At 38.0% G+C, this 120,571-nt stretch overlaps 3 protein-coding genes and 1 long non-coding RNA gene across 11 annotated transcripts; 1 reads left to right on the top strand and 3 right to left on the bottom strand.

Annotated features, from left to right (window-relative positions):
- Positions 1–22,494: 22,494 nt before the first annotated feature.
- LOC116522948 (retinol dehydrogenase 8-like) lies at positions 22,495–31,955 on the bottom strand. Its single transcript, XM_032238065.1, has 6 exons — positions 31,701–31,955; positions 28,688–28,849; positions 27,062–27,241; positions 25,580–25,673; positions 24,112–24,295; positions 22,495–22,856 (listed from the first exon to the last, which is right to left on the bottom strand). The coding sequence occupies exons 1-6, from the start codon at positions 31,795–31,797 to the stop codon at positions 22,617–22,619; spliced, it is 957 nt and encodes a 318-aa protein (XP_032093956.1). The 5' UTR covers positions 31,798–31,955; the 3' UTR covers positions 22,495–22,616.
- Positions 31,956–33,781: 1,826 nt separating this feature from the next.
- On the bottom strand, positions 33,782–87,177 carry GRB7 (growth factor receptor bound protein 7). 4 transcript variants are annotated; one of them, XM_032238143.1, is made up of 17 exons: positions 86,049–87,177; positions 83,719–83,818; positions 81,572–81,632; positions 59,885–60,062; positions 57,649–57,790; positions 48,861–49,017; positions 48,234–48,355; positions 45,713–45,793; positions 43,481–43,618; positions 42,544–42,654; positions 41,398–41,496; positions 40,883–40,963; positions 39,073–39,189; positions 37,638–37,698; positions 36,466–36,553; positions 35,812–35,905; positions 33,782–35,063 (listed from the first exon to the last, which is right to left on the bottom strand). In XM_032238143.1, exons 4-17 carry the CDS (start codon positions 60,052–60,054, stop codon positions 34,917–34,919), a joined length of 1,608 nt encoding a protein of 535 aa, XP_032094034.1. In that variant the 5' UTR covers positions 60,055–60,062; positions 81,572–81,632; positions 83,719–83,818; positions 86,049–87,177; the 3' UTR covers positions 33,782–34,916. The 4 variants fall into 4 exon arrangements, with proteins under 4 accessions (XP_032094034.1, XP_032094033.1, XP_032094035.1 ...); XM_032238142.1 differs by lacking the exon at positions 83,719–83,818 and having other exon boundaries at positions 86,049–87,176; XM_032238144.1 differs by lacking the exons at positions 81,572–81,632; positions 83,719–83,818.
- Positions 87,178–92,696: 5,519 nt separating this feature from the next.
- On the bottom strand, positions 92,697–114,243 carry LOC116521080. Of its 4 annotated transcripts, none has more exons than XR_004256908.1 (6): positions 113,930–114,243; positions 113,229–113,326; positions 112,129–112,280; positions 109,685–109,775; positions 94,369–95,021; positions 92,697–93,979 (listed from the first exon to the last, which is right to left on the bottom strand). It is a non-coding gene; the product is annotated as an uncharacterized LOC116521080 (long non-coding RNA). The 4 variants fall into 4 exon arrangements; XR_004256909.1 differs by adding an exon at positions 96,042–96,368 and having other exon boundaries at positions 92,697–95,021; positions 113,930–114,242; XR_004256907.1 differs by having other exon boundaries at positions 92,697–95,021; positions 113,930–114,232.
- Positions 114,244–114,543: 300 nt separating this feature from the next.
- MIEN1 (migration and invasion enhancer 1) lies at positions 114,544–118,992 on the top strand. Of its 2 annotated transcripts, XM_032235707.1 has the most exons (5): positions 114,544–114,770; positions 115,103–115,209; positions 115,309–115,406; positions 116,502–116,578; positions 117,942–118,992. In XM_032235707.1, the coding sequence occupies exons 1-5, from the start codon at positions 114,768–114,770 to the stop codon at positions 117,981–117,983; spliced, it is 327 nt and encodes a 108-aa protein (XP_032091598.1). In that variant the 5' UTR covers positions 114,544–114,767; the 3' UTR covers positions 117,984–118,992. The 2 variants fall into 2 exon arrangements, with proteins under 2 accessions (XP_032091598.1, XP_032091599.1); XM_032235708.1 differs by lacking the exons at positions 114,544–114,770; positions 115,103–115,209 and adding an exon at positions 114,814–114,903.
- Positions 118,993–120,571: the final 1,579 nt, after the last annotated feature.

The following is a 120,571-nucleotide window of genomic DNA, read 5'->3' as shown; positions in this document are numbered from 1 at the left end:
CACTCCACCCACAAAATCTTTTAGGAACAAATAGCAATGTGGACAATAAAGACATAAAAGATTTTAATTGCAAAGGAAATAAGAGGCCAAATTCTCTGTCTGAGGGATCCTCCCCTATCACGTTCATTTTCCATGAAAAAAAATGCTACCCTTATTTGACAAATGCTGATTTACTACTTTCAGATTTATTATGCTAGTAATCAATCATTGCAATATTTTTTCCTATCTCAAGGATGTGTTGCATATGAGAAAAATACTATATGGGAACAAAGTAGCAGCAAATTCAGAAAACCATTTCACAAGTCCTTATTATCCTTGGCATAGGACTCATTATACTTAAGCACACAATTTCTCAATGTAGGAACTCTATTGGGTCAATTTAGTCCAAGTTGCTGTTTCAAGTAGAAGCTAACCAAGTCGATTGCTTAAACTAGCAAAGTGGGAAGCCGAAGCCCTCAGATCTCCTCTACTAGAACTCCTTGGGTTTTCAACTCTGGCCCCAATTTCTGCTTTCTTCATTTCTGTTGCCGCCATCTATCTTCCGGAGGGGGCATTTTATCTGTTTCTCATTTGATAACCAACATACAGTAGAACTAGGTCATTTATGATAATTAAAAGATAAAAACAAATTGAAATAATAATACCCTTCTATTGGGAGTGATAGACCAATCAATGAACAAAATTAGCCTTTATTTTTTTAAAAAGAAAACAGATAAAATATGTCAATCTCTTATTAACTTTTAAAATTTATTTTAAAATATATTTGGGGAGAAGAGATTCTAGTACAAAGTGACCAACTTAGGTCAACCATTTTCTGAGGAATTAATAAAGGGAGGAAAAGATAATAAAATATCAGGCAAGCCACAAGATGGCACTGGTTTTCTAGAAATGAAAATTTTCATTACTCAAGAAAGGAGGCATTTTAAAACAATTTTATAGAAAAATATAAGTATATAAACAGTCATGACAATTGAATAAAAGATTAACATTTGGTCTAGTTTGGTTAAGAGAGCAGGCTGAAAACCAAGAAACTGTCAATTCTAATCCTGCCTTAGACAAGAAACTGTTTGGGTGATTTGTGCCCAATTCACCTCACAGGCTAGTTGTGGGGAAAGTAGGAGGACAAAGGAACATTAGGCATATATTTGGTGCCTTGGATTATTTACAAAAAATAATAAAAATGGGATAACATATCTAAAATAAAAATTTAAAAATAAAGATCCACATATTGTCTTAAATTTTACAGAAAATTCCATTGCACAAATGGAAATAAAAAATCGTAGTGCTGTTTCCTAGCTATTAACTATTTCCATAAAAGTAAGGCATTTTTCTGAAGCAAAAGTACTCTGCTTTCTTTCTTGAACTTCCTCAGCTTCTAATAAATTTCAGGAACTATTCAGAGGTCACTGAGCAGGATGATGGGATCCTGTTTTTTCCCCTCAGATGCTGTTCCCAGGCTCTCCCCAACTTCAATTGCTTTTTATTATTTAAACAATAAATGTGATTTCCTTAGAGCAGTGTTTCTCAATATTGGCAATTTCAAGATATACCGTATGGACTTTAAACTTGCTGGCTGCGGAATTCTGGAAGTTGAAGTTCACATATCCTAAAATTGCCAAGATTAAGAAACATTAGCATAGAAGAAAGGGTAGAAATAATATGTCTCTGCAAGGGACAAGAACAATGTCTCATTTGAGTGAATGTGCTTCTTTCATATATGGATTGTCCTCTTGCAACAATGTTCTGTCAGTGGTGGGATTCAAATAATTTAACAACTGGTTCTCTGCCCTAATGACCAGCTGGGTAGGCATGGCTTGGTGGTCATGTGACCATGTGGGCGTGACCAATTCAACGTCATTCAGGTCGATGGGCGCTTCACCTTAGCTGTTACAATGTAACAGTGGTTAACCAGAGAGGCAGTTTCTGTAAGCAGGGCAATAAAGATTAGGCTAGAAACAACACCAGAATGTTTCCTTCCTGCCTTCCTTACAGGATTAGTCCTGTAAAGTGGAAAAGAACAAAATAAGATTTCTTCCAACAACCGGTTTTCCGTACTGCTTAGAAAGTTAACAACCAGTTCTCCTGAATAGGTGCGAACTGGCTGAATCCCACCACTGGTTCTGATACACTAAGCTTCCATAGATGCTGTAACCTCTCTTGAGAGGATTCTGGTTAGCACATTAAGAAGGTGTTTATTGGAGACAAACTGATCAAAGCTGGAACTCCTCTAAATGAATGACTATTGTACAATTTGTGGTATGGAAAATACAAAATTAAAGGGTTGGATTACGTCTGTCTTAAATTTATTGTCAAACAATAATTCTAGTCTTATGACAGTGACATATTAATGCTTTAAACATTTTACTAGGAACCTAGGCCAGAGTTCCCCAACCTTTCCAGTTTTGTGGACTAACGGCTGGGGAGGGATGGTTCCATAAAAGTGGCGGGCAAGCATGCACATATGCCCAGCCACATTTGCATGAGAGTGTGTCCATGTGCCCACTGCTCATGCAAATGATGATGCGCAAATGTTTGTCCACCTTCTACCTCCACAGCCCAGTTCTAACAGCTCAAGGCCAGTAATGGTCCACTGCCCGGGGATTTGGGACCCCTGATCTAGGCCACTTCCTTACTTGTGAGAAAATATTACACATTGTCTTTTGTGGGCCTTGGAAATTTCAAAGGCTGAAATAGGCATGCTGCTGAGAATTAACAGATACTTTCCAAACCTTATTGAAATGAAATATTTTAAACCTAGTTTGAGTCTGATGTCTTCCATATGATTGGACTATAGTCCACTAAATTCCATTCAAATCATTGGCTCTGTTGGCAGTATGCTGAAGTCTCATCAAAACAATGAAACATTTTACTAAAGATAAATTTCAGCCAACATGTAAAAATGTGCTATCCTTCAGAGCATTGAACTAATTAACATCCAAGATAGCAGAGCTCTGATTAGAAATGTCAAGTATCCAAGCATGATTCCAGCTTAATTGGAGTGCAGTGAAGCAGTTGTCTCTTTTGTGGTAACTGCTACATCTCAGAAGGATGATGCTCCTGCTTAGGGAAGCAACGAGTAACTCAGAGGAAAAAATCTGGAAATTTTACAGCAAGGGATAACTAGAAGCAATAAACCTTTTTAGAAGACCCTCAAGATTGTATGGTTGGTGTTTGTTATTTTTAGATGAAGTTTCCTTTATGTTTGTCAGATTGTTTAATCTTTGGAACTGTGATATTTGCTAATATTAGAAAACTTAGTTGATCAGAGTGTTATTAAAAGTGAGGGGGAGAATGCAGAAATAGCACTTCAAATCTAGGAGAAACAGCAGCCAGAAAAAAGGAATGGTTTAGAAAGCAGAGAGAAAGACAAAAGTGTGAGTGGCATGTATAAAACATGTATAATAAAGAACTTTAAACTAAAAAAATAAATAATGAAATATATTCTCATATCAAGGTGGACAAATACAGGTTAGATATAGTGATGTACCATATTTTTGGGAGTATAAGATGCAACAAAATAAAAGACACACTAAGATTTTGAAGAGGCAAATAAAAAAAAGTTTTTGCACTCTGCACACTTCCCAAAAACAGCAGGTTTTTTTGTGAAAATGGGCCTGTTTTTTGTCAAAAAAAGGGCATGCATAGCTTTTAGGAGGCTTGTAGAGTGCTCCTTGGGGCTGAGTGGGCAAAAATGGCCTGTTTTTCGCTCATTTTTGCTTCCTCAGTCCCCATGAGCACTCTGGAAGCCTCCTAAAGGCTATGCACGGCCATTATTGCAAAGGGGGCGTGGTTTCAGGAGGCCAAAAATGCTGTATTCAGTGTATAAGACGCACCCAGAATTTCAGCCTCTTTTTTGAGGAGAAAAAGGTGCGTCTTATACTTCAAAAATACGGTATATGTCACTATCCCCCCTTTCTTCTGGGGGATATCCATAATTGGTTAGGAATTCTAGATGATACAATCTTTACAGCCTAGTGGATAAGATAAGAACTGATGTGGTTTCCATCTTCAAAAAAAGGGGGGGGAACAGACCAGTAAACTACAGACCAATCAGCCTATCATCAATATCTGGGAAGATACTGGAAAAAATAATAAAAAACAGATCTGCCAACATCTAGAAACGAGTAAAATAATAACTAGAAGTCAACATGGATTTGTTGAAAACAGATCATGCCAAACCAATCTTATTTCATTCTTCAATATAGTGACAAAATTAATAGACCAGCGAAATACTTTGCACATAATATACTTAGACTTCAGCAAGGCATTCAACAAAAAAGACCACAAACTACTTCTTGGTAAGCTAGAAAAAAGTGGGATAAATAGCAAAAACATTAGATGGCTAACAAACCAGTGGGGGTTTCAAAAATTGTTCGAACCTACTCTGTGGGTGTGGCCTCCTTTGTGGGAGTGGCTTGCCGCCCATGTGACTGGATGGGAGTGGCTTGCCGCCCATGTGACCAGATGACTGCAGTTCTGCAGTTCAGCTGTTCAAATCTCACCGGCTCAAGGTTGACTCAGCCTTCCATCCTTCCGAGGTGGGTAAAATGAGGACCCGGATTGTTGGGGGCAATATGCTGACTCTGTAAACCGCTTAGAGAGGGCTGAAAGCCCTATGAAGCGGTATATAAGTCTAACTGCTATTGCTATTGCTATTGCTATATGAAGATGCCGACAACACTTGTCAGAACCACCTTAAATTACCTCACACACAGCACTGGCATGCATAAGAATATGATGTAAACTTGTTTTTTAAAAGGCATCTTTGGTTTGCGTTAAAACAACTTCAAGACACGCAATGTTCTGATTGCACCACAAGCGCAGTAGTCATCCTTACCTTTCACAGAGGCACTGAGTTTTATAAATATGAGCATGATAGTGTAGAATAATCATATCCAAGGATCAGTGGTGGGTTTCAAAATTTTTTGGAACCTCTTCTGTAGGTGTGGCCTGCTTTCCCAGTCCACTGGTGGAACCTCTTCTAACCGGTTCGGTAGATTTGACGAACCGGTTCTACCGAATAGGTGCGAACTGGTAGGAACCCACCTCTGTAACAAACCATACTCAATGAGTAGTTCTTAATGGTACAACATCTACATGAAGGGAAGTAAGCAGTGGTGTACCATAATGTTCTATCCTAGGCCCACCACTCTTCAATATCTTCATAAATGACCTAGATGAGGGAATAGAAGGAACTTACCAAATTTGCAGATGATAATAAATTGGCAGGAATAGCTAATACCCTAGATGATAGGCTCAATATCCAGATGGATTTTGACAGACTTGAACACTGGACCCTATTTAACAAGATGAAATTAAATGTAAAGTGAAGTCTTACACTTAGGCAAGAAAAAAGCAAAAGTACATATATGGATTGGGTGAAACAAGGCTTAATAGCAGTGAAACGGATCTTGGAGTCTTAATGGACACCAATTAAATACGGGTCAAAAGGCAGCCAAAAAAGCCAATGCAATTCAATGTTGCCTTAACAGAGGGATGCAATCAAGATCAAGGGAAGTATTACTACCACTCTATAAAGCCTTAGTAAGACCACATCTACAAACTGCATTCAGTTTTGGTCACCACACTATAAAAAAGATGTTGTGACTCTAGAAAAAGTGCAAAGAAGAGCAACAAGGATGATTAGGGGACTGGAGACTATAATATATGAAGAACAGCTTCAGGAACTGGGCATGTCTAGTCTAGTGAAGAAAAGGACCAGGGGAGACATGATGGCAGTGTTCCAATATTTGAGGGGCTGCCAGAGAGAGGAAGGGGGTCAAGGTATTTTCCAAAACAACTGAAGCCCAGACAAGGAATAATAGATGGAAACTGATCAAAGAGAGATTCAACCTAGGAATGTTCTGACAATGAGAACGATCAATCCATGGAACAGCTTGCATTCAGAAGTTGTTGCTTCATCACTTGAAAATTTCAAGAACAGACTGGACTGTCACCTGTCAAAAGTGGTGTAGCGTCTGCTGGGTGGGGGATTGAGCCAGATATTCTGCAAGGTGCCTTACAACTCTGTTAATCTGTATTTATAAAGTTTAGGGAAGAACATTCCTCTTAGTTGAAATATTTTTGGACTTTAAACAATGCACAAAAAAACCTCCAAACGTTGTAGAACTGGCTAGTTCTAATTATTATGAAAAAGTAAAAAGTTCACGTTTGATGTTATCTTATTCTATTGCATCAAAAGAAGTTGGACGTCAATGCCTTTTCTTCTTTTTATCTTATTCTATTGCATCAAAAGAAGTCGGACGTCAATGCCTTTTTTTCTTTTTTCCCTTCCCTTTTTTTCTCCCTTATCTTCCTACTATTTTCTTTTGCATTTTTGCACTACATATTATAAGCCAATAAAAAAAGAAAGAGGGGAAAAAAGAAACCAAAAAATGGGTTCTTTTAAATTGTTGGGCAAGGATTGTGTTGGTTTTTTCCGCCAGATATTTGGGCAGCTCTAATAGTGACAACTGACTTCATTGAAAGGCTTCTGAAAGATTCTGTTTGACACTTGTGGAGATATCTTAGTTAGCAAAACTTTGTGGCCAGAGGTGGGTTGCTCCCGGTTCGGCCCACACCGGGTGAACCGATAGTAGCAGTTGCAGGAGGCTCTGCCCACCCACCCAGACTCTTCTGCACTTGCGCAGAAGCATAACACACACACGAGTGAACCAGTAGTAAAAGAAATTGGAAACCCACCACTGTTTGTGGCACTATGTTTCTTCCATGTTACCACATTATCCATGAGAATTTACATTCTTTCCCCCCCTCCCCTCTCATAAGCCTTGACCCAAACAAGGCTTCCAAACACCCACATATATTTTTCCACCTCAAATTAGCGAACAACCACTGCAAAAGTGAGAAGTTTAAGATTGATTTTTATCTTCTAAAATTCTTTCAAGAGGTTTTCACAACCCTTAGAAAAACATTTTCCTATTATTGGGAGGTGTGAGTGAGGAGGAGAAATGATTCAATGATTTGGTGTCACAATTTTTTTTTGTCTTCCTATAGCATTGAAGTGTCAATAAGTCTTACCTGAACAACAAATGAAATGAAATTTTAACTGGAAGGTCTATGTTTCTGTGTGTGTGTGTGTGTGTGTGTGTGTGTGTGTGTGAGAGAGAGAGAGAGAGAGAGAGAGAGAGAGAGAGAGGGAGGGAGGGAGGGAGGGAGGGAGAGAGAGAGAGAGAGAGAGAGAGAGAAGGGGGGGAGATATCCTGTATTTGTAGCTTTAAAAGTCTGGAGAAAATTCCATGCTTTATATATTGAGAGCTCTCCAAGACCCTTTCCATATTGGCATACAATTATGATGCAGACAGGCGACAGGGACTTCTTTTTTCTTCTTGTTCCCATGATAATACCTTCAGTTGGTCAATTTGTGTTTTATAATATTTTGAAAGTTAATAGTAGTAGTCATAACATAACACTTGCCTATCTCAGGTCTTTGGGGAGGACTTACGTCAATCCAGTGTAAACATCTGGCTGATTGACCAACCATAATAATAATTGTAACAAGTTCTTACCTGCAACAAGATCTTTCACACCATCAAACAGCATTTGTCTATCCTTGTCTATCTATTGCAGCTCCTCGGGAAGGACTTGATCAGTGAATAAAAATGCCAAATCCAGTCTAAACATCTGGCTGACTGTGTGACCAATCATCATCATCCTAATATAACCCATGGATAGTTTGGCTGGAGATGATGGGAACTGTGCTTTGATATACTGTACATCTAAGAAATTCCAGGCTGGGAAAGCTGATGTCTGCAATGGATAATGGCAGATAGGTAACTTTCAATTCAATAATAAAAATGTCATCTCCCTACCATCACAGTATCTCCCCACCTTGACATTAAAGCTGCATCCACGATCTTAATACATTTTAAAGATTATTTGATAATTTTGATGTAAAAATAGAAATATTTAAAGCATATGCAGCTTGGATGTTCAAGCTCATTTTAATCGTAGCATCATCACAACCAGAATAAAAAGGAATTTGTTTCCACTGCCTCCCTGATAAACATTTTTATTGGGAAATAAAATATATATTGTTTTAGAAGAGGACAATATCAAGTAAATAATAATAATGAACATATGTATCCACAAATATGTCCAGCTGTCTACAGAATGTTTTTACAAATAAGAGAATGCTGTGAGGATCACATTGGAAATGGTTGGCCTTGTTCAGTTCTCTGTTACACCCTGTTCAGTCAAAATGTGTGAATATTGGGTTGTCAGATTTTCCCCACAACAACAATCCTGTGAGCTGAGTTGAGCTGAGAGAGAGTAACTGGCCAAAGTTAGGATTGTGTTACTTAGAATTCAAGATTTAAATTCCTTAATGCAGTGTTTCCCAAACTTGGCAACTTGAAGATGTCCGGACTTCAACTCCCAGAATTCCCCAGCCAGCGAACGAAGTCCGAACATCTTCAAGTTGCCAAGTTTGGGAAACACTGCATTAAGGAATTGAAGAATATTGAACAGAAATGCTGAGGCCATTTCAACCCATCCAAGATGACTTCTTTGGTGCAAAATAGAATTAAGCATCTACCTCTCTCTCTCCCCCCCCCCTCTCTTCTCTTCTCTTTCTGTCAAAAAAGATATGTAGAAAAGAAAACAAGTCTATTGCTTGTTTCCCATGAACTGAATGTTTACTGCAGTAATTAATAGTATTCTCTAATTATGTATTAGAGAATATTCTCTAATAGTATTAGTAACAGTAATTAATAATATTCTCTAATTATGCTGGACAGACTTTTCACGATTTCTGAAACTGAACTCTTCCACAGAATCCATTTGTTACCTTCATTGGATTTGCACAATAGAGGTTCCTCCCCCCTTCCCCCCCCCCCCCGTTACGGATTGCTTGCTGAATCTCACTTGAAAAAAAAAAAGAAATAGAGAACCAGAAGCCAGGGAGCTGCCAGCTTTGCAGCCAGCTGCCGCCTCCTCCACTGCCGCAGCAACAGGAAGAGCACCTGCCGGATCCACAGTTCACATGTGTTCCCATCAAAGACCCCAAAAGAGGCAGCCACCCCTGACTCTGTGGTTTCTGCAGATTTGAATAAAACTTTCCTTTGTTCAAAAATGTAGGGAGCGCAGGAGAAAAGATGTGTGAAAGAAGAAACAAAAAAGAAAAAAAAAGGGGGTGTGCAGGGGACAATCCCTGCTGATTTTCACCACTTCCAATTTCAATGGGGAAAAAAAATTAATAACATGCTGAAATTTCCAGTTGAAACCAATACTTTCTTGGGTTGAATCCTACAGACAGATAAGCAAAGATCAGGTTCTTCGCTCTTAACTGCTGCCATCATTGGCCGAATATGCATGAATGCTTTTGCCTCGGGACCACAGGATCAGGTGCACAGAGCGAGCATGCTCTCCCTACCACACCATTCCCCTGCAGTTTCCCTAGGGGATAAGCCAGATGGTCTGCAGTCTACCCAGAGAGGGCTAAGTAAGGTACTGGCTCTGCACTCAGGAAGTACCACTCCCCTCTCCTCCCACATTCCCTCACCAATGTACTTGCAACAGGTTGAGAGGCCACATGTGGCAGCTGCTGTAGACTGTTGCCTGTGCTTTCCTTTCCCCTCAGCCACGCTCTCACAGCTGCCAAACCCATCCCGTATCCTGCCCACAAGGGAGGCCTGGCCCCAATGAGCAAAGCGAGCAGGATGGCGATAGATGCTCTCGGGTGTCATTGCTAACCTACTTCTTTCAAACGACTTCTTAGAACCTTGCAGTCAAAGTGGGATGAACCACACCTATGGGTTTTTTTTTATTCATAGTCGGTTGAATAAATCATGATTAGCGGGATCCATTGGACATGGTAAATAAATGCCATTTAAAACATCCAACGTGTTCTGTCTTTGCACAGTATTCAAAACCCATATAAAATAATAATTTAATGCAGTGTTTCTCAACCTTGGCAACTTGAAGATGTCTGGACTTCAACTCCCAGAATTCCCCAGCCAGCGAATGCCCAGCACTTTAGCACTGGACTAAAGTGCTTGGGGTTCATCCTCTCCCATTCAAAATGTTTTAAGGACCACAGCTTTTCCACATGACTTACATCTTTATTCGTAGGTCAGCTGGCTTTAGCAGGCTGAAAGATAGGAGGGCGCTGATATAGTGGAGTAGTTTATTTATATGCCGCCCTTTTCCCTGGGGGGACTCAGGGCGGCTTACAATTCGGAAGGAGGGGAAAACAAACAGATTAACACATAAGACAGTACATCATTAAAAGCACAACATTCATACAATTCGGGTGGGTTACAGTCTTTAACCCCAGGCCTGACGGGATAGCCAGGTTTTGAGGGCTGTGCAGAAGGTCTGGAGGGTGGTGAGGGTACGAATCTCCACGGGGAGATCGTTCCATAGGGTCGGAGCTGCCACCGAGAAGGCTCTCCTCCGCGTGGTTGCCAGTCGACATTGACCGGCAGATGGAACTCGGAGGAGGCCTAATCTATGGGATCTAATTGGTCGAGTGGAGGTAATTGGCAGTAGGCGGTCTCTCAAGTACCCAGATCCACTACCATGAAGGGCTTTGTAGGTGACAAGTAGCACCTTGAAGCGTACCTGGAGATCGACAGGTAGCCAGTGCAGCTCGCGGAGGATAGGTGTTATGTGGGTGAAACGAGGTGCACCCACAATCGCTCGCGCGGCCGCATTCTGGAGTAGCTGAAGTTGCCGAATACTCTTCAAGGGCAGCCCCATGTAGAGCACATTGCAGTACTCCAGCCTAGAGGTCACAAGGCCACAAGTGACTGTTGTGAGAGCCTCCCGGTTCAGGTAGGGGCGCAACTGGTGCACCAGGCGAACCTGGGCAAATGCCCCCCTGGTCACAGCTGACATATAGCACTTGGTTGTCATTCAAGAACTTGAAATGCAAGGAAGATCTCTAATATAATGGTGCTTCTCGGGCATCTGACATAGTAAAGTAGAAGTGGGACTGATAAAAAAGGACTGGTGCAATGGGTCCCAGAAATGGGATTGATGAATTGTTTTATGCCTTATCATTAGCTTAAGTGTTACAAGTTGCACTTCATTTCTCCTAGCTTCACCTGGTTCCTGTGCTGTTGGATTCTCTGCTGAAATAAGTCCAGGAGCAGGTAGGAGGAAAAAGTTCACCTGAGACCATTCATTGGAGGCTACAATGTGGCTATAAGTCAGAATGTTATTCTCTGTGGGACTGAAATGACTCTGAAATGACTGCTTTCAGTTTCTTCCAACTCTGAAGTCCTCAGATTTCATTTGTCTTTGTGGTCAAGTTTGTCTTTTCTTCTTAAATACATTCAAGCCTTCAGTTCCTGCATCCAGAGCAGTAATGCATCCACACACATTCTGATATTTTTCCTTGGCTCCTCCTTTTTCCCCTATACTGGGCAGTGTTGAAACCATTGTCCCAAAAGGGACTAGATTGACCCTCTCCTCTCTGTGACAGTCCCTCAAATATTGGAAAACTGCTATCAAGTCACTCCCTAGTCCTTCTCTTTGTTAAACTAGACATTTATTGTATGGTATACCTACCAGTCCACTAATCATCCTTTATTGTTCTTCTTTGCACTTTTTCTAGAGTGTCAACATCTTTTTTTTGTGTCATGGTGATCAAAACTGGATGTAGTATTCCAAGTGTGATCTTACCGGTGCATATAAAATCACTGTTGACATTTCACGTGACTTTGATACTATTTCTCTGTTGATGAACCCTAGGACTGTGTTGGCTTTTTTTGGCAGCTGCAGCACACTGCTGGCTCATGCTGAAGAATTGTCCACTGGATCCCTCTTATATTGACGGCTGTTGAATACCACTTATTTTATACCTGTGCTCAAGTCTGTCAAGATTGTTTTAGCTTTTGAGCCTAACTTCTAAAGTGTTGGCTATTGCCCGCAGCTTGATGTCATCTGTGCTTCCCAATGGTGGGATTCAAATAATTTAACAACCAGTTCTCTGCCCTAATGACCAGCTGGGTAAACGTAGCTCGGTGGGTCATGTGACTGGGTGGGCGTGGCCAACTCATCATCATTCACATTGATGAGCACTTTGCCGTAGCTGTTACAATGTAACAAGGGTTAACCAGAGAGGCAGTTTCTGTAAGCGGGGCAATAAAGGTTAGGCTAGCAACAACACAAAAATGTTTCCTTCCTGCCTTCCTTACAGGATTAGCCCTGTAAAGTGGGAAAAAACAAAATAAGATTTCTTCCAACAACCGGTTCTCCGTACTGCTTAGAAAGTTAACAACCAGTTCTCCCGAATAGGTGCGAACTGGATGAATCCTACTACTGACGCAGTGGCTGCTCCTGCTTATAAGGTTGTCCCTGACAAAGTTACATGCAAAGGAAGCTTGCAACTGGTCCTCTCATTTACAACAGATGCAAAATTGCATAGTCACGTGATCAAAATTCAGGTGCTTTGTAGCCACCATGAGTTTACAAGGGTTACATGTGATCTTCCCATTTGTGATCTTCCCAACTGACTTCTGACAAGCAAAGTTAATGTGGAAGCCAGATTCACTTAATGAATGCATGATTCGCTTAACAGCTGTAGTGATTTGCTTAACAATTGTGGGGTGGAGGAGGGAAAGATTGGAAAAATAGACGTGACTCATTTAACAACTGCCTGGCTTAATCATGGAAACCCTGATCTCAATAGAGGCCATATGACAAGAACTACCTATAAATCATCCTCTTTCTTCCCTTCTGGGGAAAGAGCTGCGTGTTCCTAAAAAAAGAAAGATGTCATTGCACAGAAGCCTTCCCCCCACACCAATAAAACCTCCATCACTATTGTTATTCTGTAGCTATATCTCAAAAAGCATCAGTTTGACTTATGATCCTTCTGCCTTTTAAGTCACAGGTCTTGTTCTGGCACCTGCTTTTGCCAATCCAAGCAGTCACAAAGGAAATGCAGTGCTTCTCAGTCATTTTTGTTGTTGCTGCTGCTTAGACCTCATCATGACTAAAAATATTGTGTCATGGTCTAATAAATACCTCTCACTGGAGATATTTCTGTCTGGGACTGGGAACTGAAACTCCTATGGCTGGTCATGGGCTGCCTACCTTAGGATCATGTGAGCAAGCCTCCCTCCCTGCGCACACTTCAGTTCTCACTCAAAAGAGATGGCCACAATCACCGCTACCACCTCCCCCGCAGTGAAACTACAACAGGAAAAGTTGGAACATAATGATTGCAAATAAGACTGAAAGCAGCAAGCAGTGAGGGAAGTAGAATGAACAAACACAATGTACTAGGAGGTTATCTTTTCATGTATTCAACCTTAAATTAATACAGCAAAGAAAGGGCCAGATAGGCAAAGGCTAAGTTTTTTCACGGGTTTCCATATTTGCTGAATTCGTGCATTATATTAATGCTTTGTTTAATTGTAGTTGTAAAATGTCACAGCTAGGTTCGCATAAAATGAAAATAATTTGATGTTGTTTAAAAGCCATATGCTTGGAATCATACTTTGCACAAAGCTAAAATGAAGAAATCATTTCACGGCTTAGTATATTGTCTTAAACAGGCCATAAAACCAAGTTATAAATCATAGTTTTCCAACAGTAACTGCTGGATTTACTTATGTAGAAACAAGGAAATCAGATTAATTTTTTTGGTGCAAATGGTTAATCCTCTGATTCTGGAAGAGTTCTAAAATTAATTCTCCAGATTCTTTGAAATGGAGTGTTTGCACCCCAATGACCATTTAAATTGTGTGTGTGTTTGTGTACACATACAAATACACACACACATCTATATCTGGAGGATATCTGCTATAGCTCAGTTCTGTTCTGATTGTGTACAATTCAGATTCACAGAGTAGATAATGTTATAATTCCTCATTGGATGCGATTGTATTGTCTCTTTGCTTCCTCAGAAAAAGCAGCAGCATCAGGGGCTCCCAGGGAAGCTCCCTGTTGTGTCTCTGATTTCAGAGTATTACTGAAGGGTATTACAGAACAGTGATTCCTTCAGAAAATTTTAGGTGTACTCTATGTACTTTCTGTAAACAGATAGTAAACATCCGAAGGTGTGGGAGCACCATCTTCATTCTTAAACAAGAGTCTCCACTAGGACAAAGCAATCTTATGGAAAAAAATATTTACACAGAAAAACGTATTCAAAAATAGGATACATCAACCCCTTAGTATGTGGAAAAGTTGAACTGTTGCTCCACCTAAATCTGCCTTGAAGTTTAAGAAAAATACAGCTCTAGTTGATGATTTGGCTGGAAAGTGCTGAGTTCCAAATATATTACTCATTTAAGATACCGAAATGGAGCAAAATCTGATAATCCAGTGACTGTAATGAAAAAAATAATATCTGTGTATGACTCAGATCTTAACACATTCTGCCTGAACCATTTGTGATCAGCAATAACAGGGACTGAAGGTATGACAGTGAACATGCAAATATATTGGCAGTAGCAATCTTTCTCTGCTTGCAGGCCTCTCAGAAGTTTTGGGATGACAACTTGATCTTGGAATTTTAGTAGATGGATAAGAGGGTGCGGTGAAGACAGCCAATAGTGTTTTCTGTAATTTACTGTTCAAATTTCCCCTATTTGCACTTTGACTTCTTAGAAGTAGTATAGATAATCCTCAACTTATAACCACAACTTAGCTCAAAATTTCTGTTGTTAAGATATTTGTTAAGTGAGTTTCGCCCCATTTTATGACCTTTTTGCCACATCTGTTAATTGAATCATTACAGCTGCTAAGTTAGTAATTCAGTTGTTAAGTGAATCTGGCTTCCTCATTGACTTTCTTTGTCAGAAAGTCATAAAATGTGATCACATGGTCCCAGCACATGCAACTGTCGTAATTGTGAGTCAATGGTCAAGCATCTGAATTTTGATCATGTAACTATGGGGTTGCCCCAATGAACATAAGTGTGAAAAATGACCATGTTACTTTTTTCAGGGCTGTTGGTTAGTGACCTTCGAATGGTCACTAAACGGCTGTTGTAAATCGAGGACTTCCTGAAATAGAAATCCTAATGCATATGTGTATATATGCATCTACATCTTGAAATATATATTGAAAGAGCTAGATAAAAAATGTACAGTAAAGGTGGGATACAAATAAATAAAATAAATGAAGTATAATACCTTACAAAAATATTTTAAATCAATATGCTTAGAAAATATAATTAGGAATGAAAAAATACCAAGATAAACCATTAGGTGTCGCCACTTACCCAAGTATTCAGTGTTGAAGGTCTGGAATTCATTCCAGGTACAGATATCTCACTTAGAGCTCTCTTTGCTGCCATTAAGTGGTCATCTGGCTTTTTTGCAGCCCAGTTATATCCCTAGTTTTATTAGATGAGTTTACCTTATATCTAATCAGAGTTAATTAAACTTTATATTACTTTCCCTTTCATGTTGTAGTTGTGATGGAATGTCTTACAGTTAAATTAAGACTGTGCACTTTTTCCTGCATTAGCAACTCTTATACCCGAGTAGATCATCGCCACTGGCTATAAATGAGCATCAAAGAAACTACACAGCACATACTTTTCTTAATTTGTATGCTTTAGGATAAAGATACACATTTTGCAATGAATTAGCAATGAATGAATTAGAATGAATTATGTGGGACAGAATAAGGGAGAATGCAGATAATTATGTAGAACTAATGCCACGAACTCAATGACTTAAAGAGGGAAACAGCTATTCAGTTATATTGATCTTTAGGTTATTGGACTAGAATTCTCATTAACCCCAAACAACATAGTTGTCACATGGGAAGGGCATCTGGTTAGGCAGAGTTTTAATCTCTTCTTCATTATTTCTCTTTGTCCATTATATCTCTTTACATTTTTTCTTTTAGTCTTGGAGAAAATGAAACCAGTAGCAACTGCTATAGCCTTCTCCGACTTGAGTTTCCCAAGTGCTTAGAATAGCAGTTCTGTTTTTAGCCATGCTGATTTGGGTACATTGAGAGCTATCGTCCTAACATATCTGGAAGAAACCACCATAGTAAAGAACATTAGAATATACTTTGTGGTGACTTGAGGTAGACCAAGAAATTGAACTATATAGTCACTTACTAATGAATAGTAAATGACTATTCTTTTCCATGCTGTGCACATGTGAGTGAAAACGTTTGGAAATGGTTAATAATCAGATTTTTTTAAAAAAAGTGTGAAAACCTCCAAACTAAATTGAAGGCAATATTGCTTAAAACCTTGTGAGAAAAAAGTATTTGCCAGAATGCAAAAATTGAACAATCAGCATGACAAAAGCTTTCAAAAGAGCAGAGGTGGTATTCAGCAGGTTATGACCAATTCTGGAGAACCGGTAGCGGAAATTTTGAGTAGTTTGGAGAATCAGTAAATACCACCTCTGACTGGCCCCACCCCCAACTATTCTCTGCCTCCCAGCGGATCAGGAGGAAATGGGGATTTTTCAGTAACCTTCCCCTGGAGTGGGGAAGGAATGGAGATTTTACAGTAGCCTTCCCCTGCCATGCCCACCAAGCCATGCCCACCAAACCATGCCATGTTCACCAAGCCACGCCCACAGAACCGGTAATAAAAAAAATGTATCCCACCACTGCAAAAGAGTCAAAAACTTTAAATTTATCTGGGAAGTAGAGCAACTTATACACATGGTTATAAAGTGATCTCTTTTCCAAAGCAAAAGTAGGCATTAGTGAAAATTCTGGGTCCCTAGAAACAATATCTTAATTTAATATATTATTAAAATTCACTTAATAATATAAGCATTATTAAGTGAAAACTTAAAAATAAAGCCCTACATTATTGTCCAAAAATTAAATCTATTCTTATATAATTATATCTCCGCAGATCAGCTCTGATTTTTTAATAAAATAAATAAAATATCTTCAATTAGAAAAATACTGACTACAATACAGTATGTTGATCAGTACTGTTTTTAGATATTCTGAAAGCTTTTGTAGGAGCAGAAGGTAAATTTTAAAAACTGGATTGGGAAACAATTAGTTGATTTTATTATCAATCAGTTATATTTACTCACAAAAGAATTAATTAAAAGCAGTAGACTCAGCAAAAGACCTTTTAAAATAAATAGGATTACTAAATTCTCTCACTTTCTTTGACCTCATTACTGAAGTATTAGCAAAGAATATCAGGAAAAATATTCAACAGCTTAATAATTTCTTGCATGTACACTTTCTTTGTTGCAAATAACAAAGCTTAATGGTTGCTAGTATTCATTTATAAAATAGTAAGGGAAAGGACCATACCTTTTGAATGAAGGATTTGAAAGGTCCAAATTAGATGTTGGAGTTTATAAAGTGAAGCCATTTGATGCAAGAAAAAGTCAAGGATTCTCTTGACACACCTCTTGTGTCAAAGAACTGGGGGGAAAGGGATGCAATATAATGTCCCAACTTAAATGGAATTAAAGTTAATGGAGATTTCTGGGCAAAAGACCCCTTTATCCCTATGAAAAAATAATAAAGTTGCAGTCCATTGCAAAGTCCTTATATTTGGTGCTAAGGGGTGCTAATATTAAAAATATTATCTTCCTTCCTTAATGTTTGCCTACTTTTGTGTTGTTTTCGTAAAATCTCTTACTTTGGGGAAATTTGTATTTTAACTTTCTGAATTAAAATAAAAGTGATGAATAAGATCTGAGGATATTGATACAAACGGTTTGGCAACATGAAGAGAACCAGGGGGAGAAACTCCAAGGAGGGATCAGCAGAGGTGAAAGCAAACTATTTTCATAATGTTTTCAAAGATGAAGATAATCTGGGAGAGACAATAGACAGCTGAGTAAACCACAGCAGCCAAAGCCTCAAGAAACTAATAAAAGTATGATTGGGCAAATCCCTATGGATCTCAAAAGGATTGTGACCAGCAGGCTGATGGAAAAAGCAGAAGTGGGTTGCTGCTGGTTTGCCCCGGATCAGGTGAACCAGGAGAGGCAGTGGTGAGAGGCTCCACTCACCGCCCAGCAGCTTCTGCGCAATCATGCACACGCGCACATGAGCCAACTGGTAGTAAAAAAAATTGCAACCCACAGCTGGGAAAAGGTATAGCTGAACTCCATTAGATTCAAAAAGGCATCATGGGGCATCTAACTACCTTTGATGCAGAAAGCTAGCTAGAGAAATTTTTCAGTGTGTTATTAGCCCAGAATGCAGTAGAGTAGCATTTGGAAACAATAGACAAAACTTACTGATCATTAGTTATATAGGCCTATGAAGATGGTCTTTGAAAGGAGAATGCCATGGCCTTGCACCTACAATCTTTTGCTCTGTTGCATGAATGAGAAGACAATGCTGTGAACAATCCCTCGAAGCAGAAAGATACAAATGATCTGACTTAAAGGCTAGTAGTCTTGGCTCAAAGCATAAGCAGGACTATGGATGACAAAAGGCAAAATAGGTTTGTTGCAAAGCCTACTTCCATATGGGCATTGTCATATAGGACAAACCATTCTAATTGAAAAGAAATTAGACCAGCCTGATATCCACTGTAAACTCAGTGGAACGAAACCACATATAAAGACAAGGGCATTTGAAATTGCAACTCAAGCCTTTGCCAACTCAAGTGTGTGATGATGAATTGTGAATTCTTGTTTAAGAATTTCTACAATCTTTGTATGGAAATCCAGGATATCTAAAATGGCCATTTTTGAACCCCAATATTTTATCATAAATGACAATTATGGAAAGTGGTTCTGGTTATTATAACTTGTAAACAAGACCGTTCAGTTTATGCTCCCACTTTATCCAAGTTTATGGAATGTTACTGGTGATGTGAGATTGTTTCCAGTATAATAACATTAGGACAAGGGATATAGGAATATCCCTCCTTTTTCACTCTATGAAGGTTCTCTACAAGATATTAAGTGGGAAATGGCTGGTTTAACCTAAGAATCTTGAGCTGTTCTCAAGGAAAGAATGAGGTTTTAATAGCTTTTGTAAAGGCAAGATGAGTTACAGCTTGTGATATATCAAGAGGAAGGGGAAGGGAGGTTGTTCCAGAGAAAGGCCACATTTCCTAGATAAGATGACAAGATTTAAAAGAAGGAACCTGGAGTGGGATATCATGCAAAAGTTCATTTATTTCAGTAATGCAACTTAAAAGGTGAAACTAATATATGAGGTAGACTCATTACATGCAAAGCAAGATAGTTCAAGCCGTGATTTGTCATAATTGTGATGATTATGGCTTACAGCTCATGAAAACCCCAAATACACAATCTCAGAAAATTAGAATATTACATGCAATCAATAAAACAAGGATTGTACATAGAACAATATCGAACCTCTGAAAAATATAAGCATGCATATGTACTCAGTACTTGGTTTGGGCCCCTTTTGCAGCAATTACTGCCTCAATGCTGCATGGCATGAAAACTATCAGCCTGTGGCATTGCTGAGGTGTTATGGAAGACCAGGATGCTTCAATAGCGGCCTTCAGTTCTTCTGCATTGTTCAGTCTCATGTCTCTCATCTTTTTCTTGGCAATGCCCCATAGATTTTCTATGAGGTTCAGGTCAGGTGAGTTTGCTGGCCAATCAAGCACAGTAATCCCCTGGTCATTGAACCAGGTTTTGGTGCTTTTGGCAGTGTAGGCAGGTGCCAAGTCCTGCTGGAAAATGAAGTCAGCATCTCCATAAAGCTCATCTGCGGAAGGAAATATGAAGTGCTCCAAAATCTCCTGGTAGATGGCTGCATTGACCCTGGTCTTAATGAAGCACAGTGGATCAACACCAGTGGATGACATGGCTCCCCAAATCAACACAGACTGCGGAAACTTCACACTGGACTTCAAGCATCTTGCAGTGTGTCCCTCTCCATTCTTCCTCCATACTCTGGATCCTTGGTTTCCAAATGAGATGCAAAAGTTGCTCTCATCAGAAAAGAAGACTTTGGACCACTGAGCAACAGACCTGGCCTGTTTTTCTTTAGCCTAGGTAAGACACTTCTGATGTTGTTTGTTGTTTATGAGCAGCTTGACAAGAGGAATACGACATTTGAAGCCCATGTCCAGGATCTGTCTGTGTGTGGTGGTTCTTGATGCACTGACTCCAGCCTCAGTCCACTCCTTGTGAAAGTCCCCAACACTTTTGAATGGCCTTTTCCTGACAATCCTCTCCAGGCTGTGGTCATCCCTGCTGCTTGTGCACCTTTTTCTTCCACACTTTCCCCTTCCACATAACTTTCTATTAATGTGCTTTGATACAGCACTTTGGGAACATCCAACTTCTTTTGCAATTACCTTTTGAGGTTTTCCCTCCTTATGGAGATTGTCAATCATGGTTTTCTGCACAACTGTCAGGTCAGCAGTCTTTCCCATGATTGTGATTCCTACTGAACCAGATTGAGAGATATTTAAAGGCTCGGGAGCCCTTTGCAGGTGTTATGGCTTAATTAGCTGATTAGAGTGGGACACTTTGAGCCTAGAATATTGCACCTTTTCACAATATTCTAATTTTCTGAGATTGTGGATTTGGGGTTTTCATGAACTGTAAGCCATAATCATTACAATTATGACAAATCACGGCTTGAACTATCTTGCTTTGCATGTAATGAGTCTATCTCATATATTAGTTTCACCTTTTAAGTTGCATTACTGAAATAAATGAACTTTTGCATGATATTTTAATTTTTTGAGTTTCACCTGTATATTTCTTTTTTTTTTGCATATTTTTTTTATTTTCCATTTCCATAACATCTAATCACATGTATACTATAACATAGCCAATATCATGTTGTATTATTAAGTAATTACATCAATTCCTCCTGCCATCAACTAACAAAAAAAAAAGAAAAAGAAAAAGCAGTTATTGGCTCTTCTGTTCTCCATACACCATATTTATACCTTATCCAACACTTTCTTCCACCTCTCTCCTCCCCCTCTCTACCTCCTTTCTTCCCTCCATCATCCTTTTCTACTCTACTTCCCCTTCCTTTCTCCTTCTCCTCTCTCCCCTTACCACTCCTCCTTATACACCTCATCTTCCCCCTTTTGATAACTTCTGCCCAATGGTAAAACTGAAAAGAGACACTGGCCAGGGTGTGAATCATCCCTAAATATCTAAACAGCAAGACCTAGCAATGTCATTCAGTGGTGTTAGAGGGAAACCAATGGTTTCTTATGCCAAATTCATCACTCTCTGTAGTGCCTTCCTGTCCGCAGCTGTTAAACCAGCATGCCATACTGTTATACAGTATGTGAGGGCATTTTTTACCGTGAACCGATAGAAAGAAGTCATCAGCCATTGTTCCACCTGATTTTTCCACAGGACTCTAAGGAAATGAAGTCTTTGTTGAGCCTTACTAACCACCAGGGACGTGTTGTTTTTCCAGGTGAGATCTTGACTAATGAGCACTCCCAAGAATTTAAAAGAGGAAACCCTCTTCCCTTGGTATACAGTGGGGCAAGTCCCTCTTTGTGCTTCTGGAAATCCAGCACCATCTCCTTTGCCTTGCTAGTATTTAGGTGTAGGTTGTTTTTGAACACCATGTGGATACCTTCCTGACTTCTTCCCTGTCTGCTAATTCGTCCCCTCAAAAAGTCAGCAGTGGTATTACACTCCATTTATGTTACTTTATTTACATTGTAATTGTGCTAGATTCAATTGAATCAAGTAACAGGCTTACCTGGTATATCAAAATAAAAAATATATAATAAAATGCCATAAAGCAAGATAGAAAACAGAATTAATTGAAAGAATAAAATACAATAAAATAAGATAATATTCTAACACTTATATGTACCATATAAACAATACTCAATTCCAAATTAATTTTCAATTAGCAGAGCATGAATTCTTCAGGCTAGAAATATAATAGATTGTGCTATCTGGTGTATAACTGAATTGCTGCATATTATCAACTTTAGTGGTAATGCCCAATTAATTAGTGCTTTGGTCAGAGGTTTTTAAAGAAACCAAGAAAATTACTTGAAGTCTTTAATAGTGAATTCTGAGATTGTTTTACAATACAACATGAATTGATTCAATTTTTATGGTTATTCATTCAGTTGACTATTACAATAAATTGGGAAAGTAAAACATCTCTTTTATTTTATCAATAGTGTTTTAAAATGTAGACTGTATTTCTAAAAAATTACTGCTATAGAAAAGCTGCAAAATCATTTTAAAAGCAGGAAAATTTAATCAAATTTATTTACCATTTGCAAGTTATATTAACAGCTGTTCTCCTAATATATCATTCTTGTCAGAAATGTTGAAAATGGATGCTTATTTTTTCCCCTCCTTAAAATTGTTTGTGTGTATGACATCTTTATGTGTATACACTTGTGAATTTATCAGTTTGGCAAATTTCCAGTTGTGAATTTTTTCCCCCCAACTATGCTTCCTGTGTTCGTAAATTGCTTTCCTGTTGAGGGATTCTTATTGATGCTCCTTTATCTTTTTTCTTTGCTCTGTTCTTTTTTGTTTTGCAAATAATTATATACACATTGCAATTAATAATGCCACAGTGCACATAAAACAAGAATTGGGAGTTAAGAGAGTTTAACAGACATAAAGTATAAGTTCAATAGTCTAAAGCTAATACACTAAGCAATTGCTTGAAGAGTTTCCACGCAACTAACCCTAATCGTCATGCTGACTGTGCAGTTTGGGATACCATCACAAAGGACTTTATCTGAAGCCCAGCAATCGGACACCTTGCTTCACTTTGCGTGCTTGCCAGCGGAGGAGCTGGATAGCCCTTAGGGTAATGCGCAAAAGGTTGCCATGTCTGAAGACCAATTTATAGAGTGAGTCAGTCATCAGGGCCCCAGTTGGATCAGCTTGCTTGAGAGCCATCATGGGGGTATACATAGCATTAGTTTGGTGACGGAAGGATGGCCTGGTCATACAAATGACCTTTAGGACATGCTGCCAAGGGAATCAGAGGATATTCATGTGAGTATTATTTCAAAAGTCAAATAGGAAATTAACTTTGGCCATATCATACAAGAAGAACCTATATAAATTGTTTTATAGGTGGCATCTACCACCAGCTAGGCTAGCCACAATGTACAAAAAACTATCACCTAAATGCTGGAAATGTGATCAAATACCAAACACCTACTACTACATGTGGTGGACATGTAGAAAAGCAAAAGACTACTGACAAAGGATTCTAATGTGGTTGGAAGAAATGACTGGACAGAGACTGGAGTTTAAACCACAACTCTTCCTACTAGGAATTATAAAAGAAGGTCAAAGTAAAGGGTTAACATATTTAACATTACATATCATAACAGCAGCGAGAATAGTTTATGCCCAACAATGGAAGAGTGAGAACATACCTATAGAAAGGGAAATAATAAAGAAAATATTTGACTGTGCAGCAGAGATGGGTTTCTACCAGTTCACGCCTATTCGGTAGAACCGGTTTGTCAAATCTACTGAACTGGTTAGAAGAGGTTCCACCAATGGACCCAGAAAGCAGGCCACACCTACAGAAGAGGTTCCAAAATTTTTTGAAACCCACCACTGCTGTGCAGAATGTGATAGAATGATGTTGGAACTAAAAAATAAAGGAGAGACAGAATACTATGAGATTTGGAATAGATTTCACCAATGGTTGGATTTGAGAAATGGAAGTATGAGCAGAAAAGAACAAGGATGTGTAGATCAAAAGAAAATGTAATATATGTAATATATAATGTAAATGTAAGCATTTAGAAGGGGGTTAAGTTTGTGTATATAATTAGTAATGTATACTGAATACATATGATATTTGTGTTATAGTTTGTTTTGTATGGCAGAGATAATGCCAGTACAGTTCCACAATGCCCGTATTTTAACAATAAAAATATTTTTTATTTTTTTTTAAAGATTATATTTGTGTGAGTATTATTTCAAAAAGAAAGATGATTTCTCTCAATAAAGGAAATGAGGTTCTATGATGTAAATAAACAAGAGTCCCAAGGTATCAGAGAAAAGCATACAACATTTATCAATTTTGTGTGAATGGATAAAAAATTATGTGAATACAACCTCCTTTCACACACATATGCTTACAGATACTCTAAATAGACAGGAGGCAGGGCACAAGGTGTTTAGCTAGTGAGGTGAGATCATGGGGCATCTCTGAATCTTTTGATTCTACAGTATCAGACCCCAAATTAGAAGTTAATATCACCTCCGCTATATCTTCAGGTGTTTGACTCAGGCTGGAGAAGATAGCTTTGGAATTTTTCAGGTAGATCTGAGAAAATATCTCAGCTGTCTCAGGATCTGTCTGGGAATAGTCAGCTTTCTCTGCATCTTCATAGATTTTCATCTCAAACTCAGTCACCACTGGACCAGGCTCTATCAAGCTGACGCTACAAATAAAGCATGAAAAATCATAACAGAAATGGATTTTTAGAAAGTACAACCAGCAGTCCTATTCTGGAGGACATTGGGTACAAAATTTCTGTTCCTCCAGTTTTTCATTTTTGTGAACTAGTCATGTTCATTGGTACTTTCACCAACTCTCTTTAAAATCATTGAATAAGCTGCATAAATCTATTCAATAATACAGATCTTGCATTTATACTGGTCAGAATTCATACTGGAGACTGGAACCAATCAAGTAAGCTTCCCAGAAAAGAATGAAAGTTGCTTGCATTGATTTATTAAGAAAATGTTGAGTTAACTTCTCCAAGACTCAAGAAATGCTGAACTTACAACTCACAGAATTCCAATGTATTTTTGTATTAACTCAATAATTTGGAGGACACCAGGACAAGGAATATCTGTTTAAATAATTTGGAGGACACCAGGACAAGGAATATCTGTTTTAGATTAATAATGTCCCGGTTGAATAGCTTTTAATCAAAATGTGTACAGATGCTAAAGCAGCTTTTTTCTATTTAACAACACTCTGAATTTTCATAGCTGAAGGATTGGGCAAATACAATTATATCTGATCTGGAGGGAAACACATTCCAAAAGCTTATACAGGTAATCCTTGACTTATGACCACAACTGAATCCAAAATTTCTATTGCTAAGCGAGATGTTGTTAAGTGAGTTTTGCTCCATTTTATGACCCTTTGCCACATTTGTTAAATGAATCATTGCAGTTGTTAAGTTAGTAATATGGTTGTTAAGTGAATCTGGTTCCCCATTGACTTAGCTTGTCAGAAGGTCGAAAAAGGTGATCACATGACCCAACACACTGCAAACATCATATATACATGCAAGTTGCCAAGCTTTCAAGTTTTGATCAGATGGCCATGGGGATGCTGCAACGGTTGTGTGAAAAACGATCATAAATCACTTTTCCATTGCCATTGTAACTTCAAATGGTCACTAAACAAACTCTTGTAAGCCAAGGACTATCTGCATAGAGGTTAACCCTGAACTATTTGTAATGATTTTATCTGATCAGCAGCTATGTGATGCTCAGTTAACAGAACAATTTTTTCCACATGTTGCCACCTTTTTCTGCCAAAGATTAAAACCTAAGCCTTTTGCTAGACTATTCCAATGAATGCAGCTGCTTTTCCTGAATGTTTGTTTGTATTCCATTCATTAAAACCTTACAGAAATAAGGACATGGCAAATCCAACTATATTCGAATGGAAGAGGAGTTTATTAGCATCTCTACTACTACCCACTCACAAGATATTAAATCTAAGTGCTTGGATAATAAGGCTTTCGCAGAAGCCTTCAATGGCAAATTTGGATGCAGCGTAGATGTCGTTGAAAATGATGCCTAGAAGACAAAACACAATAGATTATAAGTCATGACCGTATCTCTGTATTTTATTAATTTAGCGTAGGATGGTAAGGTCCAGTTGACTGTTTTCCCCTTTCCAATGCAGTCTATAAAGCGCCAAATAGTTTCACTTGTTGTATAGTTCTCCTTTGAACTGCTGCTTTTCTTTACGCTACTGGTGTGATCAAGCTTGAATTATGTTGGACAAGTTTTTAAAAAGGCCCTGTACCTACTTGGGTGTGTGTTTGTGTGTTGTTGAAGGGGTTTTGCAAGAGAAAATTGAAGTGAATGGCTTCCCACAGCTTTTCTTTTCCCACTTTAATTTCCCAAAGTTTAGAAAAATGCATTTAAAAAGAGTAGAAACCATTGGGCCACCTTGCCTCTGAAAATGCCAACCCACAGTTTCCAGAAAAATATCAAGAAATTTGTTGTCTAAACCATAGACACTAAACTCTGAAGTTCAACGCTTCCCACAAATAACTGATTGTGAAAGCCTATACTAGCTAGAAACATTGCTTCTATCCTTTCAATCAATGGGAAGATATTTTCCCTAACCAAGGGGAAATAACCAAGTTCCTGGGATAATAAATTATCTTGGCTGTCAACAAGATAATAGCTGATTCCTATAACATGCTGAACCAGATACTACCAAACCCTAATCTGATGTATTGTGAAAATCCAACCAGTCCCTGGTATTGGCATTGGTTTTATTTTTATTGTTAATTTTAAAACACACGATCAGGCTGCAAATTCTCATTCATCTGGGTGCCTGAAACTGAGTTTTATGCATTTGAGGAACCAAAGGAACATTTGAAGAGACTAAATATAAAGTGAAAGCAAAATGTGCCTATTGCTTTTACAACAAAGATTTTTGGTCACTCCAATTTGAATATATTTATTATTTTTCAGATAGGCTAAAAATTGCTACTTGCTGTATTATTTACATACCATGATATACCAATCAAAATATATACAAGATTTGTCCCAAACTATAATTATGGAAATAACACAAGTGGATCTATCCAGACAGGATTATATGTACAAAGTATTTATTTTGTAAACATATAAATATTGGTGCATGAATGATCCATGATATATCTATCTCATTCATGATTTTAAATGTTTATGAAATTTGGTAGATAATTTGGAACTTCAACCACATTATTTTCAAATCATAGACCCTCCATCTGATATCTTCGAGGAAACTACTCACAGTTTATTTGCTCATGCTACCTGAAAATTGGTTGTGGTATAATGTACCTGAAGAGTATCATGTTTGGCAAGAAATATTGTCCTAAAAGATATGCATCTAAATGAAATGCCTTATCTGCTGCTCCTAAATTGATTACTATACGGACAATGTAGATAAATTAAAGTCACCTTACCTTGCAAACCCAGGACACTACTGATGACCACAATATGCCCGCTCCTCCTTTTCTTCATGTCTGGCAAAACCTCTTTAATCATCCTTACTACACCAAAGAAGTTGGTTTCCATTATAGCCTTCATCTCTTCAATTGATTGACACTCAATAGGACCAATGGAGCCCAGCCCAGCATTGTTGACTACAAGAAGTAGTTAAGAATTTTGACTGGTTTACCCATTTACCACACAATAAGATAAATCATTACGACATTATTGAACCTTGAAAGTTTGCCACTGGATATTCAAAGCTTTGAGTCAGAAAATATGGATACCATTAACTTTTCCAGTTAATCAGAGATCTGGAGACCTGAGGATTAATAATATTAGGAAGTCTGCAACATCACATGATTATTGTGTTATGATCATCACCAAAAAAACCTCAAGACTCTTGCTCCTTGTGGCAAAGATTAACCAAATGTTCACCAAAACATTCAAAGTAGAGTGTCTGGATACCTGGCAACTGATTATTATTCAATAGTGGTAAAAAACTAGAGTATATGTGAAAGCAGACTTTATGTGCATGGTTTATGTGGGATAGAATGAAAACAAGTATATAAATTTTTATATAAGTTCAACAAGCAAACAGTTAAAACTCCAAATTCTGGGGAAGATCCACCCTCCAAGGAAGTACATCCTCATTTCAGTAACATCCATATGTCCTTAATTTGCTTTGTGCAGTCCTAGCCATTCTTCCCTTTTCCAAAATGTGGCATCTGATTACAAAGTAATGAAATCTTTTAGATTTTAATCCCACCCAGAAATTGGGCTCAGTAGAATCAGACATCAAGAATACATGCCTTCATTTTTCACCCTACATCCTTCCTTTCCATAATATTTCTCAATGGCATTATTGTCTCAGTTCAAATAATGTGATTTATAACTCTTGCCTTATATTTTCTTTGCCTTTTAAAAATACATTTGGCCTATAGTATGTGTTATTAGAGAAAAGTCTATCCCAAATGGCCATTAGATGTGGCTGAAATATTCCATTAGCCATTTTTAAAAGACATAAAATTCCCCGACCCCATTCCTTACTAGCCCTGATGATGTTATTTAGTCTGATACATCTGCAAGAAACCCATCAACCCCAAACAGTACCAAGGACCCCAGGTTCAATCCTGAGCTACAGATGCTCTCTTCTATTAGATATGTCATCATAATGTAGTGTTTGCCTTAAACTGATTATGATTATGGAAGAATAACCTAAGTTTATGATTAACTGTGGCAGTTGTAAAGGAATATTTTTCAGATTCTCCTAATGGCCTATCATAACTCTGCCTCATTCATGATCTTAGTGATTAACTCTCAGGGGGTGGCATCTGCCAATTCATATTTTCTAGTTGAGGCTGCTGCAGGAAAGCCTATTCTCTAATCACAAGCACTTACTTTCCATGGCCATTTTGGTTTGAGCTATAAGAGAAACTGGATACTTGGCTTTCATGGAGGTATCTGTTTAACTGAGTCAGATCCATGCAGGCAATCAGGCAGGCAGGCAGGCAGAATACACATACACACACACAGGTTCATGGGGGTTTGTTGTATGTCCCCCAGAAAGCTGATAAAGATGTGACACTCTGAGTACTCACTGAGGATATCAATATGTCTCTGAGGAATGCTGTTAATGCAGTTGTGGATGGATTTATCATCACAGACATCCAGCTGTTTGACCTCTAGAGTCTGGTTGAGTGCTGTCCCTACGGCTGCTTCCAGCTTTTCTTTCTTGGTAATGTTCCTCATTGTAGCAATCACTAGAAGACAGGTGGTGCTTGGTCATATATTCCTTTCAACTTGGCTGGCCAAATTTGGATTCTTTCCTGTTTTATTCCAAATGGCCAAATGCTTAAAATTTTCTCAAAGTATGTACCCAATAATAAATAGGATTGTCAACTGTATAAATATATGCATGTTAAGTAAACATCAAATTACATAATACGTTAGTATTATCAACTGGTCTTGTAATGTTGCTTTTGATGAGTTCTTCTCATAATTTTTCTCAATCTGGTGTCTTCAGGTTTGCTTTGCAATACATATTTACTTCATATTTAAGTTCTGTAATCTATTTCCAGACTATTCAGTAATAATTACCTGATACCAGAGCTTTTGGAAATGCAAATGTGTTCTTGAGGCATGTGCTCAGAAAACTGAAGCAGACTCCCACCACATACTGAATCTATTTTCTTTGAAGGAAAGATCTATAGCAAAGTTGGCATTTGCTAAACATTGGAAGTTACAGCATGGAACATAATCTATTATGTCTTTGAAAATGCTGGTACGGGACTTACCCTTTGCAATAAGAATGATTATTAGTCTTGGGTGTAAGCCCACTAACATTTGGCATGGGCAAGAAAAGTCTCTCCAGGATCAGGATCAGGATGGTACAGGACTATATGGCCAGCTAGTATATATAACAATCTCAAGGTTCTTCAAATGTAACATTTGTTAATGTAGTAGTATCCAGATATGTTCCCCACAAGGTGCTGGCTGATAAATCAGGAGACTGTGAGTTCTAATCCCACTTTAGGAATGAAAATCAGGTGGGTAACTTTGGGGCATTCACTCTGTCAGTCTAACCCACTTCACAGAGTTGCTGTTTGGAGAAAATAGGAGGAGAAAGGAATATTGTTTATGATCCCAGCCCTGAATTACTTATAAAGTGATAAAGGTGAGATAAAAATGTAATAAATAAATAAAAGCCTGCCTTGGAGAGTACCAATATTCATTTGTAAAAACCAGTTGTTGGTTGCTTTATATCAATGCTACTAAAGGCCCAAGACTTGGATGTTTTATTTTCTCCAGTTGATGAGGCAAATACTCTACTCCCAAAATATCAAAGTATAATTTTATGATCCAAGATATCAATGTCTTGAAGATCATGCAGTGGACATCTGTATTTAAAATTGAAACAATAAAAGGTAACAGCAGCATAAATCAACAGCTTTTTGATCAAGCAGGAATTCTGAGGTAAAATAAATTGCAGCAAATAAATTCTCAAACTTGCATGCTAGAGATCCATAGTTTTTGCCATAAACTATTTTGATCCTAAAGAGGACAAGTCTACAAACTGTAGTTCTTGTATATCTCAAAAACATTTGTATTCTAAATGAGCTGGCAACTTATGCAAACAATTAAATGGAACTACAGAATGTCCATGCAGAGTCACAAGTTGAAGAAATTATTCCTTATACCAACAGTTGTTAAGAAAGTTTAAAGGCAGAAGGGAGAATTCAAAATTTGCAATAGATAGATAAGCAAAGTTTCCATGAAATCGTAGCTTCTAAAATTGTTGTTACGTGCTATTAGAATTCTCATTATTCTATTTGTCAAACACCAGTAATTTAAACTTATTTTAAAATTTTAATCCTTTCTGGCAATGAAATATAGAGGCCAAATAAGAAAAGTGGTTGGCTAAATCTCATCCCAATGGCTAAATCTCATCCCAATATTAATATTTTTACAACTTTCTCCTTTAATACTGTTATCTGAAATGGTGCTCAAATGCAGCTTGTGACCTGTTCATGAATACACAGACAATTACTAGAAAGGAAGTCTGAACTCTGAAAGTCTTCAACATTTACCACAAATCAGTGTTTCCAATACAACAGAGCTTGCCTGTCCTGAACAAATATATTACAATTTATAGAGATGGACTAGGGAACTGAAACTTTTTTTTGAAAGTGAGGTTGCTATTCAGTACTGTGCACTTTTTAACAAATTCTTGTAAAATTTGAGTCCTCATTAGCAATATATTGTGTAATTCATCAAAACCTATTTTATAGAAAACTTGTATTTGTTCCCACTCCCAAATAAATACTCTTATGCCCATTTATATATGTTCACATTTTAATCTGGTTACTTAAGTTATTCTTGTATTAATTACATTTATATTCTGCTTTTATTTTGTGCAATTCAAGGCTAGGTAGGATTCTCGATTAGTATAATACACAGAACTAACCACCAAACATATTTATCATAATTAAGCTGGTATCAGTAACTGTTAAGGTTTTGTAGAAATACTTTTGTTATATCTCTAGTTGGACAGTTAACCATGTTTTGTGAACAGTTACTAAGATCATGTGTATTATTATATAAAACAAGGCCACCCAACATTTGGGGATATTAGACAATGCTGGAATAAAGAGAGCCTTTTTAAAGCTTGCTTGCAAAATGATTGTCCGAAAAGCTGTAACCAGTCACTTAACACTCATATTTTGGAAGGCAAATAAAACTCTCAGCTACAACTACTTAATATTTTGTTTTCTAAGAATGCTTTAGGTATTTTAAGGATGTGAGAGGCATTGCTGGAAATAGTTTACTTTGGCTGATATTTCCTTTGTGTTTCTTCCCTTTGTGTTGCTTTATAACATACCAGCTTTTTAATTAACTTCAGAATAATTGAAAGACAGACAGAATTATAATAAGGCAGGAATATGAATATACAAATATGTGTGTGTGTGTATATGTGTATATATGTATGTATATATGTATGTGTGTATATATACAAATACACATAAACAAACTTAATGAACTTAGTTATCCATGGTTTGCATATACACTATTTACATGCACACACACACACACACACCACAATTTTGAACTCACCTTTGAACCTCCTCTGCTTATCTTTTGCTAGTTTAGCAGCCAAAGCCAGTCCAATGCCAGATGAACAACCTGTTATCAGTACAATTTTAGGAGACATAGTGTCCTATGTGAAGGCGAGAAATGTAGACTCCCCCAAAAGGGACTTTTAAAAATATTTTGAAAAGACTTGAACTTCCTAAAAACTTTGTACCCTTACATCTTCTCCAAAAGGTTCAAAGAGCTTTAAAAAGGCCATCTTAAGACCTAATTGGCTAAAATGTAAACTCTTAATCTCTTGAATTTTGTTAAACTGCAAATGGATTTGCATACAAATCCCACCTAATCAGTTCCAGGATCAGCCACTCGTGATACATGAACAAAACCATGAGACTTGGCAAAGTATTTGGAAAAAAGAAAATGGCATTTCACAATAACCTTTATAGGGCACATTACCCAGCTCGGTTTGTTTGTAGACAAAATATCAAAGAATCATCATAATTAATCTGGAACTTAGCAATCTTTTTTTTGTGATACAATAATTTTTAAAGTGATATTTACTGGATGGTTTTGCAAATGTTATTTAGCTCTTCTCTCTCCAAGGCATCTGGAAAGATCCTGGGCAGCCACATTTAAAAAAAAATAGCAATGAAGGAAGTCTATTTATTGACTTCTCTAACATTTCTGCTGCAGACACTGTTTAGGATAGGAAAATATGAGGATGAAATATTTATACTTAACTAGCTGGATACCCGTGCTTCGCTAGGAAACTATGTGATTGGGCTTAATAAATTGATATTTAAAGCTTGGAAATTAATGAGCAATTAAGGTCGAAAATGCTGTACATTACCCTGTGGAGTTATTGCACACTCTCAACCCACCAGGATTACCAAAAACTTTGTACCCTTACATCTTCTCCAAACGGTTCAAAGGGCTTTAAAAAGGCCATCTTAAGACCTAATTGGCTAAAATGTAAACTCTTAATGTCCTCTACCTCAAGACAGGCAGTCTAATCATGCTGTTACGCAATCTAAGCCCTCCGAAACTGTGCAATGGCACCAGGCTTCAGACTCTGTACAAACACATAATCAAACCCACAATTTTCACAGGCATCAATCAGGGAGAAACCATTTTCATCCCCTGAATTCCTCTGATACCATCAGACTACCATTTCAAGTTCAAACACATACAATTTCCCATTAAGGTGTGCTACGCCATCACCATCAATAAGGCACAGGGACAGACTTTGAAAGTGGCTGGTGTGCATCTGAAGAGCGACTGTTTCCCCCATGGCCAGTTGTATGTAACATGCTCCAGAGTCAGTTCACCTAACACCTGGTCATCCTCCAGCCAGAGAGCAAAACCAGGAATGTTGTTTACAGGGAGGTCCTGAGCAACTCATCTGAGGGAGGAATTGAAAGTCCATGCTATGCAAGTTATTAGCCTGGCTACGTAGATGAAGGCAGTGGTGCTGATGGCATTTAAGTAGAAGGAACAGATTTGTCTGAGCTGAGGAGGTCAGTGTAAGAAGTGAGTTGGGGCTGGGACACTATGCGTGAGAAATTCGGTTCACAATCAGTTGGCTCAGTGTTGGTCAGTGTTGATTGAAGCTCATAAGAGAATATATCTCCTGCCACCTTGAGATCGGATGCACTTCCATAGGTGGAAGGTGTAGACATTTTGATGAGTACTGCTTCTGAGTGAAGGAGTGGAATGTCTGCCAGTTTGAACTGAAGTAACGGAATTTAAGGCAACTGGCAGTTGAAACAGAGTTCTTTTCAGGTGGGGAGGGAGAATAGAATGTCTAACTTCTTAGCATCAGAGCAAGTTAATCTATATATACATATATGTGCCAAATTTCAAGTTTGTAGGCTTTACAGTTCTGGAGATTTCGTGATGAGTGAGTGGATTTGGTGTGTGTGTATATGTGTGTGTGTGTGCGCGCGCGCGCGTGTGCGCATGTGTGTGACATTAGAAATCTGGTGGCTTAGAAACGGAGATACATATTTTTTAACATTCTATAAGGTATCATTGATTATGCATATCAAAGGTTGCAATTAGTTTGTTTGTTTCACAACTTGATTTGAGTAGAAAACCAGCATGAGTATCATAAAAAATAAGATTTATTACCAGCATTTACACATACAAACAACAAAACATCACAATATATACTGGCCTCAAAAAGTAGCAGAAATAAAAGTGTCACAGCCTTCTTGAATCTTCCCTTCTCGTTCCCACAATATTTTAAGCCCTTAACACAAGGAGGGGAAAAAAATACAATTCTTCAAACCTCAATGTCTCACCTGTCACATTAACTAAACTTAACCAAAAACATTTCAATCTTTCTTGCTGTAGGATTCACAATTAGAAGCATTCATGGGCTTTGAGATTCTCAAGAGCCCAAGGCAATTCTGCCTACCAGGCAGCCCATTGTTCTCAGATCTGACAGAGTCACAAGAAATTTCAGGGTAGTCTTTAGACTTAATGTGAGCCTTCCTGCTGTGGATTCTTTCAGGACAGTCCCAAAGATTCTTATCAGATCCTCATAACATTGTAGCCCATTCCTTGAACAGATTGCATTTACTTTCATAAACTGATGCTAGGGAAGAGATTGAACAACAAAAGAACTCCTTTTCTAACAAAGGTGACAGCACCCATAGAATCTTGGGTAGAACCAGACAATAGTTCTTAAGAGAGCTAATAAGAAAAAAATTATCTGCAATACGAATCAGTTCCTACCTCTTACTATTTTTTCTAGTCAGTTAGGATTTTGAAACAATGCATAAGTCTGGCATACACCATCCAGACAATTGGAAATTGGCAATCACATTAGAAAGATTAAATGATCAATGTAGCAAAATTTCTGTAACATGGTGAAAAAGCAAAGTCTGTATTAAAACATACAGAAGGGCACTCAAGAGGTAAAAAAATGTCATATGAAAAAAAAGGCACCAGCCAACAACGTTGTGACTGTTTCCAAACTAAACTACTATACTGTGACCTGAAATCCTTCTTTGATTCTGGAGAGAAAAAAAAAACAACTGAAGGCTTACTGATCAGTAGCCTTATGGGAAGGTTCAAATACTGTTCTTTGTTTCTTATAGAAGTGGCTGAAGGCAAGGTGACAGAGAGGTTGAAAGTCTGAAGTAGGTCCTGATGTATCCATTTCAAAAGGACCTACATATAAGCCTTAGCCAATGGTAATTCGGGGCCCAGGAATGGCCAATGGATGACGGTTTATCATAAGGCAACACATGTGCAATAGTGCTTCAGCTTGCAAGGCAGGATGCCACGGTTGATTTGGTGAAATTCCACTAGTTGAATCAAGTCAGCAAAACGTGTCTGGCCATCATCCATAGTATAGTACAGGCGTCCTTCTTCTTCACACTGAAAGGCATAAAAATTAGAAAATATTGGCATAGAAATAGAGGCAAAAGAAAACAGAAGTGGAAGGTGATATCAGGCTCCGTCTCAAGAATTAATCTCAGGCAGAAGTGGTCCACCCCATCCCTGCCAATTTTTGCTCTCCAGTAACAGTGCTTGCAGAAGTTGATCTGAGTACAGTACAACATCTTTTTTTTTCTAGAAAGTAAACACCAGAGGAATTACACATCTCCCAAGAATTCCTTATGCATGACTGTTTAGCTCTGCTGATGTGACAAAACAGATGAACTGCAGATAATTTTTTCCCTGCTTTGTTGCTTTCATATTTCCCAACAATGAATTGGAATTTAATCTTGTCACATATTTATGTTCTGTTTGATCAGATTCTGCATATATTTGGTTTCCCTAAACATAGATAACCCTGAGCTAACTAGCAGTTGGGAGTTGTATGCTCTATCAATTCCTTATACATCCACAAATGCAGATTAAAGTAGATTATGTTTTTAACTGGTTTTTTTTCTAACATGCCGTAAATATAGCTAAAAGAGACTAGGAGGAATGATATTAAATAGAAGTCATCTTTGTGGAAGGTAAAATACAACAGAAATGCATACATCCTAGCATACTGAAGCAACAGTAATTTAAGTAAGAAACCAAGAAAAATTCCTGCTTTGCATTTGTACACCATCCTGCCTACATCCTGTAGGCAGGATGGATAAAAGCAGCTCAGTCAGTTTCACTGTTCACTTACCGGAAGTATCAGATAGTGCTTCACTTTTTGCGTATGACTAAGGGACAAGACAAAGCCTTTGGGATTCCGCTGGCTTTCACGCACCAGGAATAACCTGCAGTTAATAAGACCCCAAACAAGGGTTAGTTTTCACCACACAGAAACCATAGCTGCTCCCCTTACAATTCATGCTATTGCAATGGTTGCAAATTATACATATTTGAATTATTTTGTCTCTTCTAATACTAATCTCTTCCAGATGTATACAGATTGCAGATCTGAGAATTACAAATGTTCTAACCCAGCTAAAGGACCATATTATAGAAAGCTACTAGAATGAATTTATCTGCAGAATTGGGAGATGCAACACTGCCCAAGTACTTGGACAGATGGTGATTCCTTTTCCTTGAAAGTCAAAGCCTAACAAAACTTCTGGTGGCTATGAAGGTGAAGAAAAGTGACTGCTAAGTTTACTTGCTTGCCTTTCCCAGAACAGAAATACCTTTTTCTACTCTCTTACTATGTTCTTATGGGATAATTTCAGGTACATCAATCTCTCTCTCCATCCTGGCCAATTTCTACAGCTCTACATCTGAATATAGTAATATAAGTCTGTCAAGAACTAATATAATCAGTATTAATATTATGAACTGGAATGTTACTCAAGCAACATACCCATCCACAAGTCCTTGTTGAACTATAAGGCGCTGGGTATCTTCTCTAGAAATATGACCATGGAACCAGGGTTGAGTTTTGTGGATGGCTGGAAGGAAGGAAGGAAGGAAGGAAGGAGAAAAAAGAAATGAAAGAAAAAGAAATAAACAACAAAAAGGAAAGAAAGAAAAGATTTTTTTAGAAGCAAAGCATTAAAAAATATTCACAAAGAACTTCAAGTGCAAACATTAACTTCTACAATGAAGAATATTAAAGATCATGATTGAAGGATCCCTTTTTTGTGAAATGTGAATGTTGAGCTGCTGAGAATAAATTGGAGCTGACTAACAGGGAAGAATAATAAATCAATAATCTGTCAGGAACTAATATAATCAGTATGAAATCCAATTAAATTAAATTGAAGTTTAATTAATGGGAAATTCTTTCATTTATATCTCTCTTCATTTCCATTCTTCTTTACAGCATCATGTTATCTACCATGCTGTCAACCAACATTTCACAACTTTCAGTCTTTATCTGCAAATAAATAGATTGTAAAAACCATCCATCACACATGATTTTCTTATATATGGGACTATTATGGTACTGCAGATTTCCCTATTAAAGAAGTTGTACAAAATAATGTTGGATACTATTTCTAAGACACCTTCCCATTTTGTCATAAATTGATAAAAGCAAGATATTAATATTATAAATGTAAATATTCTATGATAATTTTGAATAGTACACTGTTTTAGCTATTTTGCTACTAGGGACAAGTAGAGAAGGACAATTAGTGCACCCTCAGAAGCATTTTATTGTTGCCCTGTCTTATAATTTTCTACAGGCCAGTACAATAATCAAATACTGAAACAGTTCAACTGTACTTCAGTTAAACAGTTCAGATAAATACAGCTGTAATTCAATTTTGTCCTGTCTACTGTGTTTCAAGATAGTGAACTGGAGTTCCATTTTAAAAAAAGTAATGCTGATTGTATTGTGGGTTCAGATGAACACTATAGACGATGTCTTTATTAGAGCAAATGCCATAAGAAAGAGCATTATTTTTCCCTGCTCTATCACTAGGCTTCATTCATCCCTTAATTTGCTACCCACAACACCAATCAGGTCTTCAACTAATGTTGCAGTTATGAAACAAGGCTACATATCAAGTCTTTGGGACAGGCACTTACCAGCACTGAATGGACAACTCTGGAATGCAGTGGGCAAGCTGTATCGCTGTGATGTCTTCTTCTGCAGCATAGAAAAAATAAAATCAGAGGTTGTTCAAGTGTTTTAACTTTGCCATCATATCAGACAATTAACATCAGTAATTGTCCTGGATAATTGCCATACACTTTTTGACCAATTCCAGTGAGCAACTATATAAACATTTTACAAAAATTGCTGTCCTAAATTTACTATATACTGTAGAGTGGGAGTTTCTTCAGAGAAAATGTTGAGATTGGACTATAAACTTCCGTGGAGAAGGATATTCATTTGACAAAGCCTGCTCAGTTTCACAGAAGCCAGATAGTATGCTAAATGAGTTGATTTTTGTGTTGCCTTAAATTATTTCAGATTTACTTGTCTAATAATGTTCTTGTATCACCAAAGGAATAAATGTGTTCAGGAATATCAATATTGCACTTTTTTTGCTTGGCATAAAGAGAAAAGGAAATAAGGAGGGAAATAATGGGATGCTAAATGTGTTTGCAACTGGAGGTTAGCTCAGTTGTGCTGTTGTCCATGTGGGTTGGGAGTATTTTGGGGTGCAAATGGGGCCATTGTTTTATTTATGAGCTCTGTGAATGGTGCTTGTGGGTTTTCTGCTTTTCATGCCTGTACACCACTCAGACTCATCTATGGGAGATGAGCAGCTGCATAACACATACATACATACATACATACATACATACATACATACATACATACATACACGCGCACGCACACGCACACACACACACACACAAACACAAAAACAGGAATTTTAAACAAATAATGAACATTACTGTGCGTTTGGTTCAGGTTACTTGTTAATAAAAATGGAAGCCTGATGGTGTTTAAAATCTTTGTTAATCCAATAATTACTTTGTTTAATTAGTAGATCAGGCTCCAAGGCACTCCAATGTCAGGCTTTTAGGCTTCAATTCTGCACATCCTTGCCGTTTGCCCTAAACTCTTAATTTCTTTTCTAGCAGTCATCCAAGACTGGCCTCACAAATGGATGCTACTTCCTGTACTTAGGATGACTGCAGCTGTTATGGCACATTTGTTTCCTAAAGACACTTTGAGTTTATTCACACATAGCTACACATACAGTACACTCACAGTTTGGCTACAATGAAATACGGTGAGTTTTGGCCAAATGTATTGTAGAGACTGCTATTTCCTTAACATGTTCAATAAAGCCTTAGTAAGACTTTAGTAAGTCTTAATATATTTTAACTTTTTGGACATGTTATAATATCACAGTAACTGGGTTTTGCTATTCCAAGTTTAAAGATTAAATATATTATGTCAACCCTGTTAATCTGTTGCCACCATAGATTAACCCAGCTGTCTTTCTGTAACATTTCTGTATTAATGTCCCTGAAATTCTAAGTAAGAAATAAATAGTAGACTTACCCTCCATGCCCGAGCTTCCTCCAGAGCTACAGTCAGTGCTTCATTGGGGTTTTCAATCACGCGCCCTGTACAACCCGAAAAGTCCATGGCCACGAGTGTATTATCAGACACGCTCCGCTAGTGGATTTTTAAAACAGAGTTTAGTAATTGCTCTCTTCAGTAGTACATAATCAGTTCCCACTGGCAGCATGGTAAGGTGAGCATAATTTAGTAGCTTTAAAGATTTACAAAAATCTTTAAAGAAAAGGAGGGAGTTAGCAAGTTAGCAAGTTTTGGTAACACATTTCAAAATTCTAAGGTTTATTTAAATATACATTTAAGCTTCTTTTCTTAAAAAAAACTTCTGAGGAATAAAATAAATGACTGCACACACACAAAAGAATATAAGAAAATACATAGTAGATAGAACTTAAAATTGTAGACAGATTTTACAATTGACATAAAATTTAAAATTGTTTCATTATTTCAATGATTAAATAATATACCGAAAATTACATCATCTTCAGAAATAAAATTTAAAAAGTGTTTACACCATCTAAGAGGGACATTAGTAAATACAATCCTTTTTGCATTTTCAGGTCATCAAAAGGAAATCATTTCTTGAACATGCTATGGATATTTTGACATAGACAACAAATTTGATGTTTTTCACACTTAGGAACAAACTAGGGTTGCAATAGTGGTGAATATCTGTAGCTCGGGTGTAGGATGAGGGTGAAGGTTCTAGCTGAAAACTAACAGAGGTTCAGAATTCATGTCAGCAAGTTTTCAACAGTGGTTGGGACACTTAGGAATAAAACAGACGCAGAAATCCGTTTATAACAGCTGAGAATGGTGTAGCTGAGAGCTGGAATGGAGTCTTACAAGCAATGAAGGATCGAGCAGGTCATAGTGGGGTGAAACCATGTTGACTGCTAATTATTTAATCAATAGACTGTGGAGTTCCTCAATTAATGATACTCCATATGCAGTGTTATATGGGATAAAGCTATCTCTGGCACATTTAAGGGTGTTTGGAAGCAATGCATGGGTGCATATTCCAAAAGCAATCAGGAGAAAAAGTCAACCAAAGGTTAGATAGCTCAGGTTTATGTAAGCAGTAATTATAAAGGTTCCATTGTGTAAATGTAGTTTGACAACTTGTCTGAAAATTATCTCAATTTTGTTACTCTTGAAATGGATGTTATCCATTTATAGACCAGTATTTATATGTTCATGCTTTAAAAAAAAAAAAAACCAAAGCTAACATATTGATCACTACTGAATTGCACAGGAAACTGAGCAGAAGAAATACAGTTGAGATCTGGTGAAGTACAACCATTCCTTAATTAGTGACTATCTTGGTTAGCGACAATGAAATGAAATGTATTACACTATATATTTTGACAGTAGTAAGAAACTCATTTTCACAAACTCATTTGTGCTTATATGACCAAATTTCATGTCCTGACAACATCATACACAGGAGTAAGAATAATACTGGCATAGAGACAACTTTATCTGAATGAGAGAGAAACAATCAGTAATCTTTGCAGTGTGCTTCTATCTTGGTCATTATTTTTAGTTAATGACCATTTTGCTTACCAACTTGGTCACTAGAATTCAAGTCGCTGAACAGGAAGTGGTTATGTGAAATTAATACATCTGCAGAAAATTTTCCCATTTAAAATTAACTCTAAAAAGGGTTTCATCCACTCAGGAAATATAAGCTTATATGATGAAGGTATTTCTAAAATGCCTACACCCCCATAAGCTATCAAAATGTTCACCCAAATAATAAAAACAAGTGATTTGTTATCAGACTACTTACCAGGGGCACAGTGCCAAACCAAGATGGTTCCTTTTGGCGTGTCTGACATTGCTGGTAGTTTCTATAGAGCTGTACACCATACTGAGGAAAGATTTATAGTTGTTAATATGTAACGAGCAACTCCAGCCAATGTAACTTTCTATGGCTAAAAGTGACAAGCTTGACAATACTATACATTACTACCATAATAAACCATCTTTTCTCTAGAAATCATAGTACTGAGACTATGCAAATTATTAAGCTACCAAATGCAATTGGAGATCAGCAATATAGCAATACAGCAGACAAGATTTGAAGGTTGGTGTGGTCAGAGCTGAAAATCCTATGTCAAGCTAAATATTACTGAAATGCAACCTTTTTATAAAGGAAAAATTCAACTTCTGAACCAGGATTGCAATAAAGGAGGAAGAGGGAACTTCTCTTTCCTTCCCATTTGGAGGAAGATGTTTTCCTAGAAGTTTCTATTTACATTGAAATAAATTTCCTATTATCTCCAGTGTCAAACCAAATAGCACCTTAAAGAGACGAAAGGCAGCCATCCAGCATGTGCGACTTTGTTCATCTTCACAGCAAAAGAGCTTCAGTCCTTTGAGTCCACTACGTGCCTTATGTGGCTTTAAGAGAAAAGAAAAGCACAACATGACAACTTTGGCAAGACCTTCCTCTTCCATATCTGAAAAAAATTCTACATGAGTTTGGTCTAGTTTCAATTATCGTCCTAAATGGAAGAAAACATTTAAGAAAATTAAGTAATGTGTCAAAAGCAGGCTCTTAGATGCCCAAAATACATATCCATAGGGTGTTTTGCTCTTGATTTACTTTTTGAGTTTGTTCATTTTCATCAGCCTTTAAAGATAGTTCTGTTCTTTTTATATTGGGCTTATCAAGAAAATTAAGTTATTCCTAGTTGAAACTTCAAAGTGGATGAATTTGGGCCCAGGATTTTTTCCCCCTATAATATGGAACCATGTTTAGGTAAATGGCTTAGGGAGAAACATTTTGAGTGACCGCCAACTATTAGGATGGAAATTTTTAAAATACATTCAGAAGAGAAATGTGCCTTCAATTTAAATTTGAAAAGTATCACCAGTTTTTAAATATTGGTTAGCATTCTAAATTTTATTTGTAGAGTTTCAAGTTCAGGTTTATTATAATAGTTGAGAAATGTTTTGTACAAACATAACATACATACATAAAATTATAAAATACAAAGAAATTAAAAGCCAATTGAAAAGATAAAATAGATACACAAACTGTGTAAAAAGAGTTTAAAAGCAAACCTTTAGATACTAAAAACAGAATGAAACATTAAAAGAAAATTATTATTATATATTTTCATGCCCTTCTTAGCTCAATTATTAATATGCTATTAATAATAGCATATTAATACAATATAGTTACTTGAGTATTGAGAGTTTAATTAAGAACCCTTAAAATATTAATAAAAATTTTATAAACCACAACTTTCAAAAGAATCAAAGGTTAGAGTCATATATTGATTTACTGATTGGAGAACAATACTCATTGTGCCTTTTACTTGAATCTTAATATTTAATTCTATAGATATTTTAAATGAGCCTGATCATTTAAAATTAAAGTTAAAGAGAGATTAAAGGGATTAAAGGTGTAATGAACCCAAGATTAATTCTCACTTGTCTTACCTTGATACAAAAGCCATACTCGGTGGGTGTATTATATTGTTTTTTGCCTTGGGTTATATAATAGATGACTGATTCATTTATGTCAACACAATACTGTAAATGCCGGGGGTCCTAGAATAAGGGAGGCCAGAAAACGATTTTACTTCATACCAATTGAATCTGGGGTTCTAGATATATTCTGTATATTCTACCTATGTATGATTTGATATGGACAAGAATTGTCCATATGGACAAATGAATTTAACATCTGATGCAAAAGTCAGAATCCTACTAAATTAAAAGATTTATTTTCTTTGTCCAGAAAAAAATAGCTTTCATAACTACTAAAAAAAATAAAAAATATAGACCAGGACTATCATTTAATTGTTTTGTGTAGTTCCTATCCCAGTTCCCTAAAAAGAAAATATTCACACGTCCATAACGCATATGTTTTTAATTTCTGAACAGACACAGCATAGCAGTCAAGAAACATTCATGTCACCAGTTCCTTGAATTCACCAGTAGATTTTAGAAATGTGGGAATAATAATATTGAATATTTCAAACAGGGGTATAAGGATTACTGAGAAGCCACAGACCAAATATATCATTATCAAAGATGAAAGTTATTATGTATCTTATTTTATTTGGGCTTAAACATATTTTACCTTCAGTGAATTCCAGAAATCCATAAAATTTGAGAAGTATACCGTACATTTTACTTTTATTTGTCTCTGATTTGTATGACAGTTTCCACTTGGGCATATCAGATCACTAGGTTCTGCTATCAAGCTTTACACAAACACTATTCTTCTAAATGTTGCTGAGGCCTAATCCCAATTGCTGTTTTCCTTTCTAGGAAAACTTGCAATACACTCTCAGAACTGTTGTCCATAGCAAAACAAAAAAAACAAAAACCAAGCGTGTTCCTCCATTACATCTTGCACTCACAAACTTACTTTTGACATGCCTTTCGTTGAGTAATAGAGCCCAGAACGGCGCAGAGAAAAGTAAAATCTTTTCCAGGCTTTGCGCCCAACTTCCTTCAGATGCAGGAATCCTTGGATTTCAGGGCAGCTTCCTGAATTTAGAACATTCTGAAAAAAATGGGAATTAAAGATTCAGGCTGTATTATAAATTTGCTGGTAGTTTTCCTTAATAAGGGCTCTAATTGCTTCCTTTTGAGTTGTGGGGAATTATGGGAGGAGGAAAAGTTATAGCAGAAGTTCTGTGTTGCATGATTTAGATTCTGAGCATGCAGCTCTGGGAATGAGAGACCTTTCTAAAATACTGTACCTGTTGTTTGCTGAGCTTAGTTTTCTTCTTGTAAATGTTTCATAACCAAACTAGGCAATATCATTGGTACTTTGACACAAGGGAGTCTGGTTTGTTTTATTTTATCCTTAAAACTTCTTAAAAGACGCTTTCATTATCAAAAAAACTACAGTGGTAACTTGGTACTCATTGCTAATTCATTCTGGGTGGAGCATCAAGTACTAAAAATGATGAGTACCAAGCAAACCATGTGACTTAACACATGACCCTTTGTTTCAACAGGAAGGAGTAGCAAGTTATGAGGTAGCCAACGCCAGCAAGTTCTACCTTGTGCATCAAATATCAGGAGAAAAATAGTTCCAGGGCAAGATTTTCTCTTCAAAATGTACTGACTACCAAATTTAATGAGTTTTGAAGCAATTGAATACCAAGATCGGAATGTTATTTCATAAGGGATAGAGCAAAAAAGAAGTACACATTTTGAAAATCCAGGTGTACAAAACGTGCATCCTCATGTGATCTCTGTTACTCATTTTGTGCCCAAAACCTGATAGCAGCAAGTCATTAGCTACTATTTAGTGGTCATATGGATTTTTGTGGACCACATATAGTTGCCCTAGGTTTTTCCAAGATTTGGTAATGGATGCATTAGAGGAAATTAAAGGGCAAAATGTATGTCTGAAGCGTCCTTTAATCTTTTAAACTCTCTCCAAACTCCCAAACTACCACACTCCAGAGGCCAATAGGTATACTTAATTTTTAAATAAGTACCTGAACATCCAACCATAAAAGACTGACATAGTTTAAGTTCAAGTGATACTTTAAAAATGGAAAATATAAGAAGCAATAATATATTTAACACAGTATTAAGTATTGCAGAGTAATTTCTGGAAAATTCTTGTCCTTTATGAATTTGTCTACTGTTTTTAAAGCCATTCAAAATTAAGGCAATGGATTCTTTTAATTTAATTGCATGTTGTGTGTAGAAATACATTCACTTCTCTGGCTGGAATTGGTTGCCAATAAATAAATAACTTTTACAAGAAAAGATTTGAACAATTTATTCATATAGTGCAAAATTGTAAGGATACAGTACATTCCTCTGTTACCTTTCATGATAGGTAAATAACTAAGGCAATTTAATTTATATTGCTAATTTCTGGCTGTTTGCTGCCCAATATAAAGTGTCAGTAACTAGTTTCTATATCAAAGCATCCAAGATCTCTGTTTTCTCCTTTTGAATGAAAGGGGAACTGAAAAAACTCTGAATGAGTAAAGCAGGAATGACCCAGGTTCCCTTTTTGCATATCCCGGATTGCAAACATTTTTTCTTGTAAATGTGTGACAAACTGTCAAAACAGACATCTTTTGGTAGCATGATTTTAGAAGAGAGGGAAATGTTGCCAAAATGTCAAATGTCAAAATGTCTGTTTTACATAACCAACCCCCCCTCCCCCAGAGCAAAAAAAGTCAACTGAAAATGTGGGCATCTCTCCACAGTGATATCACCAAAAATCGCAATCACACCTCCTGTGATCTATATTTTAGCAGACCTTTGGGATTTGAAGCTAGTCTTTATCTCATTCCCTCTTGAGAGTGAATATTTGTCTGAATAATTTATCCTCATTGTTGGGAATTTTATTGTGATTCTATCTATAGAATTCCTTTTAAATATTATCTTGATCTTATTACTGATCTATATAATCTTACCAGATCTATAAGCTATTCAGAGTTATCTATGACTGGGGCAATATTTAAGCCTAATAAATATAAATATGTGTATGCACACACAAACAGAAGCTTCTGGAGATACACACACAAACACATGTATATGTTTATATATATATGTATGCATAAGTGTAAGCCCCAGCACAAAAAGATTATTTGTTTCTTAGGTAAAAGAAAAAGATAATTACCTGTATGAGTTCTAGGTGGGACATGCCTTTATTAGCTGCATCCTGACATCTGGAAACCATAACTTCGGGAAATATTGATTGCTATGATAGGGAAGAAAGGAAAGCATAATAAGTCATGCATTTGGACTGTCATATACTGTATCATGGTGTTCTTAGAATAGAATAGAAGAGAAGAGAATAATAGAGTTGGAAGGGACTTGGAGGTCTTCTAGTCCAACCTCCTGCCTAGGCAGGAAACCCTACACCACTTCAGACAAATGGCTATCCAGCATCTTCTTAAAGACTTCCAGTGTTGGGGCATTCACAACTTCTGGAGGCAAGCTGTCCCGCTGATTTATTGTTCTAACTGTCAGGAAATTGCTTCTCTCCCTGATTACTTTCCACCCTTTGTTTCTTGTCCTACCCTCAGATGCTTTGGAGAATAGTTTGACTCCCTCTTCTTTGTGGCAACCCCTGAGATATTGGAACACTGCTATCATGTCTCCCCTAGTCCTTCTTTTCATTAAACTGGACATACCCAATTCCTGCAACTGTTCTTCATATGTTTTAGCCTCCAGTCCGTTAATCATCTTTGTTGCTCTTCTCTGCACTCTTTCTAGAGTTTCCACATCTTTTTTACATCATGACAATCAAAACTGAATGCAATATTCCAAGTGTGGCCTTATCAAGGCATTGTAAAAAGGTATCAACACTTCACCCGATCTTGATTCTATCCCTCTGTTTATGTAGCCTAGAACTGTATTGGCTTTTTTGGCAACTGCTGCACACTGCTGGCTCATATTTAAATGGTTGTCCACTGGAGCTCCAAGATTCATCTCACAGTTACTACTATTGAGGAAGGTACCACATATACTGTAGCTTGCATTATGTTTTTCTTGTCTAAATGTAGAACCTTACTTTTTTCACCATTGAATTTAATTTGGTTAGATAGTACCCAATGTTCAAGTTTGTCAAGATCCTTCTGTATCTTAAGCTTATCTTCTGTAGATGTTGGCTATTTCTGCCAGCTTGGTGTTATCTGCAAATTTGATGAGTTCTCCATTTATTCCCTCATCCAAATAATTGATGAATATGTTGAAGAGTATTGGGCCTAAAACAGAGCCTTGGGGTACTCCACAGCATACTTCCCTCCATGTAGATGCAGTTCCATTGAGGATTACACATTGAGTGTGGTTGGTCAGCCAGTTACGAATCATTCTGGTGGTGATGTTGTCTAACCCACATTATTCTACTTTATGGCCCAAGGTGGCGCAGTGGTTAAATGCAGCACTGCAGGCTACTGCTAGATCAGCAGGTCAGCGGTTCAAATCTCACCGGCTCAGGGTTGACTCAGCCTTCCATCCTTCCGAGGTGGGTAAAATGAGGACCCAGATTGTTGGGGGCAATATGCTGACTCTCTGTAAACTGCTTAGAGAGGCCTGAAAGGCCTATGAAGCGGTATATAAGTCTACTGCTATTGCTTCTATTGCTATTGCTATTGCTATTGCTTCTATCTAGTAGTAGATTATGGTTTACTTTATCAAATGCCTTACTGAAGTCCAAGTAAATTATATCGACAGCATTCCTCTGGTGACTAATTTTGTCACTTTGTCAAAGAATGCAATAAGATTAGACTACCATGATCTTAAACATACTGTTTTAATGCCAAAGGGAAAAAGTGGTATGAGTGCTATAATGTGGATTTATTTTTAGACTTCTTAAAAACAGTTTATTGTGCTTATATTTGAATGGAAACCCCTACTAAAATTGTAGAGTTTGGCTTTCAAGTTTCCACGAATGTTATTTTATATTTGCTCTTTTGGGGGGAATTGGATATTTTTAGGTCAGTATTGATTCCTGTTGTCTACCTGGACTAGAAGGGATGCGGTAGCTCAGTGGCTAAGATGCTGAGCTTGTCAATCAGAAAGGTCGGCAGTTTGGTGGTTCGAATCCATTCCATGCACCTTTGGCGTTTAATCATGCCTGCCACATGGCCACAGAGACGACTTTGGACAGTGCTAGCTCTACAGCTTTGAAACGAAGATGAGCACCACCCCCTAAAGTTGGGAATGACTAGCAGATATGTGCAAGGGGAACCTTTACTTTTACTTGGACTAGTCCCTTCAATTTTTTTTGCCATTTTTTTTAGAAGTGATTTATTTTTATTTTAATAGCATGGAAGCTCACTTGGGGGGAGGGAGGTAAATACATTTGCTGGAATATAGTACACATGTTGCTTGTATTATTATCTCTTCTTTGCTTTAGTGAAACAGTTTTCAGTTTCTGTACTGATCTATTTTCTCAATATAATAGTGTTACAAGACAAGCAGTTGTGGATTACTGGTGATCTATGGACCACAGCATGGGAATCATTATTTTGGGGATTAACATTAGAGATGTGAAATACAGAATTTTTACTAAACAATAGCATCAGGAAACACTATTTCATTTCTGAAATTTGGAATTGTTTAAAAATGAAAAATGAAATAACTACAGGAATAAAATGATGCTTGTTGCTACTTTTAAGGTTGTTCCAACTTACTGGTGAGCTCTTGAACAGCTCATATTTAGCATAATTCTTCCGGAAGACAAACCGACTGTCACCACCCACAGGCCATGTGGCCTGAACCTCTACCACGGACTCATGGTCTTCTAAGATCCGCTCTGGAGAAAACAGTGGGAGAAAGAAACACACTACATTAACATCATATCTACATTCAGAGGTCTTTTAAAATGCTAGACGCATATAGATAAGCAACTCGAAAAATCTGTTAGCCATCATGTTCAATTATCTGATCCCACTTTGTAACCTCTTCAATCTCTGAACATTTTAGATTTCAGGTAGAGGAATCATTTAGGAGTTTTGGTTTCTTTTACATAGAAAATAGATAGTTTTTACTCCTTTATAATCTAATTGTTTATGTCCTAGGAATTATTTTATATGGTGAAGCATCTTTTTACATGGGGCCAACCTATGTGAGAATTAGGGCCCCCAAAAGGCGAACACTTGGGCATACTTGCTTCTCGTTGCAAAAATTTCATTTTTATTTTATTATTTTCATTTAAAACGTTTCTGGGTATATCTGACAGAAAGTGTGTTTGTGGATATGAATGCATGTACATGCACACATATACTCGCGGACTGGACTTTCTTTCTTTTCCTCCTCACCCAGGGATAAGTGATGATAGACCTCTACCAGAGACCAGCAGTCATCATGCAAAGAATGGGTTTTCTGCACCAGCATCTCACAAACATGACGGGCTGTGGTCCCTGCTGTGACTTCCAAAGAACAGCAAGTGCGATCTTCACTGTAAACTTTTACTACCTGTGAGAATAGAAAAGGATCAGAGAATAAGCTCAAACACTCACTAGGACTGGCCTGTTCACTGCCGTGAGCAAAGATAGAAGAACAACTTTTAAGAATTCTTACGCAAATACACATACAATTCATGTATTCCAATTTCCTGGTTTTTCTTCTCCGAGTTTTTCTTTTTTAAAAAGAAAACTTCTGAAAAAATAACAATATATAATAACTTATACTTCATTCTTTGAAAATGGTACTGCAGCAAAAATATAATACCCACAAAGAAAGACTCTGAAATATATGTAAAGAAGGTTAATGAAGAGCTTAGTGAAGAGAATTTGCAAAAATGGCTAAATTGACTTGATTGATTAGGAAAAAGATAAATACATTTGTCAGTGACTGGAAATCCTTCATGGACTTTTTTCTGAAAATGGAAAGAAGGAACTTGTAATTTATGGGTTTCACAATTAGAAAGAGTAGGATATGGAAAGAAGGGAGCCATGATATAGCTATACAGAGAAAGAATAAAATGTAAATGCATGTATAATTGCTGGAAAGAAAATTGGAAGTCGCTTGTTTATATCTTTTTTCTTTTTATTTCTTTTCTGTATTTTCTCTTTTATTTTTTTTACTTATTCACTTATCACTTTATTTTTTCTTTAAATTCATAATGTTCAATTTTTTCCTGCTTGACATAATTTCTGCAGTCAACTATGGAAGAATCCATCTAACTAATGTTTCCCAAATTAATATGTAAAGTGACACATATTTATTCGCAAAGAAGTTCTCTGAATTTTGCAATGTAGCTCTCAACAACAAAATGTGCATATAGAATTCTATAATGGGGAAAACACATACTAAGGAATAATACAGTGAGAATACATGTGCCTTGTTGCATGGACATCTCATTAAAAGAATCATAAAAACGTAGATTTCAACAGGAATGAATATGTGGTTCAAAAATATGAAAGTTGAAGGAACCAAAAGAGGGTTATCTATTTGTCTTTAGCTATGATGCCGATTACATGGTTGTCCATTGAATAGTTATGACTATTAAGTTCAGTGAATAGCAAATTTGCAATAAACTATTGCACCAAGAAAAGTCCCAGAGCCCTCAGCAATGTAGAAGATTATATCAGCTTATTCAGAAAAGAGAAGGATAAATTCTTCAGAAGATGAAAGTTAGGGGAAAATATTTTTGTTTATCCATATACTATGTTTTTCAAATGTCCAGATTGTTTCATAAATCTCATTTATCATTAGCTATTATAACCTGATTTACAGGTGTATCAAAATGACCTATTTGAGGCTTACACACTTCCATTTATCATGCATGAAGGCAACAGCCAAGCAAAATAGGGAAGGATGTTGTTTTCCTATCTGCTACATTCCTCCTACATGATGGAAACAAGATGGCTAATGGCTGGTACTGGTTGGCTACTGATGGAAACAAGATGTTTAAAAGATGTCAAATGACCAGCACTGATTTTATGTTTTATGAATGAGTCAGTTCTGAAACATATCTGCTACACTTCAGTTATTCCACAAGAGGGGGTAAATCTATTATTTAAGTAACAGAATTCAGTTATACAGATTATGCTTAAAGATAATTGAGTATATATTGTACAGTTTATTAAATAAGATTATCCAGAACAATTTCTCATAATTATTTAGCCCTGTATTCCAATTCCTGATGATGAAGGTGAAATGCATTATAAATATACTGAGATTTTCTCTTTATTGTTATTTTAAATAAACATATTAAAAAAAACCCTCTTAAGACTTATTTTAAGCTCTTAAAAGGGAGATAGGATGGGATATGTTTTAAAGATTCTTCCACAATTAAATTCAAATCTCCAAATTATTTAAGATGGGAAAAAAATAACAAAACTTCTGAATCGTGTAAATACTCAGTGCATATTTTTAAATATATTTTATGTCCAATTAATTATATTGTTTACGGTTTAACTTTTCTATATTTGTATTTTTGTATAAAAGCTGTTAATAAAGGAGGGTACTTAGTCCTTCTAAAGAACTGGATTCTAGTTATCTAGTAAGAATCCATGTTCAAAATGTCAATAATTGAATTATCAGACTATCATTATTATTTTCTTAGTCTCATGTTTTTCCCAAAACATAGGGAGAGAAAGAGGGAAGGAGGGAGGGGAAGAAAAAGAGATATGATAGAAAACTACCATTAGTTGGGAGTTTTGATGATAGAAATAATAATAGCAGTGTTTTAATGTATTCCCCACTCCTCCTTCCACGGTCCAGGTGTGAAAATGTCCCTGTTGCCATCATTAAGCATATCCATGCAATCACAGTGTCCCACAATCTCATGTTTGCTATTTGTGACTTCCTACAAGCTTCTCCATTAACTTTGCTTGTTGGAAACCAATAGTGAAGGTCACAATTGGCAATCACACATGACTACAAGTTACTGCAATGTCATAATTGTGAGCCAATTGTCCAGTGGCTGAATCATGATAATATGTCCAGAGCAGGAATGCTACAACAGCCACAACTATTGAGAACCAATCATAAATCCCCTCATTCAGCACCATCATAACTTCAAATGGTTGCTAAATGTGTAGTAATTCAATGAGACTAGCTGTATACTCTAAATTTTGTAGGTACATGGTAGTTAATTTTCACCAAGTATACAGATCAGTGGTGGGATTCAATATTTTTTACTACCGGTTCTGTTGGCTTGGCTTTGTGAGCATGGTGTGACTTGGTGGGCATGGCTTTGTGGGCATGGCAGGGGAAGGATACTGCAAAATCCCCATTCCCTCCCCACCCCACTAGCCTGCTTTCCAGCTCCATTCTCTTGTTCAGGGCAACAAAAGAAGCCGGGAGGCTTGGAGGCAGTGGGAGCGTGGCCAGCCTATTTGCCAGTTCTCTGAACTACTCAAAATTTCTGCTTTCAGTTCTCCAGAACTTGTCAGAACTGGCTGAATACCACCTCTGATACAGATCTTTTAGTTATCAGCCTCAGATGCAAATTATATTTGGCCAACTTAAAGGATTGTAGGAGGCGTGATGGCTCAGCAATTAAAGATGCTGAGCTTTTCAGCTGGAAAACTGACAGCCTTTGTTCGAGACCTGAGCGCCACTCAACGGGAAGAGCTCCCATTCCTGCCCACCCAGCAGTTCAAAAGCATGCAAATCCAAGTACATTAATAGGTACTACTTTGGCAGGAAGGGAACAGCATTCCCTGCACCTTTGGTGTATAGTCATGTTGGCCACATGACCACAGAAAATGTCCTTGGACAATGCTGGCTCCCACAACCAAGAAATGGAGATAAACACAGCATCCTAGAGTCGGACATAATTGGCAGGAAAACCTTTACCTTTTACATGACTATAACTGTTAAGGATTGCTGTCAACACATATAAAGCTCTTGAAACATATTATATTATATTATTATATTACAAGATCATTCTTACCTATTAGCAGAAAGCCTGAAAATATCAATAAATATTACAAACTCTTTCAAATTAAGTGTATCTCATTTACGTCCCTTATTTCTAGAAAGATAAATATCCTGCATCATTATTCCTATGTTTTCCCCTTTGTTTTTATATTTATATTATTAATTCACACAAACATAAAATCTATTATACTGTGTTTTTGCAAAGTGTTCTGGGCATCAGCCAGTGGAAATCTCATATTTAATTTTTAATGCTGCTTTTGCTATTATGATTTCTGTTGATGTTTCTGTTTATAACACTGCACAATGTGGAAAACAGAATTTATACACCACTGATATGATTGCTTCTATAAAAAAATCCCATTATCATCCAGGTTTTAGGGGAAACAAATTTAGATTTTGCTAAGTTCCAAACCAGTGAGGGCTGTACCAAAGGGATAGCTATAGTCTTTTGGTGAGTTGCTTTTGCACAAATTCCCAGAGGTATGCCACCAAACCTGTAACAACAGCAACACTGCACATTCCTTGCAAATATTTAAAATGAAAGGCATCCTTCTTGCAAAAACTTGGCAGCTATAAAAAGTAATTTAAATTCCAATATTAGATTTGAATAGCTATACTACATAAGTAGTGGGTGCTATGTCTTAGTTTATTACATTAGCTAAAGGTATGCCTTTAATTGCACCGAGATCTAGAAAATTATTGTTTAAATTAGCATTGATGGCTGGAGGTTAATAGGCAACCAATGTCCACTGATCCATGCAAAAGCAGGCTGAGAAACATTTAGAATAAAAACAAACAAATAAGAAATAAAGTGGTTTTTGCCACTAGTGCAAAGCACTAATCTTTGGAAAGGAGAGATCAGGCACTTACAGAATGTATTTATTTATGAAGGCTATAATATATAAGCTATAAAAAATAAGTAACATCACTGGATGGCAGCAAGGATTTAGAGTTTTCTGTGTGAATTGGCTGCTATCTAGTGGGCATCAGCTATTTGTAGCCCAGATATAGTACACCTAACTTATTTTTTAATAATAATTTTAAAATTATTGCCATAGGTTATTACAACTTTAATAACACCTTGATCAACAGAAGGCATTGAATAAAAGGCATTTTTGGTTTTGGTTTTATAGTTTGCAGTTTTAAAAAATCATCATGGGTTAAGGGGGGGAGGGTGTAACCTGTAACTTCCAGAAGGCTACTAAACTTAGCCCCCCCATTGCTTCTAGAAAATTGGAGTTGCTCCCATTACTTGCAGAAATATTTGGAGAATTGCTGTTTTCCCATTGCTGCACTGAACACTGCAAATGAAACGTCTCTTAACACAAAAGTGTAGGGTCAGATGAAAAAGCAAGAAGAGTTTAGTTTATAAAAATGTATGGTCACTGGTTGCTTTCAAAGATGAATAATAATGCATGGTGGCTTTATCACATCTTGTCTGTTTCTTAGTACTTGGAAATAAAAATATAGAGAATGAAATTAATGTGTTTCTGAATTGTGAAAAAAATAATCTTCAGTGTTGCTTTCTAAATTCAATCTGGGGCTTCTTATCACAGACAACTTGGCCGCTACTTTCCATGCTCTTCTATATTCCATAGTAAGTTACTGTACTACAATACATGATATATGGAGTTTCCTGTGAATATTGGTTAACTTAATATGTCCTTTTTTAAGAAGTTAGTACCCACCCTTCTCCTAGAAAAATGAAATATCCTGAGAAACTTTGAAAGGGCAGAATATTAAATTTTCCTCAATAAGAAATGGAGAAACATGTTTTAGGTAGGAAACAGACTCACTCTTAATAGCCCCCACCTTTGTCAATGGGCCATTAAAATACCTGAGCCAGGTATTCTATATAACAAAGAACTTCCCCCCTTCAGCTCCAGGGTGATGGGATTAAGGCATGATAGTTTTAACCCTTTACCCATCTCACCACAGGGCACCTGAGAAGAAGCAATGCTCAGCCAAACTTGGACTCAAAACAGCCTAGAGAGTTGCCCCTGCATGGCACCATGGGGGCTCACCGACAAATGCACACTTGACAAAAGCGCGCCGACAAAACTGCAGGGAAAAAAGCGCGAGTTCGAAATCGCGCCAAAGAATGAACACAGAAGCGTGCCGACAACAGCGCACCGATAGAAGTGCGCTCTAAACCTAACCCTAAAGGTAACCCTAAAGGTAACCCTAAACCTAACCCTGAACCTAACCCTAAACCTAACCCTAAACCAAACCCTTACCCTAACCCTAAACCTAACCCTGAACCTAACCTTAAACCTAATCCTAAACCTAACCCTAACCCTAACCCTGAACCTAACCTTAAACCTAATCCTAAACCTAACCCTAAACCTAACCCTGAACCTAACCCTAACCCTAACCCTAACTCTGAACCTAGCCCTTACCCTAATCCTAAACCTAACCCTGAACCTAACCCTAACCCTAACCCTAACTCTTACCCTAACCCTTAACTTAACCAGTTCACCGACCCTTACCTTAACCGTAATGGCGCTTCTGTCGGCGCTCTTTTGTTGGCGCGCCTTTGTGGGCGCGCTATCGATGTCGCGGTTTTATCGCCGCGGTTTTGTCGGCGCGCTGTTGTCGGGCGCGCTTTTGTCGGGTCACGCACCATGGGAGTCTGGCAACCAATCAGAATATAAGATCAGGATCAGAGGCCAGAGAGGGCATAAAACCAGGAACTTTCAGCATCTCACTCTCCTTTTCTTCTTCACCCAACATCTGGAAATATGTGATCCCCCTTTACTGTTCAGGACCTCAAGCCATGTTATCCTGTCCAGTGTCCACCATTAAATCACCTTTCCAAGCAGCCTGCATGTTTATGATGTCTTTTTCCTCACTTGGAGCTGAACCCAAGAACCCAACACTTTTAAAGGCAGGGGAAATGAAATCAGTTCCCACATATTAAATGGAGCTAAATTATCATTTAAAATGGTCAGCTGGATCAATAACTTTCACTGAAAGCAATGAATCTAATCAGTTACAATATAATTTCAAGAATTCTTCACATGTTAACACTTGAGGATACCAGTCTGAGGAAGGATGCTCTATTTATCAAAATTACTTTGTAAAATTGAAAGAAAGACTAACCTCTCTCCATGAAATAATCTAAATTTAAAATGGAAATGGCATTCTTAATTGACTGGGAATCTTATAATGGAGATAAAATGAATTTTAAATTTTAAGCAATACTTCTTTGGGGTACATCTAGAAAGTCCTACAGAGATGATAGTGACATATTCACAGTAAGTGAATATAGGCTTTTTCCTATCTTTCTTGTTCTTTTTTTATTCTGATGTCTCTTACAGTTCATCATAGTATTGCTATTTATTGTGATACAAATATGGATTATTTTATTGAATAAAGACATATATTATTACAATATCTGTTAGCAATTATAACCAGGCAGCAAGAATAAGATGCTTTTAAAAATGTCTTTGATATGAGCACAGGTAGGCTAGCAGACCAGCTGATAGTAGATTATCAGATTATTTGTTAGCCTGCCTCTGCCTCACATCAAAGTCCTTTTTTAAAAGCATATCTTTAGATAAGAAACCAAAGAGACATCAAGTGGACTCCAATACTTACAAAGCAGCTGGAAGCCTTCCATCCCATAATTAAAGACTCCCAGCCAATGCTCCCAGGCTAGTTAAACAAAACCTGAGAATCCTGGCAACAATTTCTAAGGGAACCAGCTTTGCCATATCTTGTCCCATGAATCCAAAGCTGTAATTTTCCCTTGACTGTTCTTCTGTCCAAACTTTATGGAAGGGGGAAAACAATGGATAACACTGAATGTTATAGATTCAACTGTCAGCTCTTGAGAACAGAGCAAGCCCTGCAATTTAGAGTCAGATTATGTTGCAATGATATTCTAAAAAATAATCATTTTGATGGATGATTGGATGATTTTTTTTTTTGCAATATGGATAGCTGAAACATGGTTAGCTAATTTGCAACTCACTGTGTTAGGATGGAATTTAACAAAGAATTTAAGGGAACTTTTAGAATTATCAAGAAAACAGAATTACAGTATTTATTTTTCTGAAAAATAAGGAAATATTACAAGAGCTCTCCAGGTTTCAAACTCAAATTAATATGCTAAAGGATTTGTTTAATTAAAAATGGTTGATGAAAAATAGTGTCTGAATTCATATGTGGCATGAAACAAAATAAAAAGAAACACATTTGCACAACATGTGAATCTAGCCAATTATAATACTTGTCAGGTTATTTAGTTATAAATCATTCTTACTGTGGGCAAGTAGGCAATTTTCACTTAATTTGTATACATGACTGCCCCCCCCCTTTTTTTTGTAATCCTGCCAAAATGTACCTTGGTACGCTTTTCATCATCTCTGAATTGCAAGACTCAAAAACAACCTCCCTAAAACTGGTTCCTTTCATCAAAGACCATATCACTCGGAACCTGTAGAATTGAAATAAATCATCTGTACAGGCTACATTGGGAGAAAGTACTATAAATTTGGCAGGGGCTACTCTAAGTTTATAGGTGGCTGCGATGAGAGGGAAAGATCCTCTAGGCCAGTGGTCCCCAACCCCCGGTCCGCGGACCGGTGCCGGGCCGTGGAGTACCTGGCACCGGGCCGCGCAGCAGCCGGGGACCATGATCGCTGCAGCGGCCGGGGGACATGATCGCTGCAGCGCAAAGGCTCCTGGGCCGTGCGCAAAAGCTCCTGGGCCGTGCGCAAAGGCTCCAGGGAAGAGAGCCCCGCGCAGGTACGCAATCAATGTGTCGTCGCGAACAATGCCCCCCCCCTGCGCGCGCTCAGCGGGCCACGGTAAAATTATCAAAGGCTGACTGGTCCGCGGCGATAAAAAGGTTGGGGACCACTGCTCTAGGCCTATCTTTAGAGGCATCTTTACTATGCTTCTGTTTCATTCCAGCTTTGCAACAACAACAAAAAAAAAACTGAACCCTGTAAAGTTCTTCTAGGTTTCTCCTAAGAATTCAATCCTTAAAGATTTTGTGCATATCTCCATGAAATTTTCTTGAATACTCATGGTCTTCTTCTGAAATATTTTCTTGGTTTACAGTTTAGTCTTTAGCCTGGGATTATCTAGGAACCTAAGCTTTTCCCAGATTAGTCAAATCAAATAGTAATTGCCAAATAGTAATGGGCCATCAAGGAGAACCTGGGCCATCTTCCCTTTCCTCCAAATGCAAATAGATACACTTACATGAGAGCCACCTTCATGCTGTGATCCTGGCCCCAGTGTGGAGCTGGTGAGGATAGGTGAGTTTGAGGGACTACAGAGTTCCGGAAAAGGGTTTGGGATAGAAGGCAAAGATAAGGTATGAGATTTTTCCTCCTTCATTTTTCTAAAGGAAAAGAATGGAAAGATTGTTATAAATGAGTTAGCTATTAATAGGGCATCTGGGTTATTTGATAATGTCATTATTATTTACTTTATTCATTAAACATGAAACTCAGTCAACTGAACATTCAAAAATGCATCACAAATACCATTGACTGGTGATTATTATTGTTGTTGTTGTTGGCTTTTTTTTCTAAGTTTGTATTCCATCAGAGCTAATCATGTTATTTATATGCGTAGCATAGCTGTTATTGCGCATCTACCAATGTATCTGAGGCATCATAAGAGGCAAGATTTAGGTATACATATTTATTTAAGCAGTTACCAGTAAGTCAAAATGCCCTGCATGACGTGGCAAGTGGTCTAGCCCCATAATTCAAAATCAACTGTTCCTCATAGAAACGTGGTGGATACAGATGAGGGTGCTGTATAGCACTGGAGGTTTTGAAGAAAAGATTGGACAATCGTTTGTCTGAATTGGTCTAGGCTTGGGTTTCCTGCTTGAGCAGAGGGGTGGACTATGAGACCTCCAAGGTCCTTTCCAAGTCTGTTATTCTGCAGCCAGGACGAAATGTAGATGAGACACTCATTATCTCCTGGAAATCTCTATTTGTTTTCTGATACACTCTATTTTTTTAATCTCACAAGCAGCAAGCTGCAGAGAAGAGTCAGATAATTCCTACCAGAAGTCTGAACTCATCTCTTGCATATAATTAAGTATTTCAGATCAATATATCACATTCAACACTTATTGCCCAGACTTTAGATCACTTTGCAGTTGTTCACAAAGAGCTCATTCAACAGTCAGTAGACTCAGCAAACTTGCTATATCCATTTTTGTGTGCCACTCGTACTGTGAGCAGACAAGAAAGCAAATATTTAATTCTTTTGGCTTTTTCTTCCCCAATCCTTCTGTGTTACTTCAGGTTTGTAATCTGTATGCATGGCCATTACTGAGAATGAAAGTTTGCACATCTACCAAAGCATCTTGAGGCACCCCAAGAGACAAGGTGTGCAGATTTATCTGAGCAGTTACCAAGGAATTCAAAATGCCCTACATGGCATGGCAAATGGTCTAGCATCACAGTTCAAAATTAACAGATCCTCGGTTTCAGAATTAAAATGAAATCAAGTAACTTTAGATCAAGAATGTACAAGAAAGTGTGTCCTAATGAGTAGCAGAATAGCTGATTCCAACCATGTTTTTATTTTGACCCCAATGTTCAATTCAATTTACTTTATTACAGTCATAGACCAGAGACAAATAAAAACACTCAGTAAATATACAGTTAAAAATTCTAGTATAAAATAATAAATAACAACTAAAATCTATTATAAAATCCAGTCTGTCAATTATACATGGTCTAACTATAGTAAAATTACAATCCATAAACTGTGTGGCCCATTGTCGATTTAATACTAAAAGGGAAAGGAATAAGCAGTGCAAAAGGTTTGCCACATTTGTTATATAACGTAACTATGGTACAGTAGAAACGTGTTTCTGACAAATCCTCAGTGCACAATGGTCATTGGCATGCAGACTCAGAAGATTATCCTAAAGTTAGTATGATTCTCACAGAAAAAAATTATCTATCATGTCAAATAAAAGATTTGCATGCTACCTATCAATTTTGATTCTAATATTTCATTTTGATCATAAAGTGATAAGCTTAATAAACCGTAGATAAAACTAATAAGCTATTTCACTTGTTCTACAACTAAAACAGAAAAAGCTATTACGTAGCATATGAGCAACATCTCATTTTTTTCTATTTCTAGACGAGATACAAACATAAGCTGCAAAATAATTAATTCAAAATATAGAAAGCAGATTTCAAGACTTCCCATAATTTTTCCTATTTTTCAATTATGTGGAAAACACAAAGCAGAATCATTGCATTATTCACTAATAAGCTTAGTGTATGTCATACACTCTGATTATGTTCAGAAATAACTTGTTATGAGTAGTTATTTCTGGCACTGACATTGATTCCAGAGAAAACTAAAAGGTCAGACTAAATTTTCTCACCGCTGATTTCTATCTCCACAAAAACAAGCCTTTTGTGACATCATAATGATTTTCTCCATTGTAACATACCTATTTGCTTCGATGAACAGAGGTTGAGAACGCTTGATCACATCAGTGTGGGTCAGAAAGTTGCTCTGCTCACCGTTGCAAAGGGTTGCACTATGATCAGATGGCAGGTCAGCCTCATAAGAGTTGCCCAACATCCTGTTAAGGGTTTTTTGGGAAGTTCCAAGATCCATGTCATTATCTGTAACATATAACAATTTGACTAACTCTTCTAAACTAAGATGATGCAAATATCCAGATAGAACAAGATTCTGAGAAGTAAATGCAAGTTGTTTTTAAAGCAATTCTTCAAAACATTATCACATTTCTTTTCTTTTTTTTTACAGTAAAAGTTGCTGTTTTGGGGAAATGATAGGATCATGTAGTTAAAAATGTTCACACTAAGCTTGTGTAACACTTCATATTCAAAGGGAAAAAAGATGTGTATGGTTAGGGAAATGGTTAATGGTGATGGTTAATGAAACAAGTAACCACATTCCCCCCCCCCAAAAAAATATCATCCCATTGTAGCTTAAATTAGACATTAAAACTCAGCTCAAAAGTTGCTTATTTGTAAAACATATGAATCACCTTCAAGTTCTCAAAGTGACATACATATTGTTTGTGCTGCTGAAAAATGCATTGTTACCGTCTTTGGTAAAGTTCCAAGGAAAATTATCTTCCCGGAACTAATTTTGATAGCGCTGCAGGAACATAATAAATGGAGTTATAACCCAATCTCACCAAGGCAATTGTCAGTGATCTAGTTGACAAGGGAAAATAGCATACAGATAACAAAATGAATCCATCTCATCCTCTCCTCTAATATCAGCTCTAGAATATCTAGGTATGAGTATTGTCAATGGGTTCTCTTAAACTCAAATATTATAATGATGAGGTAAACCATACAGAAGGCACACAGTTAATTGTACAGTTGATTCAAGTCCCAAAGGAGAATGGAAGCCTCAATTCATTCTTGTGAATAATGAGTATAAGATGGCAATATGCAAGAGAAATTTGCATTAAATCAACATTTGTTTTAACCATGGTTTCTTGAATAATGTAACATATGGTTATATTAAGTTATAAGCTCATCACATTGTGCCAAAACAAAGTAACCCACATTACAGCTTAGAACAACACATAGCCATTTAATTTCTGTTTTATTTAACTTCAGTTATCTTGCAATTTCTGAACATTTATTTCCTCAGTATGTGGAATATAGTGTTTTACATGAATTGCAGGACAATCTATGTGGCTATCCCACCACCTGGGTTTTGTTTTTGTGTGCATCTATCCCAATGAATACTACGTTGGAACACAGCAATATTTTTCTTTATTTTGATTTGATTTAACCCAACCTTATTTATAAGAAACTTAAAGTGACCGATGTACATAATACTTCTTCTCCTCACTATTTTCCCCACAAGAACAACCCTGTGAGATGAGTTAGCTTGAGAGTGAGTGAATGAGACGCCCAAGGTCACTCACCCAGTTTACATGCTTAAGGCAGGGCTAGTAGTCTCAGTTTTCTAGTTTCTAGGCCAACAATTTAAAACTACACCAAACTGGCATTTTTACACAAATCCCTAAATATAAGCAGTTTTTCCAAATATAAACTATTGCTGCCATCTGGATCTGGCTTTTTTGCTTGTACTTCATTGAAAAATATAATATCCAGTATATGCATTAATATAAACTTAACGATTATTGTAATATGGGAGAGTGGTGTAAGGTGATCACATATGCAACAATGCATTGACAGAAGAGTAAGAGTATAACAAGCAGGTTTAGGTAACCTCTTTCTCCTCCTAAAATAAACTCTGTCCAGTTCATTCAAGCACATTATAAAGCCAGTGCTGCTGTATGAATTAATACTAAGGTCCAAATTACAGGCATATTTCTGAAAAGAAAACAGACACATTGCAAGAACCAAAATATGAAATTATATAATAGCCTCACCCAGCTTGATTCCTTTCCAGATGTATGATCTTCAATACCCAAATTCTCCGGCTATCATGGTTACTGTTGTCAATAATGAGAACTAAAATCTATACTTCTGAAAGGTAAACCAAGCTGGGATTGGGGACAAAAAAACCATACCTTGTAATTCCCAGCTCTTTCCCAGAGCTTAATTTTTAGAAGATGTTTTCAGTCCCTTTGAGATACAGAAAAAGTGCAGAAATATAGTTTTCTACTCAATTTCTCAGATGATATTTATCATACTTTTTGTAGGTACTTTATCAAATCTGCTGTGCTTTTCTGACAAAGGCTTAACAACCATTAAATCTAATATATTAGGCAACAGATCTACTAGGCATGACTGAATTCATTAGGATGTACGCCTGGGTAAAACTGTAGAATTATTAATATCATTCAGATAAAAACTGCCTGGGAAATGGAGAATATGCAAAATTGAATTGAAAAAAATAAAGGAACATACATTGAGGACACCATCTGTGTCACAAGAAATCAGTGATATTCGGTCACATGGGGTCTATAAATCTAAGTAGATCCAAGTCCTACTAACCTTAGAACCTTGTGCCAGTTTGCATAAGGCTTCATATGAGATAAACATATTTCAATGTCAGACTCTTCGCAGGTATTTCCTCCCCAAATGCAACAGATAGGTTAATGGAAAAATGCCTAATTCATAGTCACATTTCTATTTATCCATTTTTGATTCAGATGTACATACCTATGTTTTTACTAGTCAGCAGAATTTTTAAAAAAATCTACCTCCCTTAGTGTTCCTTTCCTCATTCACCCATGACTTCATTATCAGAATCAGGTAAAAGTGACTCAGGAGTTCTTTGGGTCAAAGAAGCAATGATGACAGAGTTCAAAAAGCAGTTCAGGTGGCACGGAAGTTATCAGAAAGTCTAATTTCACACACCCTTTGTTGTATTGTGCCAACCACTTTTGTGCCTCGTGGTGAAACTATGTTTGTTGCTCTAATGTTCTCATGAGAGTGACAAAGTGGCTGGGTATATTTTGATAAAGTACTCCACAAAAGTCTTTGTTGTAAATTACCACAGTTAGGCTTCAAGATGATACAAGAAAATTTGGCCCAACCGTATGGAATCTTGCTTAACCTGAACCACTCTTGCCATTCATAAAGAGCAGCAGAGAAGTGTGGGGACACGGAAATATTGTCTTTTCATGGGAAACCCTTCTAAGAACTGATATTTTGTCAGTTTCTAATCAAAGACTTTCATGCTTGCCCTTTCAGCGGAAAAACTACAAATAGCAGCCTATTTGTATTCAAGTCCTACCTTAGTCATGAAAACCAGTGGGGTCATTACTCTCTCTCAGCATGACCTACCTTATAAGGTTGTTGTTAGGGAGAAAATAGGAGGAAAGAGGATTAGATGTGTTCACCGCAAGTTATTTGTAAAAATTAAAAAGGGGATATAATGAATGAACGAACGAATAAACAAATAAGTTCTTGACCAGGTGGTTTGCAGAACCCCAAATTACCAAGAGCTTCATTGGTAAAATCACAAAAACCACTACTTTATGCAACAATTCTGTACAGATACATCTGCCCTCAAAAATCAATGTAAATTATTTTTGAGCTTTTGAAAGGCATTCTTAAAATTATTTCCCTTACACAAATTTCTCAACACAGATGGGCACACTTTTTTGTCACCAGAGTATAAACATTGGTTATTTATAAGCCTGCCTGATAAAAAGAAGTGTGAAAGGGACGAAGATAAAATCTGTAGATTTCTTCATTCTCCCAAATGGAACCTAAACAATCAGAGACTCTTTGATTAAGGAAAGGCCCTGGCCTCCTCCAAAACAAAACAATAGCACATCCTGGACTATACCACTTCAGATTCCATGGGTGTGAGAGATCATGTGACCAAGCAGCTCTAAATTCAACAACAGAAATAAGCATGTTGGTGAAAATCTGAAGGAGGAGCATACAAAGCATTTAATCATATCTTCTCCCCGCCCCCTAGTCTCTACTTTGAAGTGGCACAAGCATATTAGCAAACTAGGTCAACAATGCATCCATGAACAAATACATATGAATAATGATCTAAAGGTAACTCAGTGGTTAAATTGGTCCCACTGCATAAATTAAATTTAAGCAAGTATAATTACTGGAATTCAACTCGCAGTTCAGCTTGCACTTAAGAAAATGTTCTGAAAACAGGATAAGGTTCACAGATTAGGACCTTATAGTTTCCCGCTCTGCAGGAATAATATATCCTAAATGGCATGTTTTTAATTGATTTCTAATGCACAAATTCCTGAGAAAAATGGTGGCATATGAATTCTTTAAATGTGAAGGATGTAAAAGCTGCAAGAAATCCATCATTTGTCTGAAAAGATGTGAGAACAGATTACCATATGCCCTAGTTTAACTGGGATTGTCCCAATTAAACATGCATTGGTTTAAAAAATTTCCAGGAAGTAGGGCTATAGAACAGCAAAGGGAGAGAACAAAATTTGTTACTCCCCTCCCCCCTTGCCTTTACAAGGAAAGGAAAAGAGTTTCAATAATTAAATGTGTACTCTGAATTATTTGAATAAACTCCCTCCCTCCTTTGTTTTTGCAAATTATGCAGGCAAATGAAGAAGCATCGAAAGAATGCTAAACTCTCTGCCCTGATTTTACTGCTAAAAACATAGTAAATCTGTGGGATTGCAAAGTTGGGGGCAGGTGATCAACATTTAAACCATTTGTTTCCCCTCTCTTCATATTGTATCATGGCTGGGTTTACACATCGTGTTAGGATAGGCTAAAATGGTATTGGATCATTTGTAATTCATTGTGTTGTGGGAAGCCAGCTTTAGTATGAGGACTAAATGCAACTCGATAAGTCATAATAGGGATTATTTGGTTAAGTATAACATGTTACATGAACTCAGCAACTGTTTTTGTTAAATTGGAATTAGGTTTTGAGCACAGCTATTGTGTTCATATTTGTACTCTGCCACTTATTAAAGGTTTAGCTGATTAAAAAGTGAAAACTTACATATCACCAAAAGTATAAGCAAACATAATTATCAGTATATTTGTGTAAATGGGTAGGTGTGCATGTTGTAAGAAAACAGCAACGTATAATGACTGAAATTAATTCAATAGGTTTTGTTCTTTCTAGATGTAACAGCAAAGGCTAGGTTTGAGTAGGGAATGTTATGGAACTTTCAAAAAGATATTCGAAGATGTGGAATCTATAGGAGAAGTGCACATAACGGATGAAGGCATCCTGAGAATTCCTTCTATCATGCTTTGTAAAATTGGTACAGGAAGTAACCTTACAGATTAAGAACATAATGAGACATAGGATAGAAGATTCTAGTAAGTTGGGACTAAACTAGTTAAAATTTTGCGAATTATATTCTGCACCTTTGCATTGTAACTGTGTGGATATCAGAGCACTGGAGTCACAATGATGGGAAAAGAAAAATTGTTTTTAGTTTGCAGGCAAGCCTGCCCTAATTCAAGACCTGAGTAGTAGGCAACCAACATTTTTCTCCAAACTCTCTGGCACTTCTTTTCTACTAAAAGGTAGTTATTATTATCATCACTACTTTTTTCTTCTTCTTACAGGCGCCAATATTGCCTCATATTCAATTCCAGCGGGACCAGACCAGTCACTAGATATGAATCATCAACTCACGATGCCGGTTTGAGCCTGCTTATCAAAATTGCATATCTGCATCTTTATAAGAGAAGTCATTCACCGACAGTTGTGATGAATACTGTAAAAACATGCATCTAAAAATCTTGCTTCGTTTACTATTGATCTGACACTGACCAATTACACTCCCTGTCATTGTTTTGTGGGGGAAGGGCTGGGGAGTTAGGGAAAGATGTAGAAACCATGTCTACCTTATTATTCGATCTGTTTCCCTTCTATCAAAAGAAACCAGTGAGTCAGAATGTGAAATGGTGATTCAGATCTCATACCACACCCTTTGTACCAGCTCAAGCATGTCTCAGCCTTCACATACCTGCACTCTGTCTTCCAGACTCCTTTTTTCCCCTGGAGACTTGTGGGGGTTCAGAGGAAAACAAGCCACTCTATCTCTGGACTCAACAATAGATGTCTGATCAGTCACAATGGGTGTTACTTATTCTAATTTACTTGTTACGATTAGAAAAACATCTACCTCACTTTATAAACCACAAATGCAACCACTGAAAAAACTAGTATTCCCAGCACTTGTTTATGTAGATTCTGGTAGTTCTCTTCACATGACATTACAACTTCGTGTTAGCTCAACTTGTACTAACTACAGGAACATCTCATGTAGGATTTTTGTGTGTGTGTGTCTGCAAAAATACGGAAGTGGTTTGCCACTCCTTCTTAAGATTAGTTTTTTGTTTTTGTTTTACTTCTTCTAACCTACCATCTAGGATTTCCTGGTGGTTTGTCATCCAACTACTCACTATGTCTGAGCTACTTAGGTTTTTTTTCAGATTATCCAATTTATGTGCTGTAAGAACCCAACTATGGTGCTAGTAGTATTAGCTGCAATCAATACTATGAGTTGTACATAGAGCAGAGTGTTGGATTTGAGGATCTTTACATTTCTTCCTACTAATTTGTATGATTTTGTTTCATTTTTAGCACTGGACAATCTCATTATTTTTAGTTTTCCATCTTTTTAATATGATTTCCTCAACTGAAATTTTCGTCCCTCCTCAGAGATGCTGTATTTGAGGAAAAGTAAAGGCATAAAATAGACATTTTTTTGTTCATACAGATAATTATTATAACTACTTACTAGTTTAGTATCATCTTATAATCTCTATAAAGTTCTAGAATCTTAAATAAAATGCTGAACAAGTTTTTATTTATAAATGAAGCCCATCCTTATTTCTAACTGCAAAGAAAGAAACTTGACACTAAACTCAATCATGTGCATTTTCTTGAACTTCAGAATAATTTCCCAGGAGATGATGCTATCCACTTTGCAAAATCTGGGAATTACGCAAATATTTTGTATCTAACACATATTTTACAGAAGAAACATAAGTTATTTTTTAAAGCCATAAATGAAATGGGAATAAAATACAAACAGTGCATCTACATCATCAGGTTTTTTGTTACAAAGGCAGTTATGATTTACAAAGGGTTTACCATCATAAACAGCAGAAGTGCCAGCTTGATCCTGGAGGAAAATGAATTACCTCATTGGCTAGCAGTCTGAAACAGGGAATATATTGGGGAAAAATTCATGTGACTTGCAGAGTACTTACAACTTTAGTAGTGGCGCTCAGCCCTTGCAATGGAGAAGAAAGAAAACATGATTCGATTCTGTTCTATATTATTCTTGGCTGACTGTGTGGCTGATTATCACTGAAAAAAATCTTTTAGCTAACAATGGTGGAGGTACAAAAATATCTATAAATGATAATTTATTATTATAAGTAGCAAATAAAATCAACACACAAGCAGCAGAGATGAAGGAACATAGTATTATAAAGAAAATGCTTCTTTACAAGCTATGTAAAAAGATTTTAAAAAAGGATTTAAGATGTTATCTTCACAACCCTAGAGCCAGTTTGGTCTAGTGATTCAGACAGCAAGCTAGAAACCAGGAGTGAATTCTAGTCCTATATCTTAGGCATGAAAGCTAGATGAGCAATTTCAGGCTAGTCACTTTCTCTCAGCCCAACTCACCTCACAGGGTTGTTGTTGTTGGGGAAAGTAGGAGGAGAAAAGAGTATTATGTATGTTCACTGCCTTGAGTTGTTTATAAAAATAATAAAGCTGGAATATAAATAAAATAAACCCCAATGCTGCTACCTTCTACCCAACAAACATCTGATTCCTGATTGTTAAAAATCCGTACTGTATCTGAAGATCAGAGATACACACACTGAGTCAGATCAGTCTTAACTTATAAAAACATACCAATTTGATTCTTGTCTAAGTCTATGAACAGCCAGAGTTGTGAACTAAAGCTACAATTAATTCCTACTAAAAAGCTAGCATAGCTTCTAAAACGTCACTGATATTGCTAATACTGTATTATCTAAGTCTAATTGAGACCACTTTAAGAACTAAACAATTAGTCATAGTAAATTTGAATAAATTATAAACATATACATAAACACACAAATAAAGAAAACATATATGTTCTATATGAAACTTAATTGTATGCCTAACACCAAATATGCTTTTCTAGCAGTAAGCGGCAGTGTTCCATTCTGCAACTCAAGAAGTTGCTGGATATTTGTTTTCCCACCAGCAATCTTTTTTCTCTCTCTGACTCATCCTAAAATATTCAGACACAGAGAAGGATGCCCAGTATGAAATTAGAAAGTAAAATAAGTAAACAAACAAAAGAATAAGAGAACTAAAAGAGTAAGAGATACTAGAGGGCAGGGAAGAGACATGAAAACCTCATTTAAAGTTTAAGGTTAAAGATGGAGGTCATATTTGAAAGGATTGATGATAGCAGCAGGACATAAGATGTTTAGAGAAATCAAGACCAAATCATAAAGAATGAACCCCTTCCTTCCCCCTTTCTTCAGCTCACCACACACAGAGTCAACACACCTCAAGGTCTCTATGCCTCCTCATTTCCAGTCAAACCAGTTTAGCATCATGATCTCCCACGCAAGGATGCTTGAATAACCCTTCCCTGGTAACAACTAACTGGGTTGGTATCTGGGACACTTGCAAGGAAGAACAGCTCATTTTGGTTAGCAGGAAGAAAGAGCTGTAAAAATTGGGTAGCAGTCGGGGAAGGGAGAGATAGGACAGCTGTTGGCAAACAGAGGAGGAAGTTTCTATACAGGCTTGGGGATTACCTGCTACAAAGAGTACACATAAAAATAAATAAATGAATCAGAGGATGACAAAAATATCCCATAATTCCATATTAAAAGTTTCTATTTCTAATTATATTAACTTTTCTTACCATGTTTGGACAGGGCATAACAGCTTGTTTAAGCAACCCCGTAACAGGAAAATTCACCTACCCTGGTATTTCTCCCACTCTGGTCACCTAATCTGGCTAATTCATATTTTTCAGTGCTTTCTTACCATAGCTCAGAGAAAATTTCAGAATTGTAGCATTAATAGTCCAAAATATTGCCCACAATGGAGGTCAAATTAAAAAAAAAGTTAAATAATTATTTTCTAAAAGAAGCTGTGTTCTTTGCATTCAGCAACCCCTCAGTACTGAAAAACTTAAAGATGCTTTTCATGGGGGAGAGCTTTCTTATCTTAGTAAAAATTGGGCAAAGCTTACTTACTGTGTTAATTTTTTGTAATTCACCTAGGAACATAGTGATGAACCGAGACTTAGTTTAGCCTTATATTTTGTTTCTTACCTGCCAAATAGCTCTGAGATCCTTGAAAACCCTCTCTCACTTTATTCTCTTTGAACTAGCCATTGCCAGATCCCCAACAGATTAGTACCCTTACCATAACAGGTTCCCATTCTGGACTCCCAGAACTTCATGCAGAAGATTCTAGATTCTAAAAGTTGCCTATCAAATCTTGATGTCAAAAAGCAATTCATGTAACAGTAGAGGGAATTCATTAAACATATGGATAGACATTAATTAGGTTTCATGATTTGAATATACATTTTACCTTAAGATATACTCAATAAATTTTAGTTTTTATCTTTACCACCTCGTAGTATATGGCCTTCAATATGCCACTCAAAGACCAAGGACAGCCTTGGTTCAAGAAAAGTTGAGCACCTGATATAACAGAATGTTTCCACAATTATTTTAATCAATAAATTAACCATCACCACCCCCAAAAAAGGAATGAAAATACTCTTCGGTCACCTTGTGCTAAGGCAAAAGGATACCAGCAATGGGAGATCTGAAAATTTTATTTCATTTTTGCTAAACCACAAGGGAAAGTATGAGAGGCATTTGATTCAATGGAAAAACAGGTGCTCTTCATAAAAAAAAGCCTGGATTCATTTCTAGGGCTTTGAAATGAAAATCTCAGGCTCCAAAGTGGAAAAAAAAGATATTTTCCTGAGCTCTTGTCACTGTAATAGCTAAGACAGATGCATAAAGTATTTCCTTAGCATATAAGCTTAGCTGAATGGACATATTTTTTTTCTGTTACCAGAGAATACTTTTGCTTTGCATCTCTCTCCTTAGCATTCCAAGTCAATATCTCTACTTTCTATATGATACTCTCTACATGATAAAACACAACTTCTGTCAACTTAAGGCAACCCTGGGTTTTACATAAACCATCAAGGGTTTCAATTGCCAGTTGTGTTTGGCCAGTACTATACACATTGGAGAACGTTAGGGGCCTTAAGAGATGAAATGCTGCCTTAACGAGGAACTAGTGCTTGGTATCTCTCCAAACCATTCATTCTTCAGGGTGTTGCAAAAGAAAAAAAGAAAAGAGAAGAAAAGAAAGAAAGGCTGGTAGTCTATATATGATTCATCATCCACTTTTGGTTTTGCTAACATCTTATTTTGCAGCCATCTAACTTGATCTCATTTTCAATTTCAGCTTTGCATAGCCATTTTATCCATAGGCAGATATTTACAAACTGATTAATACTAGATCGTCCTTCCTTTACTATCACAATTGGGATCAGCAACTCCATCAATGAACAACACAGTTGCTAATTGAGACATCCCATGAATGCCAGGGACTAGCAACCCTACATCCATAGCAATCATTAAGTGAGATGGCATGTGACCATGCCATGCGATTTTACTGCCAAATTCTCTATTGAATCAGGTTGTCAGAAGTCAGATGCAAAGCAAATAATGATCATGTGACCGCAAAATATTACAATGGTCATAAGGTTAAGGATCAGTCATAAAAGTAAATTTTTCAGCACTTGTAACCTCATATGGCTACTAAACAAGGCTGTCATTAAGCAAGGACTACCTGTATTGTTTTTCAGCTCTATACAATAAATGTTAAAGGCTCTGGGAAACAGTAAGGTAAGAAGACAGTACAAGCAGCATGAAAATCAGAACAAATTCTTGCTAAATTATGTCTTCCTTAAGGCTTGTTCTCATCACTTCTTTCACATACTGCAATTTGTGCCTTGTAGCCTGGGAAATGATACCTGCTTGGAACACATGCTCTCCCATTCAATTTGATTTAGATTCCCAGGTAAAGGAGAGAAGAACTTTATAAACTGAACTACCTAAGGGACAGCCCAAGTTCAGATGGACCAGGCTTTTAAGCATTCAGTCCCTTTCTGCAGAGGAAGCAAACCAGCCAGAGAAATGGGACAAACACATTTTATTTGACTTTTGTCTTTGGCTCTGTGCCTTTCAGGAGGCCTTTTTCACGGCTGATCAAGTTTCCCAACAGTCTCAAGGTCATACCATATTTAACTATGTATTTTGTGTGTGTGTGTGTGTGTGTGTGTGTGTGTGTGTGTGTGTGTGTGTCCATGTAAGGGGAGAGGCTGGGATGTAGCCACTCCACCTCCACCACCATATTCCAGAATTGTTCCAGTTTAACTAGTAGGAAATGTCTTAGTTACTAAATTACTATTTTGTTAAATCACTCATCTGATGCTTTAAAAAAAAAACTTTTGGAGGGATGCCTAGTAACATTTTGTTAGTTGCAACTTATTGAATGGCCAATCTGCTGTTTCATTCTCAGAGGTCTCTGGTCAGGTTGCACACATTGCGTGACAGAAATGTGAAAATGTTCTCCCACATCCCTTGAGCAATTTTAAAAGCTGCTTTGGAAAAGCATGGGAGGTATAGCACAATTCTTTCTCCATTCTAAATTATAATATTATTTCTTCCATCCATGTCCTGCTATTTGAAAGACATCAGTGCAACCACTAGGTTGAAGGCACTTTATCCTTTGATGTATCTAATAATCTCTTAACATTCCCACACCTCCAGATATTTACCCAACTTTAAAATAATCCACTTCGGGATTAAAACCATTTAGACTATGCCTCTTTGCACGTTGTTGTTTGATTAATTTGGCCCAGGTATGTCACTGTGATCCACAGAAAGGTTACAGCAGAGTATTTTTGCTGCAATTTTCCCACACTGACTCCGTGCCTTAGTTTACAAAGAAGAGACGTTCAAGTGTTAACACATAACCCCTGCTGAGAAGAAGCAGAGATAAGACCATGCAGGGAGTTGGCAGGTTGAGATGGGCACAGGTCCAAGCAAGGCACAATACTCAAACCTTCTTTCAGACTGTGATAAGTTGCCCCATTAGTACCCCTGTTGGCAGCATAAGCTGGGGCAGCAGCTATTTTTAAAAACAGATCTAAAACTAGAGAAAGACTGCAAGTCAGCAAAAGCTGATGCAGCTATAGCAGAAAGCAAGGCACCGAAAGGGGTTATTTAACCCTTCAGTCCCAAAGTGCAAAAGCAATAAAAGGCACAATCGTTATTCTTTTATGGTGCAATTTATTACACATCTTCTGACTGCCCCTGTCTGAATAGCCAGACAGGCGTTTGGAAAGTGAGGCACATGGTGCTCAATAATATCACACAAGAACATGAAATAGTCTTCGATTCTCTCACATCATAAAGCCAATGGATGGTTTTAGGCTATTCCTATCTAAAAATGACCCACACATCATAGAAATAATAAACAGAAAAATATTCACTATGTACAAAAGCTGATAGTTTTTGGAGGAAAGGCAGTATATGTTCTTGCACATAAATTTATATATTTATTACACAGAATCTCCTTAAGATCAAATTTTTGTAGAATGAGTCTGTATTGATGTAAAGTGTGCATACATTTGGATTCTAGGCTGGACTCTTGCATTTCACTTTAATTAAATTCCCCAGTCTGCTCACTTAGGAACATATATAGAAGTTTTTACAGAACATGGACAAAGAATAGCAATAGCAATAGCACTTAGATTTATATACCACATCGTAGTGCTTTAAGTGGTTTACAGAGTCAACATATTGCCCCCCCCCCAACAATCTGGGTCCTCATTTTACCCACCTCAGAAGGATGGAAGGCTGAGTCAACCTTGAGAATACTGGAAGCATTATTGCCATCTAATTCAGGATTCACTAAAATAGTGATTGTCAGCCCCAAGATATTCATCGATGTCCAAACATAGTGCCCACAACATTATAAAACTAAGTAATGAAAAATGAAACAAATTCAAAATCTCAGATTATCCGTATCTGACATTTTTTTTACAATCTTACCCAAAATCTCACAAGATTTTAGATGGTGGGACAATACATAATTCATTGTAGACTGACATAACACTAAAAGCCATAAATCATACATTTAAGGATATGATTGAATCCACATTATTCTTGGATACAATCAAACACATCATATTATAGTTTAATGAAATTTATGAATGTCACAGACCAACTGGATCACAAAGAGATATTTATAAAAATAAATAGCTATGAGTGTTTATACAATGCAGTGGTGGGTTGCAGGTGGTACACCCCGGTACGGGCATACCAGGGCCTGCCCAGAGCACCAGATACCATTCTGCTATGCTGCTCCAGAGGGCCCACCCGCCTGCCCGAGCTCCTTACCTATATTTGAGCTATTCGGCACTTCCATGCACATATATGGAGTACATGGCACCTGCGTGACACTCCACCGAGCAGCTGGAGCATCGTGGAGGCGTCGCAAGAGGTAAGGACGCATGTGCACGCTGCAGGCATGTGCACAGGCACTGTGTGCATTCATGTAATGGATGCCAGGCCAGAACCCACCACTGATACAATCCATGAACTGGATGTTATGTAAAACAAAATCATATCCAGGGAACACTTATAAAAACTGAACTAAACTAGCCTGAGTAAACCTAGACCCAATTAAAGTCACTTCAACCCCAAATTAATTAAATAATATTTAACAAGCTTTTCTTCTGCTCTCTCTCCACTATTTCCTAATAACTCACACTATACTTTAGAACTGGTTGCAATTTTGCATCAAATCTTTATCATTTACTGATCTCAAATGCTTTCAGAAAGTGTTGAACACTCAAAATCTTCTATTCCCCAGATTGAAGAGTGAATCTTACAAAAGTGACATTCTAGCAAACCCTGTAAAGTTTTCGGCACACTTTTAAATATTGCTTTAAAACCTTTTCTTCTAGATGGATTGAAGAAAACATATGTCCCAAGAAAGCATTACTGGGGATTCCTGCTGGTTGTACTTATAACTTTGAGTGGTTGCTGAGTCAAGAAATATTGTAAATCAATAGTAGAATAACTACTTTCTGCAAAGAAAAAAACCCCATATTAACTGTTGATAATTAAAATTAGCAATTTTGCAGCATTTACACTTACATAGGCAATTTGGGAGAAGCAGACTGTCCAGAATTTGAAATTTTGAATAGGAAATCAAGACACTTATGGGTCACCTTTGCATGAAACTCACAACTGAACACACACTGCTTTTGTTATCTTTATTTACTTCCTTGTTTTCTTTGTACAACACAGGGCATTTCTCATACAGAATGCAATGAGGAAGAAATGGGGAAATATGTACTGGCCTTTTGGCATGATCCCAAAGGCAAGTGAGCAAATATTAATGTAATTCCAGAATAAGGCTAGATGATCAACAGGTTGTAGCTTAGATCTTACATCAGATCCGCAGCAGGCAGGTTGGTTTAGAATTCTGGGAGTTATTGTTCCAATATATGTGGAACAAGTGGGCGTGTGGTTGGAGAAGAGTTCGTGCTCATGAAATTTATAAAGTTTTTTTAAAAAATCTAATTAACATTAGGACATTTTAGTCTTCAGGTGCTGAGTGACCAAATGCAATATGTCTGATTACTGAGGAATATGAACAGTAATAAAAATAATAATAAAACAGAATCCAAAGCAATTTGCATAGTCAATAAGGCTACATAATAGGGTAAACATAGCATTCTCAAATCCAATATTAATGAAAGGTTGCTCAGCTATTCCAGTATTATAACTAGAAGACACTCTCTCACTCCCTGCCCATCCATCCATCCATCCATCCATCCATCCATCCATCCATCCATCCATCCATCTATCTATCTATCTATCTATCTATCTATCTATCTATCTATATCTATTCCAATACTTTGTTGAAAAACACATTAAAAAAATATGCTATGGAAGTTACATCAGTTTTGTGTACTCCAATTTCAATCCCGAAAATGATGTTGAGCCTATTCTTTTTTGTCCTCAACATCTGTTACTCCTATCTCCACTAGTAAGCAATTATCTAATCTATGCCCTTGTTCAATGAGAACAGTTTCAAATTTTAAAAGGGCTCTATTGAATCTATGGAAGATATCTCCTGAATGCAGCACCTTGTAATTCTATTTCCTTGGGCAGGAAAAGTTATAATAGATAATTTTTATGCTAGCAAGCTAGTATCAGATTTAACTAGAAGATTCCTGTCCATCAGTATTCACATCTTCCAATTCTTGAGAGTCAGACACACATTTTCCTTGAAAACTTTAATTTGTACAGCTGTTACTTTCCCCAAATCTTTATGCTGAAAATTAATATATTTTTTCATTATAAATTTGATTCAGAGTTGACTATGTATATTTTGAAGGATTTAAATAATAAGAGAGGTGAAAGAAAACAATGGATTTTGTTCTGCTTGAAAGTAAGTATGTAGAGAAGTTTGTTGAAAGTCACTTTTCCTCAACTCAGATAATTATCTGAATGACTCCATTCCTCTCTCATTTTAGATTTGTACTGAACTGAGTGACTGGATATATTATTACAGTACACTAATTTTTTCTTCTTCTTTTTCTTATTGTATTGTTCAAACCCAGTCATCATGACTTAGTAACCCTTATGGCATATGGCTACATTATAACAACCAATGTTACTATTTGACACAATAATTAGCTGAAACCACAACACACAAATAACAAAAGATGCCAAATATTTGTGTTAAAGTAGAGCAGCTTCCTCCATCTTGTGTTTGTGCAGAATTCCTAAACAAAGGCAGTTGTGAAATATCTGCTGGATAGAATTACTGGACAGAAGAAATTGGACTTTTGAAATCTGTCCTCCAGATCATTCAGCTGAACTCCAGGCCAGATATGGAGTAATCTACAATGTAGATTGGTGCAGAAGAAGAAAGCAGAGGAAGTCTTAAGAATATTGTCTTGCTTCATCCTTTCTCTTCTAAAAAGGAGGAAGAGAAGAGAAAGGATGAAGCAAGACAATATACTTAAGATTTACTCTGCTTACACCTTCTACATCAGTCTTACATTATAGGTGACTCATATAACCTCAGATCAAGACTTGGAAAAACCATTAACTGTGCTTAGTCATAGATCAATATTTATGTAATTAAAATAGGATTGAAGTGCCAAACAGGAGATAAGGAGTTAAATGCCATAAACAAGATTTAAATTTGAAATATTCCTATTTCATAGTCTACCTTTTTAATCACAAGTTCTGTAGACTTGGCATAGCATTGATAATGCCAAAATAAATCACTTCAAATAATTTATATGACAGAGCATGTGTTATACTCTGCATAGTTCTGCAAGGTAACAGTGCAATACTATGTAAGTCTACTCAGAAGTTCCTAGTAGGATACTATTGCATTCTCTCTTTTCATTCTCAGTACTTCTTGTTTCTACCTATGGTTGGTTTTAATGAAAGATTCAAAAACATCTAACAAGGATAAGGGAATTTATTTGGAGGGAATGATTCTAAATCCAATATAATGCCATCAAAGTGTTCCAAAGGCTGTTTGGTTTTCATGAATATACTGGTAACACAGCAACTGTAAACCAAAATTTTGATCAAGATGCAAAAGACATCCTAGTAATCTCAGCATATGGACCTAGTGATCAGCTAGATTTTTAATGGTGGAGAATTTAAAAAAAAACGGCATGACTCTAAAAGTGAATTGCTGAATAACAATGGCACTCATTTACTTATCTTTTTGGTTGGTCACTATAAAAAACCAGATGCCAGATTCCCCTTGTCCAATCAGGAAGAACTATTTTTATCTTCTTGTACTTGTGATGCATACGCCAACTTACTAAATTATTCGTTCTACATCAAATAGAAAAACTTGACAAGCATTTCTGCAAAACTATGCATTTGTAAGCTAATATATATTACTCTGACCAAACATTGATATATATAACCCTAATCCTAACCCTAAAATTAATTTAATTATGGTTCCTGCTTGTGGGCTACTGAGAAACATTATGAGGATGATTGAGTTTATAAAGATTTTTCAGCACACTTAACTGTAATTCCCACAAAGAATTTTCCTACTACTTCATATTTGCCAACAAAGCACATTGGTTCCTGCCAACACACTGTATAAAAAAGCTGCACGCAAGTCATTAGCCACTGACGTCTGAGAGTAAGTAATTTCATGAGGATCCTGATGATTGGATCTGAACTTGGCAGCAAAGCTGAGCCCAGCATATTAGTTGCCCTTTCACCTATCCCAAAAGAAAATTATATCACAAGAGGCTTAAAGCAAATTTACAGAGGGCAAGAAATAGAGAGAATAAAGATGATCAAAGTTCTAGTGATTAGAGAGGGTGCAATCACAGCATAATCATCAAGTAGGGTAAAACATGCTGGAGAGAAAGAAAGAAAAAAACTGCTAGCTTCAGCACCCTTTTTTTCTATTTCTTAGATTGACTTTCATTTCCTCAGTAGATGCCATTCTACATACATCTAATGTAGCTTCATCTAACATTCATACCTCATTACCTGGCTCTTGTCTATTACAACTTTTTTACTTTAAGCCTTGTACTTTTCAGCAAGGACTTGTCTTTTTGTTTAGGGTACTATATACTAAAGTTGGGTAATCCCTGGTCTATATTTGATTGGTATAATTATGCAATAAATCATGCAATAAATATTGGACAGCAAATTATCACTTCTCAGTAATTTCTGCTTATTTTTTAAAAAAATCAGCATTACTGTAAATGTACTAAACAGTAGAAGATTTAATACATCAATTTTTACTGAAAATGAACCATCCTTCCAAAAAAGAAGGGACTCAGTTCCCAAGATTGACATTACCATGCCCCTTAGCCAATAAACTTTAGCTTCTTAACACATGGTTCCCCTCTCTATATCATGAAATGTGGTATCAGGTATAGTTGGTATGACCAACGGTCAGGCATATAGTGCACTTTAACTATTTAGAATAGCCGTTCCCCATGAATCTAAGAAAGGGAGCAAGATTCATTTTTTCTTCCTGCCTTTTTGGTAAGTTAGAAACTTAGAAGAATAACTTTTGATAGTTTTACTATTTTTGAAGACAGTATTATTTTTACTCTACATGAGTGTTGGCTGCTACTTTATCTCATATGTTAGCAGGTAACCTATAGGAGAGACACTGGAACTTGGTTTTGAAGAAGGTATTGTTCATACCTGTGTGGATATCAACCACTGATATATAAAATTCCATTTTCTTTACTTCCGTGCTGTAACTCAACACAGTAATTAAACTTAATGAGGACAATGTATGCATTACTAAACATTCAGTAATAGAGTGATTTCCCCCTGCCCAAAAAAAAAATCAAGTGAACTCTATATCAAATTTCCACAAAATTCTGTTTTGCAAAACTTCTGAGAGATAATTCTTTTCATAAAGGTTTTTTTCCCCTAGAGAAATTAGAAAAAATTCACATACAGTTTCATCTCACTTTTGATCATTATATTTTGAAAGAGATATTCAAGTTTTTTTCCACTTGATTTCATTTCCAAAGGGACTCCCATAAATCAATCCTATCAACACAAAGCTACCTGTAATCTAAATAACATTGCATCTAAAAAAAAACCTTTTTGCTTAGTATATAGCACTGTGCTTCCTTGACAAACCTGTGAATATGTTGAGCTAAAAGATACTATTGGTCCAAGGTTTCCCACATTTTACAAGAAAAAGAAGCCTTATTCATACTCTTTTGTCTAAACCACGAAGAACAAATGTATATTCAAAACACAATAATTAAAAAGGCCATTAACATACAAATATATATATATGTGATGCAGAGGTAGTTTGCTCCTAGTATGTCCTCGATTAGGTGAACTGGTAGTGGCAGCGGCAGAATGCTCCGCCCACCCGCCCGTATGCTTCTGCGCATGCGAGCATAAGTGAACCGGTAGTACGGGGATTTGCAACCCACCTCTGATCTGATGCTGTAGATCAGACATGTTATATTCGTATCCACAGGAACATTCCAGATGTGGAATGTGTTAAAAAGCCTGTAGGAGGTAGCTATTTAAAATTTTAGTTTGAAAAATTAAGTTGATAATTGATTCTAATGATTAATCATTCATTTATTATGTTACACTTTCAGGTCATCTGCCTCAAAGTCTAAAGACATTTGTCCAGAACTTTTATAATACTCAAGCATAAGTAAAACTAAAAAATTATTTGGAAGAATCATATGCAGTGCCAGAACATTTTGAAGTGAAATAAAAAGTAGGGATTGCAAGCTATGATAGAGGAAGCCATTACAGTGATACTACATCAATATCATACTGTAGATAGCCAATTTGTTTCTGGTACAGTTCAATGTATTTGTAATTACCCATAATATAGGAACTCAATATGACTTGCATCCAGACTACCCATGGCAATAATCTTGTTCAGAGGGAATCTAGCAGTCTTGTTCAATCCATGATGTCTCCTTCCTTAAGAAAGATAGTCCCAAACAATGTCTTCTCAATAGCAGCTACTTCCCTGTGGAATAAGCTGCCCTTGAAATACATATTTCTCTATCCTTCCATCTTTTTTCAGCCCAAATTGATCTGACACTTTAATGTAGTATTTAGACATTAAAATACATGGCATAAAATGGTCATTTTATTTTAATTTGGACTAGATATATAACCCCTATGTATCTGTGGCAGAGAAATTAATGGCTTTGGTGGGGCATAGAAAGTAGAGAAATCAGGCTTTTCAATTTTTTCATGTATTGTGTAACTGGATTATAAACTAACTAAAAGGGCAAGGATCTGGTTTGCTGATAAGGCTGCTTAATGTTATTTCCCTCGCATAATAAGCAGCCTCATCTCCAAACTGCTAATTTGAACACCAAAATTTAGAGGACCTATCTCAGACTTTAATGGAGAACATGGATGTAAAATCAAAGCCATGGTGACGTCATGCAGCAAACTCAATTACCTGAATTTAAAAAGCAAGGCTTGTACTTAGTGAGAGGATACAAAAAGTTCTAGCCTTTTTACTGATATTTTGAATAAGCTGGCAAAAAGAGAAACTGAGATAAAGAAACAGAGACAGAATTAGTGACTGTAGAGGGAAAACTAAATTTTAAGATCTGATTCAAAATTCATAGAAAGTCTAGAGCAAAATAATTAATTTCCAACGTGCAAATAATAGAAAACCTTCAGTACTGATTTAAAGCATTAAAACAGTGTTGTATAAAGTAAGCAAAAAAACATCAAGACCCAGAATTCTACAGCAGAATCCATTTTGCCATATAAATATGGTTGACCTAAAAGAATACTGTCTCTGTAAATGCATTTATAAATATTTTTAAAGCAGTATTACTCACTACATACAGTACAGATATGGAAAGTCACTGTTATTGCTTTAAACCAGTATTGTCTGCAACGTAGATTTACATTCCAGAGTAGGCAACTAATTGTCAACCCCAGCCATTTTAAGATGGGTGGAGTTCAACTCCCAGAATTCCCCTCTAGCTTCTTGGATTAAGAAATACTGGAGTAAAAAAGAATAAAGTAAACAAAAGAATTCATTATATTGAATAACGTAAGACAGAATTTTAAATGGAATTGTGAACAAAGGATGAACTAGTTAAAATGTATAAACTTTAGTGACATTTGAAACAAGTTAAAATGTATAAACTTTTAGTGACATTTGAAACAAGAAGAGGTTAAAGAGTGTATGATAAATAGGCTAAAAACTGATTATTATACAAATGGAACAATGGGAAAATGTGATTGAAATGATTGAAATCTACATTATGTACTAATATAATCTTAAAGATAATTTTTATAAAATAATGTACTGTTGGTATATGATACCAAAAATATATCAAGCATGTATAAAGGTGCTTCAAGTTTAAGTTGGAAGTATGAATAAGTAATGCTTTATAGATTTGTGAAAAAGCTAGAAAATTTTGAGTGCAGGCATATAGTCAGAGGATTTTAAAGATTAACATCAATTGAAACTAAAACATTTCTTCCTGGTATTAAAGAATAAACAATTAGAAAAGCCAATTAGGAAAACTATTTTCATATAAAACTGCAGCAAGATTATTGTATGCACAAAGATGGAATGATTTGGCAATACCTAAAATGAAGAAATAGTTGGTGAAATTGATAAAACATGCTGAAATGGCTAAATTGACTTATTTGATTAGAGAAAAGGCAATGTCTACATTTGTTAATGACTAGAAACTCCTTATGGAGTTTTTGCATAAGTAAAAATGAAGTTATGATATATGCTTTGATGATTAGATGGGATAGATTATAGAAAGAAGAGAGTTACTGTATGTTGCAACCATAACATAAGAAGAAAAATTTATAATTGCACTTATAACTGCTGTAGAGAAGATCAGAAGCCATTTCTTTACATTTTCTTCTGTTTTTCTTTTTGCACTTTTTTATTTTCTATTCTATTTTAGTTTATATTAGTTATTATTAAAATTTCCAATAAATTTAATGTCTATGAGTGTATGTAAAAAAGAAAAAAATGAGTGTGTGTAACAATATGTGTGAGAGTGAGAGGTAGGGTGTGTGTCTGTGTGTATGTGAGTGTGTGTGAAACACTGGAATAGAGCTTTTACCTGTGTATGTGATTTTCCAACAGAATGAATAGCATGCTGGGGTCTTCACTCCCAAAAGCAGCTGTGAGACAAAACAAAGGGTGTATTTGATTTGATTTAGAATTAATTAAATGCACTTGTATTTAACATGATCACTCTCCATTCTATTTTCCCTTCTACCATATTAGCAATTAAAGTTTTATCATTGCTATTTTTAAAATGTTTTAAACAATGGGCGGAAATTAGCATATATTATATAGTAGGTCTAATTTTAATAATATTTTTGCAGGGTGGCATATGCTGTTCTTTTTAACTCCGGTGAAGAATCCAGATATTCTTCAAAGTTAAGGATCCAGTTAATATGTTTAAAGTTTAACCCTGCTCTATCATGGCTCCAGAAATGATAGACAGCTTACAAGGCCATGGCAGAGGTCGTCTACTCAGGAAAGTTTCACAAAGAAGGGATCCCTTTGTCAGGCAGCCATCAAACACTACAAGTCACCCTGCTCTGTTCTCTGTCTTCACTAATTAAACTTGATGGCAAGAGTTGGGTTCCACCTGGATTTTTATTAACAGAACATTCTGTTCCTCTCCAAGGCCAACAAGTCATGTCCTTCTAACATTGGCCAATGGCCAACTGGCAGCCCCTAGATTGGAGCTGGCAGCACCACCATTGAGTCAAAGATTATACTAGAAGTCCCCTGAGCCGCTTAATTCTCTTCCCACTGGGGGAAAAAAAACCAGGACTCAGATGAAGTCAAGAAAGCAAATGATTGCAGAAGGACATAGTTTTCATGGTTTCATTTGCATAGTTGGATGGACATTTGGGAGAAAATGTGGGTAACTAGTATTGAATTTACATTGTGTCCTAATTTAAGATAACTTTTTAATAAAATGATATATTGTTGGTATATGACAACAGAGAATTTACAAAAGTTGTGCAAAGGTATTTCAAAACAGTGCTGAAAATGTAAAAGGCATGAAGGAACTTTTGATCATGCATAGTGGATTTGTGAGAAAGCTGAGAAATGTTGGATACAAATTCATACAAAGATGTAAAAAAATTTAAAGATTAATATTGCAAAGAAATTGAAATTGGTTGTACTTGGACTTATGTACAATGAATTAGAAAAGACTTGTGTTGTATTGATTTTGTCTATGGTAACTGCAACATTATTGTATTCACATTGATATAAAAATAATGAAATTCCCACAGTAGGTGAATGGGTTGAGAAAATGTCAGAAATGGCAAAACTGACCTGTTTAGAGAAAACAAAACAAAACAATTTTCTGAAACTCTATAAAAAATTTTGCTGAAAGAAATAAATGCATGGTTTATGTACTTGAAGGTTAGAAAATGGTGGATACCTACCTATCTACTTATTTACCTATCTAGAGGAATAGCCTAAACCACAGAATGCCTACAACATAAGCCAGGATGGCTTTTCTCTACTAATACTGTAGTCTTAGGTACAAATGTCTAGTAGGATGAGGACCGAATTTTATTTCAATATTGCTAACAGGACAGCTTTTTCTTCCTGAAGTTGCTGAATAACCTAGGGAAACATAGCACACAGTCAGTATGGACTTATCTATAGACCAAGGGAGGGACCCAGACACATGTCCATCTTCGGACACTGAGTGGTTTTAGGCAACTCTTTTTCATTTTCCCTTAGCCTAGCCTGCAACATAAGAGTACAATCACACATAAAAATGGAGATGAGAGTGCTAGTTACTCCACCCTGAATTCCTGGAGGAAAGGCAGGATGTAATATAATACTTGAAATAAAAATGTTCCAGTTTATTTAATGTTCAACCAGATGACTCCAATGGAGGCTCTTCCACTAGGAAGTCCCACATCAACTGTGCTTGGACTTATAATTCTGAGCTTTAGTATTTTATTTCTTCAGTGCCATCTCAGAATATAATTGGTTTTGTAACTTATGTAGCATATTCAATGCATTCAACTAAGAACTTTGAATAATGTGTCTAAATTGTTATTTACTTTTTATGAGAGGCATACTGCCTAAAAGTCTAGAAAAACTTTAAACAAAGTGGAGTTTGCCAGAGATTGCAAACTTGCTAAAGAAATCGTGAAGCGTTATCCCAAGGGACAAACTATTATATACAAACAAAATATCAAAAACTATTTTTAAAAGTGTTCTTACCTTTTCCCCATTGAGCTAGCATGTGCAACAGCTGGGCAACAGAGTGCTAAAAACATCAATTAGGTAGCAAACTGCCCCCATTGTTGTTTTTCTCTCCTGTCTGCTATTTGAAAAAGGACAAAAATAAAAAACAAAATAGAGACACCCCCCCCCCCCACACCCACTGTAGGGAAACCTTCAGAGTAGCCTAAAAGCAGTTGCTGCCAAAGAACGACTACATCCACCATTCTATAATTTTGGAAGAAATGCTATACCATGGCTCTGTTTTAATGGTTTTTTTCCCAGGACCTACAGAAGAAACAGTTAATTTCTGAAGTTAATCACAGCATGTGAAGATCACTAGAAGTCCCACAGTGACATTAGAAAAAAACAAAGGTAACATCAATCCAAGGAGCTGTGTTATTCCTGTTTGTAGAAGGGCTCTAATCAACCAGTGGAAAATTAGTAAGAGAGCCACATGTTTTTAAGCTTAACACCTGCCTCTTTTCATTTTCTATTGAATAGTTAGATAACTGAATATTTTAGAAGAACTAGAGTGAGTGAGTATGTTGAAAAAGCATCAAGAAAGACAATCTGGCTCCTTACAATTTTTGTTTAGGACCTAAAATGGGGATGGCCCATGATTCTTATATGAGTGGATAGAGAATAAGAGCACACAATGTTGGGCTCCCACCATAACCCACATATTTTAAATAAAAAAATTAAAAGGGCAAAAAGGTTATATCATGAGGTTTGATTTGTAGCACTAGAAGGCTGTAGCATCCCAGATTACCCAGATTATTGTGAAGAACCTGGCAACAAACTGAAGACAGAAACACCTTATTATGTGTTAATACTATAGAAACCTAAAGTCTCACTGAAAGTGCAGTGGTTTGCACTTGAATGGCAAGGAATGACTCCACTGTTTAACAATACTTTTTTTCTTTCTAAAATCCCTGATCTGCAGTAATACAAATATTGATTTGGAAATGAAGTTACAGGTGATTCCATTTTATGACTCAGAACATAATAAGCAATCCACTCTACCTTAAATTTTTTTGTTAATATATCCAAATATTATATGTTGTCAGCGCAACAGGCAGACACATTCATGGTTAAGCTATGCTACTTGACTATTTCGAATCTCAGTTACAAGGAACGATAGAAGTATAGAACAATGTTTCCTGCAATTCTATATTTGGACAAGAGCCTTTTTTGGGGAGTGAACTGAAAGGTTCTGACTCTGCAATCTAACAATACTATATAAAAAAGATCTATATATTCAAATCAGGCATCCCTCTATCCAATCTTCCTTAAAGTAAGCTTAGATTTTGGGAAGTTGTAGTCCTTACATCTAAAGCAGTGTTTCTCAGCTTCTTAGCCCAGGATCTGGAACTGGAAATCCACACATCCTCAAATTGCCAAGATTGAGAAATACTGAGCTAAATGGCTAGAATAAGAATGGGGATGGGAATTTATTAATTTACAATTTGTGGGCTTCCCTTCTAAACATGATTCAGGGCATCTTACAATAGTCTTTTAAACTCACCAAAAAGTTAAAAGCTTTAGGGTTTTTTATTATAATTAGTAGTCAAATTAACATGATTGTACATGCATATTTATTGATAGAGTGTGCTCTATCAATACTTAAAAGGCATTGTCAGAAGGCTCCGATATAACAAATCTGGAAATTATGCTCATAGTATAATTTGCCATATTGATCCACATATTTTCCTATCTCTCGTCCTAGTACAATTTTCCAAACTATAACAGTATATTGAAACTGAGATTATTGAATAATAATCAGTTTCCCTGTCATTTTCCTTTGTCCCACTCCTCCTGTTTTCATCTTTGTTCCAGAAATGTAAACAGGAAAGGAAGACTGCAATCTGAACAGGAAACAAATAGTAGGAAGAGGAAGAGTTTTTTGAGACAGGAAGTTACAAAAGTAACTTTAAAACTCTGTGTGGTTTTATGTATATATTTATAAAAACAACTTTTAAAAAAATCCAGAGGAAAAGAAGAAATATCAGATTTGAAAGGAATGTGAATAAACACAAGAAAAAAAATAAAACAAATTCAGATACAAAAGCCTTCAGAATCTTACATTACAGATATTAGGTTTGGACTACAATTCTATCTGCACATACTCAAAACTGGGGCAAGTTTGTAGATTTTATCCTCAGTAAATAATACGATCAGGCAGCATGTCTTTCAGTTCACAGGCAACCCCCCCCCTCCCCACCCTTATCCTCAATCTGACCTTTCCTAACTCCAGTTTTATGAAGGAAAAATAGAAGCAAAAGGAGAAGAGAAGGAGAGAAAAGAGAAGGAGAGATAAACAAGCTTACCTGACTTGTGTTTCCGCTGTTGCTCCACTCTCAGAACTGGGGAATCCTGTTTAGTTTGAATCCTTTATCTACCTGCCTCCAAAGTTGCCACGCCTCTTTCTCTTGACATCACAGCCGCCAAAACACACATACAAGGAGAATAGAAATAACCACAGGTAAGAGAGAAGGTGCACCATAATTTCAAGCTCCTTTCTTCTTGGCAGGATTTTAGAGAGTTTTATGGTTAACTTGCTTAACTTTCCCTCCTCTGGGACATTCCTTTTCCTCTTCTCCATTCTACTTCATTTGTTTTTCAGTCAGTTCTCGGGGTTATTCATACCATTTCAGACTTTCCTAACTAGCAGGGAAAGGTCATTGAGTGTTATTGTAATAAGTCTGATAAAGCCAGGCTTGACAGCTTCAGAAAAGTAAACTGTGGGATGGGGAAAATTGGGAGGGCAATCAGTAGAAGATGGAGAATGAAAGATCATATTTCTGGCTAATGTATACACTGGCACCTAGCTTTATAATTTTACACAGAGATAAATTTTATTAGAATACTGACCACGAGCTGATTTCAATTTACATAACAAACCCCAAAGTCCTCCTCGTTATAGGATGATTAGATATTCAGAAAAGGATCCCATATGAAGAAAATTTTATTTTTTTTAAAAAAGTTAAAACACAGCATTGCCATTTAATTAAGTTTTACAAAAGAAGCATTCAATTTAATCTTGTGACACTAGACTGACATTAATCAAACATCTTTAATGGAACATAAGGCAACAATCTTTTTTATCAAGGTTTTGTCTTTCAGTAGTTTTCAAGCTTTCTAGCAGCTTTTCTTCATTCTGGTATGGATGGCATATATGTTTGATAAATAATGCAATGTGGCAGAGAAACAAGGAGATAAAAATATTATAAGGCATATTTCAGCCCATTTTTCCCATCATTTTCATTCCTGAATTAAGAATACATAGCAGCAACTGGTAGAGTTACATATTATCTTTGATGATGATTTCCATTATATTATCTAGGGATAAGGAAGGTAGCATTTTGTCAACAACTGGAGGAAACAATTTCCTCCCTGCTCTAGAACAAGGCCCAAAGTCCATTGGGGTTTTTAGGATAGTGTGATGAGAAGTACAAATGATTTTTTGAATATTTCCAAAGAATACTGAGTTTCTCCAAGGTATAATTTGAAAAATAACATCATAGGTAGTCTTTGACTTATAACTATTCATTTATCCACCATTTAAAGCTAGAAATGCAGTGAAAAAAAGTCACAACCTGTATTTGCACTTAACAAGCATTCACAGTATTCACATGATCATGGGATCAGAAATTGAGTGTTTGATAAATTCTGGCCCCAGTTGTGATTGTAAATCAAGGACTATCTGTATAAAATATTCTGTTTAGTATTATGGTTCATGTATCTCTAGTTTATTAAGTCTAAGACTTCCCAATTACTATTCTTAGACTACAGTTTCCCAAATTTGCAGCCAGCTGGAAGGAAAGTTTTGCATTTTGAAACCATATTACTGGACACCTGAAGGGTCTGCTGAGGATTTTGCGGATTTTCTGGAAGACAAAATCGCTTGACTGTGTTCCCAGTTAGATGCCGGCATGGTTGTTGGTCTGGTGGAAGCCTTAGGCAGGTGCTCGCTCTGTTATCTGGGAACAGTTTGACCCTGTTGCTCCCGAGGATGTGGATAGGATCCTAGGGAGTATGTGCCCAAGCACCTATGTTTTAGGTCCATGTCCCTCCTGTCTTGTGAAAGCTTTCCAGGATGTGACAGATAGGTGGACCTCTGGTGGACATTATTGCTTCTCTATAGGAGGGGGCAGTGTCCCAGCACTTTAAGGAGGCTGTAGTCCTCCCTCTTCTTAAGAAGCCATTGCTGGACTCCACCTGGTTGGATACTTTCCGCCCTGTCTCCAATCTTCCCTTTTTGGGGAAGGTTACTGAGAAGGTGGCTCCATGGCAACTCCAGAGATTTCTGAATGAAATGGATTATTTTGACCCCTACCAATCAGGATTCAGTCCTGGATTTGGGACAAAAACGGCACTGGTCACACTTCTGGATGCTCTCTGGCAGGACCTGGGTGGTGGAGTGCATCCATCCTTGCTCTACTTGACCTCTTGGAGGCTTTTAATACCATTGACCATGGTATTCTCCTGGGACAACTTCAGGGGATGGAGTGGGAGGCCTTGTGCTATCCTGGTTCACTTCCTTCCTCTGTGCTGTTTTCAGTCAGTGTTGATAGGAGGGGAGAGATCCAGGTTCCACAGGGCTCAGTACTCTCTCCGCTCTTGTTCAACATTTATATGATGCCGCTGGGTGAGATCATCCATTACCATGGGCTGAGGTATCACCAATATACTGATGATACTCAGCTGTATGTCTTAGCCCATGGTGAGTAAAAGTGATGCTGTGTCCTCCCTCTCACATTGTCTGGAGGCGGTGAGGGGCTGGATGGGAGCAACGGGTTGAAACTAAACCCTTGCAAGACCGAGTGGCTCTGGGCTTGGGGTTTGTTGGCACAGGGAGAATTGCCACCTTTGATCTTGGATGAGGTGGCAGTACCCCAAACAGACCCTGTGCGTAATCTAGGGGTTTTCATGGACTCACAACTCCTGCTCAAAGAGCAATTGACGGTCATGGCCAGGAGGGCCTTTGCACAACTGTGGGTTGTATTCAGGTTACGCCCCTTCCTGAACCAACAGCCCCTCCTCACAGTCACTCAAGCCCTAGTCACTTCCTGTCTTGACTATTGCAACACTCTGTACATGAACCTGCCCTTGAGAGCATCAGGAAGTTCCAGTTGGTGCAAAATGCAGCGGCCCACATGGTTTTGTGCAGACCCCGGTGTGCACATGTATCACCTCTCCTGCGAGAGCTGCATTGGTTGCTAATTTGCTTCCATGTGCAATTCAAGGTGCTGGTTTTCACCTTTAAAGCCGTCTATGGTGGGACCCAGAAGAAGGGTCTTCTCCACGGTGGCTTCCTCTCTCTGGAACATCATTCCTCCAGAGATTAGAATGGCCCCCCACTCTAATACTCTTCCGGAAGGCTCTGAAGACTGGTTCTGTCAACGGGCCTGGGGAACTCAGAGCTAGAAGGAGCCCATTAAATGGCTCATGTGGATCTGCTGTTGCTGGGGTGGGTGGTGATTTTGTTATATTGTACTATATTAATTTATTTGATTCTTTTTGTTAGTTTTTATTGTTTTAAATGTGGTTTTACATTCTGTAAGCCACCATGAGTCACCATGGATGATCAGGCAGCAATATAAATTCAATAAATAAATAAAATCTTATTAGATGAAAGAAAAATAGAGCTATCCAGTTGTTCATTTTCTCTGTCTTAGCTTTGTTGCCTGAAGTTATACACCTTTGTTTCTCAACCTCAGCTCTGGGTGAATTTCAACTCCAGGTTGAAGAGTTCTGGGAGTTGAAGTCCATCCATCTTAAAATTGCTGAGATTGAGAAACACACTAAACACACTAAAACTCATGGAGAAATTCTGTCTATTGCTAAGCAGGAAATGATTCTATGGAGTCATCTTGACTCATTTCTTAAACCATTTACAATAATATTCTTGGATAACTCAGACAAAATGTCCTAAATAGCAGCTCTACATGACCATTTGCACAAAGCAACTGAGTATGATTATAGATGAGCAAAAAATGCAATAGGAGAGGAGCAACATCCAACTTCCTGCCACTTAATTTCCTTGTGGGAAGCTGATAGGGAACATCAGAAATTTTCCTTCCTTCCTTCCCTCCCTTCCCTTCCTTTCCTTCCTACTATCCTATACAGGTGAACTCAAAAATTAGAATATCGTGCAAAGTTCATTTATTTCAGTAATGCAACTTAAAAGGTGAAACTAATATATGAGGTAGACTCATTACATGCAAAGTAAGATAGTTCAAGCAGTGATTGTCATAATTGTGATGATTATGGCGTACAGCTCATGAAAACCCCAAATACACAATCTCAGAAATTAGAATATTACATGCAATCAATAAAACAAGGATTGTACATAGAACAATATCAGGACCTCTGAAAAGTATAAGCATGCATATGTACTCAGTACTTGGTTTGGCCCCTTTTGCAGCAATTACTGCCTCAATGCGGCGTGGCATGAAGCTATCACCCTGTAGCACTGCTGAGGTGTTATGGAAGACCAGGATGCTTCAATAGCGGCCTTCAGCTCTTCTGCATTGTTCGGTCTCATGTCTCTCATCTTTCTCTTGGCAATGCCCCATAGATTCTCTATGGGGTTCAGGGTCAGGCAAGTTTGCTGGCCAATCAAGCACAGTAATCCCACAGTCATTGAACCAGGTTTTGATGCTTTTGGCAGTGTAGGCAGATGCCAAGTCATGCTGGAAAATGAAGTCAGCATCCCATAAATCTCGTCTGCAGAAGGAAGAATGAAGTGCTCCAAAATCTCCTGGTAGATGGCTGCGTTGACCCTGGACTTAATGAAGCACAGTGGACCAACACCAGCAAATGACATGGCCTCCCAATCACCATAGACTGTGGAAACTGTTACACTGGACTTCAAGCATCTGCAGAGTGTGCCTCTCCATTCTTCCTCCATACTCTAAGTCCTTGTTTCCAAATGAGATGGAAAAAGTTGCTCTCATTAGAAAAGAGGACTTTGGACCACTGAGCAACAGCCAGGTCTCTTTTCTTTAGCCCAGGTAAGACGCTTCTCACGTTGTTATTGTTTAGGAGCGGCTTGACAAGAGGATACGACATTTGAAGCCCATGTCCAGAATCTGTCTGTGTGGTGGCTCTTGATGCACTGACTCCAGCCTCAGTGTACTCCTTGTAAAAGTCCCCAACACTTTTGAATGACCTTTTCCTGACCAGACTGCGGTCATCCTGCTGCTTGTGCACCTTTTTCTTCCACACTTTTCCCTTCCACCATAACTTTCTATTAATGTGCTTTGATACAGCACTTTGGGAACATCCAACTTCTTTTGCAATTACCTTTTGAGGGTTTCCTCCTTATGGAGGGTGTCAATGATGGTTTTCTGCACAACTGTCAGGTCAGCAGTCTTTCCCATGATGTGATTCCTACTGAACCAGACTGAGAGACCATTTAAAGGCTCAGGAACCCTTTGCATGTGTTATGGCTTAATTAGCTGATTAGAGTGGGACACTTTGAGCCTAGAATATTGCACCTTTTCACAATATTCTAATTTTCTGAGATTGTGGATTTGGGGTTTTCATGAACTGTATGCCATAATCATCACAATTATGACAAATCATGGCTTCAACTATCTTGCTTGCATGTAATGAGTCTATCTCATTATTAATTTCACCTTTTGAGTTGCATTACTGAAATAAATGAACTTTTGCACGATATTCTAATTTTTTGAGTTTCACCTGTATATCCTATCCTTTATCCTAGTATGATTTATGTTGATTGCTTATTTAGTATCCTATGACTATCACTAAGTGTTGTATTTTATTATTTATGATGAATGTATTTTATGATTATTATGATCATGACTTATTACTTGTTGCTTGTATGTACACTGAGAGCTTATGCACTGGAGATAAATTCCTTCTGTGTCCAATCACACTTGGCCAATAAAGAATTCTATTCTATTCTATTCTATTCTATTCCTACTACTCTGTTCACAGGGAGAAAGTCAGTGTGGCAGCCAGCAGGTAGTTGTAAATCCAAGGGCAGCAGGTATGTGCCTGATGCAAGGTGGTGAGAAGAGGGTGGTGCAGGTCAGAAATAGTACATGGGGATTCATAAGAGTGCCACATGGGTTGGGAAAGGTGTATTGTCTGTATCAGAAATACTGTGCAGATGGAGAAAGGAGTGTGAATAGATCACATAGGCAAGGAAGGCATGAGATATGCAAGCTATGCTGTACACGTTGGGTAAAGAATGCAGGAAGCGGGCAAGTCAGGAAGAGTGCATGGGGGTCATGAAGTTGTGTGAGAAGTGCCATGTAAGTCGAGTACTGTGCATAGGGAGGGGTATGTGGCAGAAGTCTAGAAGAATGGAATGATATTGCAAGGGTGTGTCAGGAGTGACACAGCAGTCCAAGATGATGTATAGACAGTTGTGTGGATTGGGAAGAGCGCTTGGGAATGCTTGGGACTGTGCAAGAGGTATTGTGCAGGTCAGAGATGGGTACTAGGAGGCAACATGAATCAAGAACAGTCTGTGAATGCTCAAGAGGTATTGGGTATGTAAAAGGCATATAGAAGGGACATGGGTTAGGGAGGTGCATGGAGGTGCATTAGGGATACTACGCCTCTCAGGAAAGGGAGCAGCATGGTTTGGGAAAGTGTATCAGGTTGCAGAAGATATGTGAGGGGATAAAAGAGATGCTGCATGGATAAGGAAAGTCACATGCGGAAAACATGTCAGAGACCTATGGAGTGAGATGTTGGGAGTGCATCCCCAAAATTTGGATGCTTGGCAAGTGGCTCATATTTATGGCAATTGTAGTGTCCCAGGGCCATATGATCCCTTTTGCAAACAAAGTCAATTGGGAAAACGGATTCACTTAATAATCACAGCACTAATTTAACAGCTGCAGCAATTCACTTAATAACCATGGCAAAAAAGATCAAAATGGGGCAAAACTCACTTGACTATCTTGTTTAACAATAGAAATTTTGGACTCCGTTGTAGTCATAAGTCAAGGACTACCCATATCATGGACTGTTGAAAATGACTACCATGTGGCTACAGCAGAAAGTAGCACTGAAGCAGCCCCAACTTTCCCAGATTTCATTCCCTGAATGCTTTCATTGTAACAAGAGACAGTAACAGGAGAATTCTGAAAATTCATTAAGAAATGTGAATTTATTTATTTTAATTTATGTGAATTTATTGGGAGTGTTAATGCTGCGAATCTCTCATCTCATGCTCAGTAATATGGAAGTATAAATAAGACTGTATCATAGAATCCTCAAAAACTTCGAGATCTGGCTAACCTTTTCAGAGCAAACTCGCTCCTTGCTATGCAGTGACAGTTGTAAACTTCTTACAGTGCAAATACTTTGTCCACCCATCTATCACTATTGTACTACAGTACATGTTTTCCAGAAAGGAAATATTTTTCTTTGTTACTGCACTCTGTCAAATCACTGTGTGGGCCAACATTACAGCCCTCCTTATATCACCCAAACTAATAAACCTATCAGTTCATAAAAGGAAATTGCACACTTTTTAGAATCAGGGCACCCTTTCTCAATTTCAAGAATAGCCTAGCATCTCTATCAATAATCTCAAATGTCATAAGGTTTCAACAAGATCTTATAAAGAAATATTGAGATTTTATGACATTTCATGAGTTTGATATATTTGCTTTCTTTAAAAATATATATTAAATTTAAGAATAAAACGTTAAGCTTAATACACAATTATTCACAAACATTCCATTAGGTTATTTTCCTTATACTGCTGAAATTCCTGAAATAAAAAAGAACTGTTGAATATTTTTGAAAATTATATTAGGAAACGTTCATTTATTACAGTTCTATTTCTACATTGCCATCTCTGGTCTTGGCCGGGATGCCCCAGATAGATTCAGAGTGTAATTGGGGTTTCTCCTGGACTCATGACTACTGCTTCAAGGACAGGTGGCAGTATGGCCAGGAGGGCCTTTGTGCAACTGCAGCTGTGTGCAATTAACCCCTTCCTAGGACCAACAATCCCTGCTCAAACTCCTGCCATAATCACTTCCCACACTGACTACTGTAACACGCTTTACATGGGGCTGCCCTTGAAAAGTATCCAGAGCAACAATGGTTCAAATGCAGCTGCCCATGTGGATTTGTGCAGACCAGGTGTGCTCATGTGTTACTTCTCCGAAGGAACTACATTGGTTGCCAATTTACTTCCGGTTACAATTCAAAGTTGTGGTTGTCACTTTTAAAGCCCTACATGGCTTGGGATCCGATTATCCTGAAGCCCTGTCTCTTCCCATTTATATCTACACAAACCATCAAAGCGGGGAGGTAGGAAATGTTGCGGGGCCCTCTCCTAAGAAAGTACATCTGATGTGACCAGAAGTAGGGCTTTTTCTGTGGGGGAGTCCCTTCCTTTGGGAACTGGCCCCCCACTTTGACACTTTTTTGCAAGGCCTGGTTTTGCCAATGGGCCTGCGGAAACCAGAGCGGGCTGGATTCCATCAAGTGACTTGTTTGCTTGTTGTTGGGAGGGAGGATGTACTTTTTTTTAACTCTTTGTATTTTGGTTTTTCATTTTTCGTAAGCCTTCTAGAATTACTAAAAGTGAGTGGGCAGCAATATAAATTATCTAAATAATAAATTGCAAAAATTGAAACAAGTTACGGGCTCTTGAAATGACAGGTTCCTAGAATTTGCAGTGCATTTCTTACATATGTGTTTGTGTGTGTGTGTGTGTTTGTTTGTGTACACATATATACACAAACACAACATATACATACACACATAAACACATACACACAAATACAACTATATCTGTTAGAGGATAAAAATAGCACATATACCTGTATTGAGAAAATTTCTTACAAAAAAAATTATACAAATTGCAGACAAGAATCTGCATGTTAGAAGAAATTTAAAAAATGCATATGAATCTTAATACAATATTTAAAAATATTATAAAAAGAATATGGAAATAATGTACTTAAGCTTAAAAATTGTAGAAACTCAGAGAGTAACCTTCTCATTTAAAGATGCGAATACAGAATTTCTATTCCCAATATTTTTGTATCTAATCCTTTAAAGCCAATCTTACATACATTTTGAAAATAAAAATTAGTAACATTAATGAGCTGTACATGTGATGTACACACGTGGCAAGCGATTTCTAATCTTTGTATTCTTTCCTCCTCCTCCTCCTAATCTCAATCTTGGTTTTCTTCCCCATTCTTTCCACCCCAAAGGAATGTTGGAAAGAAGTTCTGTCAAGGAAGTCAGGTCCCGATTTGTCTGCTGTCCCTCCTTTCCCAGCAGGGTAACTGAAAAAAAAAAGGGTCAAAATTGATATGAAAGATATCAGTAAAGCAAGGTCAGGTTTCAAAGTTGGCTTAAGATTGTGTAAATATTCATTTTGGGGGAAAAAAAATCTCTCTATTCCAGGGGTATCAAACTCACTGTGTCACAGCAGCGTCACATGATGTATTGGGACTTTCCCCTCCCTTCGCTAGACCGGATCACCATTTGTGATCTCCACTGCCAGCTTCTGACAAGTGAAGTCAGTGGGAAAACTGGCAGGAAGTTGCAATTCAGTATCAGAGTATATGACATCACAACATTAATTGCAGTCATTCACTTAATGATACAGCTAGAACTGATAAACTGCCATCATAAACTGGACATGGTCACATAATTTTTCACTTTATCACTATATCACTTAGCAATGGAGTTGCTAGCCCCAGTTAGAATAGAAAACAACAGAGACAAATGCAATTTTATTTATTAAACCAATTTATATAGCCTCTGACCTCACAAACAATTGAATTGTGTTGTTTCAATATACAGAAGAAATGTATATGCCTTTGATGTCCATTGCTTGTAAAGTGGCTGGAAACAAATCCTGAAGCAATGGTTTTCTTTCTTTCCCTACCTCATTATTATTTTTTCCAACACAAGAGAATGTTGGAGGGGAAAAAAATACAGGAAAGGGTCAATAGAAAGACCATAAGTAATTTCTTTAAATAATTCTTTCCCTTTTCTTCTTTATTGCACTTTATCTTTTCTCTCTCTCTCAACTTTGCTTTCTATATTTTCCATTTTTTATGTTTTTTAAATCTAATAAAATTATATTAAAAATATTAGAATTAATAAAGTCTAAAGTCTAAATTGTAATGAAGTAAACAATTTGACAATATCACATGCCATTCTGCCTTAGAGAACTTACTTTAAAATGCAATATGTCAAAACCCCCGTTATTTCTTTTTGATCTTCAAAAAGGTCAAAATTCATTTACCCATCATTGAAGAAAAAATATTTTCAGAAATGATCTTTCCCCTGCTTACCTTATTTCCCAGAGCATCAATATTTGATCCTTTTCAGGTTTCAATAAATCTCATACTGAGTCCAGTGAACTTTACACATTGAGGTAACTTTTGGTGAGATGTAGCCTGAACTCTCTCTTTGGCTTGCAGTCCTGATTACATGGTCAAACGCTGCGGAGCAAGGGGAAGATAGCAGCCATACCCAAAAGAAAAAAGCCTTTTGGTAAACTGATGAAGAAATCACTGCATTTCTTCCTGGAACAGATTCTATATCTTCTTCGGGATATATAAAGCATATGGGATTATCTATGACAACTTCCACAACCAGCTGCCCTCCAGATGGAACACCTGGAATTTAACAAGGACTGGTCAAATGGAGGGATAACTCTAGGCAGTCTAATAAAGAATATTTGTAGCTTATTGTAGCAATAGTTGTTGACATGAAGGGTCCTTGGTGCTCTCTGAGGCGGCTTGTTTTTTTTGCAGATGTTTCATTATCCAAATTAGGTAACATGATTAATGCTAGTGAAATGTTTTCCAGAAAACAAGTAAAGTCAGAAAGCATCAAGGATCTCTGGGTAGTCTAAAAGGTGATTGTTCAAAAGACAATTGAACTGTTGGGGGGGGGGGTTTGCCTTGAGGAAGAAGACTTTTAATTTCTCATCGAAGAAGCTTCATCAGTTCCGGCAGGATGGTGGAGGCTATGGAGGGATTAGTTCTGAAAAGATGGGGGCGGGGAGGTTGTAACGATTCTATCAGAACTAATCTCTCCATAGCCCCCACCATCCTGCCAGAATCGATGAAGCTTCTTGGATTAGAAACAAAATGTCTTCTTTTTCTTCCTCAAGGAAAAAAGCAGCCCAGTTGACGCTGTCCGTACTCCGATTGGACTGAATCTGATTACTAATTAATTAATGTGTTATATAACCCATGCTTGTGAGTGGAACCACCCAGTTTCCGGCGAAGAAAGGAAGACAGACTCAACATGTTATCCAAACAACAACTTTAGTAGATTAAGAGAAGTGTAACGTACAAAGTACAGTCAATCAACCAATAATACTCCCCAAATTATAGACACGAGAATTGAACAGTTGCCCTAAAGGGTGGGACTGGATGCGATCTCCATCTTATGAAGCGTATCAGGTAGGTACCTGTTGGAGTATAGTCCTTGTGTTGGGTAGGCAATATATATCTTTATAACAACAAATGGTCGTTGTTGCTTTAAATGAGTGGATGTACTTATCAGATGTAATTAGCTTTACTATAAGAAGGAGTCAAGAGAGCGCTCTCTCTCTCTGCTTGTCCTATGCTTGATGACTTGATGACTGGAATGTGAACTGCGACTGTAAGCTATTGTTTGTTCTTTGAATTGTGTTTGGACTAATATCTACTATCACTGCTTGTGAAGCAATTATCAGTAGTAAAGCTACTGTTTTTACTAGCAGTGTCTGAAACTCTATTCGTGTGTTTCTACTAGCAACATTCTTTCTCTCTAGCTGTACATTCCGCCGCACTACTTTCTGTCTCCCAACGGAGATACCCTAACACTCTTTCTCAATAAGGGTGGAGATAGCATCCATGCATGGGACATACCCAAGCTTGACTGTCTCAAGGGTGGGGAGGTGACCATCCCAGTTGTGTTCTGTCAACCTGAACTGCCTGCAGGACCCTGCGGCCAAACACCACATCAGCCGATGCAAACTTGCCTAACTTATAATTCCTAATGAACGGTGAGAGGGACGCCCACCGCAGCCCTGCAGATTTCATCCAGAGAAGCCTGCGTAGCCCACGCCGCAGTGGTGGCGCTCCTTGTAGAATGGGCTGTTATACCCTCTGGGGCCCTCTCCTCATGGAACTCATAAGCTGCAGCTATGCAACAACTGACCGATCTACCAATGACTGTTGCGGAGACCTTCCTGCCTAAGGATGAGGGTTGAAAGGAAATAAAGAGCGCCCCTGATTGCCTAATCTCTGATGTGCGGTTGATATATATCTTAAGTGCATGATGCACGTCGAGGTTGTGCCATTATCTCTCCAGCTGGTGAGTTGGGGTGGGGCAGAAATTAGGAAGCACCACTTCCTGGGCTCGATGGAACCATGACCCCATTTTCAGCACAAATGATGGGTCGCCTGAGGACTACCCTATCCATGTGGAATTTGCATAGGTCCTCCCGGACCAAAAGGGAGTGCAGTTCCGATAGCCTCCTGGTGGATGTTATCGCCACCAAGAAGGCAACCTTCCAGGTAAGGAACTGGAGGGAGATTTCCGCAGGGGCTCGAATGGTGGTTTGATGAGAGCCCCAAGCACCTTGGTAAGGTCCCAAGTTGGATACCGCTGCACAGCCAGCGTCCTCAGGTTAGTAGCCCCTTTTCAGAACCGTTTCACTAGGGTGATGTGACAGGGCCGGTCCGCCACACATGTAAGTATGGTACCCACCACCTGTCTCCTAATGGTGTTAGGTGATAACCCCCTATCGGGCCCTTCCTGCAGAAATGCCAGGACCTGAAGAATGGTGGAGTCCGTTGGTGTAACCTATTTGCCCAAGCACCACTTACAAAAGATTTTCCAGGTGGCATTATAAATATGGACTGTCGAGCGCTTCCTGGAGGCCTGTATTGTGTTAATGATCCTGGCAGAGAATTCCCCCCCCCCCACTTAGAGTGAGTACTCAACCGCCAGCTGAAGCTACTGGGGCTCCGGGTATTTCAGTGAGCCCTGGCGGCATTCTTGTCCAGTGGAATCCTCCAGGGCCTCTCCACCAACATCTGAAGGTCGGCAAACCACGGCCGCCTTGGCCAGTAAGGGGCCAGAAGGATGATCTCTGCCCTGACATTGATGATCTTACAGATAACCCTGGGGAGGAGAGGCACTGGAGGGAAGGCATAGAGGAGATCCCTGGGCCAGGGCTATTGAGCCAGTCAGCTCTAATGTTAGCCTCCCCTGAAATGTGCTCAGCTACGATAGACAAGAGGTTGCTCTCTGCCCATGTTCCCAGGACACTAGCCTCTAGCATGAGATCCCTAGATCTGGTGCCCCCTACCTGTTTACATGGGCCTTGGCTGTGATGTTGTCCGATAGGACCAGCACATGTTGACCAATGATGTTGCTGAAAGCTCAGAAGTGCCAATATAATGGCCATGAGCTCCAACCAGTTAATGCTCCTATTGGCCTCCTCCTGGATCCACTGACCCTGCGCCGTATGTGACACTATGTGGGCTCCCCAACCGTATAGGCTGGTGATGGTGATCCTACCCATCACCCTAAAATGACACCCCTTCTCTATGGCTGGAAACCACCACCAACAGAGGGACTGCCAAACCTCCCCAGGCAAATTTACTCGCACCAGAGAGGTGCTATTCCTCTTCTTCTGGAAGGGGAGTAGAAACCATTGTAAGTCTTGTAAGTAGTCTAGCCCAGGGCACTATAGCGATGGCAGAGACTATTCCCGAGTAGCTTATAGAGAGTGGCTGGCCAGCGTGTCCCATGGCCCTTCGCCACCTCAGTCACCAGTTGTCTAAGACTAGACTCCGCTTCTCGGAGAGGAAGACCTGTCCAGCCCTCGAGTTGATCTAAGTCCCTAGGTGGAGAATCCTGGTGGTAGGTGTAAAATGGCTTTTGGCCTCGTTAATGGAAAACCCAGGGACCGAAGCATGTGTATTGTGGTGTGGAGGTCGGCCCTGTCTCTGCCCTGAGAGGTCAACTGTACCAATATATCATCGAGGTAGAGCTGTACCCTGACTGGTACTGTGCACAAGTGGGCCTGCCAGAGCCACCAAAATCTTAGTAAAGACACAGGGAGCAGAAGAAAGCCCCAAAGGCAAAGCCGTGTATTGGTAGTGACAAGAATTATAACAAAAACAGAGAAACTGGTGGTGCTCCTGTAGGATGAATACGTGCAAGTACGCCTCCGTGAGGTCGATCGATATAAGGAAATTGCCCTCGCGCACCCCTTCCAAAATAGTATGTAACAAATGCATTTTGAAATGTCTATATCTAATAAACCTGTTCAACCATTTTAAATCAAGGATGGCCCTCCATCCCCTCCCAAGGCCTTGGGGATGACAAATAATAAGGAATAGAATCCCTGATGGATTTGGTCAGCGGGCACCACCTGAATGGCTTCAATGTTCATGAGGTACTGAATGGCTGAACACATTAACAACCGTCTCTGGGGGTTACTGGAAATGGGACACTGGAGGAAGGACCTAGGGGGGTGGGAGATGAACTCCAAGGTCAGACTGAACCTGACCATGGCTTTCACCCATGTGTCAGACATCGTGGCCTCCCACTGATTGGCAAAGTACCATAGTCATCCCCCGATGGGGGCCCGATCCTGTGACAGTTAGGGTTTGCAGTATATCGGTTACCACACCGCAAAAGGGGCACTTGGACTGGTCCCCTCTCTGTTGCCTATACTGTTGCTGCCTTGGGTGTTGGCCGAATCCACCCTGTGGTGAAAGCCTTACTCACAATCAGTGTGCCTAAAGGACCCCCCATACTCTCTGAACAGCTGTCTTCTAGGGTAGGGGGCAGCTCGAGCAAAACCTTTCTTTGGGTTAGAGGGCAGGATCTTATGCTTATCCTTGTTAGCGAGTCCCTGAAGAGGGCTTCCCCTTGGTACAGTTCACACACCAGGTGCCATTTATGTCTCATATCAGATTGCCACTGCCATAGCCACAACAGTCTGCCAAGGCCACCAATGAGGCCATGGCATATGTGAAAAACTGCACTGCCGTGACAATTTTATTCAGGACCTGGTGGGCCCTAGAATCGCTAGCGGGAATGTGTTCTTGCAGCTTGTAGCCAAAAATGGCTTGAGCACTAAAAGGAGGCTACAGTTGAGGCGCGCACCACCCAGACCGATGCCTGATGACCCAGCTGCAGAACTTGGTCGGATCACCTATCCTCCAGCTTGAGGATGTCCTCCTATGTGCCTGGCAGTGTGGTATTTGTATGCAGTGCTGCGACGAGGGGATCGACAGTAGACCAGAGGAGTGTCTTGCCGAGTTGTTCAGCAACATTGTAGAATCGCTTGTCATTATCCAAGGGCGCCGGGCCAGTTGTCGGCATCGACCACTGGGTTTCACCATGTCGACGAATACTTGAGGAGTGGGGATGGTGTATGCCTCCACTTTGTGCTCCATGAACAGGGCGCTCGCCAACAGGGGCCATGTCGGAGTAACGGAAGCCTCTGCCTGGGGCTCGAAGTCAGAGGAAGCCTTGGCCTTAGACAAGAAAGATTTAAACAGCACCAGTGGAAAAAGGCTCACACAGGTGGGTTTGTTTGGAATGGCACCCTCCTCTAGTCTGTGTCTCTAATCTCCCCTTCCTTGGAGGCGGGGGAAGGGCTACGGACGAGCTCAGCCGGGGACAAGTGGACAACCAAATCTGGAACTGTCCCTGCCTGAGGGTAGAGCCCCTGACAGTGCCCCCTGAGCCTTCTCCTTTAGCCCTGCCGCGATGCCCTGTTTGATGGCTTTGGCTATGATGTCCTGGAAGCCAGCTGTCATTTACTGCAGGGGAAAAACTGTCGGTAAGATGGGCAACTGTCCCTCTTGACGAAGGCCAGCCATGGTAGGAGTGAAGGTGACTTCCATGGTTCTGCTCTGTGGCCTCGAAGCAGTGCCGCCCCAAAGCCGTGACGTGTCGATGGGCAACAGGGGACTAAATGGCCCCTGGCTCAGTTCCAGCTGCAACTGTGGCAATGGGCTAAGCCAGGCAGTTGGCGCTGGTACACTGTCAGACTGCTGATTTGATAGCCCTGGCTCCTCCTGATGCTTGACCTTAGAAGTCAATTTGGAGGCCTTCTTTGTGCCCCAGGACGAGGAAGAGGAACTCTTACTCGAAGCCTTCTCCCCCGGATAGGTCTTGGGTGTAGGTTGCCTGGTGGGGAAAATGGGGCCCTGTCCCAGTGTGAGGAGGCTACCTGGATGAAGCTGCCTACCTGGATCCGTTCCAGTTGGGTTTCAGGCCCGGGTACAGCACAGAGACGGCATTGGTCACGTTAGTTGATGATCTCTGGCGGGCCCAGGACAGGAGCTGCTCCTTTGTCCTGGTCCTATTAGACCTCTCGGCGGCTTTCGATACCATTGACCATGGTATCCTACTGTGACGACGGGGCAGTTGGGAGTGGGGGGCACCATTTTGCGGTGATTCTCCTCCTACCTGTCAGATCGGTCACAGTTCATGTTGACTGGAGAACAGGGATCAACCCCAAGGCATGTCCCTTGTGGGGTGCCCCAGGGGTTGGTTTTCTCACCCCTCCTGTTCAACATATATATGAAACCGCTGGGCGAGATTATCCGTGGTTTTGGGGTACAGTATCATTAATATGCTGATGATACCCAACTTTTCATCTCTACCCCAAACCACCATACGATGCCCTCAATGTGATGTCCCGATGCCTGGAGGCTGTAGGGATCTGGATGGGGAGGAACAGGCTCAGGCTCAATCCCTCCAAGACTCAATTCTCAATTTGTGCATCTTGTTCCATCTTTGATGATAGGGGAAGAAAATTTACCCCCCTCAGAGAGGGCCTGCAATCTGGGAGTCCTCCTGGATATATAGCTTAGTTTAAAAGAACACCTGACAGCCGTGACCAGGGGGGTCTTTTACCAGGTTCGCCTGATATGTCAGTTGCACCCCTTTCTGAATCAGGATACTCTGTGCACAATCCCTCGTGTCCTCGTCCTTTCTCGCCTGGACTACTGCAACACTCTCTACATGAGGCTACCCTTGAAGAGCACCGGAGGCTTCAGCTGGTCCAGAATGAGGCTGCACGGGTTATCATAGGGGTACCTAGGTGCTCCCATGTTACATTCCTTTTAGGCAGCCTGCACTGGTTGCCGATTGTCTTTCAGGTGCGATTCAAGGTACTAATTATGACCTTTAAACCACTCCATGGTTTAGGCCCAGGATACCTGCGAGACCACCTACTGCCACCATTAGCCTCTCACCGTCCAATACGATCCCACAGAGTGGCCTCCTCAGGGTGCCGGGGGCCAGAAGTGTCGGCTAGCGACTCCAGGGAGAGAGCCTTCTCTGTGGGAGCGCCTTCCCTCTGGAATGAGCTGCCTCTGGAGCTTCGCATAATCCCCGACCTCCAGTCCTTCCGACGCACCCTAAAAAATGGCTTTTCCAGCAAGCCGGCCTGGCCTGAATGGAATAAATATAGGATTAATTTGGTTGTTAATTTTAATTTAATTTTTAAAATTTTATTGTAAATATCAATTGGTTTTTTTGGGGATACTTTATTTAATGTCCCTTTTAATTTTTGTAACATGTGTTTTCTTTATATTGTACGCCACCGTGAGTCCTTGGGAGAAGGGCGGCATATAAATCCAATAAACCTAAACCTAAGCATTTCTGCTGGACTCTGGAGCGAGGTCAGACATGCTGCTGTCTGTCATGCTGCCGGTTAATGAAGACAAAGAGGCAAAATAGTGGCCGTGACCTCTTTCCCTGGCTCCACCCACTTCAAAATGGCGTTCCTGTTTTTCTCTGATGATCAGGCCTTGTTGGGCAGAGAGGAGCCCTTCTGCTGCCGTTCAGCCCTATATGCACCAGGTAACCCTAGCCGGCTGTTCACGCCGCATTAAGAGACTTTGCGGCCACTCCGCATTCCTCCTACGTACCGAAGCGTTCCTCAGGGCTTTGTTTGGGACATGCGCGCATGTTCAGCTGTCGTCCTCACTCCCAGCCGCAAGGGCTCAGTCTTCAGTGTGCCGCAGCTGCTAAAATGGAGCCTTTCAGACTGGCCGCGAAGTGGTTGTCAATTTCAGCCCTTTGATCCCAGCAGCACTAAGCTTGCCCCACAAGAGGTAAGCGCTCTTGGAAAGTCAGGAGTAGAAATAGGGCGGGCAGGCCTGTGGGCTGAAGCCCTGTGGCTGGTGGTATAAGGGCCCCTGGAAGGTCAGTCCAGGAATACTCACTGCCTGTCAGATTGGATCCTTAGAATCACTCTCAATAATGGTGGAAATAGCATCTAGCAAATGGAGATAATTGGATAATATGACCGTCCCAGAGTGGACTGAGTCGGAAACTGGGTAGTGCCACTCACAAGGGCGGGGGTAATATAACACGTTAATTAATTAGTAATCAGTCCAATCGGAGCACGGACAATGTTAAACCAATGCATGGATGCTATCTCCACCCTTATTGAGAAAGAGCATGATCTGGAAGACTAAACTATGCTTCCAGATCAGTATTTCCCAAATTTGGCAATTTTCAAGTGTGTGGATCATTCACATCATGTAAACACAGGTCATGGTTTTTCAGCTGTAGTTTATGAGAGAATAACCTTTTCTCTCATGTATTTTAATTTCATAAGCATTTTGTAGGAAACAGAAAAATCATTCACATCACCAGCAGCCAAATGAGGAATTAAGGAATCTTTCCCTACTGACCATAATTGTAGAAGTCAAATATCCTAACCTTTCAAAAAAGGGCTCTGCTCCTTTCAGATCTATATTCTATTGGAAGGCCAGGAGTACACACTGAAGAAACACTTAACCTGACAAAGATGAAGAGAAATAACATAGCTGTTCTGCTACGGGACAATATTTCATTTGGCGTCTAGATAAATTACGACAATTAAGTGAAAAATTTCTTAAGCAATACTCTGCACTGTTTTCATCATGGTTATCCTTGTAGGTATTTTAAGCAATCACAATAAAGGATCTCGATCTCTCTCTCTTCTCTCTCTCTCTCTCTCTCTCTCTCTCTCTCTCTCCCCTCCCTCCCTCCCTCCCTCCTCTCTCTCTCTCTCCCTCTCTCTCCCTCCCTCCCTTATCTGCCTAGCTATTTATATCTCCTCAGTGAATGGAAACAGTTCTGATTACATTATTTATGGATATTGACTTCTAACTTCATCCTTTTTTAAAATTTAGCTTTAAACACAGATAAAATGATAATAGCAGTGATTCACAACAGTTCTTCTGAGAAACAGGAAGATCACTACTTTTGGGTTGTACCATTTCAGACTAACCTGGTTGAATGGTCCTATACAAAAACAAAAATTAAGTATCAGGAAAAGTAAGGTGGAGACCCTATTAAATTGAATGGTACGATCTGGACTCAGACCAATTACTTCATTAAGAATAAGAATGCTGCCTCAGGCAAATCTGACAAGTAAAGTCCTTCTTCTACTGTAGGTCTCAAGGCAGCTTAAGGAATATTCTTCCATGTACTTTAATTTGACAGCATAGGCTTAAATAGTTGCCCAAACTGGAGCCAAGGAGGATTATTTTTTCTGCTGAATCCAAATAAGCTTTTGCTTTCATTGTGCGCCTTTCCCGGAGGCTTTGGCATCTTGGCATGTTACTCAAGAAAAAAATGAAGATACTGAGCCCACGGGAACACCTTTTTAAATAATTTAATATATAAAATCTACCAACTTGTGCTTGTAACTAAAGATGAATGATTTAAGTCTATGCAAGTATACATTCTGCATATGTGAAGCCTTAATGATTGGTGGAGTATCCCACATTCATTACCACTCCGACAAGCGTTATATATCAGTGGGAAAACTTCCATCATTGCCATCCTTACCATGGGATAAAGCTGGAGTGGAGAACTGTTCTGACATCTGTCAAAACTCATTCTGATTTCCTGCAAGTAGATTCTTTAACCTTCTAAATAGCCCAATACTTAAATAGCTCTATCTTGGAAGAGCAATGAACCCATGTTTAGAAGCCTGAGAAACAATTGCTTGGCCACAGGGGTTGGCCCACCCAATCAAGTGGGAAACAGTTCTTCACTGGTCTAAGAAATGCCCCTGCCCACATGGCAAGTTAGTGGTAAAAATTAAAATTTGGAAACAGAATCTCTTTTGCTACAAATGAGAGGATTCAAAAGAGAATTGGGTTAGATAAAAAAGGGTAAAATGTCAGTCACTATCAAGTTTCCTTGATTAACAGTTATCATCTATTGGGACCCCAGAAGTGCATCTTTTCTGTAGCAGTGCTTGGCCTCTGGATCTATACGGGGCCCATTGTGCTGTATTGAAGAGCTGTGAAGATCTGGCTCTTTGCTCAGGCCTTTGGCAAGGGAGAGTGAGATATAGCCTACTACATCCTGCCTGCTGAATTTTATCATTTTTTTTAATTTTTCACTGATTTTTATTATAATTTTTTTTATTATTGTGAGCTACCCAGAATCATTGGGTGGCATATAGGTTTAAATAATTATTATAAGCATCATCATAAATGTTCCTGCTTCTTTTCCCAATTATTTATTATAGTTGCTCTGCAGGTAGTTCTTGAGTTACAACAACAATTGGGACCAGATTTTATTAAGTGATGTGGTCATAAAGCAAAACATGTCAGGGACAAGCAATCAGAACTGATCATGGATAGGCCTACAGGTTTGCTCTCATTATGTTTTCCCCCTGAACGGACTCTAAAATGGAATGTCACTCTATTTCCCACTGGCAGGACCTTTAGCAGTGGTTCCATCACTTTGCATCACTTAGCAATAACAATTCCTGCAGTTCTGGTTGCCATTAAGTAAGGTTGTGGGTTATTCGGTGAACATATCCTCACAACTTCCTGCCAGTTTCCAACAACTAAAGTCAGTAGGAAGCCAGCAGGAAGTTGCTTCTGCAATTGGAAGAGGGAGCGAAGATGTGTGAATAGCGGGGGAAGGCACAGCACAAGTAGAGTGGGGCTTGGGATGCCGCCAGGTGAAGAAGGGTGCACAGAGGTGTATCAATGGCCAGGAATGGTGTGCAAGTAGCCAGGGAGAGGCAGTGTGATCATACCAAGCCTCAAGGATAGTGTGCAGATGTGTGAGACTTATGCAAACAATTTTTGATCTTCCCTGCCAACCTCCCTCTTGGCTTTGCTTGGGGAAGCTGATAGGAAAAGTTACAAATCATGATCATGTGGGATGCTATTACAATGTAAGTGCAAACCAGTTGCCAAACACCCAAATCATGATCACATCATCACAGAGGTGTTGGGAGAGCCAGAATTTAAAGGATCAATCATAATCACCACTTATTCAGCACCATCATAACTGCAAACCATTGCTGAACAGGTAGTCATTAACCAAGAACTATCTGTATTGGAAATTTAAATAGAGCTATCTCAATTTAACTTAAAACACTGCTGCATTCCCGTAATTCTGAAAAACAAATTTCAAAATATAGTAATGTGTTGGGGAATGGGAGAGGCCTCAGTTAAGTGTTGTAATAGTCAATATGCAGCATCTCTGCCATTCTAACTCTGAAATAGTATCTGATTTTCAATCATTATTCACAGGGATTGTGTTCTTCCTATCATTTATACCAAAGGCAGATTTCTTATCTATTTCTCCTTTCTGGATTTAGAAGATTTGAATTCTTGAAAAACAACAACAGAAGTCTAAAGACACAGAGCAAAAAGTTGCTATGTCTTAGCTAGGTATATGCCTTTTTCAACATCTCTGATGAATGGTTAAAAGCAGAGATTTGAAGAAATGCTATATAAAAAAACAGAGAACTTTGCTTTGAGATTCATGGTATCTCTAACGAATACGTAACTATTCTAGTTAGACTTTTGCTTTATTATGTTTCTCTTTGTTAAAAACTCCCCCACCTTTTCCTCTGCATATGGAGTACGTTCTGTGCAATTCCACAGTTATGCAGTACATCTGATTTAAAGATTTACTTTTCTCTGATTTAATTTGTTGAAACTGATATATCTTGAAATCTGCCCCTCTCCAAATATTACTGTTATAACAAACCAGCACCACCTTGTGATTTACCGAGAACAGTGCATAGGTTTTTGTAAATCAGACTTCATAAATCATATTTTCAGTTAAAAATGATTTTGTTTTATCTCTTGTGAGATTGATTTATCAACCACACAACCCAAAAAAGGATGGGAGGAGGACATGCTTATATACTACATGGCCAGGAGAATCCAGTGTAGAAATTATTTTTTCTTTTTCTTTTTCTTATAAGTTTACCTGTTTTTTTAACCTTAACACTTTATATTTTACCTTTTATTTAATGGAAGGGCAATTTTGATTGTGAAAGTCCCATCTTTTCACAGACCAGAATTAGTGGAAAGATGCAGATGAAAACATTAACTATTGGAAGCTGCTACAACCAAACAATTACACTAAGTAAAAGACTGGTAGGAAGGTAGGTTGACCCAGTGGACTTCTTGGGTAAGAGGACCGAACCTCCAACCTTTCAGCCTATGGGTGATGCTATGTGTGATGATATGACGTTTTGTAAGTTTTAAGGAAATTGAATGCTTTCTTTAGTTCAAACAGCTTTGAAATGTAACTTCCTGTTCAACTGTTATGATGTAAAAAGGATGTTGAGACTCTAGAAAGAGTGCAAAGAAGAGCAACGAAAATAATTAGGGGACTGGAGGCTAAAACATATTAAGATGGTACATGATTGCTTCTTGCTATTAAGAACATAAAGAAGTATGAATACCATCAGGGGCTGTTTTCCGAAGGTCACCCAACCCTTCTTGTATTGTAAATTTAAGGGCTAAAGTGGCATATTCATTTCTCCTGCTAATATTTCCAAATTAAAGATTATTACATCTTCAAAGAAAAGGGAAAATAAATTGATACAAATATGGATTTTAAAAAATGTAGAATATACTGAAAAGGTGGAAAAATACCTAGTACAGGTGAATTACTAATAAGTTTTGAATAACCAGCTTAGTCCTAACCTCAATTAAATTATTAGATGTCTTTGTGAGGTCAGTCACACTTTATCATTTAAGAGAATAATTGCCTATACTCAAAAAATAACCCTTCACTTCTCTGGAAACAAGGAAATTTATGCTTTTGCAATTCTCTTTTGATAATACAGGCAAGATTCTATTCAAGCAGAGCCAAAGGTGACTATACTATTTAACTACCAATTTCTTTTAGGTCACAGCTCTCTTCTTAGAATGTTATCCTTACAAATATAAATATTGTAAATTCCCATTAAATTGCTTAAAATATAACTATTTTTCTTGGGTTCAACTGTTTTAAAATCTACCAATCATATTTTACCTTGTTAACATTCTCGGGACTAATCTGACTAATCTCACAATATTGTATTTTGGAGAGCTGAACATTTAATTCTCACTGTGGTTTTAAAAACCACAATAAAGCTTTCTTTAACTGTTGCACTTTTGCCAAACCTGTGGGCAGTCCATTTCTCCACTCACAATAATCTTTACTTCACCTTCCAAAAATATGTACCAGATTGTTTCTAGGATCTCTAGAAATCGCATAGGGATTCTTAGAAAATAAGAATGATGAAAGGAATCCAATGTTTTCTTTGAAAATGTACCCACCTGACCAGACATAAACTTAAATAGGTAAGGTATTAAGTATCAAGGGGGGAAGAGGCAAAATGATCAGTAAATGGCAATCCTATTGGTTTGCTTCTTAATGCATGATTTATGACTGTTCATGCTTTTTACTGCTACCATTTGTAAAGAGACGAACATTTCATAGCAGTTATTTTCTGAGACTGCCCACAACATGCTTCTAAAATTTGCAAAGTGCCCATTGGTCCAGAAAAGACTGTCTAGCCCTGATCTAAGTCCTCAGCTATGCACCAAATCTGAGAAATATTGTATTACATATTACATCTCATTTTAAAGGAATAGGACACTGTGATATTAGCTCTGAGTCTGGAAAAAGAATTGCAAGTATCTCTTACTTTTCATTGGCCTTTGGGTATCAAAGCAATTTGACCCCTTGTAGATCCATCCCATAAACTGGAATCCTGAAGCCATTTGTTCCATATTCTCCTGAAAAAGGAAAAAAACCTGGCACAATGAACTTTTAGAGTAAGCACGGAATCTTTAGAGGCCAATTTTCTCAAAATAAAACTGTTAGATCCATATTTCAACAATTTAAAAATATTTTTTCAAAGAATAGAAAATAAACAATCATGTTTTCACACCGACATTTGTTTTATAAGACATCTATAGATGGAATATTAGTTCAGTGAGTGTAAACATATACAGACAGAATAATTCCCAAAGCAGACATTCCTCTTGAAGAACCCTGAAGAAAATCAATTCTTTCTTTGCAGTTTCTGCTAGCTAGATTTAGGCTCAGAAAATCTCTCTCTCTCTTTTGCCATGTTCATATTGGAAAGGGATGTATTTCATTTCATTCAAGCATGTAAAATATGGCAAGAATTCTAGGATCTCTGAGTAATCATTGACCTTAAAATCTATTAATCAGAACTTATTGCTATCTCTGAAGCTCAGGGATGGCAATAGGGCTCAAATAAATATCAGAGAAAGAAAAGAGATGGAGGGCCTAATCCCAGAACACAATTATAAATATGCCATAGCATTGAGAAAATAAGATTTTTTAGATGTAGCTAAATAATTTTGAACATTTTCTGAAATGAAATGAATACATTCTGGTCATTTAATAATAGAGAAGACCCCAACTGGTACAGAAGTGACATGTGGTGCAGCCTGGGGTAAGCAGAGCGGGGTAACAAGATCAATTAGTAGCAGGGGGGGGGGTCCAAAAGGCAGTTGTAAATATGAGTAGGGCTGAGTGATTTCTCATAGAAGCACTGCAAAGATCACAACTTTGAGTACCAATGATAAGTCCCTTAAGGGACCTACCCACATTTACAACTGCCTTTTGGATGCCATCATAACTTTAAACAGTTTTTGAATAAAAAGACATGATAGCTTTTCTTTTAAAAATTATTATTCCCTCTTCAAACTTCATCAACAGTTAACATGTATTTAATATTTATCCCTTGGTTATGATGAACTGACACACAGACGTCATAGGTTTACCACAACCAAACCAGAAGTCCTGCATCAGAGGTGGGAATATTGAAATAATCTTGGCAACCTCAGCTTCAGCGAACAGTAATTGAGCTGTTTTGGGTGTATGGGATGCTGTCTTTATCTGCTAACGCTAGATCTGTTAAGGGTCAGGTTTTTTTCTGACCTAAAGTATACTACTACAAACCAGACAGAAATGGAAAATAGGTAAATTCTGTCTGTTGCAATTTTGTAACATTTTCATTTTGCAATTCTCATAACTGTTACAGACAGACACAAAAATGGCAATGAGCCTAATTTTCCTAATGTTATATTAGTCAGATTCAAAAATGCACAGGTCAGGTAGCTTTAATACAGGAATGGTGATTTTTTGCTGTATTCAGAGGCTACATTTAACTTTTTTTTTTGAAATACCAAGGGACATTATAAACAGGAAGATAAAATCAAGTGAATGAGACTTGGGTTACGCCAGTAAAAGACACTTCTCTTTTTCTTATATGAAGGGATGGTTATACTGGTATTATTTAAAATGTAAGCTTATTTTATGGCCTTTAAAGTTTTCTTCTCAAAATAGGAAAATGGTCCTGTTGCCTTACTATAGAAGTTGTAAGTCACTGAAAAGAGATTAAGATTCACATGTAGTTCATATCAACTTTAACTTTTTTTCATGAAAACCACAAGTAAATTATAGAACTGGGAAAAATGCTAACATTTGTGCATGTGACTGCAGAAGACTACAAATAGCTATAAATGAGAGCCAGATGCCAAGTACCCAGAATACAATCATGAGACTGTTTGTATATATGTGTGCATGTATGCGTACTTGCAGTTTTTGAAACTTCAAAAATGGGTCATGACTAGTTCCGGGGAGGTACATCATAACTTTGAATAGTTATTAAGTGATCAGTCATTAAGCAAAGACTACCTATAACCCAACCTGTATTACGGTCACTAAATATTTCTATATGCAGGTGTTTGTTTGCCTGCTTTTATAAATTCTCCTGAATAGGAGCATAAATATTAGGGCAGTATAATTTTTTCTGCCAGTGGGTCTCCAAGATATCAGGAAGAGATCTTTCTTTGCTTTGATATGCAGCTGAGTAAAAGATTTTTTCAGTGTTAAAATAGAAACAAATGCCTATAGAGAAGATGATACCTGGAGGGTGGGTTATCAACGCTAATAATCAGAGACAACATTTTATTACTACCACCATATAGATAACTAGAGTCAGTACAGAGCAATAGATAAAGCATGATGTCTGAATGGGAAGGCATAAACCTCTAAGTTCAGTATTGTACTGTACGTTAAGACAATAACCTTAGCCCCTGCCCCCGAGATTACCTTGTAGTGGGAAGCAAAACTTCAGCTTTTGCATACACATACAGAAGACCACTCCCATCACTCTTCTCCGTTGCAAATATGATTTCTTGCATGCTGCAGATCCAAAAACCAAGAGTCTCCTCATTGCTTTTTTTACTGCATGTAGACATTGGCTGGAATGAAAAGATTATTCCTGCTTTTTACCTTATTCAGTGACTCAGCCACTGTGGTGTAACAAATCTATTTCCATACCACCCCACTTTTTTCATAGTCTGCTTATGTCTCATATGCTGCACATTCAGCTAAGACAGAACTAGGTGTTTGAAATAGTGACAATTAGAGGATCCATCTATAATAAACATTCTATGACACTCATCTTCTGCCTTGCATGTTTCTTCCAAATCTGTCTTGTTACACAAACTTGACCCAAAGGACCATCAAAAAGATATTAATGGTTGCAGTACAGTGGAAACTGTTTGAATCTCTTTATGGAGCTGCAGAGGTCATCTGGAGATACTGAGTGACTCAAATGCCATATGATGTCAAGCTATTTTTGGTGTTATGAAAAGAAAGGCATGTGAGATCAAGTCTAGCCTATAACAGAGCAAATGGGGTAGGGATGGGGGGGGGCAGAGAGGAAGAAAGGATTTCCATGCAAATAAGACTTTAAGTTATTCAAAAGTTATCAAACCAAAAGTAAAGAAATGCCTTGACTTCTCTGGTAAAACCTAGATCATCTGAACCATATAATTCCAAGAGTGAGCTGTTTCAACTAATAACATTTTAGTGAAAATGTGTAGGTCTCAGCATAAACTTTTTAGCAAAGAAAATTTATCTCTGGGAAATGCTCTTTATTTCTTGCAAAAAGTATAGCTGAATGTTATTTTTTCTAAGGGAAAGGGAAAGATAGCATTTTGCTGGAACCAGAATGTACTAGGATTGTATTATACTCATCTAGATGGAAAGGGAAGCAGATTACAGGATATTTTGTCCCTTTGGCCTTTTACATTTTCTCTTTTGAGAAAATGTCAATGTTGTTTATGTATCTGTTGATGGTCAATTTGTCTGAATGCCAGGCTTCAGGAATTCTCTGAGACTTTGGCTTGAGCTAGTATACTCACAGTTTTATAGTTGAAACTATGGTTGAGTCTTCAATTTATTATGAAATTAAGGAGTTTTGATTATGTCTTCTGACTGCCCCTTGATGTTCATGGATGTGCTGTTAAAATAAGAAGGAAACAAAATATCAAAATACCTCCTCACCAGTAATCAACACTAGACCAACAATTAAGGAAGTCTCAATGCAGACAAAACTACATAAGCAGTTAATCAAGAACCTCCAAGAACATTTCCAACACCACCACTAGGCAAGACACTAGTATATAAACATAAAAGCAATCCCCATTCCCCATTCCTTTAGCACTGATGATGCTACTACCTAATTTGGTAATGAAATCATGGTCAAAAACCACAAGGACCCCACAATTAGATTCCTCTTTAGCAGCAACCTGTCTCAAAAATTTATTTCCTTCAACAACAATTGTCCTGGCTCATCACCAAATTTGGAGGCAAGGACATGTCCAGATTGTGGAGGTGGCAAATCCAGTGATACCGATTCCCTACAATCTTATGAGTTCTTGAAGGCAAGATGGTTGATTAGAGATAGAAAGTTTGCATTTGGTTTTGGATTTTCCACAGCAAGGCGAGGGGTTAGCCTGTGGACAGACAATGCCTGAGGGTTATTTGAGAGGAAGGGCTCTTTGGCCAAACACTTAGCATGTCGTCAATAGAGGGTATGGCCAGTTTTTCAGCAAACTCTTACGGCTGAATCAAAGGAACCGCGCCAGAGTTAATCATCAGAACGGAGCTGCTCCCTTGAGCCGTTTCCATGATAGCGACCTCGAGAGAAGATACAGCTGACTTAAAGGGAACGGACAGGATCTGCATTAACGATTATGTTAACGAACAGCAGGGGGAGCTCAAGCCCTCGGCGCCGAGACAGAGATAGTAGAATCTGAGGAATTGGAGGAAACGAAAGGCTCGTTGGAGGCCCGCTTCACGTGACCCAGCAAGGTCGCTGAAAGCCCACATAGTTCTCGGCACCCGCCATCATGGGGCCGAAGCCGGAAGTAGGTTTTCTTGCCTGTGATGAGGTATCACCCCACAGGAAGTCAGCCTTGAAAGGTTTTGTAAACTTCGGCCCGACTGAGACTGGAAGGTTCTGGGGTGGGTTCCGTGGACTTGCTAGCAGTTGGTATGATAGCGTAGGGTCAGGGGCCGGACTACGGAGGTCCCGCCCGTCCGAACGGAATTTTCATATCGTCGTGGAATACTGGTGAGCGAAAGGGAGCAGGAGGGAGGCGCCTGTGGAGGAGAGGCCACGCCTCGGCTGACGGTATCCCCGCCCATCCATGGAGGCCGCGACCGGGGGTTGTAATTTACCTCATGCTGTTTGATTTCGCTGCCTGGTTTCCCTTCAGTTGCTCTATTAGGGCAGGGAGGATAGAGAGTTTTCTTTCCTCCGTGTTTTATCTTAATTTCCTCGCTCTTGGATCAGTGCCGTTGGTTTATAGCAGCGTTTCCCAACCTCGGCCACTTTTAAGACGCGTGAACTTCAACTCCCAGAATTCCCAGCTAGTCTGATTTATGCCATAAACTTTATGGTATAACCACCTCGACCTGCATTTTACAGATTAGTGGGAACAGAATAGCATCCGTTTCCGGGCTCCTCACAAACCAAATCTTACTTTAAGAGCAAATAACAGAAGGGCTCCTTGATGTTGGGAGAATGTTTATGTATGCTCAAGGTTTATTTAGCCTGCCTATCTATATTTATCAAGCTCAGAAGCCAAAGAACTAGTTTGGCATGGTTCAGAGTTTAATGACAGAAGCTTGCCTAGAAAGCAGAATAATAACATGAGTTCCTATATTTAGGTAGTAATGTTGGGTGTTTTTTTTTTTCTTTTTGTAATATTTGCAAAATATTGAAATCCAGCCACTCATTCCAAAGAAAGATGATACACAAACAGTACCTATAATCTTTGTGAATTCTTCAGTTTCATGTGAACCATGTTTTAGTGCCATTTTCAAAATGATAAACAGGTAGTTCATATATAAAAATTAAATATTTTATTGTCTCCATTCACTTTATTGCCCTATCTTCAACTTAACTTTAACACCAACACTAAATTATCTTTTCAGCAAGCCCTGTGGCTTTGAACCTGCCTACCTAGAGCTGGCAAGTGCTGTAAAAGAAGAGTACCCTGATGTGGAGATCGAATCCCGTCTTGGAGACACAGGTACAAATTAACATGTATGCTAATAAAAGGTAAAGGTTCCCCTCTCACTATGTGCTACTTGTTCCCGACGCTAGGGGTTTTTGCTCATCTCCGCTTCAAAGCCAAAGAACCAGCGCTCCCTGAGGATGTCTCTGGTCATGTGGCCAGCATGATTAAATGCTGACGGCGCACGGATCGCTGTTACCTTCCCACCAAAGGTGGTTCCTATTTTCTACTTGCATTTTTATAATGCTTTTGAACCGCTAGATTAGCAGAAGCTGGGACAAGTAGCGGGAGCTCATTCCATTTATGTGGCGCTAGGGATTCAAACCACCAAACTGCTGACCTTTCTGATTGACAAACTCAGTGTCTTAGCCACTGAGCCACCATGTCCCTTCATGTATGCTAATAAGCAGCAGCAATTATCAAGAACTCATTTGTGATATGATGAAATGAACACATTATGTCTGTGAAATTAATGTTTGCATTATAAACATTTACATTAGAGGAACACCAGTCTATGGGCTGGTTGTACCCTTAGAATTGGTGAACTAGTCTATGATCAGCCCTAGGAGCTTAGGAGAACAAAGTTCATACTTTAATTAAATTAAAGTGTGATAAGCTAATTAAAGTGAGAGAGAGAGGTGATAGTAATAGGGAAAAAAGAGTATTTTTTTTATCCCTGTTTGTTAGGTCATCCATTCAAATCTATATATACTGTATACTCATGCATAAGCTGAAAATTGAAGGTACTAAAATATACACCTCAAATTGGATTTAGCTTATCTGCCACTGGGCTTATCCGTATGTATATATTATAAGAAATACCTGGTGAATGATTAAGGAACTCCAGATGCTTTTAAAATGTTGAGCTTTACTGTATATAGCCAGTAAAAATTTACTATACTACAAGAAGATGAGTTGTCTTCTAATGTGTAGACTTTCACATGGATTGTCCACATCTGAATAGCGATGTGTATACTCATGCATATGAGTATGAAATCTTGCTGTCACTTCATAGGTTGATTTTTGAGAACGGTGACACAAACAGGTTATTGATTCTGGGTGGATGTAATATGAACTGAACTGCTTATAATGCAACATCTTTTTTTAAAGGTACCTTTGAAATAGAAATAAATGGACAATTGATCTTCTCCAAACTTGAGAATGGAGGATTCCCTTATGAGAAAGATGTGAGTTCTTATTTTTCCCTGCTATTTCTCAAAATAGTTATTTTGGAAGAAAGCTTAAATATCTAAGGCAGTGATGGCGAACTAAATGGCATGCATGCCACAAGTGGCACGCAGAGCCATTTGTCAGGGCACATGAGGCGCTGCCCTGTCAGCTGGCTAGCGCGCATACGCGTTGGCCAGCTGAATTCATTCACCCTTTTTAAAGCCATTTTTTGCCCTCCAGAGGCTTTATAGGAGCCTGAGGAGAGCAAAAAGAGCCTCCCCCCCCCCCCCCGAGGCCCTCCGGAGGCTTCATGAGCTTCCGTGAAGCCTCTGGAGCGCAGAAAACCGTCCCTACAGGCAAACCGGAAGTTCAAGAATGGACTTACGGTTTGCTCGGAGGGTCGTTTTGACTGTTCCGTAGGCTTCAGGGAAGCCTCCTGAAGGTCCCTGTAGCCTCCGGAGGGCGTCCGGGGTGGGGGTGGGGCTCCTATAAAGCCTCTGGAGCCTGGGTATGGCGAAAAAAGCATGCAAAAAGTGGGGGAACGCCTGTAGTGTGTGCATGCGCACTGTGGGGGTGTCGCACATTGCATTATGGGTGCGGCATGCCCGCACATGACCCCCCTGCGTTCCCCCCACTTATGGCACACGAGCCAAAAAAGGTTCGCCATTGCTGATCTAAGGTAATGGTCAAATTGTCGTCATGTAGGGTTTCAGAGATGAGCACAGCAACATATTGTAGGATTTGACTAGTTTTAGTTAAAAAGTAGAGGACTGCTTTGAAAATGGTGCTGATGTTTGCTTTAGAAGTTATAATCATCCTTGACATTGAAAAAAATTATGCAGACATGCCAGGAATAAAATATTATTGTTAAAAAAATTATTAATTCAGTGTCTCACCCAGAGAAGGTGAGACCATTATTCTAATAGTATCACTCACTTCCTCATAAAACATACTGTTCTAGGCTAGCTCTAGTTATACTATAGGTAGAAAAGGTATGATAGAAAAAAAATCCCTTTTCTTCCAATAGCTGCCATTTTCCTTCAACCCTGTTCCAGATAAATGATAATACAATAGAATAGATGGGGAGAGGGCACTTCAGGAAAGAGGAAGAGGGAAGTCCTTTGTAGAAATGTAAAAATGTGTTCATGCAACATGAGTGTTAAAAATCTTTCATTTTCAAGATTCATAGGGAAATAAAATATGTACAAGAGATTTATTTTCCCATCCTTGTTGATATATTCCTGGCATTTCTTAAAAAGAGAAAAAAAAACTGACTAATAATTATAGATGGTATTTTGAGAGTTTATTCTTTTTCACTCGGTAAGTCTACTGAAAATGGGGAAAAAAAATAGAGTTTGTTTTCTCTTTTTGTCCCTCTAGCTCATTGAAGCCATTCGAAGGGCTAGCAGGAGAGCCACTTGAGAAAATCACCAAGAGCCGGCCACCTTGTATCATTCTTTAGTGTATTTTTTCCATTTACACCATGTTTTCCACTTGCCCATCCTCCCTGAATCCTTGTCACGTTTGCTTCCAATTTTTGCTTCCAACTTTAGCTTCCAATTTTTACTTCTGGTATTAATTCCATCACTAGGTAAATACCAGAAAATACCAGATCAGGAGAGACATTAAAGTAATTTGGGTTTACAGACAAGTAAAATAAGCTAGAATTTAAGCCATATTTGGGAGGTTGATTTAACAGGGCTTATTCAATAAAGTAACCTTTTTTCCTTGAGAATTTAATGTATTTTTTCTATGTTTGAGACGCTAGCAGGTTTTTTTTTCCTGTTATATTTCTTTTAACCACATCTGAATGAACAGGAGTAAACTCTCATATTTCTTAGAACATCTAAGAACCTTTAGCTTCTCTGCCTTTAAAGCTTCACTTTCTGGGCATTCTCCTGCTTCTTTCCAGGAGTTTAGAATGAGTTGGTGCCACAACCTGACTTCATTTTGAAATCTGCAGTCAGAGTGAAGCTTAATAAGAAGTCTTTCCAATAGTCCTATATAGGTACAATTCATGCTACAGCAAATGTTTTCAAAGACCACAGATTTTAAGCAACATATTGGGGATCAGTGTTGTTAAAGGAGTGCTTCAGAATGAAAAACATCCTGCATGTTACACTACATGAATGAGAATTAATCACAACAATGCTTTTGCTCCCCTATTCCACTCCCAGAAATAGATTTATCTTAGGTTTAGTGTTGCCCTAATTTTATGTAAAATTGTATCAAGATAACCAGGACAATGTTGCTTACACATGAGAGGGAAATGCTTAGATTCTCATTTCTCTTCTATACTACTCTGAACTTTTGCAAAGGATCATTTTTCTAAGATACCCCCAAATTAGACATGATTTGTTGACAAAAGAAGTAGTTCTTTTATGCTTATATTCTGGACCAATTTTACTTTTTCTGAGAACAAATATGAAATCGAAAGTAATTCATAGTAGGACATTTAAAATTTATTTGTGGGTGACATATTTATAGCTCAATCGTCTTTTTTAAAACTAAACTTTTGGAACTTTTCACATCCCCCTCCCAATAAGTGTTTTTGTAGTTCAGTTATTTTAAGAGTAAGTTACAAGCCTAACTCTTCCATTGCAATCAGTGAGACTTTTAAGAGTTTCATTTGGATCGGAGTGTGTACCTATCTAAGTTATTTACTTGCAAATAACAGTCTTTTGATTAAATTGCAGATCTATATCTATTATACTAGTAATACAGATTTCATGACATGATCTTATTGTGATAGTAAATATTCTCATCAGTACAATGTGGCAAACATTGAAATTAGAACATAAGTTATCAACCTTGTAACTGCATGTTTCACGTCTTATTTCTAGGAATGAGCAATATAATTTCCTTTAGTTTTTACTTTACTGTCATTTTCATTGTACTATGATGCCTCTATTTTGTCTTAAGACTTGATTTTGATAATCCAGTTTTCATCTTGGATCTATCAGTGAATAATTCTAAAAAGTAATTGAAAATGCTGCTGCTTATTGGCACCCTTTGCTGGGGCCAGACGGTGAAAGACACGAATAATCTTCCTGCTTCCAGAGTCTTAATTTATATGTTGAAATTGTTGATGAGCCTCTATTTGCTGCAATTTATAATAAAGGAGAAAATGCTAAAAAGCTTGCAATATGTTGTCTGTGTGGGGCTGCTAATCAATTAATTAGAGAAGCTTTTCACATTTGGGAAATAGCTTGAAAGAAATAAGATTGCTGATTGCAAGGCATGACATAGGGCAGGATTTAAAGTTTTGCAATTTAGAATGAAGAAAATTTGAACATTAAAAAGTTTGATTTTTTATTTTTTCCCCTGTTATGTTCTGGCCAAAGAACTACAGCACTAATGCCTTATTCCTATAAGCAATTTTTAATTACTAAAATGGTCAATGAATAGAACCAGTGCACAGGTTAAACGAAATCAACTACCCCATAATCTCCTTTTTTCTTAAAAGATACAAAGTCCCCTTTTTCCTGTTCCCCAATGTCATTATCCTTTCATCATTTATTGGCCTTTCTCCTCCCACCCACCCCTTTTTAAAATAGAAATCTACACTTTACAGTGTCTCTGCCTGGGGAAAGAATCTTTATATCATCCCTTTATTTTTTATAAATACTCAAGGTGACAAACATATCTAATACTATTACTATTATTTTGCACAACAATCTTGTGACGTGAGTCAGGTTGAGAGAGTATGACTGATCCAAAGTCTAGTAGGGAAAAACAACTAGGTTAGCTACTGACCTAGAGTTTTTTCTAAGTTGTAGTTATTAATTCGAGAGTACTATGTTATAGTAATTCAGATACAATTGTTTTGCTCTTTTCATCCTAAAATGGCAACTTTATTACTATGTATATTTCTGTATATATTGAAGTTAAGGAACTTGTTTTATGTAATTCTTAAAACAGAAATCTCAATGACATGGGCAAAAAGAATAATCCTCCCATTTTTCTGCTATCAAAAGCATCTAAATCAGGGGTGGGTTCCGGCTGCCACT

This window comes from Thamnophis elegans, chromosome Z (assembly GCF_009769535.1).
Source record: "Thamnophis elegans isolate rThaEle1 chromosome Z, rThaEle1.pri, whole genome shotgun sequence".
Classification (NCBI taxonomy): domain Eukaryota; kingdom Metazoa; phylum Chordata; class Lepidosauria; order Squamata; family Colubridae; genus Thamnophis; species Thamnophis elegans.
This window is presented reverse-complemented; position numbering and strand designations above follow the sequence as displayed.

Bases quoted from the DNA above. Each gene is read 5' to 3' on its own strand.
- LOC116522948 (XM_032238065.1), bottom strand. From the start codon at position 31,797: ATGTCTCCTAAAATTGTACTGATAACAGGTTGTTCATCTGGCATTGGA. The intron at 27,242-28,687 runs GTGAGTACTCAG...TACTTCTTGTAG, and splicing joins GAGACATATTGATATCCTCA to TCAACAATGCTGGGCTGGGC. The intron at 25,674-27,061 runs GTAAGGTGACTT...TTTGTCTTCTAG, and splicing joins TAGTGTCCTGGGTTTGCAAG to GCATCATTTTCAACGACATC.
- GRB7 (XM_032238143.1), bottom strand. From the start codon at position 60,054: ATGGATCTTGGAACTTCCCAAAAAACCCTTAACAGGATGTTGGGCAAC. The intron at 48,356-48,860 runs GTGAGGAGGAAA...TGTTTTCTCCAG, and splicing joins CTATCATCACTTATCCCTGG to AGCGGATCTTAGAAGACCAT. The intron at 35,064-35,811 runs GTAAGTGAACAG...TATGCCTTTCAG, and splicing joins AGCACTATCTGATACTTCCG to TGTGAAGAAGAAGGACGCCT.
- MIEN1 (XM_032235707.1), top strand. The intron at 115,407-116,501 runs GTACAAATTAAC...CTTTTTTTAAAG, and splicing joins ATCCCGTCTTGGAGACACAG to GTACCTTTGAAATAGAAATA. The intron at 116,579-117,941 runs GTGAGTTCTTAT...TTGTCCCTCTAG, and splicing joins GATTCCCTTATGAGAAAGAT to CTCATTGAAGCCATTCGAAG.